The 144,179-nt window shown below is 39.8% G+C and overlaps 3 long non-coding RNA genes across 5 annotated transcripts; all 3 read right to left on the bottom strand.

Annotated features, from left to right (window-relative positions):
* Window positions 1-24,284: 24,284 nt before the first annotated feature.
* On the bottom strand, window positions 24,285-29,729 carry Gm40176. Its single transcript, XR_867737.2, has 4 exons — window positions 29,651-29,729; window positions 28,894-29,055; window positions 28,642-28,749; window positions 24,285-24,361 (listed from the first exon to the last, which is right to left on the bottom strand). It is a non-coding gene; the product is annotated as a predicted gene, 40176 (long non-coding RNA).
* Window positions 29,730-91,780: 62,051 nt separating this feature from the next.
* Gm40175 lies at window positions 91,781-142,729 on the bottom strand. 3 transcript variants are annotated; one of them, XR_001784030.1, is made up of 3 exons: window positions 142,348-142,729; window positions 125,757-126,044; window positions 91,781-92,023 (listed from the first exon to the last, which is right to left on the bottom strand). It is a non-coding gene; the product is annotated as a predicted gene, 40175 (long non-coding RNA). The 3 variants fall into 3 exon arrangements; XR_001784031.1 differs by having other exon boundaries at window positions 142,455-142,729; XR_867734.1 differs by lacking the exon at window positions 91,781-92,023 and adding an exon at window positions 121,530-122,536.
* Window positions 118,813-120,378, bottom strand: Gm40174. The gene is made up of 2 exons (XR_867731.2): window positions 119,728-120,378; window positions 118,813-119,197 (listed from the first exon to the last, which is right to left on the bottom strand). It is a non-coding gene; the product is annotated as a predicted gene, 40174 (long non-coding RNA).
* Window positions 142,730-144,179: the final 1,450 nt, after the last annotated feature.

The raw sequence follows: 144,179 nt of genomic DNA, 5'->3' as shown, positions 1-144,179 counted from the left end.
TGGAAAAGCCTCAGAAAAGTCAACCTGTTCGATAAGAGGAGGTTCTGAAAAATCACTCTAAATGTTTATTCCCACAACTCATATACTAACTCCATTGTAGTTTATAACCCAGGGGAGCAAGATGAGGGATTCTTGTTTCTAGGGAGTTTGGTTCAGAAGATACCCCTCTGGGATAAAACTACAGATAATGGCAGGCAGCTCATTAGGAGCCTCACCGAGCAAGTGTTATGATCAAATTTACACCCTCAGTGTTCCCAGAATAATGACTGCAGAATGCATGATGTGTTTTGTTACACTAAATGCCAAGGGTGATAAAGCCATCCATTTCTCAGACAACAGTAAGTTGAAAAAGAAAATCTGCTTCAAATCCCAATAGAGGACAGGTTAAGTTACCAGTAAATACATTTATTATTCCACATTGGACAAAGTCATTTCCAGAAATTTTGTTGAAAGGAAACAATTTCCTCCTGACTTCAGAGGAGATGGTCATTATTTTTCTCGTTTTGAAAATACTAAAGAAAAGAGGAAAATTCATAAATTGCCCAAATGGCAGTGTAGGATTTGATGTTTTCAGTAACTGAAGAGCTAAAGGAAAAGACATAAAATCATCACATGGCACAGTTTGTTACAGAAGTGCCAAAGCACATCTATGCTGCTGGAATGTAGGTCCCTTGTGTTATCTGAAAACACGTTTCTATTTCCGCAGGACTGACTAGGGAAGAAAACAAAGTAAAGGGACTTCCTGACTAAGGACAAATGACAATTGGGTTATGATACTAAGACTGGGGAGTAATTGCAGCTTTGACATTGAGGCAGATGGAAACATACTAGAGCTTCTTCAAGATGTTGGTAGATTTTACTGATTGATATGTTCATATAGCTCTGTTAATGCAGGTGACACGCACTTGTAGCATGTCTAAACTGTCAGTGGTATGCAATCCCAAATGCATTTAGCATGGCTCTGAAGAAGGCATATTCAATAAATGAATGAATAAAAAACAATTCAATGAATGTCTCATGTTTTACTAAGACTATTTCAGACTCTATTGTGTGGTACTGAGGAGTTCTTTTCTTCATGGAAATGGTTTGAATGCTTTGCTTTGTTTTAAATTTTTTTTATTGTTTCAGTCTGTTGTGTTTCTGAAGTGTGTTCATGTTGAACATCTGGATGCCATAGTATCAAAGCCAGTCAACAGAGTAAGTCAATAGGCACTTTCTGCTTGTAACCAAACAAGAGCCATGCTTGCTTTCTATCGTGCTGTGTCCAAACTGGGTGAGGAGAATAGGTCTCTGATCAATAAATAACAAATCAGCTGTTTCATAAATCAGACCTGTCAAAAACACACAGTGCCCTGAGTGGGGGTTCTTCTCTGTGTTTGTTTGGGACATGGTAGCATCTGGTTAATAAAAAAACTCCCTGTGCTTTTGACAGTTGTTTGGATAGTCCACTTGGCATTGCACAATATTTACTACTGTTTAAACTTATTGTCCCTCTTCTCTTCTCCACACGCCCTTCTTCCTGTCTCAAACCTTAGAACAGAGATTTTCAGCTCACATAAAGAAGATATTGGAGTTGAACAATGAATACTCATAAATGGTTGTCAACTAGTCATTTACTTTCCCCTTATATTAGGTCTTTACTGTAATTATTATATTCTTTTTAACTACATAGAGTCTCCGCTTACCTCTGAAATTATTGATATATATCAAAGATAACTATTTATTCTAATTTTTTCTTTATATTAATTTCTTACCCTTCTTTCAAGTCACTACAGTTTATTGTCAATATTAAGTTTACTGGATAGAGACCAGTTATTGAGCTTTCTCAAGGCCTCTGACATCACAAAATGATAAAAATAAAATGCTACATAGATACTAAATTGTACTGTTTTCATGTGTGTAAAGAAGAGGTTGTGATGCAGAAATACAGACTGGGATACTAGACAAAAGACCACAAGAGTGGGGTGAAAGATGTTGAGAGAAAGGGGAGATCAAAGGTAACACTAAAGTGTGAATCAGGCAATGGCTTGGTAGAGTCCAGAGAAGAAGAGGGAATGAGAATGAACTGGCAGGGGTAAGCACAATAACTAACTTGATTTGAAATATACCTATTTGAAACCTAATTCTCTGTAAGTTAGCAATAAATGAGTCGTGTTTAAAAACAATCCTGATTAACCTTGTCTATATATTTTTCAAATCTTTGTACTTATTATGCTTTGCAAGATGAGTGATAGATGGTGAGAACCTTGCTCAAGCTCATTTGCACAGTGCCAGAGTCTGGATGTCAGGTTTTAGAGTCTCCACTGTTAATGGCTATATATACCTTTTCTATCTATCTAGAAATGTCTTCTCTTCCATCTTTGCTATCCCAACACAGTGCTTCCTTCCTCCAATGCTCAGATAAGTTCATTTACTAAAAGGTGCTTCCATTTCTAGGTTTAAGCATTTCTCTCGACCTTCTTTTGTATGACATGCGTCCAACTACATCCTGTTTGCTTTTGAGGAGATCCGTAGTTTATGCGCGTGTGATTTCAAGCTTACCTTCCTGTAAGTTTTGTGGAAGTAGGAGCTTCATACCCTCAGGAACATGGCAGTGCCACAGAATTGTTCATTAGTTTTTGATGAGCATTGATGGGACTTTTTGTAGTTTATGTTACTATTATGAGAGAATCTGGATATAATGAATACGTTTGTTGGGCTGTGTGGTTTCTGAAACATTTAGTGCCTTCCTCACATATTAGACTTTTCAAGTATGTCTGAATCAGAGTAGTACTAATGAGTTATTCAAAAGCTGTATCTAACATTAATTTAGGGACAGGGAAAGAATTTGTTGTAGTGGACTTCGACATTGCTAAATTTCAATTGTGAGTGGGTGATATGATTTTCCGTGACTCAAGTTGAGATCAGCCTTTTTCCCTTTCGAAGTTACTGCAAACATTTAAGTTTCATATTCAAATATTATAAGGTCCACAGTTGAATGTGTGTTTCCTGGCTTGATTTAAATCTCTTGCAAACACGCCAAAAGTAAACAGGATCATGCCTTCCTCCAGCATGCCTGTCTTCTCTTTTGCTCTCTTTCTCTAACATCTCATTTCATTTTTTCCCCAAATCCTTGTTTATGCTTGTTACCCAAAATTCAATAGCAAGCAATGCTTGCTGTTTATATTTGATATATGCAGTATTTTAGCAGTTAAGTCACAAATTCAGCTCAGACTGCTATGTTGGCAAGTTATTGAAACTTTTGCACAGTATCTCCTTCGAATGCAATGGTACAGCTCATCTAACCAACTTTTGTTAAGAAATACTCAAGCTAATGCTTTTAAAGCATTCACACCTGAACCTGACAAACTGTGTTGTGACAGTGTTTGCTAACTGGGTAAATAACATCACATTTGGATTGGGAATTTATTAAAAAACTCTTCTATGTACTTATAAACTAAGCTTCATAGTACCACCACAGAGTTATTATATGGCCTTGCGTTTACACAGTAAGTGATAAAACATAATTCTATGAGATGACTGAAACTGGCTTGCTTAGCATCCCTTTCTCACTACAACATTCCTGTTGCACAATTAATGAGCTATTTCCTCAAGACATGGTGAATCATCTTTGCCTGACGGTTGTATCCAGCCTTTTACATCAGAACACAGACTTAAGTGTGATTAGTCTGCCTTTCTGTATTTCAGAGTTATTGTAGCCCATGAATCTCTATTCACCCAAAGTCCTTTTGGACTAGAGGCTTGGAAAGGCTTTGGGATTAAAGGCATGCCTTGTATGAAATCCGACAGGCCACTAATTGCACATGGCACAAGCTGCTTGTCTTGTTAGCTTCCTGGTTTGGGCATCATTGTGGTTGTCTTTTTTCTCTTAAATTTAATCCATCTGTGGAGACAATACAGCACAACTATTTCCTAGTACTTATCAAATTCCTTGAACTTAATTTCCCCCTTATTAAATTTGGCTTCTGCCTCATTCACTCCACTCATTGACTCTCCATGTAATAAGTCATTTTTAAGCCAAATCATATTCACTACATTTAGGTAATCAAAGCTGATAGTTTCCCTCGTGTAAGTCATAGACGGTTTCAGCTTTTTCTTTGTTTTTTTAAATTTTGAAAACTTGGAGTTAAAGCTGGTTCCAGTGGCATTCACAGAGCAATTTCACACAAATGACTCATGACGGGTGCATAAATACGCACTTTCTCCATCCCGTTCATTGTGCTGAGGCTCCTTTTTCCATCTCTCATGGTGACGCATTTTTACTGAGCCAATTTGTTGGGTATATCTTCATTCAGCAAAGGACTGAAATTTCCCTCTCAATTGTCTGGTTTAATGTTGTTCAAGAGCCCATGTTATTATTTACCCACATGAAATTATTACATATTGCATATATATGTAATTATTTTAAGGACTAGAAATATAGTTTGGGATTTAAGAGCAGTTAATAACCTCAGAGAAGATAAGAGTTCGGTTTCCAGAACCCATATGACAGCTCACAAACTTCTATAACTTCACTTCCAGAAAATTGGACACCTTCTGGCCTCTGTGGGCACACAGTAAACATACATATGCTAGGGCACACAGACATACACATAAAATAATACATACATCTTTTTTAAAATGTTTTTAAATTAAAACATGAAGGTATTTTGGAATCCACAAACAAATGCCTATCATCAGAGCTGAGCCATTATGTATTTGATGTTTGTAAAACCAAAACATTCTAAAAAGTGGAAGGTTAGGGACCAATAAAAGTACTAGATATGATGTCATGCTTTGAAAGTGCAAAGTAACTCTACATTAGTTTAGGATTAGGTCAAAACAGAAGAGTTAAAGATTTCTAAGTGTGTAACCCTTTAAGATATTTTTGGAGTGGGTATTTAGTTTTAAACATTGTAATTTTTTCCTGCTATATCAATATTTTTATACATCCCTGTTCCTGATTTTTCTCCAATTTCTCTAAATTCACTTTATTTCTATTCTCTTTATAGAAACCTTTAAAATATTTAATATTGAAACTGTCATACATGAAGGCAGTATATTTTGATTATAACCACCTCCTCCTCACTTCCCTTCAACTGCCTTTCAGATCCTGAAAGCTGTTGGCTTTATCTCCTTTTATTCTATAAAGGTTTATTTTACTTTTAATTGTGTGTATGTGTCTGTTGGGATAGGAGTAGGTGTGAATGAATGCCCGTGCCCACAGAATCCAGAAGAATGCATCAAAAGCCCTGGGGATGAAGTTGTAGATAAATATTAGCTGCTAGATGCTGGTGCTGTGAAAGAAAGTTTGGTCCTCCAAAAAGCAGTGAGTGCTCATAACTGCTGAACTATTTCTCCATCACAGATTATTTTATGAATGCCATGAGTCCAGTTGATGTTGCCTACATCAATTGAAATAAGAAGAAACTACCAGCAAACATATCCCCAAAGGAAAGGAACTTATCTCTCTTAACAATGGCAATATCTCACTAGCTAGACTATGGGGCCTCTAGAGCCCCTTCCCACAGACCCTATGAGTTGACATGAGAATCATCCATGTCATGTCCAGAAGACAGCATTTCATAATCGCTCATTTATTCTAAGACTCTCTTCTTTGTGTGCTTTAAACCTTGGCTGAAGGGAGGCAGTTGTCAATGACCCACCTTTCAGTGAGCACTCAACAACATCTAGTCTCTCAGCAATTTGACCAGTTATGGGCTTCTGTATTAGTTATTATTCACTGCAAGAAGAAGCTTCCTTGACAAACAAATGGAAAACAATATAAATATTTAGAGGGCCAAATATCACCAATGTATTCTCTTCCAAGGGCCTATGAGCTCTCCAGTCATGGGTCCTTAACCATGTTTATGGTAGCAAACATGAAATTCCTCCTGTGGAGCAGTCCTTGAATCCAATTATAAAATGGTTGATTACCTCCATAACTCAATTCAGAGAATATTGGCATCCTGACAATACTAAGTTCTTAGATCCAGGAAAATGGAATGAGTTTTCTGGGTAGACTTCTCAGCTTCTTTCAGCAATGGTTTTTACTTTTTTACTGAACTCATTATAAATGCTACTGTAAATGGTAGTTTAAAAAAAATTTTTTTTATTGAAATTGTTCAGCGGAAGCATATACTATTGATCGTATGTAATGATATCATGTCTTGCCTGTGCTGAACTTGCTTTTAGTTCTAAAGGTCTTCGGTTGATTACCTTTGACTTTCTCTACAGAATACATCTTTTGAAAAGCAAGGTGGTATTGCTTGTCATTGCCCCATTTTGAACTTGCTCTCTGATGTCAAGTGGAAGTAACAGAATCAGATGTCCCATGTAGTCCCCAAACCTTAAGGCAAAGCACCTAGTCATTACATCAGAGCATGTCACCACCTGCATGCTTCACAACGTTTTTATTAGTTGGAGAATTTGTCTTCTCTTCCTGGATGAATGACTGCTTTTTACAATATCTGTCTAATTCAAATCCTTTTTCAGTGCTTATTGAGATGATCAAATATAGATTTGGTTATTATTTCCTTAGCATTGCTGTAGCTGTACCAAGTTCCTATAAACCCAACTTTTGGGTTGAGACAATAGAAAAAATTTCAGGTTTTCAAGGCCAAAGTTAAAAAAAAATATATGCCAGGGAACTACCCATCATCCAAATGTTCTAAGGAGGAAGGCTTCCTTGGTGTTGTTGTTCTAGCAGGAGCTATGCCTTGTGGCTACATAATTTCAGTACCTGACTCCGTGGACTTGGTTTGTATTCAGACTCCCTATTTTCCTCCTCCATTCTATGCCTATATTTAGAGCCTACCTAGCTATTCCACTAAGATCTTAACTCAATATCCCTTATTTACTGCACAGAAAGTTTTCCAAATAAGGTCGCGTTCACAGGCTCCAGACGGACAAAGAATTGGAGGGCAAATATTGATCCAATTACATGTGGAATAATATGCTGATTAATATTTGAATGTCAAAGTATCTTTCAGTACTGAAATCCTGAGATGAATCTCTGGATTTGGTAGATAGTATTCATATTTATTATATAATTTGTTGAGAAATTTTGCACACTTATTCATGAAAAACATGATTTGTGAATAGTCAAGATTTTATTGTGATACATTTGTGTTGTCTGCATATAAAATACTGATACAATGGGGAATAAATTTTAACTGTATTCTGTTTTATTGTTCGATAGAATCCTTCAATCAAGGACTTTCGGTCTTAGATTCTTGTGTTTGTTGGCCTATTTATGTGGGCTGCTGTTGAAATTAAGTGCATGTTATGCAAGTGATCTACTCTCAGCTAGAGCTCTCAGCCCACCTGATTTGTGATTTGAGCCTCTTTCCCTTTGCATGCTTTCAGTGTCAGCAAAGACACTTTCCGTGTTCATTTGTTTTTATCTTATCTAGGTTAACTCTTGCTGAATATTAGCTATTTTCTTCATCCTGAGCTGTCTTTATTAGGCAGATTTTAAGGTGGATGTTTACCTAATCGTAAGATAGATCTGTTTTAGTTTCAGAGCTCTGCTTTCATCCATAAACACTTACTAATAACCCCACACACTTCATCAATTTTATGTTTACTTATTTTGGTCAATTTTTATGTCAATATATTCTTAAATTTTAGTGATTTGTTCTGTGAGTTGCTGATTATTTAGAAGGCCATCTCACTGCAGTCTCCTCTGCTGTCCTACTATTGATTTCTTATTTAATTTCACTGTTGTTTGTTTGTTTGATTGTTTGTTTGTTTGTTTGTTTTAGAAAAAAAGGCATCCTGAATGATCTCAACTGGTTTTGGTTTATAAAACGGACTTTTAAGGCAGACCACATATTATGCTAAAACACTTTCCCACATGCACTTATGATGGAATGTCTCCTTTAGTTCAGAGTCAGTAGATACCTGTCAGTTCTGGGTGATATCTCTATATCTGCTGAACTTGTGCCTAATTATAAAGATGTTTGAAATTGGAATGTCTAGGCCTTTAGTAATTGTCATTAATTTATCTGTCCCTCTTTTCTGTGTAGTCATTTCTTTCTTGAAGCAATATTGAGTCTGATTTTAAACTATATTTTTCATGACCTAAATATTGATTAATATATGTATATTTTAGCATTTAATCATATATGTAGATTATGAGATCTTGTGACATATATATGTGTGTGTAAGACAGTATCTATCCCTTTCTTTTTTTCAATTTGACACATAACTCTTACTAAACCATAAACCTTGACCTTTCTTTATTTGCTCATCTTGAAAAATTCTCATGTTAATATTTGTAATTTATTCTTCTCTAATATATTACACATTGACCTGAGTTTCCCCTCTCTCTTCCCCTCCCAGCCCCTCCCATCCACCTCCTCTCACTCATAGATCCTCTCCTCCTCCATTTTTCTTTAGAAAAAGAGCAGGCCACACAGGGATATCAACGAAATACGCCAAATCAAAATGCATAAGACCAGGCACATCTCCTCATATTAAGGCTGGACAAGGCAATCCAGAGGAGGAAACAGTTCCCAAAAGCAGGCAAAATAGAGACAGCCACCATTCTAACTGCTAGGAGTATCAAAAAAAAAAATACCAACCTACTTAACCATAACATATATGCAGAGGATCTGCAATTGTAGAGTCAGTTTTTATGAGCCTCTCTGAGCCCAGATTAGTTTGATTCTGTGGGTTTTCTTGTGATCTCCTTGGACCCTGTTGCTCCTATAATCCCCTGCCTCTGCAGGATTCCCCAAGCTGAATCTAATGTTTGGTTCTTGGTCTCTGGAGGGGCTCCCATCTGTTGCATGATGAAGCCTCTATGAGGATGACTATGCTAGGCTCCAGTATAAAGTTAGTAGATACCTTGTCTCTTTTGTTACTATTTTCAGTATTCTACTCAGTGGTTAATATCTGTGTGGTATGGCTTTTTCTAATCTTTGTTTTTAATCCTCTCCTTTCCTTAATGTGAAAAGTGATATATATGTGTTTTGATTATTTTTAAAATCTGTTTTAATGGTGTAATTAATATATTTATGCTTAATATAACTTCTCATGCTGGGCTTTACACCTGCAGTTTTCCTTTTGCTTTCCATATTTAACATCTCTCCACTCTGTTCCTTATTTGTGTTAACTAAACATTGTCCAGTGTGTTATTTTAGCAATACTTTAATATCTTTAGACTTTATTAATTTTGTCAACGGTTGACTAAGGACTACATTGGGGTGTCTTAAACTTAGGACAATCTACTTTCAATTAGTACTAACTGGTAGTAGCACATGGAAGCTTTGTTTACACATTTGTGATAAATTGCAAATGTAAATATTATAATCCTGTCAACACATATTTACAATTGTTTCCTTGCTGAAATTGATTTTAGAACATAAGAGAACTACAAAAAACATCAAATGGATTTGTACTGCTACTCAGATCTTCCAGTGCAGTTAAGTTTACTAGGTCCTGTATTTGTGTGTGTGTGTGTGTGTGTGAAAATTTGCAATCTGGTGATTTTTCTATTCAGTTTACAGGACTTCTCTGGTATTTCTCATTATGTGGGTCTGCTAGTTATGACCCTATGTCTCTGATACCAGGGAGTTTTGCTACGGGCAGAATTGCTGGCTGACGTCTCTTCATTTGCTTCATCGTGAATGTGTCGTCCTCTTTCGTTTGTCTTCTGGTGAGAACTACACTGCTGCTCTTAGTGAGTAGCATTTTCCTTGCTTTTCTCCCTTTATGATTCCCCAGCTTTGACAACGGCAGTTTCACCAAGATCTGACAAACTACGAGCATCTTTCATTTATATTATGCTAGATAGATTGAGGCGTGAAAGGTGTAATTTTAATCCAAATTTTAAAGTCAGATCTGTGAAGCCGAATGCATAACAATTTCTTAACAGACTGTACACTCACTCTGGCATCCCTTTGGTCCTTCGTGGTCTTTGCTTCCTCATGGCTGTGCTATTTAAGGCTGATATTAAAATTCCTTCACATTCAATTTTCCCTTTGATCATATTTAATGCATCTCCCCTAACAAGTACAGCACCTGGAACCCTGGGCAGTTTGGATATACTTCCTTTAGTAAATGCACTATATGTTCTTGTTTACTTGTCCTTTTCAGGGTTTTGGTGGAAAGCTAAATATTTTATTTTCCTTCCCTGGGACTGAGAATCAGACCCAGGGCATGATAAGAAAGCTCTGTACAATTAACAGGCATCCCCAGTCTTGATGCCTGAGTGTGTCCTATATGAGCTCTATCACATGATAGATATGGACGTCATCCTCCCCTCTCCCCTGTGCTTTGGCTTGGTCACTGGTTGATGTACTTTACTCTCTTGGATTAGGTTAGTGTTCCCTGCAGCATTGAGCCAACATAGCTCTCTGTGGTAATCGTCAGGATCTGGGAGTTTATTGGTCATATTTCCCCAGCTGCCTTTCACGCTAGATTGAAGAATCTATCTGAGGTCTAGGATAGCACAGAGGGATGATACCTCATGCTTGCCTACACAAGGTATACTGGAAAAGTCTCCATCAGCCAATGGCTTGAGAAGGAGGCTGTCTGTCCTCACCTGGGAATGTGTTCATCTGTGCCTATGTACATATCTTTATACCACCCTGGGACTGTCAGACCTTTTCAAAGCCCTACAGTCTTCTTGTATACCCCAGATCTCCCTTTAAATTTTTTATCCAGGCTGCTGTTTACTTGAGCTGGTATTGCAGCCTTAGGCAGCTGTAATGTTCAAGGCTTTTTGCTGAATGTTTTCTACAAACACTCTGGGGATAGGTCTTTTCCTGCAGAGGGAGTTCCCAGACAGATCGAATAATGACATGATCCTATGAGCAGGCTTTTCCAGGGAGCTAACAGGTCAACAGTGCCCATGCTCTACAGAAGGGCTTTGCCCAGACCTGGACCTGCTTTGCCCTTCCTGTGTTTGTGTAGCTTCTGGTTTCCACAGATACTATCATTTGAAGGCTGCTGCGTGCATGGATTCTGCAAGCTGAGGAGAGAGAGGATAAAGGAAAAGGTTATAATTGTAAAGTTCAAACGATATGAACCAAATTGCTATTATGAAAGTAAAATGTTACTCTTGAAGAAACAAGCGTACTTGTCAGGGGTTTTGCTAATATCTAGAATTTCCATACCATGAGCAGACTGCATTCAGAGTTCAGAGATGGAAAGCACAGACAGGCATTAAGAGCATAGTCAGGATGAACTGTATACATTCACCGAACTCATAAAAATGCAGTGAGCTGTGCCTGAAGTAGCAACATACCCTGAAATTCCAGTTACTCAAGATGTAGTGAGAAAAGGACCAATAAAGCAGGGCAAGCTTATGCAAAAACAGCAAGACGTCCTCTCACAAAACATATGTGTATATGTAGATTGTATAGTTTCATATCCTTGACACAAGTGCTAATGGCACAAGGTAACAGATCCTAACTTGGACATTCATGTGTACAGATGCACATAGACCCATTGCAAATGTCTAGGCTGACCAAGGTAGATACTGAAGTAGTTTCCTCTGGGCCAACTTCTTGAGGCTGAAAGCCAATCACATGCCAAGATTTAGAGGATGACAACTGTCACAAAACAGCGAGGGGGGGGATTATCACCTTGTGGCTTTGACTTGGATATTATAGCCCTACAAAGTTTTAAGAATAGATGTGGCTTCACACAGAACTTTGTAACTGCAGGCTGTCTGGGCACATGTCGTTTCATTTCTACAGTCAGTCATTCTATTTCCCCTCAGAGAGCTGCAGCTTCTGCTCTGTAACAGAACAGTCGCTGGGCAGCCCAGAGGACGTCGGGTGGTAAAGAAGCAATTTTCAATGGAAATCAGAAAGGCATTTTGTTTCAGAATAAGGGAATTAGGTTTTGCCAAGTAGGCTGGAGTTTCAGTCTGACGCTATTGTTCTTAGATATAACATTGGAATATTTTGCCAGATGAAATATTTAAGGCACAGGTATTAGTTATATCAAAATGATTTAAAACTACATTTCAACTAATATTGATCTTGCTACAGCCTAATGTGCTGTATTCCTGGAATCATCCAGGCTTTTAGGCCTCTTACAAGCTTCCTTTCCACCAAAAGCTATTTTTAAAGCAATTATTTCCTAAATAAAATGCCATCTTGAAGAGTATTTTTCAATATTCAGGTATGATCTGTTTCCATATATACCTGAAGGAGATAAAATCCCAATATAAAACACAAAATTCATAAAAATTAAGAGTCAAATAAAAGCTGGTTTTCATTTTCTACGGATGATTTCTGTGCTGTCTTTGCTCAAATTAAGCATTTCTTCTTTGATTATAATTTTTTTAAATCATAGCATAACTTATCATTAATAATATTTGCTATACTAGCATTTAGTATTTTAGCTTTTAAGAATTCAAGTTTATTCATGTTCTAAAATTGATTAATTTCTTGTATAAGGTATAATTATCCGTGGCTTCATATCATATCCAATTATATCATTTCTGGGGCTCAAATGTAGTTCTCTCTCTCTCTCTCTCTCTCTCTCTCTCTCTCTCTCTCTCTCTCTGTGTGTGGTGTGTGTGTGTGTGTGTGTGTGTGCATGTGTGTATGTATGTATATATATATATATGTATGTATGTATATGTATATTCAAATATATATATATATATATATATATATTCAAAGTTATTGTTTTATCTGGTATTAAAACTGAAACAATCTCTTAGGGCTAGAGATGTGGCTCAAGAGTTAACAGCACTGACTGCACTTCCAGAAGTCCCGTGTTCAATTTCTAGCAACCACGTGGTTCACAACCATCTGTAATGGGATCTGATACATTCTTCTGGTGTGTCTGAAGGCAGCCACAGTGTGCTCATATGCATAAAATAAATGATTAATTTTTTAAAAAATCTGAAACAATCTCAAGGCAGAAATGAGTGAGAGTGGCCCTTGAGTAGCTTGACAACGTTAGGAAGCTCCTCATATGGTTTCACGTGAAGGGTTAAACATAGGCGAGGTGAGGAGAAAACTCATAGGACAGGCACAGCCGTGGGGTTCCTTGGAATTGAGAGACCTATGGAGGCTCTAAGGGCTAACACAACACCAAAAAGAAGTCTACAGGGTTACAATAACTCCAGAACAAACAAGTCTTATGGGAAGATGTTTTTAAAATGTGGTCTCACCTAGCAATGGGAACTACAAAACCTGAACTAGTCATCTCCTGTAACCAGTCAAGACTTCCAATGGAGGGACTGGGCCGCCAAACCGTCACAAAACCATTGACTTACAATTTGTCTAGTGACAAGATGTGCTGACATAAAGGTGGCATGGCCAATCAATGACTGGTCCAGCTTGAGACCCATGTCACAAGAGGGAAACCACTCCTGACACTGCCTGGAAGGCCCAGACCGAGAAGCTGGATAGCCTAGAGACAGATAAAAGCAAACCCAAACGAAAAAAAAAAGTCAATGAAACTATTGAAAATTTAATTCTGCTATAGTCATAGAACTGGTGCATAGCCCAGTTGTTTTCAGAGAGGCTTCACCCAGCAAATGATGAAAACAGATGCAGAGACCTACAACCAAACATGAGACAGAGCTTGGGGAATCTTGTGGAAGAGGGGAAAGAAAGGACTGAAGAAGACAAAGAGGCCAAGGACACTACAACAAAACCAACTGAATTAACTCACCCAGGCCTGTAGGGGCCCACAGAGAACCACCAGCCAGGGAGACTGTACAGGAATGACCTAGGCCCTCCGCCCATAGGTTACAGTTGTGTATCTTGTTGTTTGTTGAAGACTCCTAACAATGGGAGTAGGGGCTGTCCCTAATGCTGTTAACTGCTTTTGGGACCCTTTCTTCCCACTGGCGTGCCTCGCCTAGCATTAATAAGGGAGGAGGTAAGGTGTAGCTTAGCCTTACTGCAGCTTGGTATGCTGTTTGGTATGCTGGTTGATATCCATGGAAGAGCTGCTTTTTTCTGAAGTGTAATGGAGGAGGAGTAGATGGAAGATGTGGGGGCTGAGGGGTGGGGCTGGGGAGGACACTGGGAGGAGAGGAGGGAAAGAAAACCACAGTTAGGATGTACAAATCAATCAATCAATTAAAAACTGTAGACTCACAAAATTGTAAGGGAAGATGGTGGAACAGAGCCCCATGCCAAGAATGACGAATCCATACACTTCACCGTCATGTCTCAGCCATCAGGTTGCAAGCACAGAACTCATTCTTGATGAGTAGTGAGACTGCTGGATTCAATGATGGATACATGCAGATCCCTGGAGCAGAAATACATCGTTGCTGAGCAGTAGTGATGCCTGAAGCCTACAGGCACAACAGTCATGCCCAGCAGCAAGCAAGTTTTCGTGCAGTGGCCTGAAGCTCCAGCAGAGACATGTTGTTGCTGATTGAGGCCAGCCAGCCAGCCAGTCAGCTACCAACATAAACCCCTGTAGCTGTAGTCTGTGCTGTTTGCATTGCTAGGGGATGAAAAGAGTACAAAGGTCAAGCCGGGTGAATCCCAGGATGGCAGACCTTGAAGGTGGGAGCTGGGGTGGGGGTGGGGTTTACAGATGGGAACTGACATAGTAGCTTCCCCCAGACGCCAACTTTTGGTGTACGAATTGTAGCATTACTATCCTGCACTTTGTGGCTAATGCCTACTTATAAATGAATATATACCTTATGTATTTTTGTGGCTCTGTGTTACCTCACTCGGGATAGTCTCAAGCCATCTCATGTGAGAGAGCCAACTCCCGACACTACTAATGATACTCTGCTATGCTTGCAGAAAGGAATCCAGCATAGCTCTCTCCACAGAGGCTTCATCCAGCAGCAGATGGAAACAGATGCCGATATCCACAGCCAAACATTTTGTAGAAGAGTGGGGGATAGAAGTAGGCAAGCCAGAGGCATCAAGGACAGCACAAGGAAACCTACAAAGTCAACTAATCTGGGACCATGTGGGCTCACAGAGACTAGAACACCAAGCAGGGAGCAGGATCTGGACCTGGACGCTACACATTTGTAGCTACTCTGCAGTTTGGTCTCCATGTGGGTCCCCTAAGAAGTAGAGTTGAGGCTGTCTTGGTCTCTGTTCCCTGCAATTGATCCCCTTCCCCTACCTGGACTGCCTGGTTGAGCCTCAGTAGGAGAGGATATGCCTAGTTCAGTTGTGACTTGATGTCCCAGGGTGGGGTTATACCCAAGGGAGTCTCCCATTCTCTGAGCAAAATGATAGAGGGCAATGAGGGAAGAGACTTGTAAAAGTGGGACCATGAGGAAGGGGGCTGTGGTAGGGATGTAAAAGGAATGAAAATATAATAAAACAACAGCAACAATAATAGCTGATCAGCCTACGCACTAGTAGAGAACTCAGAACATATGATCCCCATGAGAGGATTCCAAATGGTGAGAGGAAGGAAGAGAAGAGGTGGCCATGGGGCAGAGGGTTCAGGAAGAGTCTTGATAAGAAGGTTGCCAAGGGATTCACCATGAGGGCACACACACAGAACAGAGCAAGCAGAACTCAGACTGCGAGTCACACGGGGCCTGTGACTTGAAAGTAGAGAGCTTAGCAGGTTAGAATAGATGAATATCTGCCCAGCCAGAGGACTGAAAGCTTGTTAATAAACTTACTAGGTCTTTGAGCAAGTTATTTGGGAGTTAGAATGGAAACATATGAGGCTATCAACCTTAAGTTACTGCTTCCATATATTGTATATAAAACATACATACAATAAATTTTTAGAAGGGGAAAAAAGGGGATTCAGATGTTGAACAGACAACTTCGACTAAGTTGTGACCTTGTGACCCCAACTCATATTCAGACATCAGCTTCAAAGTCTTTCACCATGTTACTTACATAGAAAAATGGGTGCTGCAGACTTGCTTACAGTGGAGACCCTTGACATGATTCTTGAGTATCAGGGAAGATTCAGGGTTCCACTAATACCTGCATCTTAGCTCATTAGGTTGCTATATAAATGTCTGCTGTAAACTGTGGGATTGGGGTAATTCCTTATAGTCCCAGTAGGATGCTAATAACACAGACTTTGGTCTTATCCATATGGGAGGAGTGTTTAGTCTCTTTCTCCAAATTCCATTCTCTGAGCAATATCCAGTTGAAGCCTAACTTCTGAATAACACAGAATAAGCTTAGTTCTTCTGCTATGACTGCCAGTTACAAATTTGTTTTCAGAAAGGTTACACACACACACACACACATATACATACACTCAGAGAGAGAGAGAGAGAGAGAGGGAGAGAGAAATGGATGGAGATTTGATTGGGTCGAGTCAACAGTAAGACAGTCGCGTCAGACAGCTTGGTTTCTGTGAAGGACTGTATTCACTTGCATTTTCTAATCCAGTCCTTTGTAGACAGTTTTAATAAGCCAATAGCAAATGACAGTTGCTGAGGGAGTCTTTGGCTTGTGGTATAGCTTGTGGCAGGTCTGTCACCTGACTCTCTGTAGGCCACTGAAGTCCAGGGAGCTGCACATGTCTTGCTTTGAACTCCGGATTCAGAGTGTGTTCCACAGGTGCACAAGGTCAGAGTGCTGTTCTTAGCATTTAAGAGGTGACATTTCCAAACGCTTGAGAATAAGGGTCATTTCCTATAAAGGGCTAATTTGTGCATTTGAAATTAAAATGTTCACATTTTAATGAGACCCCATTTCTTTTCATGAAGATGTACAAAGAGAGCAATAAGAAAGTTAAAAGCCCCCAGATCTCCTAACCTGGGGGTTCCCCTTTTCTCTGGCTTAACAAGGGCATCGACCAGGACTGTACTGGTGGTGTCTTAAGTAGATAGCTGTGTGGCACTTCATGCCAAGCTATCAGCCCACTTCAGGCTCTTTTGATCTGTTTCTCCACCTTTCTTGTAACCTTTGTGAACAGTTGAATGATGCGTGGAAATTGAGTTCATCTCAGAATCAATGCACACAGTGCCACGTGACCGCTTGATGCTGGAGAAAAGGAAGCCTCAAAATAACACCCAGCAGCTGTACACACTTAGGAATTTTTAGGCTGTGTTCTATTTTTATTGAAAGTAGGAATAACTAAACATTGTATTTAGCCTCCACTTCCCAAATGTTGCAGAAACAAGGCAGCTTGCGCTGCTTTTTAGTCCCCTCCAACATTTCACACACCCCAGGTTAGTTTTCACCTAGCAGCTCAAGTCTTTATAAAGATATATCTCCACATCTCACTCCTTGTCCCTTCGTTAGGAAGGTGATGAAAGTAGAGAATTGTTTAATATCAAGCTTGCAGAGTGATTTGGAGGACTCTATCTAAACTAAGCCAATATATTAACTCCTCTTCACAGTTAAGGAACTCTTTTACTGCAGAGAGTTATATTTTTAATATGAGTGTTTGGTTGCTCATGTTTGAGCTTGATTGACCTTTTATTATCTGTGCTCAGTCAAGTCATTGAAAAACAAAACAGCAATCATAAACCAACTGAGGTTGGAGGAGGAGAAGCCAGCGTGGCCTCCCAACACAAGATGCGTAGGCATGGGTCATTGTTAAAGAACCAATAAGTTAAAATTAAAGTATTTACTGTCCTTCCTCCTTCTCCCACGTTCTTCCCATGCTCTGGGCTTCAAGATCTGTATATTGAGCACAGGCTAATTGCATCATGGCAAGCATACCTAGAACTTGTGTTTATGATTCCCATAGTTAATGTTTTTCTACAGACACTGAAAGTTTGTCTTCACTCAAGGAGAAAACGAATGTTCAGATACATCTCAAACAGTTGTTGAATTGTATTCCTAGAACAAAACTTTAATGAGTGTTCATAGAACATTTGACCCAGCAGTGAGATGTTTAACCACATTTCTCTGGGAGCACACTGACCTTTCTTATGGTTTGAATGTGCATGCCAAAACTGTAAACTAAAAACTTGGATCCCAAAGTATTTAGTTGTAGGGAAACTGCTAAGAAGTGCCCTTTAGGAATGAATTAAAGAAATCCCCTCAAGGAAGGAGAAGTTCTTTGTAGAAGTGAATTTCATATCCGATTGATTAAGCTATTTTCCCGTGCACCATGCTATCTATAATACACGAGGGTCCTTGCCAGCCCCAACTGCTCTGTTTCTGAACTTTCTTGCTGACATAATTGTGACCAAAAAATTTTTTTTCACCTGTTTTTATAGTTTCCACTCTGTAACAACCTGATAGCAATAAGAAAAGGGACTAAAGTACACACCTTTAATTTCATGTGTTTTGGTACATTTTTGTTTTGTTCTTGTCATTTCCTGTGAATTACTCAGAGGAGTTGACATAGAAATATCTGGAGCAGAAGATATTGAAGATAAGTTGTAAAGGTCACCATGGTTTTGCCTACTCATACTAATGTTTCACTGTATTTTGGTTATACATAGACACCGCCCTTCCATCTGTCCAAGTACAGTTTGTAATCTGTTGTTGAGTCACAGACTAGACTGCATGTTGAAATTGAAATCCTCCAGTTTTGTATTCATACTTTTCATCTTGTAGGATGATATTTTTATCAATTGCCCTCATCTGAATCCGGCTTTTTCAAAAGGTTGTCCTGGGAAATTTGGTTTTGTGTTCATTTATTCCTTGGGCATGTGTGTCTAAGGACAAAATTTCATTCTCTAGACAGTGGAGATAGATTTAAGACAGTTTTTAGATTTCTTCTGGTAAACATTCTTTGTGTTAGCAACACAAAGGATCTAGAGCGGGCAGGGCAAGGAATACTCTCTGTTCTTACTCTTTATTAATCCAAGTTTCTAGTGTATTTTTGTGAAAAAAGGTGAGCCTTAATATTTAAAAAGGAGCACAATAAGAACAAAATAGTTTCATACTAAGTAGCCAAAGTCAAATCTAATGTTCTAGCGCGACATAGAATGTTCTGGAAGAAATGAGAGGACGTGTTTTAATGGTTTAGTCACTCAACATATGGTGTTTTATTGGTCTTTTACTGCACACAACATAAGTTAATATTTTGTGTTATTCTAGTTAGCTAACAGGCAAGATCTCAATGAATGGTGTAAGTGTAGGTACCCAAACGTAGTCATTAACGAAATTGGAAATGTTATTGAATATGAAGGATTTTACAAGCAATGGGGTCCACATCCCTGGTGAATGTTGACTGAAAAGATTTTCAGTTAGTAAAAGGAATAAACAAATTTATTTGGCAGGTCCTTATTTTGTCTTAAATTGTGGAAACTCATCTTGTTGAAACAGAGTTGCCACTACCTCTGGCTTTTCTTTGGCCAGCTATTATGATGTAGCCATAATTGTATTCTCATCGATTTGAGGTTAAATGCCCCTGAACAAAGGTGTGTAGCAAAAGTGTTAGCTCTTAATGCCATGTCACAATCTGCCTCAGCATCATAGCAGGAAATCTGTGGGTTATTCTTCATACATACTTTAAAAATCAAGCGCAGAAATTGACTACAAGAACCACAGAGGACTGCAGAAGGTTCTTGGTAGTAAATAAAGATGATGACCACATGTTTGGGAGATGATGTATCCAAACCATGACATCAATGAAAACTGATCCCAATCAAGCAAAAGGAGATATATTTAGTCTGAATTTTTGTGAGCTATTATATCAGTTCTCAGTTTCAATTGAGGGCGTCATTCTGACTATTGTGAGATTGTATTCTAGTGTTAAGGTAAGAAGTTGAAACCTAATGCAATGTTATGATTTTATGGTGCAATTTAGTTCAGGCTTCTAGGGACAGAAACTCAAGTTTAATATATTTCTTATAAAAGACTTCAGTCTAAAAGTAAAACAAAACAAGACAAACAAAAAAATCCCACCAGTCCTTTGGATTCTTACTAAATACTCAAACCTGATTCAGAAATGCAATACATAGAGGATATCTATCTATCTATCTATCTATCTATCTATCTATCTATCTATCATCTATCTATCTATCTATCTATCTATCTATCTATCTATCTATCTATCTATATATCATCTATCTATCTAACATCTATCTATCTATCTATCTATCTATCTATGCAGCTTTCTATCACTCTAACAAGAATGGAATTGAGAGCTCTTTCACTCCTTATTCTGACTGCCACTGATTTGAAATATATTTCTCCATATTTAGAGTAACCTATTGCTAACCTCAATAACTCTTGGTGTGGCCTACAGCAAGCACGGCAGTCATTTTGTCTCTGTAACTTCTGTGGGCAGACTATTACTCAGCTGAATGAAAGACAGTTTCAGTTTAGAGCCTGATTTGTTATGAAAGCTGTAAGTTTATATTGCAGAAGAAAGGTAAGGACAGCAGAGTCTTCCTAGTGTCCTGTCATCTTCTTGCTGTTTTGGGTCCATTATGGCTTTACACTCTCAGAGATGGTTTAACATTGAAGAGAAGTTAGAACATTCCCATCACCATCTCTTACCCTGAAAATGGGGCCATTACAACTTTATCACCCATAACTAAGATTATAAGAACCTGGGACACACAGTGGTCTGCATCATCTCTACAACTTCTCTATCTTTTGGTCCAGATCCATTTAGTTCATTATCTTGACAATGCAGACACTCTTATTTCTGTATTAGTTCCAAAGCTTTGACTTCCCAGGCTTTTGTGAAACCCCTTTCCTCTTTAACCCTTGATAGATGATGTGTTGACATATTTGTAGATGTATTTTTGGTAATACCTAATGCACAGTTTCAAAACTGTGACATCACTATTGTAAAACTGTGACATCACTATTGTTGTAATTCGGAATCAGTAGCCTTGGACTACCCGACAAACTGTTCCCATAGAAATATCCATATCTTTTGAATGATGTCATTTTATTCAATAAATTTTACTATTTTTGAAAGAAAAATTATTCCAAGAGCTTGTATAATCTAAAGAACATTGACTATATATCATATACAATGTAGCAATGATCTACTTGCTTTCAATTTAATTTTATTTCAATTCAGGCAATATTTTAAATCTTTGGTCCTTTTAGATCTCCACCTATGATAAGGAACAGTCTTTAATCTTTCCTCTGTGTTTGATGAGAAAGATTCATGAATCTCGATTTCCTACCTGGTTGGAACTTTGGATATACTGAAGGTAATGCCTATGGAGAAGGTGATTTAGCAAGGACATAGATGTTGACGTATTTCCTGATTGGAGAATGCCTTATCACCTAAAATGTACACAGCAAGTACTAGGTAGACAAAGATACAGACTGAGCCAACAGCTAAAGCTTTCTCTTCTTTTCCACATTCATTCCTTGACTGGTCACAACTTCTGATTTAAGTAGTGGCTAAATCCTGTACATGGAAGAAGCCGTAGATAAGGACGGACAGTGAAGGCCACTTTCCATCCCTCACAGCTCAACCAAGGACCTAGCCTATTCTTTAAAGTACTCTAGGGGACCTATAAAACGCTTCTAGGAATATACTGGGGCAGAGAACCTTCACAGAACCACGACAAGAACTGATAATTAGAAATTTCTCCATATTGGTATGTTTCAGATATTATACTAGCACCAAATTAATATTTTAAATTATATTTATAATATAATTAATATTATAAATTGGCTAATAAAAGCAGCTGTTGGAATCTCTTTTCTCTTAGTTAGCCTGTGACGGTATCAAAAAGCAAGAAAAGAAAAAGCTTTAAGGTCAGGCACATTGATTGGAAGAGCAAGTTCTATCCCAAAGAGCTGACCAATCAGAAAATATCCAGAATGTATGTAATCTCATCATGATACTTATGGAGAGAGAAATCTTCAGTAATGTTACACACCTTGGCGAGTAATAACACAGAATAGGTGATGTGACCACCTCCCTTTGTATAGGAAGATAAGGGTCTTTTCTTTCTTTGAACTTCAAAAGCCAAACAGATTTCTTTTATTTTTTTTTTTAGATATTTTCTTTATTTACATTTCAAATGTTATCCCCTTTCCTAGTTTCCCCTCCAAAAATTCCCTACCCCTTACTCCCCTACCCCTGCCCCCCAATCCACCCACTCCCATTCCTGGTCCTGGCATTCCCCTATATTGGGGCATAGAACCTTTACAGGACCTAGGGCCTCTCCTCCCATTCATGACCAAGTATGCCATCCTCTGCTACATATATAGCTAGAGACACATGTTCCACCATGTGTTTTCTTTGATTGGTGGTTTAGTTCCAAGGAGCTCTGGGGTTACTGGTTAGATCATATTGATGTTCCTCCTATGGGGCTTCAGACCCCTTCAGCTCCCTGGGTACCTTCTCTGGCTCTTTCATCGGGGACCTTGTGCTCCGTCCAATGGATGGTTAAGGCTCTTTAGATTAAGTGGAGCCCAGTTAGAAAACCTGACAGTGCTTGTGAGAAATGTCAGGCATTAAAATGAGATTCTGAAATAAATACATAGCTTTGGAGAAATGGTAATTATGGAGAATGCCGAAAAACATAAGAAAAAGGAAGAGTCTGCAGTTACGGCAGCTGTGTACCAGCCCGTATGGGTGCTGGGAATCACTTCGTACAGTGTGCAAGAATAGCAAGTGCTCTTGAGGCCTGAGCCATTTCTCCAGCCCCTGACAGCAACACTGTTAAATGCTCATCATAAAACAAGCATTAGCAAAACACATGATAAGGTACATTTTCTAGAGATTTCAAAATAAGCACATGGAAATGGCTCCTGTAAAATAAGTTTCTCATTGTCAAACACGCTGGCCTACAGTGTTTCTTAAAAACAAAACTATTTAAGTATTGTTAGAAACAAGGTAGGAAAACTTGATCACTCATTCAATTCTCCAGACATTTAAAATGCCAATGTTAACTTCAAAACCTCACAATAGAATCTATAATGTTAAAGATAAAACTATAATATAATCAAACAATTGCATTTCTGGAAATCTACTCTGGAGAAATTAAAACTTACACACATACAAAATCCTCTTCACCAATGTTTACAGACTCCTCACAGTAGCCAAACACTGGTAATAACCCAGATATGACTTTGGACAATGTGCATGAATAAGCAAGCTGGACTGTCTAGGTCATAGAATAGAGCTCAGCAATAATCATGAGTGGACGTGATACAAACAACCGTCTTGATTAATTTCTAGACGATGACAATAAGAAAAAAGGCAGCCCTAAAAGTTCACAAAGTTGCATTCCTTGAGATTGTTTCCACTAGAGATTGAGGAGAGGGTAGAAATAACTGTAGCAATAAGGGGGTGACATTAAGAAAACTTTTTGATAATGGAAATATTCTGTGTCCTGATTGTATCAGTATTAATATCCTGGACAAGATGCTGTATTATAGTGGCATGAGGTATTTCCATTGAAGGAAAATGCACAAATGAAGTAGGGTATTTCTCTGCTTGTACCTTAGAGTTATGGCACAGTGAAAAGTTTAAGTTTAAAAGAGGGCAAGGAATGGATATATTTTCTTCAGATTTAGTATTCACAATGCACATCTGTGAGTCAGGCCATGTGTTAAGCACACTGTATCAATTAACTCCCTTACTCCTCAAAATAGTTCTATGAGGCAGGTGTCTGTTATCCTTGCTCTGGATATGTGCAGACTCGATACAGAGGATATCTGAATCCAATGTATTATGTGAAGGGTATAGATTTATTTCATTTCCAAGATGAAAAAGTAGGGAAAACGAACAACTTACCATCTGGTTTCAGTAACTGTCAGTTCATGACAAGTCCTGTTTTATTCAAACCCTTTCTTTCTCTCTGCCTTTTGTTTATTTTCCACAAATATTTCATATCCTATCTTTTAACTGTATTTCAAAATGGATGCCCCGAGATAAGGACTATTTTTACAAACATAACCTTTTAGCCTGGCTGTACCTATAAATATATAAATGATGATCTTTCAATATTATCGAATAAACTGAGAAGATGTTTTAACTAAGGCTTCATCATTCTACAGTTATATGTTTAACCAATAAGCAAAATAAAAATCTGCTACCTTCTAACCACCCTCAGCTAGAAAACAAATACCAAGTATAAGCACAGAACATTACTGCAAAGCATAACCTTACGCTGAAGCAAGATTAATCTGTGGCATCTTACTGATAGCCAGGGTAGAGTGCTAAATTAGAACTAAGTTCTACTAGGATCCTTGATTTCTTATATGGAGCCATTGATGACTGTATCTTACTAAGCTTCATGGTTTCAAAGCTATCATGTTTTTCAAATGTTGCTTTTCAGAAAACTTTTGGTCACCATTCTTATTCCATAATCATTGGTCTTAAAGTGTATCACCACAGTATTTCAGTTTCTTCTGATTTCATTCCTTGGTGGGGTTCCATTTCCTTATTTGTTTAATTAATATACCATGGGACATGTCTGGTGCGCTCATGCAAGGTAAGAGAATGGCATTTGGGGAATTTGAATCACTCACATTTTGTTTCATGTTCAGACTTATACATCGAAAAAGAGTACTGCATTCTGAAGATTCCAGTCCATTCGAAGCATTTTCTATTAAGAAACACAAGAAAAGAAACATGCTTCTGTCCACATTTCACAGTTACAAAAACTGATGCGCAGAAGGGTCACTTTCCTCACAAACTTTGCAAATGACAGAATCTAAGAGGTTTCAGACGTGTTGTAGTGTATGAGTGCTGCCAAATTCAGGTTTCCTGCATGCCCACAAGTGTTCTAACCCTGAACAAAGCCTATACTTAAAAAATAATTGGGGTGGGGGGGGTGGCAAAGAATCAGACTAGTAACCATTAAAATACAATTCAGATGGGGGGTTGTTAGCTGAGATTTAAATCTGCATTAATTGTGCTGCCTTATGTCTAGGTATTCCCTAGAGTCCAATAATAAATACCAAGTTTTGGTAAAGTCAAGCTATACCTTGACCTATCTAGTTAGACTTTCTATAAAACGGAATTTCCAAGTAGCTGAAAATCAGTCCACAGGTGTGATTGGTGTAACATGCATGGACTTATATTGATTTCCTAGTGTTTACAACCCATGTGTTTAGACAAAGGACAATGTTGTGAATTCATGTAGTAAAACAGGTAGCAGCCTTTTGGTAATCTGCCAGCTGGGCAAATCAATGCCACTCTGTGCTTAGCACCATAACTGAGCTTTCCTTTTCTAAGGAACTCAGGGCATGTAATCCACTGCTAATTGCCTTGATTATGACTTATCTCACCTCTAATCTCCATGACCCTTGCCCAGTCTATTTCTGACTTAATGAGCCATACCCGTAAAGTTTACACTGTCCTTTTGGTAAGACTTACTACGATGTTCTTATGAAGTAAGATATTTTTTTGTTCTTCCTTTCGACTACATGAGGTTGAAGGCTTGGCACCTTGATCTTAAACTTTGCCATCTATTTGCATAATTATTCCTTAAACCGTGTTTATGTCTCTGGGCATTTAAAACTTTCAAATATTAAGGTTTCTTTTTTTCTTTGCTAATTTCCTTTGCATTTGACTACTCATATTATAAAGCTGTAGAGTTCAGTGACTTCTTCTTTAAATGGTGACCAAAGCTAAAAATTGAAATTTTAGTCTCATGCCAGAAACAACTAAATTCAAGAAAAATACATGAAGCAGGACTTAAGTAATTGCTATCAAACATGTCTTTTGCATTCCTGTGACATGGAGAAACTGATTAAATGAGTCCATTGGTCTTGTAGCTCATTTCCTGAAGAACACTTCCAGGCTGATGTGGAAAAGTCCTTTAGACTTCCTGAGTGCAGAGACAGAGAAGAAAGAGGAGAACCACCAGACCTCAGAGCCAAGATCTGAGATGCAACACTGGCAAAGCGAAGGGCTCTGTGTAGTTACAGAGGGATGTTCTAGAGAATTCCATTTAAAAACAAAACAAAACAAACAAACAAAAAACACTAAGAAAAACTTTATAAACCAAAACAGAAAACAAACAAACAAACAAAAGCCAAAAATAATCTATCCCTTCATGGTAAACAAGCCCCATCAAATGTATTTTAAAAATTATCTCCAGAGCATCCACCAACTAGGAGCACTTTCAGTCTCCAGCAACTCTATAGAAAGCCCCTTAACTTATGAGGCAGTCATAACAATAAGGAAATTTTACCATATTAGACTAGAGGCTTCGTGTTAATGGCGAATGTGGCTTTGCTCTCACCTAACAAAACTTAAAGGCTGGAAGGAAGTTAAGTATCACTGATTCTAAATAGCCTAACTATATCTCTGAAGAAAGCCCTGGGTTATGAATGAAGTATCAAGACACAGGGCATACTATCTCATGATAGTTATTAAAATATAGAATAGCTGTAAGTGTTGTGTGCTTATAAATTTGTATATATATGTATTCATGACTCTCTACGTAAAAAAAAAAATTATATGAGCAACAATGGAATTCAGATTATTTTTCTAGATTAGCAAAAATATCAAGCTCACAGCTCAAAAAAGTTCCCAAACCGTAAAGCACAATGACAGGGGATTTATATTAAAGCATATTAAAACTAAATGTATAATAACATGTCAAAAATTATATTATAGCATAAGAAATATTAATTCTAAAAATAGACATACAAAAAGTTTTAGTTTTAGAGAAATAAGAATTACAGAAAGTGTGTTGTCTGAATTAATTCAAGTGTGGATTTGATGAAAAACATCCTCTAGTAACTGAATTGAAACTAAAGAAAAACAAAAAAACAAAAAACTCACCAAACTTCCGTCTTAAAACTCTCCAAAATATTTTTTTTTCAAAACTTAAAGCATAAAGGTCTTCAGACAAAAAATTTGAAAGAATTCAGTGCTTGCTTCTCTGTAACCCTTAGTTAATATTCTTGCTGTCAGCTCCATGTCTCTTGCCCAAATAGGAGTTTTTCTATTAAGCTTGCTAATCTTATAGATCATTTCCAAAATGTGACATGACCTACTTTAAAACATCATTCTCTTATAGGTTAATGGTTTTTAGGGCATCAAACAGAAACCCTACAGACACTGAAACTTGGTGGAATATTTCTCAGCTCAACTCTTTGCTGTTCCTTAATGCCCTAACCAGTCACCATCCCAGACACCATATGCTATTTTCTACTCTTTATCAGATGCACGGTGCTCCGTTATTTTCCTGAATGATGACAGTTCAGTGGCTAATGCAGAAATTCAAAATAACTGCTTTGGAGGCCTGAGCCATAAGTGGGACATCTACACCTGCTCCCAAGGCCCAGGGCCCATTTTGGAAAAGAGCATTGAAAGATTCTAAGAGCAGAGGCCAGAGATAAGTGGATCAAGACATTGTCTTCTTGTTGTGACAGAATCTCTGCACTCACTGAGATTGTAGCTAACTGTACAAACATGCACAATACCAAACCACTCAACACCACAGCTTGAGGATCAGAGGGGGCTGAGAGCCCCACCACTACCTGATGAGCTATTGCCAGTTGGTGGCTCCGGGGGAAAGGAGAGTCAGTTTTCCTCAAGGGTGTGGCCCAATGCAGTTCTGCCACATGAAAGTAAGTAGCCTTAAAGCCATACTCATGAGCAACATGAATTGAAATCCGTGAATAAAAAAACAAGAGGCATGAAGTTGGGAGAGGGAGGAAGGAGGTAGGGGAAGCGATGGAGGTGTGAATATAATCAGAATACACCACATACATTTTTCAAGAATTAATACAAGTGTTTATATAGAAGAGCGTTGGATTAATCCCTGCACACACGCTTCCTCTGACCTGCATTAGGAATGGGAGGTGATGTCTTCAGATGTTGCTGCCACTGTGATTTCTCCACTACATAGAGCGACAACAGGGAACAAAACTTTCTCCTCTCAGTTGCTTTTGCCAGGGTGTTTTGTTGCAGCAACAAGAAAGAAAAGCATGATATTTGTTCTCACCCACTGAAGTCTTCAAACCCTAGCTATTATTTTGAAGCAACATTAGGAGATTATAGTTTTCTTTCTCATCTTAATTTGCTCTTATGGGATACAATAATGGATAACAACTAATGTCTTTAAATTAAAGTGTATAGCTTCAGTGTGTGTGAGTGTTTGTGTGTGTGTATGTGTATGTGTGTGTGTGCATGTGTATATGTGCGTGTGCGCGCACGTGTGTGTGTGTGTGTATAAAAATATTAGTATTCTATACTGATTGAAATAGTATGCTGAGTTAATATATGTTATATCTGGTAAACATCTTAGGAGCTCTGTTTTCTTATGTCGAAAGTTAAAACACACAAATAAGAATCTTCCTTGAATTGGTATTCCAAACTTTCATGAAATACACATATCTTTATTGTATACCTGATTCAAAAGATAAGCACCATGCTTTTATTTTAATTTTAATAATTCTACTATATCACCCTTTGAATCTTTATGTAACTTTTAAATATCTGCTCTACCGTAAGATTGACATAGTAGGCAATGCATAATCACTGTCGTCACCACGTGGTCACTGCTAAGGCCACAGCAGCTCGATAGCTGAAAATGTTCAAGAAAAATATTTCATCCAGTAAATGGCTCAAACAACAGAAAAACACATTTTTAGCAAAAGGTACAATAACAAATATTTTTGGATTTTTTTGATATTTTGACAGTTAGAAGACATTTTTGACATCTAGAAGACTTATTATAATTCAAAAAGATGAAGTAAAAGCTCCTGAATCCTGATCCGTGCGTAATTCATCCAAAGTTTAAGACGCACACACAGGAGAAACCAAACGCAATGGTGTTAAGGGTAAATGCACTGAACTCACAGCTTTAATTTGGATTAGAAAGACAGATCTCAGAGAACAAAGGCTGAGACTGGAAAGGAAACACACCTGGGTTATGCTTTGCAGCCAGGAAGGTTTAAGGCAGCAAGGGGTACCTCCGAACATTAGACTTCACTTGGTAAACTCTGAGGGGCCATATGTAAATCAACAGGAGAGCTGTATTAACAAGGGAAGACAGTTTTAAGTAACACAAACATCAATAAATATTTATGCAATCCACAGTTTCTGTATACATTTTCCTATTGACAGACACATAACTTATTTTCTACATTGTAAATAACATCACAAACACTGACGTACGGATATGTCGAAGATCGATTGACATGAAGTCCTCCAGGTGAACAACCAGGAACAGTACAGTTGTGTCGCGGGGTTGATAACTCTCCAGGTATTTTAGGAGTCTTCACATTGATTTCCCTGGTAGATGGCCTAGAAACAAACTGATTGTGGAAACAGAGAGGACTAACGGGAGAGAGGAAAGTGGAAATGAGGCTGGAGAGCAGGGATTAGAATAATATGCTCTAAGTACATTATTTGCTCACATGAGAATTGTCCTATTATGTAACCTCGTGCTACATACCACGAAAATTAAAGTCATTGACAGGGCATTTTCAGAATAGAGTGGCATGTTTCCACACTTGAGCAGTCTTCTGATTCGGGATCATCCACACAGGTGCTGCCAGGACCCGGTGGAGATACTGCGGCCATCAGGGCATGGTCTTCCCACTCTTGAAAAGGAGTGCTGTGAGGGCTGAAGCTGCCATATCCACAACCTTGAGGTTTATTGCAAGGATCAGGTGAAGGCCAGTGCGGTTCCCCACTACTTTTCTAAGCTAAGGATTAAACAGTTGAACTGCTGGAACCTGGCATTTCCTTGCATCAGTGGTCACCATAGCTGGAAGGACTCCCTTCAGCCTTGGGAAAGCTTCCTCGGAGCTGTGTTCAGTCTAGAAGGCTTTTTCCGCACACATTCTCCCTCCCTAGGTTACTAGGTCTCTTGTACTGTGAACATAGCTTTCCTTTCTGCTTCTTTCAGGACCCAACCAGAAATACAAACCTTTACAAATCTGAAACATTAGTGCGAAGAAGGCAACTTTGTAGGAGGATGTACTTGACGGCGAACATCTGTCCAGTGAGAATCTTCTAAAGGGAAAGAAACAGAAACAGAGCTGGTGTGTGATGAGCTACACAGAACAGATGGATCCACTGTGACGGAGGAAACGGAGCTGAGCTAGCCACTGAACAACGGCATGGAGGGAACCACGGGAAGGAAGGAGCTGACAGTAGCCTCAGGCTGATCACACAAAGGAGGGGGAAGGCATCGTGCTGAGAACACGCCAGCCCTCACTCTCACCCCATATGAAAACATTAGTGAGCCAGGCATGATCCCGGTAACTCAATAGAAGCCAAACCCCACTGCTGTCCACCTTCCGACATTACAGGAAAATTAAAGGTGAGCCGAGTAAAGCTGTAACTCTCACACTTTGAAAAAAGATTGGTCACGTTGGACCCAGCAGTCCTGTGGACATCATGCAACTGATAACATTGTGTCAGTGTTTAGTACGGAATTATCATTGAGAAAAATACCTAATCATGTGACTAATAACTACAATGATTAAATAGCAGAATAAATTTAATCCTGATCTTAATTTCTGAGTTGACACTGAGAGAGTATTGGGCAAGGTCTGAATACTCCATTTTTCTTCATGTAGCCTAAGAGGAAACCAAGTAGTATTTACTTGCAGATGTAGAGAAAATCAGCTGTGGGACAAGGCAAGGATGATGTTACAATATTGCTATAGAAGGAGGACGATTATGGCAAGTTCACAACTACATAGAAGGAAACCAAATTATATACAAAGGATAATTTAGGAGGAGGTATGAGAATATTAGTTTAGTCATTTCTCAGTAGGGTGATAATACCAGAAAGGAGATGGGTCACTTGTTCAGGCTCTGGGGCTGCCTCATTTGTACAGGCAACCTTCAGCATTCACAGTGGTCAAGACTCGAGAATATCACCAAGTATGCTGAAATTGTGCAAATTTTAATATTCATTCAATGGGAAAATTAAAATAATTGCATGATGGTAAAAACATTTAAAGCATTAAAATACTAGATAATAAATATACAGAAAACTGAAAATATTAGACAAAAACTAGTAAATAATTTAGCAAAACTGTCATTTAAAACTGACATTTAAAACTGTGAGACTATGCCGGGGCCTAGCAAACACAGAAGTGGATGCCCACAGTCAGCTAATGGATGGATCACAGGGCTCCCAATGGAGGAGCTAGAGAAAGTACCCAAGGAGCTAAAGGGATCTGCAACCCTATAGGTGGAACAACATTATGAACTAACCAGTACCCTGGAGCTCTTGACTCTAGCTGCATATGTATCAAAAGATGGCCTAGCCGGCCATCACTGGAAAGAGAGGCCCATTGGACACGCAAACTTTATATGCCCCAGTACAGGGGAACGCCAGGGCCAAAAAGGGGGAGTGGGTGGGTAGGGGAGTGGGGGGTGGGTGGGTATGGGGGACTTTTGGTATAGCATTGGAAATGTAAATGAGCTAAATACCTAATAAAAATGGAAGAAAAAAAAAGAAAAGACAAAAAAAAACATTAAAAAATTGAAACTAATGTTTTGTTTTTCTGGATGAGAGTTTCAGTAGGTGTGGGCATCAATATGGGAGGACTGGGAGGTGAGTGAGCTGGGTGCACCATGTGGAATTCCCAAATGCCAATAAAAATGTGTTGAAAAATAAGAATTGCTTAAGGGTCTGGGAGATGGCACAAAGCACTTGTCGTCTAAGAAGATGGACTCAGTGTAAATCCTCAGCATCCTTCTAGAAGGAAGCCATGTCTTTGTATCCTTAATAACATCACTGTTGGTAGGCAGAGGTGGTGGATCTCAGAGATGGGAGGCTAGTGGTCGATCATAAATAGACAGCCTCAGGCTCAGTGTGATGCCTGTCTCAAAGACAGTAAGAGGGAGAACCATGGAGGGATATTCTTAACATCCTTCTGTGGACTTGCATACACTGATATATACTCCTGCACACATATGTATATACAGCACGCACCCATACATAAACACACCTACATACACATGGGGTGACATGCATATGCACATATAGAGACATAGACTCACTATACACATGCACGTATACACAGTCACATATACATATAAACCAGAGAGAGAGGAGAGAGAGGAGAAAGGAGAAAGAGAGAGAGATGCCTAAGGCTTGACATAGAAGTCTGAGTTCTCTGACTTTGAGACCCATCCCATGGGGCAGGCACAAATGTGTCACACTATTAATAATACTGTGTTGTGCTTGCAGACAGGAGCCTAGCAAAGCAGTCCTCTGAGAGGCTCTACCCAACAGCTGACTGAGACAGATGCAGACATCCACAAACATTAGACAGAGGTTGAAATCACCTATAGAAGAGTTAGGGGAAGGATTAGATGCCCTCAAAGACATAGCAATCGCAGAGAAAGACCAACAGGGTCAACTAACCTAGACTCATGGGTGTTCTGAGACTGAGCCACCAGCCAAAAAGAATACAAGGGCTGGTTCAAAGCCCTGACACCTATGTAGCAAAGGGCCTCAGTGGGTAAAGATGAGCCTAATCCTGTAGAGATTACATCAGGTGGGGGCATACCAGTGGGGGACTGCCCCCAGTGAGAGGATAGAGGGGGGAACTCTGCAAGGAGGGGTTGGGGAAAGAGGGGGACAACATTTGGTATGTAAATGAATGAATGAAAGAACGAACCAACAAATGAATAAATGAATAGTTGTCTGATATGTCCAGGGTTTTGAGTTACATCCTTAAAACCACTAAAAGAAGGAACTGATGAAACTAAGGTGTGTGACAAGCACTTGCCCCTCCCCCTTGGATGATAGATAATACATAGCAAAATGGTTTTTGTGCCTTGGCAGACTGTTATACTCCTTTCCGAGTCTGAGTCAGTTCTATCTATTCTAGCATAAGCTCTGTGTGCTGTTGGCACCGTGGGATAGTCTTGTGAGTTTGCCATTTTTTTTTTTTGCTTGAGACTTTCACTTGAAATGTACATCCTTTCTGTCAAAATCATTTTTCTCATTTATGTCGTAAATTTGCCTTCACTGAATTCCCCTGGATATCAAGGCCAACTCTCATATGGACACACTGTCAACATAGCCAGTTCTTCTGTAACTCATTTATTTTCAATTTGAATTTCACTATCCATATTACCACTTTTGCTTTCTTTTGGCACATTCATCTCCCTGCCCTCAGTTCTTTCTTTGAAATGATGTTTCTATGTTAAAGGTCACATGGGTTTATCACTATACAAGATTTTAACCTATGGATGGGACCCAAATAACACATGGACAAAAATCAATCACTAGTAGATTTTGAAAGAGCTGGTGTCTTGTTATTTGCCAGTGACACCCTCAATATGCAAATATATATTATAATTTATATATACTATATCACATATAGTATATATATATGTGTGTATATATATATATATATATATATATATATATATATGTATACTTTCATATATATACATATATACATTGTGGCCTGAAGAGCAGCAGATGGCTTGGTAACTTGCACAGCTACTCATCATTAAGTACAAAAGTAACTGAAATAAGAACTATCGTGTTGAAAGATTAGCTGTATAGAAGGGTACATTAGTAGCTGAAGTTCACCTATCCTGAACCTGCAAAATGAAAATTGCCTTGCAGAGAGAATGTTTGTAAATTGTCATGTTCAATTCCGTGTTTGTCTATTTATTTTTTTATTTTTACTCATATCTTGTCTTTGTGCTATATTGGAATAAGGAACACATTGTCACATTGATATATGCCTGGCAAATATCATGTGATACACAATCTATAAACCTCAGATGATTTAATTGAACAAATGGGAAAAATACAACCTGTTGTTTCAAAGAAAAGCTACCCAGTGGATAACTCTTCTTGAACACAATAAAAATGTGTTACTTGAGAAACATAGTGACTACCAGAAATAAATTACCAGGTTGGAAAATTCTATGTTGGTTAGAGATCCCAGCTTCTACATTTTTTAACTGTGCAAATTTAACTCTTTTTTTCACCTCTACTCCTCACAACACCCCCCCCAAGTACCTAGTTGTAACTACAGAGGATCATGGTATGACTATCAAAAAAGTTGATAGATAAAAGGATTTTAACAGTATAAATTGTCAAGTATAAGTAACTGTGAGTGCACAGCCATAAAAGAATCATGTGTAACCTCTTCCAATGCAAGGCTCAGAAGATGGGGAGGAAAGAGTGTGGGAGGCAGAGAGTTGAAGGTAGATTTGTAAAAGGAAATTTTACACTTTGTGTACATGCCATGCCTCTTGCACTCAGCAATGCATAGTGTCTATGGGTATGGAACAAGACCTTCACACAGTCCAGACTCTACTATGTATGGGGAAAAGAGCTTCCGAAACTAAAGTGGGAGGGAAACAAGAGAGCATCAGAGAGAACTGAAGGGAGACAGTGTAATTAGGAGACTAAAGTGTATTGCATAAATGTAAAAAATGAACAAACAAAAATATATTTTAAAGAATGTTTAAAATTTGGGGTTATATTCCCAAGAGTGGTAAAGCTAGGTCTTCAGGTAGATCTATTTCCAATTATCTGAGGTACCCCCAGATTGATTTCCAGAGTGGTTGTGTCAATTAGCAATCCCACCAGCAATGGAGGAGTGTTCTTCTTTCTCCACATCCTCGCCAGCATCTGCTGTCACCTGTGGTTTTGATCTTAGCCATTCTGACTGGTGTGAGGTGGAATCTCAGGGTCATTTTGATTTGCATTTCTCTGATCACTAAGGACTTTGAACATTTCTTTAAGTGCTTCTCAGCCCTTTGCATTTTATTTATTTTCAAGAGCCAGAGGCTTTTGACTGCACATATGTATGTGTACCACATGTGTGTCATGTGTCCAGTGAGGCCAAGAGAAGATTTTATATGCCTTTAACTGGAATTAAAGAATGTTATGAGCCACTGTGTTCATGAGTAGGACTGAATCTCATCTTCAGCTACAGCAGAAAGGGCTCTGAACAGCCGAGTCATCTCTCTAACCTCTTTGAACAACAATATTTGAACAATACTTTTAAAAAACCGATGTTGAGGGACCAAAAAGTAAATAGTGTATAACTGTTAGTTATTATATTGGTGGAGACTGGATCACTCGCATAAAGGCCAGGGCAACATCCAATACGGCAACCAAGAATCACTAAAGATGTTAAGGGAAAGAAAGATGATAGCCTGGATTATTGATTTACTTTCAGTGCACTGAAAACTGGAGGCATTTGCTGCACATGGTTACATCGTCTTAGAAACTGGCATCTGGCTCTGAGTCAACAATCTTGTATGTGTTTAGAAGCCCTTCATGGGAAGCAGCTAATCCATTTCTTTCCTGGTAGTGGCAATTATTCCTACAACATTTGGGAAAGTGGCAAGGAACTTGCTCCTCTCTCTCCTTTTCCTTTTTTTTCCTTAAAGAGAAAGGAACAAATGTCAGGCTTCAGTTTTAATTAAGCAATTAACTAAAATGTTATATAGAAAAGACAAGAAAAACGTCAATTGTGCAATTTAATTTTAATTGAATGAAATAAGTTAGTGGAGGCAAGCTTCTGCTCCACAAGTCTTTTCACAGGACACAGAATAGATTCTGACAGCGGAGACAGAGGTAACATCAAGACTAATTCCATTTAATTAGAATTGCCCAAACCTTATAACAGAGTAGCGATATTCTTATTAAATAATACCAAAAGTGCAATGTATTCTGGCCTAAAGTAATGAAGATGTGACCTCTACAAACAAACATTTTCCAAGAGTGTTCTGCATATATCTACAAGGGTATGTTTAAAACCAACTGTTTCTTCAGCCAGTCAAGGAGGGAAGCATCAGGCGAGCTCTCTGATCCGCAGGAAGAATAGTCACACATTTAGACCGACATGCCTATTTCAACCTTGAGCTGTGTTGTCAACACACCACTTATCTATTATTTTCACTTTTAGATAAGGTTTTTTATTGACATATTCTGCAGGCTAGGTGAAGAGATCACTGGGCTGGTAGGAATTCAATACATATTAGAAATTAGTGTCAAAGCAAGAATTAAAGCAACATGGTGACCCAGAAAGCATCACCACATTTGAAAGTGTAACTATGATTCTCACGTCAATAAATGTGGATTATGTCAATTTCCATGGTGATAATATTAGATAAAATTATAAGTATATGATTTAGAGTCTCTTCTTTTGTGAGCAAAATCTGGTTATTAGGGTTCTCTACATTCAAGATGATACATTGTTCCATTCTATTACCGTTACAAGCCACTGTGTATGTATTGATTTTAATGCAGGTGGATATTAGCTTACCTCACATTTTCTGTGGTGTTAGGAATATAGTGCCAGGGACATTTTCAGGCAACTTTTTTAATGAAGAAGAGAGTGCATATCTGATGTGTAAACCCTGAGAGTGGAACTGTGGGCAGCTCATTTTCATTCATAGTGAGTGGGTTTTTTTTTTTTGTTTTGTTTTGTTTTGCTTTGTTTTTGATTTTTAGATATTTTCTTTATTTACATTACAAATGTTAACCCCCTTCTTTGTTTCCCATATAAGAACCCCCTATCCCATCTCCTCTCTCCCTGCTCACCAACCCAAACACTCCTGCTTCCCTGTCCTGGCATTCCCCTACACTGGGGCATGGAGCCTTCATAGGACCAAGGGCCTCTCCTCCCATTGATGACCAATAAGGCCATCCTCTGCTACATATGCGACTGGAACCATGAGTCCCTCCATGTGAACTCTTTGGTTGGTGGTTTAGTCCCTGGGAGCTCTGGGGGGTACTGGTTGGTTCATATTGTTATTCCTCTTATGGGGCTGCAGACCCCTTCAGCTCCTTCGGTCCTTTCTCTAGCTCCTCCATTGGGGTGAGACCTTGTATTCCGTCCAATGGTTGGCTGAGAACATCCATCTCTGTATTTGTCAGGCACTGGCAGAGTCTCTCAGGAGACAGCTATATTAGGATCTTGTCATCAAGCACCTGTTGGCATCCACAATACTGTCTGGGTTTGGTAACTGTATATGGGATGGATCCCCAGGTGGGGCAGTCTCTGGATGGCCTTTCCTTCAGTCTCTGCTCCCCACTTTGTCTCTGTAACTTCTCCCATGGGTATTTTGTTCCTCCTTCTAAGAAGGACTGAAGTATCCACACACTTTGGTCTTCCTTCTTCTTGAGCTTCATGTGGTCTGTGAATTGTATCTTGGGTATTCTGAACTTCTGGGCAAATATCCACTTATCAGTGAGTGCATATCATGTGAGTGTTAAGTTTAGTTGGGTCAGATTTTGGTCGACATTTAGATTGAGTGTCTCATTCTGGGTGGGTGTACACACTCGTTATGATTTTAACTTCCATTTTTCTACTTTATTTATTTATTTATTTATTTATTTATTTATTTTTAATTTACTTACATTTGAAGTGTTATCCCCTTACCCGTTTTAACCCCCTCCTGGAAATCCCCCATCCCATCCCCCTCCCCCTGCTTCTATGAGGGTTTTCCTTCATCCACCCACTCACTCTTGCCTCCTTGCCTACACTGGGGCATCTATTAAGCCTTCGTAGGACCGAGGATCTCTCCTCCCATTGATGCTGACAAGGCCATCCTCTGCTACCTATGCTGCTGGAGCCATGTGTACTCCTTGGTTGGCGGCTTAGTCTCTGGGAGCACTTTGGGGGAAGGGGGTCTGGTTGGTTGATATTGTTGTTCTTCCCATGGGGTTACAAACCCCTTCAGCTCCTTCAGTCCTTTCTCTAACTCCTCCATTGGGAACCCCACACTCAGTGCAGTGTTGTAATTACTGGCCTTAAGGATTTTATCTTGGGAAATGCCTATTTAAATTATTTCAGCCATTCTGTATAGGCATATTCTTATTTCATGAGCTTGTAGATGCTTGCATATGTTGGGACTTCATCTTTTGTCACATCAACATTATCTATTTTTCCTTCTTCAGGGTATGTTTTCTAAACAGCATATCTATTTGTGACCTTGCTATTAAAAAGGCAAAGTCATTTCCTAAGCAGTTCTTAGTTTTACAATAATACATGGTATCGGATTGTAATGTCAGTGGGTTTATCTTAAATTTTTAATTATATTTGCATATCTTCTATGATGATGGAAGTGACTGGATTGAGAAGGGCCAGGGAAATCATTAAGATACCTCTGGATGTGACCTCAGGGGCTTTGTAGAGAGGATTAAGGAAGTGGGACAGATCATCCAGAAACATGGAAGATGTCCTTCCACATGCTGGTGACCCAAAAGTATGGGATGGGTTTGGGGGGGTGGTGAGCGACTGATGATACCATCCCCGGCTCCTGAATTCTGGTGACCATGACGGAAACTACCCTCTATCATCCCTCCTTGTCACAATTAACTAAAGCTCTGAGCTAAAAATAAACCTTTCCTCCTTTAAGCTGTTTTGTGTCAGATCAACAAACACAAAGAAATCTACCTAGGATGCCTACAGTCATGTTTCTTCCTGAAAATGTTTCGCTGAGTCTGTACCTAAAATTGGTTGTTTGTATAATATGCGGTATTATAATTTTTGTGTGTTTGAAACTTCTTGCTTAAATATAGAATGTGGGAGAGGAAATAGGATGTGTGTATATGTGTGTGTGTGCACACTACAGTCAAGTTTTTAAAGAAAAATCTGTCTTTAAGGGAAGAGAGTATTTGTTTTGTGTATGAAAATGGACAAGAAGAACACAACAACAAGCCAGTAGGAAGGGATAAGTACTGCAGGATAAGCTGGAAGAAACACTAGAGTTTATTGAATCTTTAAAAGTACAGCAGTCAAACAAAGTACGCATGTTTTTATAAACTTTCTCTTCTTCAATTCTTCAATGGAAAATATTTACGTTAGTTAGAACTCTAAAGTGCTGTAAAATAAGATCAAGTTTGTTTTTCTTTCCCTATTTTAACTTTGTCAATTCCATCACAATAGAGAAGTTTTAATTTCTTCTATATGTGTTTAAAAAATGCACTTTATCTTCCTCCTAATAAATACTCATTTTGTTTTATTTGAGAAAGCGTCTTGGTGTTTGTAAAGATCCACCAGTAGACTCTACAATCTGCAGACAGAGTCCACATCAGCTAATTGCAGTGAGCAACCTCAAGGTTCACCCTGACATTTGGCAAAACTAATGGCTTCAAGACACCAAACTTCCCTGAACATTTCTGTTTGCCATTCTTCTTCATTTTCTCTGTCTAATTTCTTCTGTTCTCCCTGCCCTTTCAATAATATTGTAATACCTTAGGACTTAACTCAGGTCTGAAAGAGCAATAGGAACTCTTAGCTGCTGTGCCATCCTTGAGTCCCTCTGTTAATCTTCTGCTTACACAGGAGCAATGGCTTTCGACGACATTTGTTTCCTAGGTTCTCAAACAGCCAACTAAACCTGCTTTTGTTCCCATGTATGGTTCGGTGATTTGCTAATATGCAAGCTGCTGAGAATGGCTCACCTATCGTCATGCTCATTAGAAAAATTCTTTTAGATTTTGAGCACATTTGCTTCCTTCAAGTACAGGATCCTTTTCAGGACACAAACAGAAATAGACAGATATAAAATTATTATTTTAATATATTTGGCAAGTACATGAATAAAATTGCTTAGAGCTATCCTTTCTTATATAACATCATTATATATTTGAAACTAGTTTTCCTATGGTTTTTACTATAGGCAGGTAAAATATGACATTATATTCAACATTTAAAGGAAAAAATGCTATTGGAAGGCTTTCTGTAACATAGTAGTTGATATCATCTTATTTTATAAGACACAATCCAATTATAAATGATATGTAGGTTGAGAGTTCATAATCTATTGCTTCAATTTGCTATAGAGTTATCACTCAGAGTGGCTTTTTGCAGACTTTGTTAAAGTTTTGTGTTGAATTTTAGTACTCGAACTTGAGAACTTACACATTTGTCATCACTACAAATTTCATTAAATTAAATATCTACATTAAAATAATTTATATCATGACTAAATATTCCAAGGACAAGAGAATAAGATAGAAGATGTCTTCTCTTTTATCTTTGTGAATCACAGTAGTGATTATTCAGAAATAATTTAAGATAAATTGTAGGACTATTCATTAAATCTTTTAAAACAAAGAAAGTTAGAAGAAATGTTGTCATCCTTATGAGATGCTTAGTTGGCTATTGTGAATCCAAGATGACAATGACACCCAAGTGAAATACATATTGATGTAGGACAAAGAAGATTAAAGGTGATGAGACAGAATTTAATTGACTGGCTTTTGTCGCATGATATTGAGTGAATAATTGTGTTATATTTTAAATAGTACTTTGTATAAGAAGAATTGAGAAGAATGATGTATGTATCAGGAGATAATCATAGACTCAATAATTAGATTCTATTTCTAATTCTGATATGAGGAAGACTCATTAAGTAAAATGCAATACTTTTCTTTCAAATCTGTGCCTCCATTTACAAGACTATACGAACCGGGAAGAAAGCCTGGCTTTACAGTGAAAAGCTCTTTAGTCTTAAATACTAATCAAAGATAATATGACAATATGATTAATTGGTTAGGAAAACAGCCACAATAATAGGTCTCCTGGTTGTACTCGTTAAGAAGTACATACTCATCAAGTGGAGTTTAGACTCTGAACAAGATCCCTAACAGGGTACCCAGATGCCTGGAGACATAAGTCACTCCATGTTAGGAAAAGAATTTTATGAATCTAAAATATTCTACGGGGAAACATGAGAATTTTCCATAATATCTAGAGTGTTTTTCAGATGACTAAGAAGGTAGCTTCAAAATGTTTGGCTATCAAAGACAGCAGGTAGCAAGGTAACCAGGTCGAAAGTAACAGGGACTAGAATAGATTTAAATTCAGCAAGTAAGGCAGTAGTCTTGAGATTATTATAATAGAGGAAGCAAAAAGAATTTCTTTTGTTTACATTTCTTTATGTCTTCAGGAATCAAATAACACTAACAACTGAACTATTTCTCTTATTTGATTTTGAATTTTAATGTAAGTGGACTGATAAGGAAAACTGTCCTTTAGCAACGGATTTTGTATGAAAGAAACGGAACCAGGAGAGCTTCTAAGACATCACCAGTGGCTCACAGTGTGGTCATGAATGAGGAGTGCTGAGAGCACCTCAATGTACATAAGCCTTTCAAAGCTGTAAGACAACATAACACAGCAGGGCATAGAACACCTTTATAATTTCAGTTGGGACAGAAGCAGGTAAATGGGCACCTTGGATTCTTCTTAACAAATGTCATCTATGTCGAGAATGAAGCTTGATTGGCACCGAATGAGTGTCTTCTTGAATGGAGAGAGCAAGCATTGTTGGAACTATAACACAATATCTTGTTCTGGTTGTAGCTGATGACAACATAGTCAGAAAAGTTAATAACAAATAGTAAAGAAAAAAATTAGAAAAAAAAGTAGAGACTCTAAATGAAAGTTGCGTATCCAATGAAGGCTTTCCTACTTGTGTTTGATCGTTAGACCCAGTCTTAACATCTCAATTAAAGGGATACACTTTACAATAGTGTTCTAACATCATTGCCATTAAACTTATTACAGAGTGTTACAGAGATGTGTTATTTACATCTTCCATCTCCTCATCAGGGACTCTCCTCCTGATGCCCTTGGAGAAGCATGATGGCCCCCAAAGCATTCCTTTTTTCAGTGTTTTGTTGAATTTGAATTAAGATTCCCTAAAGTAAATTGGAAAGTTGCTCAAAATTGACTCCAGGCATCGTAAGAACCCTAAAGCTTCCAAGGGACTTAGTAAAACCTAAAAACTCAATATCTCCTGAAGGAAAACCACATGTCAGACATATTATTCTCTGCTATTGTGGGTTCTTTCCCTTCTAATTTAATTTGAAATAAAAAAAGAATCACATCCCGAATACTTGAGGTTGGTTTTCTCTGATAATAATTCTAGAAACAAGTAAAGCAACCTTAAGATGACTAGCATAATTAAAATACCATAATTTCTGAAGATACAATGTTTACATTTCATTTATGGTACATATTATTGTATGATATGTACCATATTTGCCCATGGCAACAATCTTTGATGCTGTTGCTAGAATAATAACATGGCCTAGAGTATTTTAGAATTAAGTGATTAAATTTCATAGTGTTACACTGCAGACCTAGTTCCCAAATTCATGAACCATGCTTAATCTACACACTGTTTTGATGATGAGATGTTTATGAGTGTGACACTATAGACAACACTTCTATTGTTTGAATACAAAGGTAGCCTTCCATCCTTTGTTGCTTTTACCTAAAGAAATAATAACAGTAATAATTATGATGAAATTATTATGGTTAAGTGAAAATGTTCAAAAAGTATATTTAGTCAGTCAGTTCTCATTCAGTACTAGTCTTACAGGCCACCACATTGTACATTGCATTATAAGCAGGAGAATATGAAAGAATAATAAAATATTTCCCTTGACTGTGAATTGTTATTGTGCCTCATCAGGAAATCCAGGTGTCAAGGCTGCCTGTGTGTCATCTCACACATCACGTATACTCTATGGTACCATGTTATCAAATTAGATGTGAGGGAAATAAAGAAAACTGCAACTGTATCTAGGAAGCTGTGCCCTCTAGAAGGGCAAGGAGTTACACTCCAGTGAGCACAGGACTCGGTCATTGTACCTCAGGAGTGGTGTCTACTGGGTGTAAAAATGTTTCCTTAGGTTGAACATTGTGAAAATAATGGATGAATTAATCTTTTTGTATAGTATGGAATAGAGTTTATTCAGAGTATAGGGAGGGGAGTTAAGAGGGTAGTAGAGGCAGAGAGAGGGAGAGGAATAGAGAGACCAAAGAAATAAAGAGTAGAGGAGTAGAGGCCGGCCACGAGTGCATGGGAGGGAGGGGCGGGCAAGGGAATGGAGAGAAGGGGAAGGGAAGCAGGGAAAGAGTAAGAGAAGAGGCAGAGAAGAGCAAGAGAACAAGAGAGCATGGATGGATTAATCTTGTTCTACCTGAAACCAATGTACTGGGACACTTTCTCAATTGCAACGAACACATGACTCAATGGTCTTCATCCTTAAAGGACTTATGCCATGGGTTTCTGAAGAGGGTCATGGAAACAGTGTAAAGGGGATTTTCAGTTTACCATAATTTGAGAAGGCAAAAGGGTCCTTCATAAATTACAGACATATTATCCATCTCATGAATATTCATAAAAACACAGACCTACCACAAACCTGTCCTGCCTTTCTTGACAGTTAGCTGGCTCCAGTTTCTATTCAGTATGCTTGTTTTGCTTTATTGGACAAACTTCTACCTAAACTCTCTGTTTCTAGGTTGAATTTTTAGTTGTAAGTGGACAAGGCCACAGGAAAACTTTCACCAGGTAACAGAGGGACAGAAGACAGCCTGTAATGATCCCTAATTCCTCATTTGCACCCAACACTGTCTTGCTGTGTGCATGCAGGTTTGACCGTCAAGGGTTTTTGTCATTCATTGCTCTGCCCCCTTGGCCTTGTTGGTTATCTCACTTTAATGACACTTTACCTGGCCAAGCAAAGAGATTATGATTTCACAGGCTTAGTACTATCTGCACCATGTCTATTCTCTTGATAGCATTTTCCATTCTTGGATGTCCATTGCCTCTCCCCTACCCTGAAAACACCACAAAGGAGCAGCCATTTCATACAAACTGTGAAGCGAAAATCATGTGGCAGTTCAAACTGGTTTTAGCTGCATATATAGCAAAGGATGGCCTACTCGGTCATCAATGGGAGGAGAGGCCCTTGGTCCTGTGAAGGCTCTATGCCTCAGTTCATGCCAGGGCCAAGAAGAGGGAGTGGGTGGGTTGGTGAGCAGGGGAAGGAGATATGGGATTTTTGGAGAGGAAACTAGGGATGGGAATAAATTTTGAAATGTAAATAAAGGAAATATCAAAGAAAAAAGAAAGGATAAAAGAAAAAGAACTGGAGAAGCCTCATATTTCTGCTATGTATTGTATATTTTATATCCCAAATCCATGGAAATTACATAAATGTTTCCTTTTGAATATCAAATATTAGAAAGACTGTAACTTGCATTCTTCTTGTTTTAATTAAAAGACAATATCCATGCCTATCATTTAAATCCTCACAAATGCTTAGTGAAAGTTTTAATATTTTATCATAATGATGAATACCCAGAGGGAAAGAGTATGGATGAGGAGAAAACCCATAAACTTAGGAATTCAGGAATCATCTCAAATTGGATCTGTGGCATTTGGTTGCTATTGCTTGTGATGGTGTGCACTGTATTTACCAGTTGTCCCAATCCTTCTAAGTCCACAATAAAATAAAGCATATGGGCTGCATATGGACTCTCATTATGGACTAACAGCAGTTCCTTTTTCCGGCACCAGTCAGACAAATGCATCTCAATGTGATTCTGGGTAGGTTCACTTGGAAAGTTCACAGTTCAGAGGAAGGGGAATGCAGAACGGAGCCTGCTACTCGCTTTCGGCCTGTTGCCTGCTTCCCATTAGGCCGGCTGCCTCTGTCTCATTAGGCCTACTGCCTGCTTTCCCTGAGTGTCCCTTCCTAAGCTTCATTAGGACCATTGCCTTGCCTTTATTAGGAACATTGCCTCATGAGTTCCAGGCCAGATGCCTGATTTCCTTTGGAACCTCAGCACATGCAGCCATACTTATAGACATGGACAGTCCATTGGTTGTTCACCGTCTTCCCTAAATACATGATAAACAGAGCTAATACGTTCCCTTAGGACTGATGGGAGAAATGGAGCAAAAATGTTCCCAACAAAAGCATTTTTCTAACCTCGGATTCACCCAGCCACCCTCATCTATTAGAATTCATCAGCCCCTTACTGTTTGAAGTTGTGGTAATATTACCTTTTCAAATCAGTCATATTATATGAAACACCCTTGCAGCAGAATGAATAAACAGAAATTGGTGTCATTAATTTGAATTCATTTGAATTGGAACAAAAATAATTTGATGGATGCTATTAGGTTAATTAAATATTTTATTTTCTTTATGTTTATTTATTATACATCAGAAAAGCAGTGATCTCAGACACAATGTATCTTTGGTAATTACAGGGGAGACTATAGGTTAGTGTCCTTAATTTGTTCACATGAAAAGTAGATTATACATTCAAGCCATTTCAAAACAATTGCCATGGTTGTACAAATAAAAACATTTTGTATACAAACTTTGGTTTTTATTGCATAACTTTCATAAATAGCAGCCAGAAAGAAATGTTTTGCTTCCATGTAAAGAAAATCTTTGTTTATTCTTAGATTGATCTGAGTGCAATTTAGCAGATTTAAACCCAAAGAACTGGATCTTTGAAAATATGAAAGACAGAATCTAGTTTCCACAAATAATATCAACTGACAATTTGAGTGCCCTCTGATCATATGAGTATATGTATATTTTATAAGCATGTTTACATTAATGTATGCATATTAATATTATTACAAAATTGTGCAAAATATGTTGTAATACTTATAAAGTGACTTGAATTAAAAGAAATACATTTTCAAATGGTTTAAAATTATTGACTTTGTAATAAAATGAAATAATATTTAAAACTTGTTTACTTGAATATACTGGGAATATTATTCATTATTATCAAGAAGACATCATTTCTTTGGTAATCTGAGATTCTATTTTGCAGGAAATTTCATATATCTCAAGAATAAATGTTTTTCACTTATTTAGAATCATACGAAATGAGTTGAAATTACTATAGGCTATAATTTACAAACCCAGACAAATACATTATTATAACATTTAGCTCAGAATCAATAAATAGCCCCTGATTCCTGGTGAACAGACTTTTAGATAATTCTCTATTTTAACTCAATATATATGGTAAGATACCATTTTCTTTTGTTTGTTTGTTTTGTTTTGTTTTTTGTTTGAGACAGGGTTTCTCTGTATAGCCCTGGCTGTCCTGGAACTTACTCTGTAGACCAGGCTGGCCTCGAACTCAGAAATCTGCCTGCCTCTGCCTCCCAAGTGCTAGGACGAAAGGCATGCGCCACCACTGCCCGGCAAGATACCATTTTCTAATTTCCATTAATGCCACAGATGTATTAGTCAGTCTGCTGCCTAGGCAGTTAGTGTGGGATAGTACATTCACCTGATCAGATCTAAAGGCTCAGTCTCTATTCAAGGACCCCTCCCTCACCCAGGGTAATGTCCTAGACTTTGAGAGCTTTGATCTTCAACGTGTGACTTTATTAGTCATTTGCATCTGGAAAGATGATAATCAAAATCATTTTTTTCTTGACAGTCATGTTGAGAAGAGCTGTTCGTGCAACGCTTGGCCTAGGAATTATGACAGACATTGGTTCAAAAGACACATTCTGATGAAACGTTTTGTTGGCTGGATTCATGCATCACCAGTGACCACATGCCTTGATGTATTACTTGTCAAAACATTTTCTTGCCAACACATAGTCACAGATTTCTCTAGACCAAGTCTTATTTAAGCATTTTTCTAGAAAATAAGCTCTCCACCTAAAAATCTTAGGGTGAGAAAAGGTGCTAAAATGGGGGTAATTGTCTCGTGACAATGATGTTTGACAATCATTTTGAAGGTCACGTTGCATGATTCATCCATGCATTGATTTAAAACAAAGAGTCTGGGTCAACAAGGCCATCTTACTCTCCTAAAGAAAGCTTGAAGTTGACAAACTGCATTCTTTAAATATTCTTATCCTACACGGCGAGGCACAAGACTCACGTGCTTTTAGGAAAATCTGTTGTCTTGAGACTAGATTTGGGTTTCTTTATTTTTCTTATTCTGTAATATTATACCAGATAAATGTTGTTTTGTGAAATTTAACCTTTGATTTTGAAGTAATTTAATAGGAATTCTGACAGTAAAGATTAAGAGGTTAGGCACTTCTAACACTGTTTAATTCAAACAGTGAGGTTATTTTGAAGATAAATCTACACGGTCTATGAAGACTTTTGATGATGTAGCCATCCGTCTTTAAATATTGGTTAAGCCTCTTAATCAGTAAAAGTGTTTGTGACAGGTCACTATCAAAGCTGAGGTGAAGGAAGTGGCAGAATGAAGGTCGTATAGATGCAGTTGGCCTAGAGGGTCCAACATGCCTATGCTAAGTGTAATTATAAAAGAGAATGCTTCTTTGCTTTACTTCTAATTAGCTGAATTTATGATCATTTTTCAAAGGCTTTACAAGTATTGATAAGTCTCCTAGAGCATTTTAGGTTGCAGATCTAAAGACATATATTTTAAAAAGTAAGACAAAAACAAGGAAAAGAAGAAGTGGAAGGAAAAAAGGAGAAGGAAGAAGAGGAGTAGGCACAGGAAGAAGAAGAGGAAGAAGGAGAAGCATGAGGAGATGGAAAAAAGGAGGAGAAGGGGAGAAGGAAAGAAAAAGAAGAAGAAGAAGAAGAAGAAGAAGAAGAAGAAGAAGAAGAAGAAGAAGAAGAAGAAGAAGAAGAAGAAGAAGAAGAAGAAGAAGGGGAGAGGGAGGGGGAGGGGGAGGGGGAGGAGGAGGGAGAGGAGGAGGAGGAAGAGGAAGAGGAGGAGGAGGAAGAGGAGGAGGAGGAAGAGAAGAAGAAGGAGGAAGAGAAGAAGAAGGAGAAGGAAGGAGAAGAAGAAGGAAGGAGAAGAAGAAGGAAGAAGAAGAAGGAGGAGGAGGAGGAGGAGGAGGAGGAGGAGGAAGGAGGAGGAGGAGGAAAGAAAGAGAGAGAGAGGGAGGGAGAGAGAGAAAGAGAAGGAGGGAGGAGGGAGAGAGAGAGAGAAAGAAAGGAAGGAAGAAAGACAGAGAGAGAAGAAGAAATAAAACAAAACTTAATATACACATCCCTGTTAAGGCATCCAGAGGTAGTAATTGGGATGTTGTTGTAACAAAAACATTTCTCTTCAATCTTTTCAGCATGTAGAAATATAATGCCAATCTTCCATTAAGATATGTGCCTCTGGGGTACTGGTTAGTTCATAATGTTCTTCCACCTATAGGGTTGCAGATCCCTTTAGCTCCTTGGGTACTTTCTTTCTTTCTTTTTTTTTTATTACATATTTTCTTCAATTACATTTCCAATGCTATCCCAAAAGTCCCCCCCCCGACTCCCCTATCCACCCATTCCCATTTTTTGGCCCTGGCATTCCCCTGTACTGGGGCATATAACGTTTGCCTGACCAATGGGCCTCTCTTTTCAGTGATGGCCGACTAGGTCATCTTTTGATACATATGCAGCTAGAGTCAAGAGCTCTGGGGTACTAGTTAGTTCATAATGTTGTTCCTCCTCATAATGTTGCAGATCTCTTTAGCTCCTTGGATACTTTCTCTAGCTCCTCCATTGGGGGCCCTGTGATCCATCCAATAGTTGACTGTGAGCATCCACTTCTCTAGCTCCTCCATTGGGAGCCCTGTGATCCATCCAATAGCTGACTGTGAGCATCCACTTCTGTGTTTGCTAGACCCCAGCATAGTCGCACAAGAGACAGCTATATCTGGGTCCTCCAGGGCCAAAAAAATGGGAATGGATGGGTAGAGAAGTGGTGGGGGAGGGTATGGGGTACTTTTGGGATAGCATTGGAAATGTAATTGAGGAAAATATGTAATAAAAAAAAAGATATGTGCCTCTGGCTTTGAAAGTGGGGTTTTATGGTTGCTGTTGGAGAGCTTTGAAACATCAGTGGAAGCAAATAATTCCATTCTGATTTTCCTAAATATCATTTATCACGTATTGAATTAAAATGACAGTAGCATACGTTGCCCATACCCCCCTAGTCTCTTACCTAAGATGACTGCACACCACGTCTGCCCCTATGCACTTTTGCTCCAGAGTGTACCTGGTGATTCCACTTCCCATCACATCCTAAATGGCAGGCCTTGTCTGATTCTTCACATTCACTGTCGTCCCCACTTTTATTGCCACTCAATACTCCCTCTCTATATCCCCGCGTTGCCTTTACATCTTTCAGTATGCAACTGACAGCTTTGTTAACTTCTAGTTAGTAAACTCGATTCAACTTGCTGCTGTAAAAAGTGAGGAGAAACAAACAAATGGAAACAAGGGAAGCTAATAAAAGCACAGCTCCTTGGTTCTGTTAACTCCATACAAGCCTGCTGCCCCCTCCAACAAGACGTTACTCATCAGCCTATCACAGGCACCGGAACTCCTCACTCCCTCTCAGTGCTGATTCTGTGTTCTACAACATCTTATCTTACATAGGATTTTGTCTTGGTGTAACCTGATAATTGCTTCCAAATCTCCAATTCCACGTTTGTTCCATGCTCCAGAGGGCACCTTTGTTCATTTTTTTTTTTAATTGTACATCTTTTCTACAGTCTGCGGATGACTTTGCAGCACCTCATGGGCTTCCCAGCTGATTTGCACTTGCTCTTCCTCACTTTATGAATAATTCTCAAGTTCCCTTTTCAATTTCAACCAGAGCTATTTGGAAATGTTGACAGAGATTTTGGCACAGACACAATAGTCATTCAACAATAACCTCGAATTCAACAACTATTTGTTGGCCACTCTGCCAGGCTCTGGTGCTGATGTCAAACAAACGACTAATAACTTGGAAGATGGCTGCAGCTGTTAAGGAGTCACCGTCTCTACGTAAAGGTAAGACAAATCAGCAGACACTAAACACATAAGCATACTAACTATATGTATTTATATGTGTTTGAGAAATCTATTTCTTTCATTTTAGTGGAGGGAGCTAAACCCAGGATTTCTTACACATAAAACCTGTACTCTTCACTAATATATACCCCCAGCAAACAGAAGTAATATTTTTTGGTAATGACCAGTTCCTTAACCAGGTGAAATTATACCTAGAGGGAAATGATAGCTTTCTGACATATACTTTCTAAAATGTTGAGCCATTAGTTTCATGGTTCAACCCTATATCATCATCAAAGGACCTCGTCCAGGCCATTCAATCCTGCGAGATATTAGTTTGAGATTAAAAGTCTTGATTACCTAAGCTCCAGAACACTAGATTAATAATAAGAATGCTGAGTTAGACAGTTTGATCAGCTAAAGCTGAATTTACTTAATGATAAGAAGAGGGGGGTGTATGTACAAACTAGAACATGGAATATTTTACAGTTTCACGGACTGGTGTGCTCTTTGTGTTCTTGCCACCACATTTCCCAAATTCATATGTCATTCAAGTTATTATTGTGGCATTTCATAGACTTAAGTGCATTCATATTAAAAATGAGGCACTCTTGTATCAATACCTTCAGCCATGTACAGCCTAAACATGGCACTGTAATGACTTGATGTATGACCTTCCATGCATTCGGTAAAAGCTCTTCACTGTAGTAGGCTTAAGTTACAACTTTAATATTGTCTTTTGGCGGTGTGCTTTTTTTGTTATTTTATTAAAAGAAAAATGCAAGAAAAAATATGTCATGGAGATTGATTGTAATGGCCAGCTGTTACAATCTCAATGGAAGTATTAGAGCCCCTGCCTAAGGCACACCGAAGAGTGCCAAGCCTCAGAGAAGCTCAGCTCACCCTACAAAGCACTGTGGCCTGGAGTGAAAGCTGTAGTTTAAAAGTCTCCCAGAGACCCATTATTTGCAAATCATTGACACAACAAACTGTAACAGCTCCAGTCCCCCTTGTCAATGCATGCTTGGGGAGCTTTTCATCCACTGAACCTTGCATGCTCAATACCTTTTCATACTAAAAATCCTTATGAAATTTCTGAAGAAAATGAACAACTGTGCATGGGCCAGAATATACTCTTAACATTAAAAGAAAGAAAATTAAAATTGATTAGGTGCACCGATAGTATCATACATGAGAATGAACCCTCAGAAGTCCAAAGTTAGTTTTCATGTTTTCATATTGTTTAAAATAAAGCCAACTGCTTATTCCATTTTCTAGCAATAAAAAGCATTGAAAACATCCCTGCTGGCATGCCTTCTCCTTTCTTCCTGCTAAGATCTTAAAAACAAACTAATGGCTTTCCCTCTAAACTCACAGAGAGGAAAGCTCCGCTCTGGAGTGTCAGACTGTCTGCCAAGTTTGAACACAGAGAGACTTTTCACTGCTGAGAAACTGACTTTTAAAACAGAGGATTGATAGTGCGAACAAAGAAACAGGTTGAGCTGTCAGGGCTCTGTTCCTGAAAAAGCACATGTACATGTCTGAGCCACTAATATTTTAATACTTGGTACAGTATCCTTATGTAAAGGTAATTTGGTTGACTCTTATTTGTTCTCTAGACTTGATATTGTCTCTAAATATGATAACACTTGGAAGTCTGTCCAATTTTTAGAAGAAAAAAAGAAACATAATCTGTAAAATGACAAGAAACTAGAGGCATCTGAGACAAGGAACCAAAATTTAGGGACATAGATAGAACAGTGAGAAATATGTCTGATTACTGAGAACAGATATGCTGCTAGTTGAAAAGTGACAAGATATGTAACCAAATGATTGTAAGAAAGGCCAAGATACAAGAGCAAACTGCTCAGCATACACATGTGTGTGTGTGTGTATGTGTGTGTGTGTGTGTGTGTGTGTGTGTGTGTGTGTGCGCGCGCGCGCCTCTATGTGTGTCTCTGTGTGTATACTGAGCATATATACTATAGACAGAGATTCTTTGCACACTTCTTGGATCTACTATGGGTCAATGCTGTTATCCACCTGTGGAAATGGCCTCATTTTTCCAATAGCTGACTTAGATATTAATCATCTTCTCATGCTAACATTAGACCTGTAAATCATGGGAAATATGAGAACAGTGAACACCAAGAAGCCAAACTCTATTTCTGTGTTCTTTATTTCTGTGGGGTTTTTGGTTTGGGTTTGTTTTGTTTTGTTTTTTCAAGACAGGGTTTCTCTGTGTAGCCCTAGCTGTGCTGGAACTCATTCTGTAGACCAGGCTGGCCTCGAACCCAGAAATCCACTGCCCCTGCCTCCCAAGTGCTGGGATTAAAGGCGTGCACCACCACTGCCCGGCTATTTCTGTGTTCTTTTAGTTCATTTTAAAATAAAAGATTTCAGCATACAGGTATCATTGTTCATGTTAGTATGGTGGCTATGGTATAAACTTATTCTATTCCAGCTGTTTTTCCTCATTAATGCAATTTGCTTTTTTATGTTAGATGGCTGAAGAGTTCATGTGTGTGCATTATGTAGTCTGGTCCCAAGTTCTACTACCCTCTTACTCTCATGGTACCCCATCTCAATCCCTTCCCCTCCTACCTTTCCCTGAGCACCCACTGGTGCCTGATGAGGCCAGTGTGCACAGGACTGAAAGTGGTGATTTCCCTTTCCCCGGAACATATCAGTAGAAAGCAGTTCAGCCATAAGAGGGTGCATCTCATAATTCACATTTTAAAACTGGAAGCAGTGGATTCTTTTAAGCTGTTATTTCATGTGTTTGATTGGCTGGTGCATGTTTGGCTGTGTACCACATGCACACAGTGTCCGTAGAAGCCAAAGAAGACACTGTATCCTTTATAAATGTAGTACACCTATCTGGGGGTGCAATGACAGTACCTGTGTCACCTGCAAGAGCAACAAGCATTCATACTAATCAAGCTCCTTTTCCCGACCGTCCGAAGTTTACTTTTTAAAAGTACATCTATTTCTGTGTCACTTTTCAACATAAGAAAAAAAATTAAACAAAAAGAAGAGGTAGTCCTACTATGTGCATTTTAGAGAAAGATACCTCAGGTCTCCCTAAATACTTCAGGAATACTTAGATTTCTTTCATGCCTTGGATTTTTCACTGGGTTGGGAAGAAATAAATATATAGACTTCATACTTCCAAATATGTATGATGTAGGTAATATAAAGTCTCCATTTCAGGACTGTCCTTTTTTTTTTCTTCCAGGGCACATTTGTTGGCACCTGAAGAACGTTTTTAGTCTCCATTTCCTACAGGGAAGGAGGATATGGAGAGCAGTTAGAAGGAAAAACCTGGGTATTCTGTGAAACAACCATAAGGCGAGGCATAGCCTCGCCCTACAACAACCTGTATGTCCAGGTCTTAGCATACTGCGGTTGGGGAACCTTCCAGAAGTGGTGAGGATTGGGGCCATCGGAATAGAAAGTAATTGCTAAACTTATGAACGGAAATTCGTGAAACAGGACAAACTGAAAGGTGTCTCTTTGGAAAGAGCAGTCAAATAATTTTATAATGAAGTTGGCTCTGTTTTTTTTTTTAGATTCACAGAAACTAACACTTTGACGTAGACTTTGTGTATTCATAAATCTACACAAATAGAATAGTGTCTTGGTTTATTTTTTTAAACTAATCAGACAATCTGGTGCTTAATATATGAATTTAATTCACAAATGCTATCTCAGTTAAATAAGGCTGAATGGCTGGTGAGCAGGTTTCTTTGTTACTTTTTGTTTCTTTCAACATGAACTTAGTACCTTTAATACACTGTATCTCCTAGTGGCATGTACTAGGAGTAGGAAGTAGCATCTTTAGTGTTTTGTGTATCCTCGTATTTTCATTGCAAGTTCATAACTATAATTTTGCTACTATTATGAATCATAAAGTAAATATCTGATATGCAGAATATCTAATGCTCAATATCCCCAAAGAAGTCCTGCCCCACAGGTCAACAACTTCTGTGCTAGTAGATAATTTAAATTTTTATACGGTACATATTTTCACAGAATGTAAAACCATGTCCACCACACATGCAGCAGTAAGGTAGCAAGGGGCTTGACCCAACTGCCTGTCCTAATGTTCTTCTTTGGTTTCAATCCCCAAATTTCCTTATGTTCTTTCCCAGCTGTAGTTTGAAGCCATCAGAGGGCATAGCTTCAGGTGTCAGCTTGTGTTTCTTACTTAGGCATGCTGCTTTATTGAGTCCCAGTATTTAACCCATGTCACATCCCAAATTTTCTATATGATTACAAGCTTAAAAATATGAAGACATATAGCTTTAGCCTCCAACTCTGAGTTTTGTTTCTAATATATTTGTAATTGTGGAAGAGTATATAAAATGGAGTAAATTCTTTTTACCATTTTTGCATAATTTATCATTTTTGTCATTATTGTTATACCTAAGTCAACTTGATATTCTTCCCACAAAACTAATTGTGTTTAGCTTTACCCAGAGCATGAGGAAACACAAAGGTTGAGGCCAGACACTTAGTAAAAATAACTGTTCAGGAATCGTGTGGGTTCTGATAGCAGCTGTGGAGGAGCTGGGAGCACTTGGGTAGCTATTACAGCTGTGGACTGATGAGCAGCTGCCTCTGGGGGTGTGAAACAAGGGGAAGAAATAATGGGGCGTGCAACAGCCTTCTACTGAAGGGAGAAATAAATCAATAGATTATTAGAACCAAGGTGAGAGGGTGGGTGTAGAGAGCCAAAAATAATTTTCCTTCCCTTTAAAGTAATTTTACACGTCACACTGATACAAGTATCTGTCCACTTGGAGAGACGGCCATTGTTCCTCAAGTCCTGGGGTCTGGGAATCACTTAGGCATGCTTCATTTCATTTGTTAGGCTGTTTGTGCATGTAATCTTGTTTAAAATAAATATGAACTATCTTTGATTGATTTTTTAAAAATCACATATTCAAGTACACATCTCCAAAATTTAAATGAATATATTCTTTTAAGATTTTAGAAAGTGGGGTAAGAATTGGGAGGAAGGAAGTTTGAGAAAATTCTCCAGATAAAGGGCACGGATCTTGTCAATTTTACAACCTTAGAAGGTTCTTCTCATTTGGGACTTTTATTTTAATATTGAGTTGAAATAAACAGTGAGAGGGCAAATCATATTACAGAGTATAAGATACTTGAAAACTTTTTCCATGATTAAAACCACGTTTTCCTCCCTAAAATATGCTCACAAAAGATAGCAAACTGATCACCCCATAAAAATCTGCTTTCTATTAATGATACAGCTTAGTTCTGACTCTCTCTCTCTCTCTCTCTCTCTCTCTCTCTCTCTCTCTCTCTCTCCATCTGCTCCTCCACAGGTAGGAGGGTTTTCCCTTGAGGGACGATAACACATTCAGAGGGTGTGTTGAGTGACAACACAAGAAGATGGAAAACCCCTGCCCACCATGGCGAGCCTCCCCTTCCCCCACCCTACCCCCCATCATGGCGAGCTGCCACCCATCATGTCAACACCAGCTAAGTGTGACAGCCGCACAGTTACTGAGGCAGGCATAGTTAAGATACTTTTCCTGTGAATGCCAAATAAGGATTTCTAGCTTCTCTGATATCATGGTCTCTATTACAACTACTTTATGCTGTCATTGTAGCAAGAGAACAACCATACACAAATATAAACAACAGGTAATGCTGAATTCTTACAAAACAAAGAGAGGTAGCAAGGAGGCTGGATCTGTTGTGTGCGGTACTCTTTGTGGTCCCTTCTCTTACATGGACAATAGGTTACACATGAAGTATTTTGATTCTTCAAAATATCTGACAGATTTAGAATAATATGATGGAATACTTGGGGCCTCTAACTTTATAAAGAGGTAGATTTAGTTCATTATTTAAGAAATTCAAGAACATTTTGCTGACGTGGGTCTGGTCCTGACCTGCATCCTGTCACCATGGAGACAGTAGGAAGGAAGCCTTTGGAAACAGGCAGGTGATGACCCTTGGAGCCAGGAGAAAAAAGAACCCTTGAAGGAGACCCTGTAACCCTCTTGAAGTCCACACTCTCACCATAGTCAGCACATCACTTTAGTATGACACCACTTTGCTGGTTATCCAAGGACACCTTCAGCAGGGTATGAAGTCCATCAGGTGGTGAGATACAAACATGCAGAGATGAAAACTAAGATTTCCCCTTTTCTAAGGGATTAATACACGATTGTTTCCAATTTGAGAAAAGAACCAGAGCCTAATCATCTCTATTCAGTCATATGAAGGCCTTGTAATCTTTAAAATATTACATTCACCACTACTTATTCAAAAATTTCCTGTTCTCCAAATTTGTAGCACCCAAAGTCAAGTGGAGACATGGGAAATTTCCAGTATATTGAAGTAAGGATGGAAGAAATGCAGATGTGGTAGATCCAAAGTGACCACATTTTCTGTAAATCTCATTTCTGGCTTATCTAGATGTCTGAAACACTCAGAAAATTTCCACCTATATTTTGATCTTCTACCTCATGCGTTTTTTAGTTATCTAAATAGGGAATCACCATAATTGTTTTAATTTAAGAGTGGGAAAACACAGTAGGGTGGGTTGCACTGGCACAGATTAATCTTAGTAATAACCCCTTTACTGAAAGTTGCTGAATCCAAAAATTTTGACAAAAATAAATAAACAAATATCAAGCATGTGAGCTTTGTTGTCTGAGCAGAAAAGCCCGAAGTTCAGTACATCCAGCAGAAAACTGTAACTCACGACTGTGACATGACACACCAGTATGCTTATAGCATGTTCATATGTCTCCAAACCAAATGGTACCCTGCATTTTGTAAGAGAATGGTAGAATATTGGGAACACAATTTCACCTTTTCAAGCATCTGCTATTGTGCGATTTAAAAAGAGATACATAAACCAACATTCACATATTATTATAAAAATAGGCACAAGTGAAGAAAATTCCCTGTATGTAATATGGAGATTACACCCTTTCAAGGAAAAAATGAAGTGACAAAGCAGGGATTAAAAAATATTGGAGAAACTTTCAAAAAAATTGCTTTAAAGCTAAAAAAAATTTAGGAAGAAAATTCATAACCCTATTTAGAAAATGTGAAATTTGTTCCTTTTTATTTCTCTCTGTCAAATGTAAATGCCACCCATATAATTATTACCTTACTTGATATCAAATGAATTCTTATATTGTAAAATTCCTGTTTCAAAAAGAAGTAGGGCTTAAGTTTGGTTGATTAGATCATTTAGCTCTGACTAGTAATAAAATCAAAACCAAAACTATTTTTAAAATTACTTGGTTTCCTTTAATAATTGCCACAAGCCCCTTTGGGAGATGGCATGTCACAGAAATAAAACATATGCTATTTGCTTCCAGACCTTACACATATCATGTAAAGACCAGAAAATGACTCTACAACACAAACTCAATGAAACCACTCAAATATTTTACTGGTATTTGGTAAAGTTCCAGGTAACATATTTTCAAATCGTTGGTGAGTCTATTTCTCTCTTCACAAACAACCCATAGACAATGTAGCTAGCTAGCTGTGTCATACAATTTTATTTGGTTGATTTTCTTGGGTCAACAATTGGGTCAACATCTGGGAACCCATACCATAACCAACCACCAAAGGCAGACACTATTGCATATGCCAACAAGATTTTGCTGACATGACCCTGATATAGGTGTCTCTTGTGAGGCTATGCCAGAGCCTGGTAAATACAGAAGTGGATGCTCACAGTAATCTATTGGATGGAACAAAGGGACCCCAATGGAGGAACTAGAGAAAGTACCCAAGGAGCTGAAGGGGTCTGTAACCCTATAGGAGGAACAGCAATATGAACTAACCAGTACCCCCAGAGCTCGTGTCTCTAGCTGCATATGTACCAGAAGATGGCCTAATTGGCCATCATTGGGAGGAGAGGCCCTTGGTCTTGCAAAGATTATATGTTCCAATACAGGGGGATGCCAGGGCCAGGAAGCAGGAATGGGCGGGTTGGAGAGCAGGTCGGGGGAGGATATAAGGGACTTTCGGATAGCATTTGAATTGTTAATGAAGGAAATATTTAATAAAAAATTGTTAAAAAAAAAAAAACCAATTTGGTCAACATACCATGCACAAAAATATTTGCAATAAAGGAGTTTGTGCTTAAAAACTACAAGTGTTTGTTAAATTCACGTTTGTACTTCACCTACTTAAACATTTATACTCACTACTTCACAGATATATAGACGAGTATACATGTGCATCAGAGTTCGGTGATCCTCGAGCACCTGTTCTCTTTCACTTAAATATTAATAACTATTGGATTTTTGGCGATTATTGATATTAAAGTCTATTAATCTACTTTCTCAGCCTTAAAGGAAAGCTGGGTGTTTCCACAGAGATATGCCTTAGCCAATTACTGCATGGAGTTCCAGAAGGTGAGCTGCTTGAATTTTTGTCAAGTATACCTTCACATGTCTTCTTGGCTGCCCCTGCTCTCCTCCAGCTCTTTGATAGTCATCATCTTAAGAGAGTCAGCAGCAGCTGGCCCACCCTGACTGTGCAGCAGAGAGCAAGGGTCCCTGAAGTGTGAGAAGTACAAAAGTTTTAAATGGTTGTTTGAAGGACTACACATAATCAGAAAACAATAGTCTGTCCTCCTGTAGTTAGGCCCCAGTTTTGTTTGCTTATTTACATATATAATTATATAATATATTTATGCACATGTGTAACAAAAACACTCTGTCTGATGCTGTGCAGTCAGATTAGATTAAAGGGAGTGTTCTCTGAGCAATGCAATCACCAGCAGTTAGTCTACTAAGGTTCCCAGTAGACGACCTGTTAGGGCTCCTAAGGTTAGATAAACGTTGATGAGATGCCACCGTGAAAGAAGACGCCATATTATTTAGGTCTTTGGAAGACTGTGTCTTCTTAATTCGAAATCTTTGCCATTTCAGTGACGTCCTCCTCTTGGCATATCTGCATTTTTATCTGCCTCCTGCCCTTTGCTTTCAAATTGCTTTTCCTTCAATCCCACCCTGAATATAAATTACAGCTGCCTTCTGTGTGGTCCCATAGCAGTGCGTATTTCCTAAAAGGTGGCAATGATTAAAAACAGTGAGACTGCCTGTTGGTGTTCCTGCAAGGAAGCCTTCTTACAGCCATGGCCTGTGCTGGGTAAGTGAAGGCTTGATGGATGTTATTGGAAAAATTAATGAATGCCTGCCATCATACCAGAATATAAAAGCAACATTTCCTTACTAAATGCCCCGATTTTCCCTTTTGAAGCTTCCTTATCTACTCTTTGGAATAGAATTCCAAAACTTTTGTAATTTTTCCGTTTCATTTTAACTGGAGTGCTTCCTTTTCTTATAGTTACACAAATAATAAACTATCATTTTAAGATTAATTTGATTAATCAATATATTCATATATTTCACTAAAATTGAGATAACATTTAAAAATGTAAACCGTATTTATTTTGTGTATATATGTTTGTCTGTGTGTGTCTGTCTACCTGCTGTATAACTCTGGCATTTTTCCTAGGGGAAGAAGTGTTCTAAACTGTGGAGCTTTCTCTCTAGCCCTACAGTGAAGCTTTTATAGCTAAATGTAGCTATCTAGCCAGTAGCTAATGTGTGAGTGCTACAAATGAGTTTTCTTCTGACTCTCAGCTGAGTTGACACAATGTGACAGTGCACATGGGAGCAGAGAGGATGCTCCGTCCTTATTACTGGAAAGACAGAAGTACTTTCCTTAAACTTCTCTGGTCCCTAGCTGTCAGGAAGCTCGCAGAGGAGATGATGTACAAAGTCCAGTGCCAGACAATGGGCAATACCATCCATGGCCTTATGCAGAAAGCTCAGGAACTAAGTTCTTACAGTCAGGACTTGAAGTTACATTTGGCAAAGTGGAAGTGCAACAGTGAAACTCAGTGAAAGCACCTGGGTAATGGTGTCAACCTGATGCAAGAAGCAGGTCTGCTTATCCTGAAGAAGAGCAGAGTGGTGGGAGACTTGTGAAACTCTCCCTGTAAGCTTGCATTGAGGAAAGTGTAGCTCAGAGTCAGAGAGACTAGTGTAAGGGTTTGCAGGAAGCACAGAGGGACTAGTTCTTTTGTTAATAAATTTTTTAAAGATAAAATCTTGTACTTTAAAAATTGTATCCATGAAAAAATAGCATCAAAGCTATTCTTTTTATGGGATTTAAGCTTTTTCCACATTACTTTAATCATGATGGAGAAAAATTCAGCTCACCAAATGCCTATCAGAAACACAAACAATTAAAACTACATTTATTTCTCTTACAATGGAAGCTTTGGGTGGCAGTGCTGGAATATATCCTGTTTAAAACCTTTGAATTATACAAACATTTTATCTCTGAGGACTGGCGAAGCATCTCACAGGACGGCAACCCTCCGCCAAGTTCAGAGAAATCTCCAGCATTGATCCTAAATAATACTTTTTTAAATTTATTTTTTAATTAGGTATTTTCCTCATTTGCATTTCCAATGCTATCCTAAAGTCCCCCATACCCCCCCACTCCCCTACCCACCCACTCCCACATCTTGGCCCTGGCATTCCCCTGTACTGAGGCATATAAAGTTTGCACGACCAATGGGCCTCTCTTTCCAATGATGGCCGACTAGGCCATCTTCTGATACATATGCAGCTAGAGATATAAGCTCTGGGGGGTACTGGTTAGTTCATATTGTTGTTCCACCTATAGGGTTGCAGTTCCCTTTAGCTCCTTGGGTACTTTCTCTAGCTCCTCCATTGGGGGCCCTTTGCTCCATCCAATAGCTGACTGTGAGCATCCACTTCTGTGTTTGCTAGGCCCCAGCATAGTCTCACAAGAGACAGCTATATCAGGGTCCTTTCAGCAAAATCTTGCTTGTGTATGCAATGGTATCAGCATTTGTAGGCTGATTATGGGATGGATCCCTGGAAGGGGCAGTCTCTAGATGGTCCATCCTTTTGTCTCAGCTCCAAACTTTGTCTCTGTAACTCCTTGGATGGGTGTTTTGTTGCCAATTTAAGAAGGGGCAAAGTGTCCACACTTTGGTCTTTGTTCTTCTTGAGTTTCATGTGTTTCTCAAATTGTATCTTATATCTTGGGTATTCTAAGTTTCTGGGCTAATATCCACTTATCAGTGAGTACATATCATCTGAGTTCTTTTGTGATTGGGTTACCTCACTCAGGATGATGCCCTCCAGGTCCAACCATTTGCCTAGGAATTTCATAAATTCATTTTTTTAATATCTGAGTAGTACTCCATGTGTAAATGTACCATAGTTTCTGTATCCATTCCCATGTTGAGGGGCATCTGGGTTCTTTCCAGCTTCTGGCTATTATAAATAAGACTGCTATGAACATAGCGGAGCATGAGTCTTTCTTACCGGTTGGAACATCTTCTGGATATATGCCCAGGAGAGGTATTGCGGGATCCTCTGGTAGTACTATGTCCAATTTTCTGAGGAATCACCAGACTGATTTCCAGAGTGGTTGTACAAGCCTGAAATCCCACCAACAATGGAGAAGTGTTCCTCTTTCTCCACATCCTCGCCAGCATCTGCTGTCACCTGAATTTTTGATTTTAGCCCTTCTGACTGGTATGAGATGGAATCTCAGGTTTTGATTTGCATTTCCCTGATGCTTAAGGATGATGAACATTTTTTTCAGGTGCTTCTCAGCCATTCGGTATTCCTCAGGTGAGAATTCTTTGTTTAGCTCTGAGACCCATTTTTTTAATGGGGTTATTTGATTTTCTGGAGTCCACCTTCTTGAGTTCTTTAAGTCTCTGAAGAAAGAAATTAAAGATCTCAGAAGATGGAAAGATCTCCCATGCTCATGGATTGGCAGGATCAATATAGTAAAAATGGATATCTTGCCAAAAGCAATCTACAGATTCAATGCAATCCCCATCAAAATTCCAACTCAATTCTTCAACGAATTAGAAAGAGCAATCTGCAAATTCATCTGGAATAACAAAAAACTAGGATAGCAAAAACTCTTCTCAGGGATAAAAGAACCTCTGGTGGAATCACCATGCCTGACCTAAAGCTGTACTACAGAGCAATTGTGATAAAAACTGCATGGTACTGGTATAGCGACAGACAAGTAGACCAATAGAATAGAATTGAAGACCCAGAAATGAACCCACATACCTATGGTCACTTGATCTTTGACAAGGGAGCTAAAACCATCCAGTGGAAAAAAGCATTTTCAACAAATGGTGCTGGCACAACTGGCGGTTATCATGTAGAAGAATGCGAATTGATCCATTCCTATCTCCTTGTACTAAGGTCAAATCTAAGTGGATTAAGGAACTTCACATAAAACCAGAAACACTGAAACTTATAGAGGAGAAAGTGGGGGAAAGCCTTAAAGAGATGGGCACAGGGGAAAAACTCCTGAAGAGAACAGCAATGCCTTGTGCTGTAAGATCGAGAATTGACAAATGGGACTTCATAAAATTGCAAAGCTTCTGTAAGGCAAAAGACACTGTCAATAAGACAAAAAGGCCCCCAACAGATTGGGAAAGGATCTTTACCTATCCTAAATCAGATAGGTGACTAATATCCTAAATAATACTTAAGGAGATGGCTTATAAGTGTCATGTGGAATCACACACAGGTGCTCTGTGCTGTCCTTCTGTGGATTATACTTTGGGCACAACACTGATGAGGAAGACTAGCAGAAATGTCTTGGCTGGCATTGCTACTGTGGCTAAAAACTTTGGGGTTACCATATGTTACATAAGAAATTGGGGATCATTCTTTGAGTGCTTACTCTTCTTAATAAAAATAAAAGTTTTTAAAATTAGCATAAAAGGAATCCCAAGGATAATTTTGTAGAGTCCAAGAGAAAAACAACCAGGCAAGCAACTGTGAATCCTGGCAACTGCCCATGGGAGGAAAATGAAGAAAATAAAATCATGACTTTTGTAGAAACCACACGGCTGAGGGAGCTTTGGAGAAAGATGAGGGAGTCCAGGAAAAGGACGGCCAAGCTTTCAAATGAAGATTGAAAAATAAAGTTAGTTTTTTGTTGTTTTGTTTTGTCTGTTTTCTTCTCTTTTCTTTCCTTTTATTTTCTTTTCTCTTTTTTTTCTTTTTCTTTCTTTTTTTTTTTTTTTTGAGTCACCCAGAAATTTGTTTGACTTATCAATTACAGAGGTCATGCAAGCAATTGTGGTATTTCTGAGAAGATAAGTTCTTTACTTCATCAGGGGGTAATTATTCCTCTCATCTCCTTAAAAATGTCTTTAAATGAATCAGCCTTCCTGAGGAGTGCTCTCCTGGCCAGATAGTCCCCTGGCCAGTCTAGCTGAGTTAACTCTAGAGATAAAAGACAATATTATGCAATGCTTTAATCTTTGGACCTGTTCAGTTCACTGGGGCTATAGGTAGACACGATCATCTGACCAGGAAAAAAATATTTTTCCTTCAGTGGGTTTCTACAGAGCTCTGACAGCCTCAGTTGAGACCCTAAAATCATTTCAAAGGTAAGTTGAAATTGAGGAATGTGGTGCCAAAGCTGTTCAACGGAGGATCAGAGTCAGGACTGGACAGTTGCTCACACCTTCGTGTATATACAGGGTTTCATTTAGAAGAAGAAAGTCTGGAACCTAGAGCTCACTCCGCCAATGACATTTGTAGCTTCTTGCAAAGAAAAAGAGTGAGAACTTTGCTATCCACTCTCCTCATGTTTGCTTCTCCTAGATAACAGGCAATTCCTGGACTCCAGAGTTCTTAAGGCTATACTTGCCTAATTCCCAACAAGGAATCATTGAAGTCAACATCAAATCCATTTGCCTCTTTGTTTCAGTATGGAAAAAAAATATTGTGATGGACGGCCTTCTCTGTGTGAGGCCTGCACAGTGTATAAGGTACCAGTAAGTTCTGTCCATTACCACAAGTGGAACATCTTTGGTTTTGGCTGTCCCACTAAAAGGATAGATGATGCCTAACTAAAATACCACTAATTATATTCCTGATGCTCAAATAAAATCACTTTCCCTGTAAAAGAGGCAAAGATTTTCTGCCATTTTGTGAGCATTTGAGCTGTATAATAGGAGTAAATCCAGGATAGCAGTTTGCAAGGTATGTCTTAGTACCTAATGGATTCCATATATCATAGTTACCGTTTCAATGGCTATAGGGCTATAGAGTAAATATCCTTTTCTCTGTTCAGTTAGCATAAACTGAATTGTTTCCAGAAAGCAAACTAGTTTTTATATAGCTGCCTCACCCTGTGTCAAAGGCAATGGCATAAGCAAAATCTATAATAATGGACATACACTGTCTCATATGTGACCCTTTTAAACCTTTTAATTTGGGGGGATTGACAGGGGGCTAGATCAATGGTATATGTATTTAAATCAAGTACTAAATGTAATCCAAGCACAGATCAACCTAAGGAAAGGTCTTCTCCAACTAACTGGATGGTGATCATAGCAAAACTCATTAGGAACAAGAGATGGCTCAGCAGTTGACACTTGGTGTTTTTCCAGATCCAGAGGGCCCGAGTTCAATTCCTAGTACCTTCATTACACAGCACACAAGATCCAATGCACTCTTCTGGCCTCCAGGAACACATGCAGACATGTGACAGACAAACATACAAACACATAAGTGATAATAAAACTTAATCCTAAAATCATCTGGACATTGTGCTACATTATTTTAATCCCAGCAGTCTGAAGACAAAGCTTGGGAGATCGCTGAGTTTCAGGCCAGCCTGGGCTACAAAATGTGACCCATTCTCAGTGAATAAAATAAAAGTAAAGAAGGATCAGAAAACACTTTTTAAAAACCGATATTAGTTCATGGAGAGGCTGGAATACATTTGGACATTTAAGTTTCTGCCCCAAATGTAGCTGGAAACAGAACACTGATTACGTAGCTAAATAATCTGGAAGTCGTAGGCAGCAGTGGGCACAGGAAGAAGCATTGTTGAGGGGGAGGGCAGGCAGGCAGCTGAATATGTATATTAATTATTAATAATATCTCTAAAATGAAATACAAAGCTTCCATGCTGTACTATGAGTTTAAGAAACAGTTTTCTTATTGTTCCTATAATAACGCCACATACACACAGGGACTTAAAGGAAGACAATTGCCTTACAGTATAGCTGTGGGGATCAGAAGTCTACCCAGCCTAGATACAAATAAGATGTGATCAAGGCTACATGTTTCCAGGGGTTCTGGGGAAGAATGATTTTCCATCTCTACTTATCCCAGAAAACCTGAACCTCCAGCATCAAGAGCACAGAATCAGGTGATGACCAAACTGTTATGTGCAGCCTCATTCTCTTAAATTAATTACAAAGTCCAGGCTGGCAAATACAGAAATATTTGTCCTTCTTTTTGGCTAATATCCACTTATCAGTGGGTACATATTATGTGTGTTCTTTTGTGACTGGGTTACCTCACTCAGAATGATATTTTCAAGTTCTACCCACTTGCCTGTGAACTTCATGTAGTCATTGTTTTAATAGCTGAGTAGTACTCCATTCTGTAAATCTACCATATTGTCTATATTCATTCTTCTGTTGAGGGACATCTGGGTTGTTTCCAGCTTCTGGCTATTATAAATAAGGCTGCTATAAACATAGTAGAGCATGTGTCCTTGTAATATGTTGGAGCATCTTCTGGGTATGTGCCCAGGAGTGGTATAGCTGGGTCCTCAGGTAGAACTATGTCCAATTTTTCTGAAGAACCACCACAATGATTTCCAGAGTACCAGCTTGCAATTCTATCAGCAGTAGAGGAGTGTTCTTCTTTCTCCACATCCTCACCAGCATCTGCTGTCACCTGTGTTTTTGATCTTAGCCATTCCAACTGGTGTGAGGTGGAATATCAGGGTTGTTTTGATTTGCATTTCCCTGATGAATAGGGATATTGAACACTTCTTTAAGTGCTTCTTGGCCCTTTGAGATTCCTCAGTTGAGAATTCTTTGTTTAGCTCTCTACCCCATTTTTAATAGAGTTATTTGTTTCTCGGGTATAACTTCTTGAGTTCTTTGTATATATTGGATATTAGCCCCCCTATCTTATTTAGGATTGGTAAAGATCTTTTCCCAATCTGTTGGTTACCTTTTTGTCTTATTGACAGTGTCCTTTGCCTTACAGAAGCTTTTTTGTTTTATGAGGTCCCATTCGTCAATTCTTGATGTTAGAGCATAAGCCATTGATGTTCTATTCAGGAAAATTTCCACTTTACCAGTGTGTTTGAGGTTCTTTTCCAATTTCTCTTCTATTAGATTCATGGTATCTGGTTTTATGTGGAGGAGCTTGATCCACTTGGACTTGAGCTTTGTACTAGGAGATATGAATGGGTCAATTTTCTTTCTTCTACATGCTGACCACCAGTTGATCAAGCACCATTTGTTGAAAATGCTGTCTTTTTTCCACTGGATGGTTTTAGCTCCTTTGTCAAAGATCAAATGACCATGGCTGTGTGGGCCCATTTCTGGGTCTTCAATTCTATTCCATTGATCTATCTGTCTGTCTCTCTACCAATACCATGCCGTTTTTATCACAATTGCTCTGTAGCATAGATTGAGGTCAGGGATGTTTTTTTTTTCCCCCAGAGGTTCTTTTATTGTTGAGGATGGTTTTTGATATTCTGGGTTTTTTGTTATTCCAAATAATTTTGCAAATTGCTCTTTCTAACTCTATGAAGAGTTGAATTGGAATTTTGATGGGGATTGCATTGAATATGTAGATTGCTTTAGATAAGATGAACATTTTTACTATGTCATTCCTGCCTAACCATGAGTGTGGGAGATCTTTCCATCTTCTGAGGTCCTCTTCAATTTCTTTCTTCAGAGACTTGAAGTACAGATCTTACACTTGCTTGGTTAGTGTCACACTAAGATATTTCATATTATTGATGACTATTGTAAAGGGTGTCATTTCCCTAATTTCTTTCTCAGCTCATTTATTATCCTTTGAATATAGGAAGGCTACTTCTTTGCTTGAATTATTTCTATATCAGGCCACTTTGCTGACTTGTTTATCAACTTTAGGAGTACTCTCATGGATTTTTTTGGGTCACTTATATGTATACCCCTTGATACAATTCACAGACCATATAAAGCCCAAGAAGAAAGACGATCACACCAAAGTGTGGATGCTATAGTCCTACTCAGTAGGGGAGAGAGAGAATAATGTCTGGGAAGTAAAAGGAGAGAGGGATCTGGGAAGGAGAGAGGAGACCCAAGTGGCAAGGACTGAAGGAGCTGAAGGGGCTTGCAACCTCATAGGAAGAACAACATCAACCAACCAGACCACCCATAACCCCTAAGGACTAAACCACCAACCAAAGAGTACACAGGGGGTACCCATGGCTCCAGCTGGCATGTAGCAGAGAATTGCCTTATCTGTCATCACTGGGAGGGGAGCCCCTTTGTCCTGTGGAGGCTTGATGACCCAGCATAGGGGAATGCTAGGGCACTGAGGCAGGAGTGGGTGGGAGGGTGGGGTAGGGAATAGGGAGCTTGTGGAGGGGAAACTGGGAAGGGGGAATAACATTTGAAATGTAAATAAAGTAACCAATGAAAATGAAAAAAAGAGAGAGAGAAATATTTGTGCCAGAAGAATACCATTTTCCTTCATGTCACATGTATTACCTGTAATTCTTGTTTCAAAAAATCTTGGGTTGCTCCACTCCTTTCAATAGAATGCCGTGTGGCCTTTTGCGTGGTATACTTCTCGTATGTGTTCTCTTGACCCAGCATAGTGTAGGCCCATATCCAGCAGCCACTCATTCATACGATAGTGATTTCATCCTGTTCACTTTAGAATTTGCAGCAGAGATGACCAGTCCTTCTGCAACCTCAAAAGAAGCCCAAGTACGATTTGTCCCACTACCATTTTAATTTGTCCCATTGCATTTTTCCAAGATATCATTTATTTACATGAATATGACCAGCGTCACTTAAATTACCCATGATCTAATCAGAGCTCTGCTAGAGGACAGAGGCCATCCAGAGTTTATGTTCACCTCTCCAGCACAGCCTATGAGTCTTCATTAAACTATGCACCTGGTAGGAAGATTTGCTCAGTGATAAGGAGAGAAATCGATTTCTAGTATCTGGACCAAACCAATGCAGCCTAGCAGGCATCTCAAGACTGTCCTTTTTCTTTACAACCCCACATAAAGCTTAACAACCTAACTTCAGTCTCATCTGCTTTCCAATGTCCACCACATTTCTCAGTTGTGAGCAATGATAGCACAGTTCATTGCCAAGTAGAATAATAAATCTAGATGAGTTACCACAGATCTCCCAGAAGATGCAGAGGAAGAAGATGTAGCTGGAGAGGGCACAGCACAACATAGGTCCATGAGTAAAAAATCCATTGTGAAAAATTTCAAGCAATGTTAGACAGAATGCATGTGTATTTCACGGGAATCCACCTGGGCGTAGTTCTTCAACAGGCTGTGCACAAATATTTCATACTTCCCAGATGGACATTCTAATGCTAACACCTTATTCAGGACCTTGTTTTGAAAGAGAAAGTTCTTTAGCTCTTTTAGAATCTAGATTTTCAAATGCAATCTATGTTTTTGAAATGTATTTGAAGGAAAGGGCTGTGAGTATAGAATGTTTACATTCATGTACTGACAAAATACCTTCATATAGCCCCAAAACATTAAATTGAGTCTACCTATGTGGTTTAAGATAAAAATAGGTGATAAAGTAAAAATCTGGAGCCAGAATCAAATTCATTATAAATTTCAGGAGACATGAAACCAAACTTTGGGCTCCTGTGTGGACCGGACCTGGATGACTGGATAGGCTTTATGCCTGGGAAGCTGAAATTTCTTTGCTCTTTTAAAAACTATCTTTAGGCATACATATAATGAAAATTAAGAATGTACACTAAAGCTCAGGAATGCTTGCCTTACAGCATTCATCCTACCCCCTGACTAGGTAGAATTCACATTTGGAGTTCAAATGAATAGGTTCACATTCTATCTCTTATCATCTAATAGTGATTTGAACTTGGGAACTGCCCCAGCCTCTGTTTTGTGGAAAGGTAATAATAACTGGATTTGCCTGGTAGGATTTGGGGGAGGATTAAAGACAAGATAAGCAAAGATAAGGAAAGCGTTCAAAGAGTTCCTGACACACACTCAGGATATTTTAAATATTAACTGTTATTTATTGTTCCTAATTATGAATAGAATAACTCGACTTTTATGTGACCTGCATGCCGTTTCACAGCTAGGGTGTTATCAGAGAATGAGTGTCTCTGACTACAATTCTTTCCATAGCTCTAACATCATAAAGTGGCTCACAGTAAAACTCATCTTTCTAAAATAGGAGACTGAGGAGAAGGAAGCCCTCGCTAGAACATTTGAACTGAGGCTCCAGGGTTTACAGTTTAACTCCATCCAAATATTCATCCACTCACTCTACTTGTCCACATGTGTCTAGGCCTGTCAGACTCCTGCAAACCTCTTCACCAGTCTTCAAGACTAAAAGACAGTGATATGTGTAATCCACATGTGACTAGATATCACAGTTACCTGTGATAAAAACCTTGGGAGCTGCCCTATTAAAAGGTCTAGATAACCAAGAGCAGGAAAACACCATCTAACCGGACTAATAAAGGCATTGATCATGCAGGAAGGGAACCTGGACTTAGCCTCTCCAATAGGACAAACATAGCCTATGTAGAAAATATCTTTATGGGAGAAGATTCTAATGGGGACATGGGCAGAGGTGATACTTTAGAACTAGAGAACAAATATTTTTAAATCCCTACCCAAATCTAATGAACTATATTCTAAATTAAAATGAAAGTAAAAACAATTATTTAAGAAAAACTCTGTAGATGTACCACATTTTCTGTATCCATTCCTCTATTGAGGGACATATGGTTCTTCCCAGCTTCTGGCTATTATAAATAAGGCTGCTATGAACATAGTGGAACATGTGCCCTTATTATATGTTGGGGAATATTCTGGGTATACACCCAGGAGTGGTATTGCTGGTATTGCTGGTAATAGTATGTCCAGTTTTCTGAGGAACTGCCAGATTGATTTCCAGAGTGGTTGTACCAGCTTGCAATCACACCAGCAATGAAGGAGTGTTCCTCTTTCTCCACATCCACGCCAGCATCTGCTGTCACCTGAGTTTTTGATCTTAGCCATTCTGACTGGTGTGAGGTGGAATCTCAGGGTTGTTTTGATTTGCATTTCCCTGATGACTACGGATATTGACCATTTAGAGAAAGGACCAAAGGAGCTGAAGGGGTTTGCACCCCCATAAGAGGAACAACAATATGAACCAACCAGCACCCCCAGAGCTCCCAGGAACTAAACCAACAACCAAATAATACACATGGAGCGACCCATGGCTCCAGTCACATAGGTAGCAGAGGATGGCCTTGTCCTGCAAATTGAGTGAGGAGTGCCACTGTGTCTCAACAGAACTGTCCAGGAGAAATCCTCTACCCAAGGCTGTTCATTTGGGCATTCTGGAATGATAACATTTAGTATAAATAACATTTTAACTAAATATATTCAATTAGTTATCCTAATCAACCTTCTAGATTGTATAAAATCAAACGAATCAGAATAGCAGGAGAATCACCTTAGGTTAATACATGATTTTGAAAGGTCTATGATTACCAGTGAATAGTTTAAAGATGAACCCAACCTAAAGGTTCCACTCCTCACTTTCCCAATTGCATATTCTTAGGACATGAGGAGGAATAGATTTCACATATATAAAAAATTGGAGACATGTTGATTAACTTGCCAAAAGGTTAGCTGTAATAATTAAGTTATATACTCATATATACTTCATTGTTTTCTTTGTATAAAAGTGACCCACATCTGAAACACATAATTTACATGTTTGAAATATATTTTATGGATCTGTGTGTTGATTATCAATGGCCACATGATCATTAATTTCCTTTTGAGCCATCTTCTCAGTATCTTTAAAGAATAGCTTTAAAGTCTTCTGAATTAATCTTAGGGCACATGGAATGTGATAGTAAGTTATACTCTAGTTAAGGGCACTCATTCGTATGCCCTTATAACATGTTTATCATTATCTGGGAGGTACATAAAAAGCATATGCTTCATTTTGTATAAGGATATTAGATGACTCTTCTTTTCAACAAGATCAAATACAACTGTGAGAGAGTTCACCCAAGAATAACTATGTATCTGTACCTTTGTGGGGAATTGATTCTATCTCCATTATCTGTTTTTCTTTTTTCCAAATTAACAATGATCAAGGTTAGCTCACACTGTTGTTCAAAAACAAATAATTGGAGGTCGATACATTCTATGACTCGGTTATCGTGAATCCTCATTGAGTTTTTCAATAGTGTAAAGGGCTTGTATTTTTGTGATAAATTGTAATTAAACAGTATTGTGTAAATTTTGAAAACTTGCTTTTCAGGCTCAATAATGAAATGGAAGCATGGCCACTGTTTACTGCCTCCAGCTGCTGGGTGCCTCTTGGACTATTGTGGCTGACATAAAGAATCATAGCCTTTAATCCCAGCACTCGGGAGGCAGATTTCTGAGTTCTAGGCCAGCCTGGTCTACAAAGTGAGTTCCAGGACAGCCAGGGCTACACAGAGAAACCCTGTCTCAAAAAAAAAAAAAAAAAAAGAAAAGAAAAGAAAAAAAAAAAGAATTATCCCACTCATGAAGTGTGTGCACAAGCGCAAACTGAAGATGTGATGACTCTTACTACAACGTCATTAAGAATTTCAAGATGAAAACAGTGGAGTGTGGAACAGTGTGTGAGGCACCACAGAGCAAGAGACATTTTCAAAAGTACCAGCTACAATCTCATGAGGCCAGCCCAACCACCAATCAGGCTCTTCTGACTGAGGCTGGTTGAAGCCAAGGATCTTCAAATTCTTAACCAACTGTTCTGTGTTGCAGACATGCAGAGCAGCTTTCCAGGTCTAAAGATGAAGGATAACACTCATCAGAAATACATACTGTATTTCTATTTTGTTTCTATTGATTGTCTATATTTTAGCACATTATTTGCTTCATTGGTGTTAGTGAAATGTTGTTGGACAAGGGGCAAAAGGGGAATGACACTTGGGAAGTGAGTTGAAAATAGAAGAAAAGACTGTCAATCATCTAGGATTTCAAAGTTGACAGGTAACTAGAAATCTTCCCTCCCTTCCTTCCTTCCTTCCTTCCTTCCTTCCTTCCTTCCTTCCTTCCTTCCTTCCTCCCTCCCACCCTTCCTCCCTCCCTCTCTCCCTTCCTTTCTGTCTTAGTCAGGGTTTCTATTCCTGCACAAACATCATGACCAAGAAGCAAGTTGGGGAGGAAAGGGTTTATTCAGCTTACACTTCCATATTGCTGTTCATCACCAAAGGAAGTCAGGACTGGAACTCAAGCAGGTCAGGAAGCAGGAGCTGATGCAGAGGCCATGGGGGGATGTTCATTACTGGCTTGCTTCTCCTGGCTTGCTCAGCCTGCTCTCTTATAGAACCAAGACTACCAGCCCAGAGATGGTTCCACCCACAAGGGGCCTTTCCCCCTTGATCACTAATTGAGAAAATGCCTTACAGTTGGATCTCATAGAGGCATTTCCTCAACTGAAGCTCCTTTCTCTGTGAATACTCCAGCTCTGTCAAATTGACACAAAACAAGCCAGTATACTTTCCTTTCTTTTCCTTCCTTCTTTCCCTCTTTCCTTCCTTTCCATTTTCCTTTCCTTTCCTTTCCTTTCCTTTCCTTTCCTTTCCTTTCCTTTCCTTTCCTTTCCTTTCCTTTCCTTTCCTTTCCTTTCCTTCCCTTCCCTTCCCTTCCCTTCCCTTCCTTCTTTCCCTCCTTTCCTTCTTTTTCTTCCTTCCTTCCTTCCTTCCTTCCTTCCTTCCTTCCTTATTTACACCCCAAACACTTGTTCACCCCACTCAGAGAGTCTCTCTCCCCCATCCCCTCTCCCCTGCTCCCTAGGCATCCCCCTAACCCTGGTGTATCATGTCTATTTGGAGAAAATAACGAAGAGATAGTATTTTGTTTTTGTTTTTGTTTTTATATAGAATATATACCAAGAATAGGCAAGTTGCATTTTCTGTGATCACTCTTTTTTTGGCCAACAACCATGTATCTTCACAAGAAACTTTTAATTTGCTATGATCAAAACTCTCATTACAAAATCTAGCCTTTAAATTATAGAGGGCTTTCATAAATGAAAAAAAAAGTCAACGTTATAGATTCTGAAAAACAGCCCTGTCCAACTGAGGAAGGGCTGCGGGAAGAGCACCTGACTAATCAGAACGAACAAGCTTTGACTTCAGAGATGAAAGATCAAAACCGAGCTGTGAGGGAATGTGGGGACCGGTTCCTCTAATGAATTATTTTTGTGAGGCTTTAAATTTACACTACTTAAAAATGAGAGAGTTTTTAAAGGCAGTAGAACATGTAAATTATTCATTTTTACAATTATTTGGGTAAGTGTCTTTTAACATGTGCGATTGGGAGGCTTACACATGTGCAGGAGAGGACAATGCAGGAATCTGTTCTCTCTTCCATCCTGTAAGTCCTGGAGCTGGACTTCATGATGCTGGCCTTGGCCTTAAGTGCCTTTTCCTGCCAAACAATTTCTTGACCCTAGACTAAATGTTTTTCCCAAAACCTTAACACATTCTACTGCTAAAGCAAACTGCATTTGAGGAGCACACTGGGAGAAGCACACTGGGAGGAGCACACTGGGAGGAGCACACTGGGAGGAGCACACTGGGAGGAGCACACTGGGAGGAACACTCTGGGAGGAACACACTGGGAGGAACACACTGGGAGGAGCACAGTGGGAGGAACACTCTGGGAGAAACACTCTGGGAGGAGCACACTGGGAGGAGCATACTGGGAGGAGTACACTGGAAGGAGCATTTTTCTCATTGTCAGCATGGGTAAGTGGCTCACTCTGAAATCCAGAAAAAAAGTAGATTTAACCACTTGACTCAAAGACTGTTCACATTAGACAATGTGGGATCTTGTAGAGTTATAAGCCGATTTTTGAAGGCATATACACAATATTATTTTCAAAGTAGTTCAAAATGCAGAAATATAAACACAAAAGTTTGGGTCAGATATGTGGTAATCCTCTCTAACAGTGAGTGTTCTCTACAGTGCTCTTGTTTCATGAATAGGTCCCAAAACTTGAAGCAGTTTGATGATCCAGAATAGTGAGTAGAAAGCCCTCTGAGGATGGAAGACCCAGAGCCACCTAAATCCAGATTATGGGTCCAGGACTCCATCTCTTCCCCTGCTGTCCCTGTTTTTCTTGTCTGCAGAACAGAATTTCTGGTCAGACAGGAGCTTCTCCAGAACCAGAAATAATATATCATGCTCATTGACTCCAAAGCTGAAGATGTGGGTTTCTCTGGCTGTGAAGAAACATCAGGACCATAGCATCAATTACAGATATAGATAGATAGATAGATAGATAGATAGATAGATAGATAGATAGATAATAAAAAAGAAATTTTAAAAGACTGCAAATGAAATGCAAAACAAAATAAATAATTAAATAAAATAATTAAAACATTTAGTGGACCTGGCTTACGATTTCAGAGGTTTAGTCCACTATCCTCATGGTGGAAAGGGTGGCGCCATGCAGGCAGACATGGTGCTGGATCCAGAAGGAGCTTAGAGTTCTACATCTTGATCCTCTGGCAGGAGAAGGAGACTGTGCCATACTGGATGTAGTTTGAGCCTACGAGACCCCAAGCTCTGGCCCCGCAGTGACAAGCTTACTCCAACAAGGCTATACCTCCCAATAGTGCCACTCCCTATGTACCAAGCATTCAAGCACCTTGGTCTATGGAGCAATTCCTGTGTAAACTGCCACAGTGAGAATCAATAAAATATCATGGCTGTGATTCCTGACACACAGAAGTACTCACACAATGTGTCTGACTTTGTTATTTTTGCGCCATCTCTTTGCATTGTCATCTGGTAACACCATGTACATCAACCATGTCCCATTCAATGGATACTTTCAAATCTGCAAATGTCCCATGTTCCATTCCTCACCTGAATTCTAGCACTCAGAATAATCGTATCTTGTGAAGTATCACAAGGATGTGAGAGTCCCCCTGCCCACTGGCTCTCTATTTGGTGGCAGCATTTCTCGGTAGAGTTGTATGATCATTGCATAAAGGCTACAAGGTGAGCGTAGCTAGCAGAGTTAAAAAAAAAACTGATGGAAAATATGTTCTCTTTGCATACAACAGACTCAGGTTTACAAGTATCCAGTAGTTTATTTGTATATTTCCCTGTATTTTTTTTTCTGAACCCCTGTTTTCAGTTTCTCGATTGTAGAAAAAAGTACTAAGAAATACTAAAAAATTCAGAATAAAAATAAGCCAATTCAGAGGTGTCCCTGCCTCTTACTGGCTGCAGTACTCTAGAGAGCAGACACTGTACCTGGGAAACTCAGGTGTAGATCCTGAGGGCATGGCAACAGGAGAGCTGGCCCCGCCCCTCATTTGCAGTGGGATGGCATGAGCAAGGAGAGCCTTTCCCAAGGTCATGAAGGCAGGAGAGCTGGCCCTGTCCCTCACTGCCTGCAGCACTTGAGATAGAAGACCCTGCACCTAGCCTGGGCAGCATTGTAGGCTGCTCCTGAGGGCAAAAGACCCAGCCTTGAGGGCATGTGAGCTGACTCTGACCCTTGCCTGCTGTGGCTTTGAGTGACGGTGCTAGCGAGAGAGCTGGCAGGATGACTAATTCTGTCTTCCAGATCCAGGACTTTTTGTTTGCTTTGGTTTGGTTTGGTTTGGTTTGGTTTGCTTTGCTTTGCTTTGGTTCTGTCCTGTTCTGCCTTTAAAATCTATCTTATTTTATTTTATCTTTGAGGGGAGGGTGCTAGAGCAGAGGGTGGCTACGAACTGGGGAATCATATGCATGATATGAAACTCACAAAGAATCCGAAATAAAGCTTTAAAAAATATATACTTTATTGCATTTTTTTTAAAAATCCTAGTTTGGGAATATATAGTCAGAAAATAAAATGTATAGACTGTATAATTACTAACTAGAAAGGAAAAGCTAACATCCACGCTCAAGTGGAGATACTTGTGGTTCCAGAAGCTCCTGTGAGTCTCTCCCTCATTAGCTTATCCTTCACAGAATTCCACAGGCCTGACTTATCTTTGTATTGCCAGTGTTTCTACCTGTAAGCTATGTAAGCTATCTTTATGTAAATACTGAAATCTGTGTCCTTGTGTATAGAATCCCAATGCTACAGAAATGTAGCCAGGCAGTACTCTTTAACTCCCGATTTTAGTATTTTACTATATTTCCTTTGTGTCTTAATCTTCATTCATATATGTATGACAGGTATACACATGTACATATGTGTGTATATATTTGCTGAACTATTGAACTAAATGTGAAACCCTAGGCAAAAAATCTAATTTGTCAGAAGTATATATACTTTTAAGTGTGCAACATGTACATGAAAAATATCTGTATTGTATTATATTATCAATTATACACATTTGTGTGAGTACACATGTGTTTCATTGAGCACTGTGCACAAACTAAGCACTCTTCCTTGTCCTAGGTTCAAGTTCTTGGCTTTGTGTCTGTCATTTGTTTGCTCTGTCGCTGTTTTCTTATCTGTGAACTCGAGAAATGATTTGTCTCAGGACTTTTCTGTGTGCTATGTGAGCTAATATTAGTCAAGTGCTTGTCAGAGTGACCGGCAAATAGTGAAGGCTGGTTTTATGGTTACTTGTTCTCATATGTCACTGCTTGTATGACACAAGGCCTAGATTGGTTAATGAGCTGAAATTCCAGGTCTCCAAACTATGAGGCAAGGCACCACTTATACGATACAGAATTAATACAGACTTCATACTAGCTGTGAGGATCAAGTGTTACTCTGTTAGGTAACCTCCAGTGTCATGTATGCTGTACAATCTACATAAGCAGTTGCCAAGCCAAATTACTTAAGTTGTGCTTCAACTGATACAGAGTCCTAACCAGGGCTGCCCTGCAGGTGGCAAGCCAACATGACACACCTCTCTACAGATGAGTTGGGCCTCATTCACAGTCATCCTGAGAAACATAGGCTACCCACTCCTGTGCCTAAACAAGAAAATCTCTGGTGCTGGAAATGACCAGGAGACATTGTTCGAAGAGGCAGGAGGATAATTTGGGGGATAAGTGAGGACAGATGCCTGTTTCATGATGGAAATGGCGTTTCCAAAACCTCATACACAGAGAAGTGGGTACAAGTGGCAAGTGTGCTGTTTCTCCCAAGGGTGACTGAAAGTTACTGATGAAAGCACTTGTTCAGGCAGGACTTAGGCTAAATGTTTGACGTTTCAGGAACACCCAAGAGAATTTTGCACAGGATCTATCAGATGGCCATTCTTTAGACCCAGTTTCCAGGGTGTCCCTAAGAGCCATGACTAAATCTCACACATCTGAGTGTTTTCTGTGGTGAGTCTTAGGTGTATGATAAAGGAACAAACACTTGACACCGAGCAGATGAAGCAAGTGAAAAATGTGCTCTCAACTTTATTAAGCAATATTCCCGGATGCAGCATTCCTCTTTTGTGAACTATGGAATCTCCTGTGGCCACAGACCTCTAAAATTCTCTGGATCTGTGACTTAAAAATACCAGGATAATTAGCTGGAGACAGAGACCAAGGGCTTTCTTTCCCTTCCTTTTCTTATCCCAAAAATTAATTTAAAAGAAAGGAAAAAAATGAGTAAAATTTTTGACACATCACCTAGAAAAACTATAGTATTAAAAGCTTTATTGGTAAATTGGTACTTTTTAAGTTCATTCTTAAAACTGCTATTGTCTGTGAATATGAAGTCTGATTCACTGAGGTTTAATTTGCTTTGGGGGTCTTACAAAAATAAACCGCACAGCAGTACCATTAGATTCCTCAAATTCCATTTGATGTAACACTCATTATCAAAAGGTTAATGTCAGAAATAAAGCAAGCCTCACACGCCATTACTGTGTGTTTGAGTGATGGGAGGCGAGCTCACATTCCTGCTAAAGACAACTTTGGTTTGGAAACTGTTAGAAGCACACTGCTATCCGTGAACCTTCTTTGTGATCTCTTTACTTTGCTATCACATAGTGTATATTTATGCACATACAAAACAACATTAAATTTCCTAAAATCTGTTCGTGGTATGGAGAGACAGGTTTTATTGTTTTGTTTTGTTTGGTTTAATATCTAGAGCCGTCTTCCTCCACTTGAACTTGAAAGCTTTTGTTCACCTCTGCTTACAATAAAACCTCTTTTGAAATCATGGAGCACACATTTTTTGCACGTGTATTTGAGACAATTATGAAAAACAAGTCCCTTGGTATGCCATTATGATGCATCTTACTGTTGTGTAAGAGATGTCAGAAGGGTGCAGAGTTGTGTCTGTGATGCTAAGTACATAGTGAGCCCTCGTTTCCCTGTAATCTCTCCTATTACCTCATTAATATTTGTTTAGATACAGTGGGCAGAGCCTGCCCTGTGCAACATCTGTTTGTTGAACAAGGTTTTCACTGAATCACAATCATCTGCAACAAAGAAAATTATGAGAAGATTGCTTTGAAATCCCTCCTGTTTTGTTGTGGTGGTGGTGGTATGCTCGCAGTGAATATGCTTTTAGAAAATAACAATGGTAGAAACAAAAAAAAATTAAAAACAAGCCGTACTGTCATCTCCCGAGTGTGCATGTCACAGACTCTGAACATGAGAGCTCGGCTTTGATGCTGCATAGTGAAACAACCGCTTCCATGATCAATAAAAGGACATTACCTTAAATCATAGCTTGAATTCCCAATATCATACATAAAATCAATAAAACACACAAAGAACGGAGCTGGAAATTTCCGCTAAAATGTTGCCTGCTGCTTTGGAAAATAATATTTAGTAGGCTGGGTTTTCGTTGTTGTTGTTTTACTAATTATGATCTCAGTGGCAGTTTATTCTGCAGTAAATCTGCTGGTGTGAGATTAAACCTGTTATTGAACAGAGTTTTGAATCTACTGCGAGGCACCCTTCACGGCTGGAGAGTGAACATTGCTGTTATCTCATTTAAAAGTTGGCCAGCAAAGCAGCCCATTTGTTTAAAATGCAATTAAGCTGGTGTCTTGAAGAGAAATTAGCAAGGAGCAGTTCATTTTGGAAGCATAAGAGGTCTGTTCGTAGACACATTAATCCTGTGATTTGGGACGTCGGTGCAATTTGGGACTCTCTTTTGAAGGCTGTTCTGGAACACACACACAGGAGAGGGAAAGCAGGGTAGGAAGAGGGGTCAGGTCTGTTTTGGATCAAGAGGAACCTGTCCACCTGCCCGCACACAAGACCCTCAGCGCAGCCTCCAGTTAGGTCTCCGTGCACCAATGGAAGAAATTAAAACGCGAATTTGAGGAAAGCAGCTGTGGAGCTGAATCGAAAGGTTAGCCATTTTTCACGTAACTGTACCTACCGTACAACCTGCTTCTTCTAGGAAATATATAGTAATTTCATTGCTGGGTAATTGTTTTAGAACCACTTAGTATTGAAATAGTTTTAATTTCACGATGCAGTGATTGCTATGAAAACAATGGGTGAAAATTTGTCGTGGAATTTTCCCAGAGCATCAGTTCCATGATGCATGAAAGGGTTTTTTTTTTTTTTCTTTTCTAATGATGGAGTGTACGGCTAGATTTCATTTATGAATGCTACTTCTGATTCCACACATGCGTGCGGGCGTGCGCGCGCGCGCGCACACACACACATACCTTATTATGAATATATCCCAAACACAGCATTTTCCTAAGACAAAGACTGTATTTTACTAAAAGCAAAAGGAGGCTTCCCAATGTGAAACGTATCCTCAGGTAGGAATGGCAATAAACGACACTGTAAGATTGCAAAGGGAAGCAGAGGTTGTGAGAAAACGACCTCCCCGCTGCCAGCAAGAAACAATTGAAATTATGGTAATTGTTCACGGGAACAACAGATCTCTTTTTGATGCCTCTAATACCAGGTGTGCATCTTCATTTCTGATTTTTCCTTATGAAAATTGGTTTGCTGTAAAAATTAAACATGCCCCATCCCTCCCTTCTCATTATTTTGGTTTGTCTTCCCATAGGCAGTAGAAGGACCCACTCATTGAAGGGCATCTGTCCTACACACAAAGAAACCTGACCCTGACATGGCAGCAGTGCAAAGCCCTGGCTTGACTCGGAGGTGCATGGTTTGGAGATTAACTCTGCAAGAGCCTGAATTACTATTTTATATCATTTTTTTTTTTTTTTGCTCCAAGTCTTTGGAAAATATTCCCTTTTAGTAGCTTGTCATATTACTGCAATGTAACTAGTTCGATTTTGCTCTTTCTATTGAATCAGGTTTATCAACTTCAGTTTCTCATTTGAATTGAAACACACACACACACACACACACACACACACACACACACACACACACATACACACTGATACACATGCACACGCATGGAAAGAAAGGAGAAACCTCTTCCATTTGCAAGGGGCTAGGTAGAAATGCTCCAGGCAAATTTAATAAAATCCTATTTGAGAGACCAACTTTATAACCACTTCAACAATCTTTTATTCAAATTATCAACTCACCAATCTAAGCTCCTTGAAGGCAGGAATGCACTGTATCCATCTTTGTTGGCTTCACTCTTGCCAGGATCATTCGATCATGTTCAACATAATGAATGATGTTTTTAAACTGCGAGACAGTAGGCTCCCCTCCATTCTCCACCAACATCCACATCTAACTAAGGACAGACAATCTCTAATCTCTACTAGACTCTTTTCACGTCTGTTTCCCAAATTGTCTTTGTGTTCTGTCTACATAGTTTATAAAGCCACAGTCTCTGGGCTGTCACCAGATAACCCCATACTCATTCCTTTAGTAGCATGGGAAGAGAAATGACATGCATCCTACTTCCTGCCTTGGTTCATGTGTCACTGTGATGGAGACTGTAAGCTTGCTTCTGAAAGGAAGTTTTTTTTCTCTCTCTCTCTCCTTAATTTAAAGTCACTTTGATAGTTACTCTTCTGCAGTATTGGAAGTAAATGATTCAAAAACACACATTATTTCTTTGATTATGAGTTTGAAGTTTTCCCCTTATTTTTACTTAAAACAGCAATAAAACCCAGAGCTGGAGAGATGGCTCAGTGGTTAAGAGTGCTACTTGCTATTCCAGAAGATCACCTGACCCTCGCATGGTGGCTCATAACTGTCTATAACTATAGTTCTAGGAAATTCAAGGCTTGCCTCCAGACTTCCTCATCACCCACATGTGATGCACAGACACATATGCTAGTAAAAGGTCCATACATGTAAAATGAAAATGAACAAATATCTCTTTCAAAATTAACAGCCATACCTACCCATCTCAAAAATTCTAACCCAGAATCGTTCCTGTCTAAAGGAAATGCAGTGACAACGTGTGGCGTAGAGACTGAAGGAAAGGCTACCCAGAGAGACTGCCCCGCCTAGGGATCCATCCCATATGCATCCACCAAACCCAGACACTATGCTGATGCCAAGAAGTGCTTCCTGACAGGAGCCTGGTATAGATGTTCCCTGAAAGGCTCTATCAGTGCCTGACCAAAACAGATGTGGATGCTCACAGTCAACCATTGGATTGAGCAGAGGGATTCCAATGGAAGAGTTAGGGGAAGGACTGAAGGAGCTCAAGGGGTTTGCAGCCCCATAAGAGGAATAACAATATGAACCAACCAGTAACCCCATTGCTCCCAGGGACCAAAACACTAACCAAAGAGTATACATGGAGGTTCCCATGGCTCCAGATACATATGTAGCAGAGGATGGCCTTATCTGGCATCAGTGGGAGGGGAGGCCCTTGGTTCTGTGAAGGTTCTATGCCCCAGAGAAGAGGACTGCTAGAGCAGTGAGGCAGGAGTGGGTGTGTGAGTGCGGGAGCACCCTCATGGGGGGGTGGGGGGGTGGGATGAGGGGTTCTCGGAGGGGAAACCAGGAAGAGGGATAATATTTGACATGTAAATAAATAAAATATCCAAGAAAATAAATTACCAGCCACTTGTAAATCTCTCAGTTCTCTACTTTCCTCCTGTTCTCCCTCCCCACTCCTTCTTCCCCCTCCTTGTCCCTTTCACCTCCCCGCATCCCCTTCTCCAACACATCTCCCTTCCTGATTCTCCTTTTCTATCTCTTTTTTGGTACATTTCTTATTGAGCCTATCATCATGTACTTCTTTACATACTCAAAATATTAATTTGGGAATATAGCTTAAATATTTAAATATTTAGTTTATTTTCATTTTCTTACTGTTTAACTCAGTTTGCTTTTAGAAGTTCAAAGTTTTCAATAATTGCATGGCTGTATTCTGCATATCTTTCCCTTTCTACTTCCTTTCCCATAAATATATCAATACTATTCACAAGCATTTCCTTTTGGCTAGAATTTTTATATTTAACTTTTGTTTTGCTCCAGGCTTAGTTTTATGAATGGCTTAAGATAGTACAATCTGAATGGATTTCATCCAATTAGCCAAGCAATTATCATCCCTCCTTTCAGCTGTGTTATGCCTCCTTTACTGTCTATAGCTTGGTACTGAAGTCACCCATGAGTCAGTTACTGTAATGCCATAGAGATTGTGACACATAGAAGACATTGGGACATGCACTTGAAACATGGCCTTATATGGAGTTTGCTATAGAATACTGACCTGCCCCAAGTACATGCTTGTATGGTTTTACTAACAGAAAGTTAATAAATGGGCTACCCCATACAATTAAGTATCAAGAATCATGAGTGGACAGCCAGAACATAGAAAAGGTGTCCAAAAATATGCTACAACTACCAGATATTCCATATGATATGGAGAGCTATTTGTAATATATTTAACAGACAAAGATCTGAATCTGAGAGTCAAGGTGAAACACTCTAGAATACAGATTATAATCATTTGGAAGCTGAGTAGGGAGATCAACTGAATTGCCCTGCACAAAACTACTCCTAGGACCCAGGATTTAGACTCTTTGGCAAATGCTCAGAAGACATGCATTCATATCCTGAAATAGCCTCAGGTTTTATATTACCTTTATATTAAAAGGTGCTCAGATGTCTATCAGCACCCCAATCATAAACTCATCCCAGTACATTAAAGTGATAGAGTCGCAATCTGAACACTTATGAAAGGTAGTGACTATTAAAATCACTTGGATGGATGTGAAGCTACAGGTTCTTTCATGGCTGACATCCTTGAATGAAAGAGCAGACACAAAGAAAGATGGCAAATCCATCCACATAGCATGGAAGCCTGCAGATGTTAAGTCCCAAAGGCCTAGCGGAGGCTTTCTATGTTTGTGATTAGATTCAATGACACATGGAAACTAGGTAGATGTGTTGATACAATGGGTCTGATTGGGATGAGGGAGGAAGGAAAGGCCACAACAGAACCTAAAGAAACTCTCACATTCTCCATAGCATCCTTCCTCTAGGTAAGGAATAAACCCTCTTTGAAAGGAGGATATCATGAACTTCTATCAGACAAATAGGTCAAGAAATTTTGTCACGGTCAGTTCATACATAGAAAGAGAAAATGTGCTACGCTCTCTGGTCGAGTCAACTGGACAAGCCGAAAGGCTTAAAAGTCACTCATGAGGCAAAAGAGTTTCAAGGAAGCTCTCCTCCTGGAGGCTAGTGTTCTCTACCCATTCATTAATTTTTCATTCCCGAGTTCCAGTACCACGCTAGTCTAGAGTATGGATCCACGTGCTCTCTTTCAGTATTTTCCTATAAGTGCTCTGACATGGCTAAAGCCTTCCGCCAGTGTTCCAACAGTCCAAGGGCATCCTTGACCAAGATCAAGGGTTTAGAATTCAGCAAGATTGTAAAAGCTAAGTCACTCCCTTACACAGGAATTTACCATCGCTTAGGAAGAAGGAAGTTTCAGACCAAAGGAGAAACCAGAATAGATACTATAGCAGAGTTACACCCATACACATATTTACAATGGCCTAAGGGGAAGGTGGACTATACAAGAGACTAAAATAGGAACTATGGCAAGGACGCGAAGCCCTTGACCCTGGCTTCTAAGATTAGTGAATTTTAGGTGGAGCCTTCGTTGATCCCAGCTGATATCAATGTATTCTATCCTGGGTGGTTCCCGTTAGACCTTTTGTGTTTGCATTCCTCTGTTTTATGTAAGATTCCGGTTACCTCAATTATACCTTGCGAATATGTCACCCAACTTCCTTATTGTCCTCTGCATAAAAAGTCTGATGCTCGAGTTGTAAAATTACATTCAGATTCCACACAAACTCTCCTGCGTGTGTGTCTGTCTGTCATCATCCACGCTTTGCCCACCCGCGTCGAGAGACCCCGTTCCACGCAGACATAGGGACCCAGAAGGTCTGCGGCAAAAATGGAATAATATTCCTACATTGTATAGGCCACCATGGACAAGAAGAAATGGTTGTTTCTTTGAAATTCAAAGGAAGAATGTAAAAGGCCAAAGGTAGACCTCGAGGACCATCTTTAAGAAGCTCTTCAGCTTAAAACGTCTCATCCTGTGGGGATGCCAAGGTGGGACATGTTTAAATGCAGGCCACTGTTTGATTCTACAAAGCAAATGTTTGGCAAATCCATATATATTGGAAACAGTGAAAGTCATAAAGCCAGTATAATGGCTTGACAAGGGTCCTACCAAGCTGAACCACATGACACAGTTACTGTCATGCTGTCTTTCACTTTTGGTCTTGATCTCCATGTGTTGTCTGCTTGGGGGTGTTTTAATATTTATACAACTTGGAGATATTGCATTGATGGGAAATTTCTTATGAATCATTTATTCTTTCTCACAAGAGTACTGCTTCTAAGCTTCTGTAGGAAATTCCTGAGCACGCTAGCCCTCCTGCTCTTAGAGAGATACCTGTATCTGGCCTATTTGAAGGCCTTCCTTGAGCCCTTGAGGTTGTGACTCATAGGAAAATGGTATAAATCTCATGAAACTCTGACTCCAAGTTATTCTTGGATCTTCTGCCCTTTTACTTACTCAGGAAAAAAAAAATAATCAGAACAAAGTAAAATTTAAAGGGTAAACAAGATTTGGTGGGCTAGAGGAGTTAGCAGCAGATCAGAATAAAAACCTTTCCCTCCCATACACATAGGAAATTCTAAAATTTGGGTCCCATATGGTCTGACCCTCAAGAAAAAGATGCAGCAACAAAGTTAGATTGACTGGAGTTATCTCTGCCTTATACAAATGGACAAAGAATGGTGTGGAGAATTAATAAAAGAATGAGGTATCAGTGGTGTTGTAGGTCCAGGAAACAAAAGAGTACCAAGATTAGACACATAAATAAATGCATAAAAATATATAAAAATAAACATTGCATTATACCAGAAATTGAATAATAACTATAGCAGCTTTGGCCTGAAGATTTTCTCTGGACTTAATGACAATTCACACTCTGGCCACAAAAAGTCGATAATTCACTGCTTGGGACATGACAATGTGCCCAGGCTGGATTGGAGATTTTTCTTTCTGTCTAGAGCCCTTGAAACAACAAGAACTACCAGCCTGAGAAAGGTCTGAAATGCTTTGGCAACATATGCCTCTTGATTCATACACGTTGGGTAATGGGGTTGGTAAGGTAAGATGATTGCCAAAGATAACTATGTTCTGTCATGGCTTATCAATGATGAGTAAATTTATGTCCAAGATGAAGTTGAAACATGTGTCCAGGGACAAAAATGATAAGATCTATATTTTTTAAAAACATGAATCTACTGCTGTTTACAAGTCTTGTATAAATGAAGCAATCTGACAGCCAGTCACTCAAGCTGCAAGACTTCTCCGTACCCCATGAGTGACACTCACTACTCCCTCACAGATACCTTATCTCCTCTGTGGGATGTGGCCATCACTGGGGCTGGCCTGCAGCAAATATTTGCTTAGTAATTTACATTTCAAGCAACTTCCTACTATGCTGATGGCCTGGAGATGTTGTGAGAATATTTGGATACCCACGATGAGAACAGATATCAAAGCTGCCACACCTATACACATGACTATCTTAGTTCGATTTCTGTTTTTATGCCATGACCAAAAGCAACTTGGAGAGGGAAGAAATTATTTGGCTTACATATTTCCATCACATTCCATCATAACGGGAAATCAGGGCAGGAAGCCAGAGATAGGGACATAAATAGAGACCATGGAGGACTGCTTCTTGCTAGCTTGTTTTCTTTGGCTTGTTGAATTTGCTTTCTTGTATACCTCTGGACTGCTTGCTCAGGAGTAGCACCAACCACAGTAAGCTGGGTTTCCCCCCATGAATTGTGAATAAAAATCTTTCTACAGGCTAAATTGATGGGAGCATTGTCCGAATTGAGATTACCCTTTCTCAGATGACCATAGTTTGTGTCAAGTTGACAAGAAATTAATCAACAGAATGAGACTCCATGCTAAAGGGAAGCCAGACACTGACATAAAGGGGAAAAGCAGGCAAAACCAAATTCTTGGCGTTCCAAGTTATAGTACTGGCTTTCCGTGGAGAGAGGGATTAGTCTATCACATGTGATAAGCTCCACGTGTCTCTTATGCATACATAATACATGTAACATATTCATATACATATTATGTTTACATAATGCACAATAGCTGAGCAAGTCAAGCCAGAAAACTTTTAACAAGGAGGGAGGTAGCTATGAAGTCTCACCCCTAGATAAAGAGATATTAGCAACTGATAGCTGCAGGAAGAGCGTATCAGTTTTCTTTATGACTACAGCCTCTGTATGTTGACCAAGAAATACCACCGAGTACATGGGTAGCAAACATTGGAACTTATGGTTTTAAAAACAAAGAAGACACAGTTGTTTGGATTGGGAAGGAAAGAAGAATCTAGCAGGCATGGGGGAGGGATAAGTATGGTCACAATATCTTTAAACGGAGATAAAATTATTAAAAATTAAATTGGAATTAAAACAGGAGAAGTCTAGATATGAAACACAGGACTAGTGAGATGGTACCGCAGATGGATTGACTATGCCCTAGTCCTATACCCTTAGTCAAGTAACTGACACAAGTTATCCTCTGACCTCCACATATGCACTGTCAACACTTATAAACCATCCCTGTCTAAGAGAGAGAGAGACAGACAGACAGACAGGCAGGCAGACAGACACAGACAGAGAGACAGAAAGACACAGAGACACAGGGATGTAAAACAAACAAACAAACAAACAAACAAAACAACACCATTACCCCCCAGATGAAATCAAATGACCATAGCATTGAGGAATTCTAGAGCAGTGTACTTGTTCATGTAATTAAAAGTCAGAATTTCATCTTCATCCTAGGATTTCAACTCCTGGGCATGACTGAGGAAAGCACAAAAAGCTGAGTCTTTGTGCTGCAGCTCTGATCATGTGAAAACCTTTCTACCTGCATCCACAGAGCCAAGGACAAGGTGGTCTAGCGTCTGAACCCTCAAGATATGTATTCTTTCAGCTTTCCAAGCTGCTGACCCACCAGGACATGCCAGGTGGGAGCCTGCTGCAGCCGGTTTAGAAGGTAAGGAACAATTGAAGAAAGTCCAGAAGGAAGTGAGAGAGGGGGATGAATATTCAGAGGGTAAAGGAAAAAGAAAACAGCAGGAGACAGTAAGGTCATTCTCCATCAAGAATAGTGACCAACAGCCCTAGATGCCTTTTTCCATGAGTGAAAACACCTTCATATTGCTCAAAGCTAGACTCTCAATCCGGGTTTAAAAAAGGAGTTTCTGTCACTTTACACTCAGCTGCTGCTATTGTTTGCCTGGCAAGGTCATTCTTCTCCAAAGCAGGTTAACAAGATCAGAGTAGAACCTTAACAAGGTTAATGTGGCTTTTATGGGAGGAGAAGACCCCCTTCCCTAAAGACCGAGCTTCTTTCTGTCCCTCTCCCTCAGAGCTCAGAGCTTTCCCCTAGCCTGAAGGTTAACTGCCTCAGGCTCGGGGGACTCAGTACACCTCAGCCACAGCCTCCTCTGTGTCCCTTTCATTTATTTCTTCAAAGATGGCCTCATCAGATCCAGTAGTTATCACCTCTGAAAGGAAAAACTTACCTGTATGTGTGAAACTTTAAAAACACTGGGGTTGACCCTGAGTGTAGTGGCCCATGCCCTTGGGAAGTAGAGAAGGGGCTTTCACGATCCAAAGCCAGCTTCTACTTCAGAGAAAAGTGCAAGGCCAGATAGTCCTCCATGAGATACTGTCTCAAAACCAACCAACCTATCATTAAAACCAAAACCAAATATGAGAAAGCAGAGCACTGTAGAGAACATCAGGGCAAAACTCTACAAGTACCAAAGAGAAGGGGAAATCCCTGAATGTGGCTGCCTCCTCGATCCCTGACTTTCGTGCTCACTGTGTTCAAATCAAAGATGATAGTCACGGCATTTACATGTGAAAATATTCTTTCAGAGCCCAAAATGTTCTTTTCAGGCGTTGAAAGAAAAGTGAATATGGGGAAATCATAAAATACGTAATAACTGTAGCCATCAATCTTATATGATGAGCCTCAGAAATCTACTAGCAAGACCCATCCAAACAAGGTATACATTGTCTTCATGTGCGTCAATAGGAGCTGTCACTTCTCTAATGCACAGCTGTAGGGTTGGTCAGCTCTCTAATGCACAGCTATAGGCTTGGTCACTTCTCTGATACACAGCTATAGGCCTGGTCACTTCTCTCTAACTAAGATAAACAATTTAAGGAAGAGAGGGTTGGTTTCAGCTTGCAGAGATATGGGTCCATTCTTATGGACCTGTGGTAAAGCAGAGAACCCTGGTACTAGATGGACACGGTGAAGGAAGCTCCTTGCCTCACAATGACCAGGAAGCAAACACATCAGGAGTCTAGGGGAAAAGACATAATCTCATAACAGGACTCTAGGCCAAGGGATAGAAATGAGAAACAGGGGAGGCATGGTTTAATTTAACTTGAAAAAGATCATCAGTGGGTAAAGATGTTGGTACTAAAGATCAGATCAGCAACAGAGGTTTGTTTAAAGAAAAAGATTATTTTATCTGCAAATTAATCTGAAGATGATTTTCATTTTGTCTAGTTTTTGAAGGTTTTATATTTTCAACAAAAGCACATATTCTTTTCCATTTATGAAAGAGTACTGCACCTCATTTCCCCTTCTCCAATGGACATGGTTCTAATAATGTCACACTGGACAAACAAGCTGAAAATGTTCCAGGGGCTGGTCTCCTCGCTGCTTATTCCTGTACTTCAATATTAGTTCTTAACTCCCATTTTGGACACTCTAATGACATAACGGTGTTCGTCATTACCAAAAGTGCAATTTTGTTTTAGGTTTTTACAGGATTTCTATCCTATGTTTCCATATTCCATAAGATCCAAGATCATGTTGGTGATCAGCATTGTATGACTGGTCACAAAGATTAACACACAATAGGAATTCTCTTAAAATTGTTGAAAGAATGAGCAAGGAAGGGCTTACACGGATGTCCAGAGGATAAAGGTGCTTTGCTGGGCTTGACTACTAGAGTTAGTCTTCAAGAACAGACTCGTGCATGTAGGTCTCTTGATTTCAGTAAGTTTTCTATAACACACACGTACACACAACATAAACATAATCAAGTAGTGAGTGTGATGTGCAAATTATTGTTTCCACAAAAGCATTGTAGTTAAATGCAGTGTAGGTGTTTACATTTGAACATTCTTCATTGCCAATCTTGGCAGCTTCTCTTCCTCCTCCTCCTCCTCCTCCTCCTCCTCCTCCTCCTCCTCCTCCTCCTCTTTTCTTCTTCTTCTTCTTCTTCTTCTTCTTCTTCTTCTTCTTCTTCTTCTTCTTCTTCTTCTTCTTCTTCTTCTTCTTCTTCTTGGTCTCCTTCTTCTTCAATTGAAAATAGTTTTTTCCTCACATAATATATTCTGGTTACAAATTTCCCTTCCTCTACTTCCCCCAGTTTTCCCCAGCATCCCCTCCCATCCAGATCCACTCTCAATCTTCATGTCATTAGAAAAAAAAGCAGGCTTCTAAGAGATAATTATAAAATAGAACAAAATAAATATAAGGTAAAACAAAAACTATTACATTGAAGTTGGACAGGACAAACCAACACAAGAAAAAAAAAGCCCAAGAGAAAGCCTAAGAATCAGAGACCCACTAATTTGCAGACTTAGCAATCCCATTAAAAACACAACTGGAAGCCATGATATGTATGTATACACACACACACACACACACACACACACACACACACATACACACACACACAACACATACACACACACATACACACACACACATACACACCCACATACACACACATACACACACACACATACACACACACACACACACACACACACACACACACACACACACAGAGGACCTGATGTAAATCTTTGCAGACACAATGTGTGCTGCTTCAGTGTCCCTGAGCTCATGCGTTTTGTTCATGTTTATTTAGAGCGCTGTGTGTTCTTGGTGTTCTCTATCCCCTCAAGTTCTTACACTTTCTGCCTTCTCCTCCTCAGAGCTTCCTTGGACTCTAATGGGAGGCATTTGATGGAGATACCACATTCCAGGCTGAGAATTCCAAGGTCTCTCACTCTCTTCATAACAACTGGCTGTGGGTCTCTGTATTTGTCCCCATTTTTTGCAGGAGGAAGTTTCTCTGATGATGACTGAACAAGGTGTTGAATATGGATGGATACAGCAGACTATCATTAGGAGTCATTTTATCACTATGCTGTTTTCTTGTTGTGGTTTCAGTTTTGTTGTTATTATTGTTGCGGGTGTGTAGTTGTGTTGCTATGGTTGTCGTTTTGTCCAGTAGTATTTGGTTTTACATCTTCACCAGCATGAGCAGTCATTTGTTCTCTTGATCTCAGCCATTCTAACAAGTTTAAGAAAAAAATCTCTTTGGTGGATGGTTTACTCCCTGGGAGGGCTAAGTAGATTGGAGTTTTGATTTGCATTTCCCTGATGGCTTAGAATATTAAGTTTCCTCTACTGAGAATTCTCTATTTAGATCTATACCCTATTTTTCATTGGCCTTTGTTTTCTTGTGGTTTTATGATATCTACTTTTTGTGCATTCATTATATATATTTGGGTATTAGCTCTTTATTAAATGTGGAGTTGGTAACAAATTTTCCCCTTCTGTAGGCTGCCACTTTGTCTGAACGATGACATCCTTAGCCTTATAGAAGCTTCTTATTTTCCTGAGTTCACAGTTAGCAACTGTTGTCCTTAGTGCCTGTGCTAATGGCCGTCTGCTCAGAAAGTCTATTTTGTGCCAATGAGTGCAAGATTTTCCCCACTTTCTCTTCCATCCAGTTTAGTATATGTGGTTTTCTGTAGAGTTCTTTGATTCACTCGGACTTGAGTTTTATGCAAGGTGATAAGAATGGATAGATTTGCACTCTTCTGCATGAAGCCTTTGGTTTGACCAAGACCTCCTCATTCATTGCAAAGAATAGCTAGAAGGGAGGAAAAAAAAAAAACAGAATATATTAGCCATGCAGGCAGGGATACAGATGACAGCTGAGAGCAAATGTTGAACCCCTGCATACACCTATATATTCTTTAACACATTTATCAATTTTTAAAATTGTATCCTCCTTCTGTTTCATCTCCAAACTTTGTCTGTGTAACTCCTTACATGGGTATTTTGTTCCCCATTCTAAGGAGGGATGAAGTATCCACACTTTGGTCTTCCTTCTTCTTGAGTTTCATGTGTTTTGCAAATTGTATCTTGGGTATTCTAAGTTTCTGGGCTAATATCTACTTATCAGTGATTACATATCATGTGAGTTCTTTTGTGATTGGGTTACCTCACTCAGGATGGTACCCTCCAGATCCATCCATTTGCCAAAGAATTTCACAAATTCATTGTTTTTAGTAGCTGAGTAGTACTCCATTATAAATGTATCACATATTCTGTATCCATCCCTCTGTTGAGGGACATCTGGGTTCTTTCCAGCTTCTAGATATTATAAATAAGGCTGCTATGAACATAGTAGAGCATGTATCCTTATTACAAGTTGGAACATATTCTGGATATATGCTCAGGAAAGGTATTGCTGGATTCTCCAGTAGTACTATGTCCAATTTTCTGAGGAACCGCCAGACTGATTTCCAGAGTGGTTGTACAAGCTTACAATCCCACCAGCAATAGAGTCAGAAGGAAGGACCATGCAGAGACTGCCCCATTCGGGGATCCATACCATAATCAACCACCAAACGCAGACACAATTTCATACACCAGCAAGATTTTGCCAACAGTATCTGATATAGCTAACTCTAGTCAGGCTTCTGGGGTTCATAAAAGGAAGAAATACAAGGTGTTCTAGCAGGGTCCCTTTTTTCCCCTGGGAATGGGGGCATGAGGTGAAGAAAGTCTACAACAAAGCAGTATTACAGAGCTGGGGATACAAGCTAGGCACTGGCCTTGAGGGAATGAGGGGAGATAGGAAGAGCTGCAGTTAGCCTACTTGCCTTTCTGGTCGAAGTGGCCTGTGGGTTCTCAGAGGCCAGATCAGAGCAATGGTTCAGGTGAGTGAGTCTCTATGATCCACTGGAAATGGTGGCGGCAGGAAGAAGGAAGACTTCAGCAGGTGTGTTCCATTGCACAGGTGAGGCTATGGAATTGGATCTTGAGGAGCAGATGGAGAGGTAGATGGTCTACTCGCTTCTCCAGCAGGAGTAGCCTATGTGTATCCAGGGAGTTCCTGGTGAACTTGGGGGCTGGAATAAATCAATTAGAGAGGTTAGTGGGAGAAGATCTGTGGAATCTACTGGAGATGAGGACAGGGTGGGGGTGGGTAGATGCTGTGGCCAATACACTACTGCAGAGGTAAGGATGAAAGTGGAGGTTGGATTTGGAGACTATGAATCTCTTTATTCTTGAATTGTCACATTAGGAAATTGTTGGTATATTAATTAATAAAACTACGTTTTCCCCTGTCTGAACATATTACAAAATGTTGATAGACTGAGTAAGTGGTGCTGTGCATGGGTGTAAATTAGCAGAGAAAGAAGATCAAGACTGACCTATAAGCTTTCAGTTATAGCAAGGAAAAACAGAATATGTCCTCAGCAGGAATTTCCTGGTGATGGTTTAGCAAGGTGGCCTCTCCACCACCAGCGAACAGAATTCCTCTAACCATGAGTCTAAAATAAACCTTTCTTTTCCTAGATTATTTTTAGGACAGGTCTTTGATCAGGGCCATGAGAAAAGTAAGAAATAAAAAAGGGTATTTCATATAAATCTAGAATACAAGGCTGTGACACACATTGTAGTCTGGCTAGTTCAGGATCATGTAAATCCAAGAGTTCTAATGTGAACTCCAAGCATTGGTCCTCTGGCAAGGAAGACAGCAGTTTGCTGGCATCTGAGAATTTCAAAGACAGAATAAATAAGTAAGTAAGTAAATAAATAAATAAATTCTTGACTGTAGTACCAGTGAGCTAGCTACACCACAAGTAAAAAAAAAAAAAAAAAAAAAAAAAAAAGTCACACACAGCTAAGCATCAAGGTTCAGTTGCTATGGTGAAATGTCTTCGTGGTACAGAGCAGCAGCAATCATCCTGCCCGCGGAAGCTATGGGAGAGATCTATATCACAGGGAGATGAAATGGGAATGTTTCCATCAACCAAAAATATCACAATCACTGGAAGTTTGTGTAATCTAGAGAAGGGGACAGACAATCTCAAATGAGTATTCCTGGGATTCTTGCCAACCCTGAAGAGCAGGTGCTGAGATCCTAAGTCTACATGCACTTCCATGTTGTCCACTGATGCTACACAAGCGTGCCCCGGGGATTCAAGGCATTTTTTTGTGACTAGGAAGCCTAGTCCAAGTGTTTTCTTAATAGAGTAATTACAGCTAAAATTAGTCCCATTTATTCTAACATTAAAATAGAATTGGGAACTAATATCCAGGCCAAATGGCTACAAGTTGAAAAAAACAAAACAAAACAAAACAAAACAAAAAAAACAAAGAAGAAAAAGAAATCAAAGTGAAGTTTAGCAGTGATTAATTGCTACACTAATATAGGATAGGAGAGTGTTTAATTTCACTAAGGCAATGGGATTCTAAATTAATAGATAAACTGAGGCTTATGGTAGGATATGTTACAATATTTTAATAAAGACTATCTCCTTGGCTTAAAAATATCACCCTTACTTTCAGGATAAAGATAGCAGTCTCTGGAGTAGTCTCCTTAGCATCCCCCCTGCCTGAGCCTCTTCTTCCTCTACATAGACATTAGAATGGGCTTTTCACAGGTGAATGGAGCCATGGCCCTCCTATGCTCAGAACCTATCAAAGTCCTAGTTCATTCAAGGTCAGAGTGTGGAGCAGTGAGCTGTACATAGACAGCCTGGTCCCCAGTTGAGCACAGGCCTTGAACCTTCACCCCCACCCCTGGGGACCCAGTAGGGGTGTCTGGTCACACCCCCAGGGCCCCTGGCTCCTGTCACAGCTACAGTCTCCCACGGCTCTCCACCTACCCTTTTCCCTTCGACCCCAAGCCAGGGTCGCCGCCACCCGGCAGTTCTGTGGGGACCTTAGACTGCATTTGGCTTCTCACAGCCTGACGCCCACCCAGCAGTGTGGGCCTAGCCCTGTGGCGGGCTGGAAGTGGGACTCATTTTTTCCCCACATCAGAGTGTGCGCTCTCCAGTGAGGTTCTTTATGACTGTGTCACATACCCTGTGATCTCATCAACTCTTCTTGGCTTTCTTCATTACCTAAGCCATATGTAGGGCATTTCTATGTCTCTAAGCACCCTCCCTCACCTCAGGGCAGTTGCTCTACCCTTTCCCTCTGCCTGATATTCCTCTATATACAGTCTCAAATTCACTTTGTCTCGCTGTTCAGATATCCCTCTATAAAACCACTACTTAGAAGTCAATTTAAGTATTTCATGAAGCTCCAACTGTCATGCTTCCTGGCTTCCTTGTCTGTTTTGCTATCACTCCCTCTGATAACATATACTACCAGATGTGTTCCTTTAGACCTGCTCAAGAAGCTCTGAGTCTATGGGTCCTTTGCCTTAGGGTGACTATAAATCAGATACTATGAATTGAACAATCACTAAAAGCAGATATTTATTCTTACTGTTAATGTGGACAGTCCATGCAGTCCACGGTCAAGGTGTTTGACACTTAAGGCCCAGTTTCTTTGCTCCCTAGGTGGGGCTTCATTACTTCCTCCTCTAGAAAGAAAAGATATTGTGTCCTGTAAAGCCAGAAAGGACTGAATGTTGTCATTTGATAATGAGAGCATAGCCATGAACCAGGAATACAGAACCTCAGATGGCTAAATCATAGGAGTGCTCTGAAATGTCCTCTAGGTAAGTCATGAACTCATGGTAGCTGTGCTTATGTGCACGAAAGCAAGACAGTTTGACATTCTGACACGGCAGAGGGAGGACTTCCAAGACCCTACCCCTAGCTGACACTGGTACACAAGTATGAACATTTCAAAGAATAAATGCCATTGTAAAACTGAAGAAAGAAAAGCTTCTGTCTCTTAATTCTGTGACAGGATATTTCCATCCCCTGTGACTCGGGAGATAGAAGCATGAAAGGCCCCAAGCATTTGCTAAGAGGTAGATGCAGGCTGCTATTTCTGGCCTCTTTTCTTCAGTTCTTCAAAATTACTACTCTGCTTTTCACCTTAAGATTTCTGGCTATTCCTTGTTCTCCCGTGCTTCCTCGGGTTCTACCTTGGTTTTCTTTTATTGTTTAGGCTAAAGGAAAACCTGTTAGTCAGTCTTCTTGACCAGCTCATTCAGTACAATGCCTTCAGTTTTGTTTTGTTTTGTTTCTCCACAGAACTTAGCACACCTGCAAATCCCCAGTAATGAACTATCTTGAGAATTATTGTCTGATGGTTTGTATTTCCCAATAAACCACCAATTCTCTGGGGGGTTGACCTGCTGGCCACTGCCTCCCCAACCACCCCTAAGTTATTGCTACATCTTGGCCTTGTGAAGCCAATATTGACCAGGCAACTGACAGACTTGCATTTTGACAGAGCTGCCACTCACTGAAATTCTTTTCTGTCATCATCCTGAATTCCTTCTCTAAATGTGCTTGGTTCTCCTCATCATTTTTAACTGGAAGAAAGTTCAGATGTTAGTACTGTGAGCATAACAGGGAAATGGATTCTAAGGAAAGTGTCCCTGTACTATAGAGAAGGCTATTACAACAGTGTTGATGGGTCCATTCTCCTGAAGATCAAGTTGCAAATGGATACAGGAAGGTCTAACTGTCACACCCCTATGCACCAGGACCCTAACTGTCACTGGTGGTTTACTTTCTGGGGGCAGAGTCATTGTCTTCAGTTGGCTACGCACTCAAGAGCCTACCAAGCTCCCATGGATAATCCAAATCCAGTGGTCACACAGGTCTCCATGGTCAAACTAAATGGGTCACAAAACCAAACCAAATGTCATGAATCTAGGAAAGGGAATGTTAGGGGTGAGCAGGGGTTGATAGGCATGAGACAGAGACAGGCGAGGGTATGTGTGAGATGAGAGTATTCGGATTACATTGACACACAACGATCCCCACATGCGGCTGCCACACTTCCAGGATTCCTCGCTGTATGACAGCACCTCAAATCTCCCAGAAGCCTTCATCTTACAGGTAAGAAAATTCCACGAGTAAACCTAGAAAGAGTTACTCCTAGGAAAACAGCACCTTACAGAAGCTTGGTCCTTGTGAATTGGTGAGTGGTGAGTGGATTCGAAAGATAAGCCGTTGCTTTATAAGCAAGGTACTTCAGTTCTTCTAACTCAGGCACTGATGGCCCGAGGGCCACTGCTCTTCAGCAGGTATCTAACGAGAGATGTAACTGGATCAAAGATGACATGGTAACCGCAAGATCAGAGCAGGGAGTTGTTCAGTCTTAACGATGCTCTCTAAGCCTCTTGGTTTCTCTTCTTTTCTCTGAGGTGGCATGATGCGGGCAGCTGGACCACAGGAAGCCAACTTTTTTCCATAGCTATTCCTGTACATGATACAGGCTGAGTGTGGATTGTCAACTTCACTAATTAAGCTGTATTCTGGTGTGTTCCTATGGAACTGGAAAACATTCTGCTAAGTGTTGTTTCCAAGACTTTCAACCCTCACAGGATAACCCGATTTCCCCTTTCTCGAAGCAATCAGAAGTTATTGTCTGATCCTGTGGGCTTAAAGCGACATGGAAATAAATTACCACTACCCCTCCTAAGGTGACGATAGCAATCTGTATAACTCACTAAGTACTAGAAGTATACTTTAAAACTTACTAGTTGGTATTAACATTTTCTTTCTTTAATGGGAAAAGCTGCTAAGCAGGCTCCTCATTTGTTGCAAAGCATAGCTTGCAGAAAAACCGCGAACCAGCCAAGCAGGCAGGGATACAGATGGCAGCAGAGAGCAAATGCCGAACCTGTGCCACACCTTACACTCTTCCATAAGTGAGGAACTCACCGTTTTCTTAAGATTGAAAGTAGGAGCTTATGAAGGTTGGGTGTGTGTGTCTGTGTGTCTGTGTGTCTGTGTGTCTGTGTGTTAATTGATGGTTTCTCCTTTAGCCCCATACTCACAAAGCATTGTCTCCTCTCACACTGTCCAGCAGCAGGCCGGATGAACATAATTCCCCAACTCAACTTTATATCCCTAATAGTACTGAGGCCTCTTCCAGTGTGCTAACGGAGAGATTAACTGCTCTGATAGATCGGGCCTAGGCAAAGGCATTCCCCTTCCTCCTGGTTCATCTCTAAGCTGCTCCTCTTTACATCCATGCTATCACAAATGGGCTGAAAAAGCCACAAAGAGTCGGTGTCTCTGCCCTTGCAGAGGGGCTGCGGCAGAGCAGGCCATTTCAAAGCCTTTATGTGGTGCCTTCTGAGCCGGACTGAATAGCTCTCAGTTGAAATTGCCAATGGATAAAAGCTCTCTTTAGAAATGGCTCTTCGATGAAAAGTTTTGGAATTCTTAGGATTATAGCCCTTCAGCCATACCCCATTATATCTCCTCTGTGACTTTGAACTACGGGGAGGGATGGAAATGTGACCATCCTGAAAGACGGCAAGGGACGGAATTTTGTTCTGGAGGGGAATGATAAGAGTATCTTTGCAAAGAAAAGGTCTACTTTTCTGTTTTGTTTTTGTTTTGTTTTCCCCAACAGAAGTCTCTGTAAAAACGGGGAGAAGGTAGAGACAGAAATGCTGTTGGTGGCTTCCTAGAATGGCAGCTTCACCAAGCTGCAAGTAGAGAAATCTCCAGTATCACACATGAGAAAGCCTCAGGTGAGGCTCATGGTTAGAAGATCATTAGCACCAGCAGTTAAAGCGTGCCACGTGCCTCACAATGTAATTGTAACATCTTTTTGTCTAGTTGTGGCTCTTTCCTCTACATTTTCTTGCCATTCATCATTTTAGGAAGCCCATCTTTTCATTCAGTCTTTAGAGATTTTAATAGTCCTTAATTTAGTTATTGTCACATCATCACTGCAAGGAGATTCACTAATAGTGTCATCAGAGGGGCAGGGGGAGGCATAGGGGCTGGGTAAGAGGTTAAGTAATCTATCCAGATTCACGGTCACCAGTAACGTGGGCCAGAGAGGGGATTTTTCCACCTCTGATTTGACCTTTGATGAACCCAAGGTCTGGGCAGCTGCCTCAGTTTCACAATTTCGCCTGGAGTGGTTTCTGTTGTTCTCATTTGTCTGTCTTGTTTTCTTCATATTCTAGTTGGGAAAGACTCTTTGTGAAGCCTGGAGAACTACCTCTGGAGCTGACGCTTATCAGACAGGACATTCGTGGCAACTAGAAACGACAGCTGAAGGTACAGACATTGCAGGAAAAAAAAAAAAGCAAAGGTTTCTCTTCAGTGTGAATCTCTCACACCTGCTTGTTTTGTGCAAGATACATCCCTGTCTTAAACTCGCATTATAGGAAAAGTATGCACATCTGAATTCCTGGAGTTAAAGGTGCCTTATAAGAACGGCTCCACAGTGTTATAAATATTATTAGTAGATCAATCTTTTTTTAAAGAAATAGTAGTTAAGCTTTCCCAGAAGTATTTCTTCTTTCTGCACTGAAGCCCTATTTTAAATTCAAATTGGAAATTTCCCTCCTTAAAAAAAAAAATCGTTGCTCTACTCAGAAAGGTATCACCTAAGTTCTTGCTAACTTCCCAACTCTCCTACCCTACTGGCTTTCAAAATAACTCCTGTGGAGGGTTAAGAAAAATTGGAATTCAACCTACTCCAGAACAACACAAAATTGTTTGGATAAAACGTAAATAAATTTACCTTTCATCTAAAGGTTAAGTGTGAGGAAAGTACTTGAGCCTGGGATAGGAAAGTGGATAAAACTAATTTAATTTCATCTCCACTGTGCATATGGGCTTTAGGTGGGAAAACTAGCCATGAGCGTCAAAGGAAGAGAGTATTGCAAAATGTTTATTGCAGAAAACACAGTGCTCCTTAAGTAAAGAGGATGTGCTCTGAGAATTTCCAGGCAGCAAAATCAGGAAGTGGGTCCTTGGATTTGATACACTAAGTCCATTCCTGAATGACAGATGTCCATAGGGAAGTGAGCTATATCCCGAGGGAATGTGTATTGCTTGACATAAGTATGGCCATGCTAAGGACCCCAGTACCTTAGACGCATGGGAAACGGAAAGGCCTGCTGCAGTCCAAGCTCAGGTAAATGGCATAGCCTTCTCCTGGTCCATGTGTTTGCTGAAAATGACGGGTGAGGCTTTCTCCCCTCAGATGGTTACAGCCAGAAGACCGCTCGCCTGCAGAGACTGCTCCTCCTGAGATTAGCTGGACTTGCCTCCGTGTTCAAGTGTAAACCATAAACTCCACCTCCTTGTTCAGCTGTATGCACTAACATACTTCCCCTGTATATCATGAGAAACCGAACTTTCATGTCGCTGCAGCTTCTGTACCCAAGAGCTCAGACCACTCAAACCCAAATGTTCTGTGGCCATGTGTGTCGTAGTTATGTTTCTATTGTCATGAGAAAAAAAAAATACTATGACCAAGGCAGCTTATAAAAGAAAGCATTTCATTGTGGGGGGAGGGGCTCACACTTTCAATGGGTTAAAGTCTACAACCATCATGTTCAGGAGCATAGCAGGCAGGCAGGCAGGCAGGCCTGATGCTACAGCAGTAGTCATGCGCTAACATCTGGTCAAGACAAGGCAAAAGAAGAGCTAACTGGGAATGCAGTGAGTTTTGGAAACCTCAAAGTCCATACCTCGTGACATCCCTCCTTCCACAAGGCTACACTTCCGAACCCATCCCAAAGAGTTCCAACAACTAAAGACCCAGTATTCAAATACATGAGCCAATGGGGCCATTCTCCTTCAGACCACCACACTATGTCTGTCTTTTCTTCATTACCTTGTGGTCCTAGTCAGACTTCTAGGACCCAAGCCATGCAATGATGCAGCAGTTCTCCCAGAAACTTTTAAAATTCTTTCCAAGACACTTTGCCAAGACAACTGAGGCATATCCACCTTTTATTGTAAGCCATCATTTTTATCCAAACTTCAAGAAGCTATCCAAGCAGTACATTAGCAGTGGCTCCAGTGGTCCTTGCCAGGACATTAAATCCAGAGTAACAGAAACTTGCCTTCATATCAATATATCTTCCTTGTCTAGCTTTACAATCCACCCATTAGCCCAGAACCCCTAAGATCATTGTCACACGTATTATTCAGTGCTACTGAACATATTAGCCCTTTTAATGTAAAAGTCCTGTTTCCATAGCATGGGCTGACTTTCCCAGTAGAGCAGGTCCAGGCTTTGTCTTTGGCTGTTGATCTAAAGGTCAGGCTTATGGTAGATCTGGACTGACCTTGAGCATCATTTTGCAGTGCATGTCAAAAGGAGCAGAAGCAGGGTCACTAGGAGAGAGGAAGTGATGACCCTACAGCTGATGAGGAAGCTATGATCCTACAGCTGATAAGGCATGCACACCAATGCAAAGACACAAGGGCTCAAGATTTCCAATTGAACTGAACAAATGGCTCAGGATCTTTAGGAGGATTGTAGCTACTGCTTCTATTCTCCATTTGTAACCAAATTCTGGCTGCATCATTCAGAATACCTCACTAACCCTGGAGATACTGCCGTGCTCTTTTGCTTTTAATGGTATGCTTCAGTGATGATACAACATTAGCTCCAGTTTGCCGTTGTCTTCCTGCACACACACACACACACACACACACACACACACACACACACTCACAAAGAAACTGAGGTCTCTGTAAATTTGATAAGCTCACTTCAACTGTAGCTCTGAGCCCCATGAGTCTTACTAATCTCTGATGGCCACAAGCCTGAGATTCTCACCACTCATTCATCAAGGACAACTGGAATTGTTTTTCCATATAGCAAGGGAAAAAAATCTAATTCTAGGATCCAAGTTAAGAATTTGCCTCCCTGGGTGACTACATTTGTAGTTTTCACTGTGCCTTCGAAAGCAGGTACAAGTCCCAAGCGTTTATTTGGGACAGTGAATCAGAAAGCACTGTGTTGGATCAGTGGAGAAATGCCCACAGAGAAGGTAGAAGGCCCAGTTAAAACAGAGATGTCAAGGGGCCCATGCTCAACCTCACTGAGCAGCACTGCAACTCTATGGTTCATGAGACTAAATTTTCTCACCTTAAGCTTGGGCAAGCAGGAGTGTTTAGCCATGTCCTCAGTGTCCATAAGGCACTGGGTTTGAATGTCCTTGCCACAGTGGTGATGAGTTCCCTTGCACTTTGCCTTATTACCCAACAGTGGTTACTCTTTTGGTATGCACAGAGACAAAGAAAGTAATATTGTCTAGGAAAGCCCTTAAGTAAAGAGTAGTAGGTTCCCACAACCTGAAATGGCAGCCAGTAAACATAGGAATAATTTCCAGGAGCATGTAACAGGGAACTGAGATTACCTATTTGTGTTTCTTTTTATCATAACATCTCAGGGCTTCATTCAAATCTACATTGTGCTTAACCTTAACTGCTCATCAAGCCTTCTGCCCGCAGGGTTTTCTCCCAGTTGCGATCTCCTCCACTTCTCATCCTTTACCCACATGGCCCCTGCACACACAGGAAACCCACTGCCTTTTCTTGACACAAGGATGTCCTCTCCAGTCCTCAACTGCAGGTCATTTCCCTACATCTTCCCTAAGTTTAGGACTCAGTTCAAGCAGATATGGAGAGCTTCGGGTATGACTGGGGCCTTGCTTTGGGCAGATGAGTGGGATACTGATGGAAAAGAAAGGGTTAAGAGAGTAACATTTGGGCTGACTCAACAGAATGGAAGTGGATTAAGGAAGAAACTGTGGAAAAGAGTCCCATGGCGAGAGAGATGGTAATAACCAAGCTAGGCATCATCTAAGTAAGGTTGAGCATGGTTAGATTCTCCACGCAGAGATTGGAGGATGTTAGGAAGCTTGGGTAGACAGGTTGGGAGAACTAGATTTTGCAGGACCTTGAAGGTTGCAAACTGGAATCTTGACTGTATGGCACAAGAAAGAATATTTTAATAAGTGAAGAATTTAACCATATCAATATTTTAGAACTGTCTAATAATGAATCCAAAGAGTTGAACAGAGATGTTTATCAAGATACTATTGTTATGGTTCCTAGAACTACAGTACTTTCACAATACTTCAAATGTATGACATTACTGTTGCCTGTTTCTTTGTTCTTACACTATATAAAGTACTATTTTCCTGAACAGAAGTGTAGGATAGGGTTGCACTTAGTGATCTTCATGGTTCCCTCCGCAGGGAATGATATATAATGGGGGGGAAATTAGAATAGAACTCAACATAGTTATTATTTCTTACTATTATTCAACTTTAGTTTAACAACTTACTGTTTTCTTAACCTAGGGTTTCTCTCTTGAGAATATGAAGACCACCATCATACTATATAATTAGTTTTTTTTAAAAAAAGCAAATGTATGAATTCTTAGTAGACTGAAAATTTTATATCATGAGACTCAACTTCTGTGGTGAAGTGAGTATATGGCAGGTGCTGCTGACTTTTGAGAGTAATTGGAGTCAATAGAAAAAAATGTAAGCTGGTCCGAGGGGATCATTTATTCAGAACATGCCATGCTTTGCTGTAATTCCTTAACTGAATTGCTCACATTTAATTTTTGATACATAAAATTTTTAACTAGTCCAGTCCATATGCAGAACTGCATAGGAATCACTAGGTGCTTTCGGTTATTCAATGAACATTTGCTATGTGCTGTGTTTGGCATTGGTCCAGTATCAAGAGCAAAGCTCAATGAGACAGCAGAGGTGTGTCCCACAAGAGTGTGCATGCATGTATCTACCTCCCTGTGTGACAGCCATTGTAGAATCTGAAACTTTACATTGCATCCTATTTTAGAAGTCAACATTCAAATCAAACAGGGATTGAAGGTTCTTTACTATATCTCTTTCCAAAAATTATGTAACCTAAAATGAGGGAAATAAAATTATACTTTATCAGTGAATGAGTTTGGGGATGGGGTGGGGATAAACAAAGGACCCATGGGAACAGAATGATGAATGGGGTGATATTAAGAGTTCTGGCAGAAAACACAGGTCACATTAAACACAGAAAGGGAGATTCATTCAGGTGCATAAAAATGTGGCATCTCTATTCACAGGAACTACCCCCTGTATTTGTTCTATTACAGAGCTATTAACTTCCAAGAAAACAAAAATTAAATTCTCAGGCTGCAAGGAGCTTATGAAATTAATTATGAAGATGTGTGTGGAAAAGGGTTCTGTTGCATAGGTCTGTGAGCATAATAAAGGAAATAAACAGAATAGAAAATGCACCTCCATTGGAGAGCTGCAAAAGACTTACAATAGGAAATATTCTGATATTACAGAGAAGTATATATATATATATATATATATGACTATTTTTTAAAATTGTGTTTCAATCCTTTCCCATAATTCCATGGCCATTTCCCACAGGACAATTTCCATATGGGATTTGTGAGTGGGGTGGAGAAATTTTGGGTACAATGATCCCACAGGATTCTTCATTACAGTTAAATGAAAATGGACCCTTGAATAAAGCTTTTTCTTGAACACATAAAATCCCAAATGTGCAATACAAAGTGGTTTAAGCGGTTCTTGGTGATTTCTGCCGTGAGCTCTAATCTCAGATCATTCACGGTGACATCTAAATGTTGATTTTGAGAATTTGTCTCCCTTCTCCATCCTCCCCTCTTCCCCTACTGCACTTCCACTCCCCCCTCTTTATTCTCTTGCCAGAAAGATAGATCAACTCATCATGAACAATGCAGGAAGCAGCAGTTGAAAGTAATAACATAAAAAAGAAAAGCATAAAAAAAAACAGAAATTGAAATACAAAGATGAATGTTTATAATATAGTTCAGGGCAGGGGGTAATCCAGGCAGACTCAACCAGGCACAGGGCAATGAGAATAACTTTATTGAAGTCTTCAAAAAGTCTTTGGGGTCTTTAACACAAAGACATCACCAGAGGCTCCAATATGTGACACGTCATGATGCTAAAATTGAGTCTTACGCTAGTACACCAGAAGTTATTAAAAAACAAGATACTGAGCCTAGGGAGATAACTTACTCCATACCAGAGCTGAGGTTGTCCTCTGGCTTCTTTAGGCACATGTGCACATGTACACACACATACACATGCACCCACACACGCACAAACACAAACACATTCACAGACAAAATAAAAGTACAAACAACAACAAAACCTAAGACACCCGATCAACGATGCCATGTTACAATGCTGACAAGCACATAAGGTCCTTATTTTTTATTACAAAAGAAGAAAATGGGGCAAAAGACACTGGACAAACATATAGGATAATCTGTAGCTATAGACAATGTCAATTCTGCAAGTGCTTCCTAAGGATTTACGGTTCATAATTCTGTGTGGATGATCAAAACCTTACTAGCCTGACTTACTAGCGTCCAAACATTCCCTCATGCAGACGTCAAGATAAGCAGAAATGCCTCAAGGTTTAAGGACAGTCTCCAGCCCTTAGATCAAATACCACATGAGACCTTTAATGTCATTACAAAGCAAAGGAGTCTAAGTTTGTAAGTTCCCATCTGAAACACCCCAACACAGTGAAGTACGTGCCAATTGATTTATCCCTCTGGAAGAATGAAAGGTTGGGTTGGACCTGGGGAGACTTTAACTTCTCATCCTTGAGAATCTTCCAGAGCTTCAAACCTGAAGTTTGATGTGCAACCTACTGGTTTAAAGGGACCTACATATTCGTACTAGAGAGTCTGACATGGTGGGTGGGTACATCAGACATCAGAGAGAGCAATTTAGTCAGCAAGACACTGGACCCTCTGTTCTAATCATAAAAAAGATGAACGTTCCAAGAGCTACCATGAGGATTGTCACAGGCACGGAGGAAATGTACGTCATCCGGCTGGGACTTTACCCTGTGAGCCTCAGCCTTAGAAAACTCTCAGTCATTGCTGAGAATGTAGCACACCAGTTTCCTACATATTCAAGACGTATATTCTGCTGTAATGAAATTACTGTAATACTGTCGAATACAGGTCTGAGTTCCAGGGTGGTGATGTTATTCATCTTGATTTAGTTAATCCTCCCCAGAAAGCCAGTCCAACAAGGCAGGGATGTGTATGTTTCCTGAAGCAGTTTGTCCAGCTAGGGATCTACCACATATAACATGTTGCTCTTCGGAGGAGTGAGAGACAGCTCCGCAGGGCGACCTGCAGCAGCTGGAGGAGGAGCCTTTTCAAAGCGCAATGCTCCAGCTGTCACTGACTCTGCTGAAGCAAAGAATTTCATGATGAGACAGCATGCAGCAGAGTTGGAGTATATTGAGAGGAGAATTTTTTTTTTAATGTGGATTCAAGCCTCAGCCCTGGCATTATCAGAGAGGTGCTCAGAAAGTGTATACAGATTGTGAGTGTGGGCTCTCCAGAAAGTCTTCTTTCGGGTCTCCACAAAAGCCATTTATGCCACCTTGGGAGCTTTTCAAGTTACTTTGTTTAAAGGGATGACAGCTTTTTTTTTATTAATTTTTTTTTAAAATTGTATTATTTTATATTATGTTTGCTAAATAGAATCATAGAATAAATTTTCAGGTTCCCTGAACAGGAACATCAGTTGATAAAACCATATATCTTAAATATCCAAGGAATTTTCATTCCATGTTTTGACTGTAGACAAATTAGTTTAGCGTCTAATTTGTATGGTTGTTTAAAACATTCGGACTTACAGCTGGGAAAGCAGAGAGTTTAAACTCACAGGTCTAACTAAGCAAGGTTTATTATTGTTTTAACATTCTCATGACATGTCTCTATGTAAAAGGACTGTTGTCTCCAGGGAGGCAATATTCCTAGAAACTTTTGTGGATTTTTCTGTTTTTCTCTCCTCTCATCTGGTTAAAGATTTTAAGCAGATTCCAGGGTTGGGGGTTCCTCTCCCTACCTGTCTGCCTTTAATTTTCTTGTGTCTCTCTGTCCTGCCTCATCTCCAGACTTTGGTAGGTTGATGGAGCTCATTGCATGATACTTGGGAATGAAGGCATGGAGTGTGTGGGTAAGGACAAAAACAAGAAGCCAGCCTTGCTTCCACCTAGGAATCTTCCACCTCGTACTTCAAGGGCTGATCACTATTTTAAGCACTCCCCTGCAGTGTTTCACTTTAATGAGAAACAGAAGTCTCAAGTAACTGGCTCGTTTTATAAATTTAAGAAAAAATATTTTTCACATGTATAGTGTATAGTTAATAAGGAAAAGAGTAAGTGTCCAGGACTATGTTTTTATAAGTGAGAGTCAGGTTAGAGAGGCACTGTGTGAGGAGATTTTTTTTTTCTTTTGGCAATTCAGGCATTTGTCATAGGCACATTGGTAGAAAACTAGCCCCCTGATGGTTTCACCTAATACTATTTTAGAAGAAAGATTAACCATGGACTTGTTAATTTGCTGAAAAGTTGAACATAGTATTATGCCAACTTTCCTGGAGTCTTGGTACTTTCAGATCAAGCATCCGCAGCAGACTCACAGTTAAAGGCCCTACAGAGTTGGCCGTTCCCAGCACAGGACCCATGCCACTCATTCAAAGCTCTCAGTGATAACAGCCAGTGACAGCTACCTCAGTCAAAAACGGGAGCTGAGCCAACATGGGTAAGGTGAAAGGGGACAATGTGAAGCAATTTTTATATCTGGGGAGGGAAAGCCAGTCTATTTAATAGTAACTACGTGTGGAGCAATATCTGAAGCCCTTCCTGAATGTTAACCCCCTTGGTCTCTAAAACCACCTTTCTGAGGAGCTGGTGATCCTTGTCTGTTTATATTCTATTTGTCTGTCTGTTTTTGCCTTCCCTGCCTGAGGAAGCCGAGGCTCAGAGAGGTCTGGGGCTTTTCTAAAATCAATCAGGCTATGATGGGCAGACAGGTTTAACTGCCACCATGACGATTCTGGTCCTTGCCTCTTTCTTTCTACACCTGTATGCCTTTTGTTATTTTTAATTATTCAAGTTTGTTGGGTTTTGTTGTTGGTTTGGTTTGGTTTCTGATTGTGTGCACAGAGATGCACATGCAAACACCTAATGAGGCCAGTAGAGGGCATCAGATCCCCCTGCACTGGAGTTACAAGGCGTTATGATCTGCCTAATGGTAGTACTGGGCATAGAGCTTAGATCCTCTGTAAGAGCTATCAGCACTTTCAACCACTGAGCCATTTCTCCAGTCCCTACATGCAATTTCTAAGACATCCATAGACGAACCAATCCCTGAGCATATCATTCTATAAAACAGGTACTAAATGTACACATTTATCAGATCTTCAGGCTAAGCATTGGGCTTACAAGCAGGGTCTCACTAGGCAACTTTGGCTGCCTCGGAACCAGCTCTGTAGTCCAGGTTAGACTCAAAGGCAGAAAGATCCTCCTGCCTCTGCCTCCCAAGGGCTGGCATTAAAGCTGTGGCACCGTGCCCAGCTCTGAAGCCCCATGCAGGATAATCATGCACGTTCATGATTTTTTCTTTCTTTAGAAATGAATTATGTCAAAATGAATCTTTTGGCCAAAACAATTCTACAAACCCAGAATCGTTTGGAACAAAAGTATATACAATTAATTCTTAAGAAATTACAAGAGGAAAAAGTATCTTAAATTTTCAAAGTCTTCACCATCATTTTCTTAGACTAAAAGTCAGTGCACTGCTAGCAGGCTAATCGCATGTCAGTCAGTATGGGGCTTCTTTAAGAACTAGTGCTGTTTGTTCTAAGAAAAGTATTGGGTATACAACTGGGAAATCCTTTTAATCACAAAACACTGTATTAACTAAAAGTATTCCAAGAAATAATCACGTTAATAATGATAGAAAAATATCTGGTTATTAAAAATAACATAAAAATTGTTCTTTATTTTGGCAAGAGTTTCAAAATCATCAATTATGTTTCAAATTTGCTGTAAATTGTGAAACTCCCTTGGAAGAGGTTTATCTGCGCTATTACATAATTCCTGCAAATGGGAAGCCACCTTTCTCTATCCACTGCGCTTTCATAAAACAGGCAAATATACATCTCAATGGCAGATTAAGGCTTTTTTTTGTAGCTAAGCCTAATTAAAATGGCAACATTCCAATGGTTTCTTTACCAGGGAGCAAGGACATTGGTAAGGGATAAAAAGATACCCAGCATTTTGATGTGTTTGCTTCCAGTGTTTAAATGTGGCAACAGAAAACAGTTACTGGCCCGGCCATGAGCAACATTTGAACTAGTTGCTTAGAGAGAGGCCAGGAAGTCAAGATGGTTAAACACATTCTGACAGTAGATTGTTGGGTATGCCGTTTTGCCATTTTTCTGCAACACAGACATTTTGCAAATTGGATCCTAGCATTTTATAGTCCCCTCCTGAAATTATTTTGCACACAAGAAGTTCTACAGTCAAGGAGCTGGTTGACCTTTAATAAACCCAGCCTTTCCCTACAGAGGGGACCGTGGACTTCTTGCTTTTCTTTTTCCTTTCTAGTCCCACCTGTACTCACCTGTTACTGAAAGAGGACCACATTCCTGGTGAATGCTGTCCCTTGTCATGTCACAAGTTGGCTTTATCCTTCTGGGCACGTGGTGCCAAAGACTACTGACTAGGTGGCTGATTAAAAAGCACGCAAACTTCATTTGGAGCCTGGGAAGTCTCAAATGAAGGTATGAAAGGGCTGGTGCCTGGTGAAGACCAGCCCCTGATTCCGGGGATGACGTCTTATTGCTAATATAATAAGAGCAGACCAGGAATGCTGTCTTGAGTGTCAAGGGAAGCCAAAGCCACAGAGAGCATTCAAGAAGGCAACTGTTAATTCATTTCTTCTCTTATTTGGTTAAGACTTCGCCTCAGCCCCTTCATAGGAGTTCAGTCCCAGTGCAGTAATTTGGGGGTGGGGAGGTGTCCTTAGATCACAGAGATTATCCATCACTCACAAATGTCTCAAGGCCCATTTTATATCCTAGCCTTACTTTACACACATTGACATGCTTACTCTGTGCCTGAAGCTGCTAATCCAAATCTCAAAACAGGGTTATAGCAGGCAAGCAAGTAGGACCTTGCTGGCCACTGAGAGAAAACACACCTGGCCTGTTTATGCTGATTTCTGAGAACGCCTGCCTCCCATGGATCCAATAATTTATTGAAGACATTTTGTGATTGGAAACCATGCGATCTCCCAGTTGAATTTGTATCTGTCTTAACACCTAGAAGAGAGGAAGCAAACGAGGAAGGGTTTCTGCATCTGATCAAAGCGCTCCAGTTTCCTTGACCTCATTTTCACCCTGCCTCACTAAACTTTTAGAATTATACCAGTTGAAAATTTCACATTTATCTTGAACTTTTCTCTTTCTATTTTAGTCTGGGTCCAGGTGGGATTGATTGGGCAGCAGTTTCGCCAACAGTGAGTTCCAAGTATACAAATAAATGCCATGCATGGAGCAGACATTTTAACATCATCACCTTGATCTGGGCACATGCTACAACATTTAACATTAACATACCACAACTGGGAACCTATTTTCATTACGTTTATTTCATTGTCATATTTTCCTTTTAGGAGATTGAGTTGGGATGGAGGGAGGCAGGTGACTTAGTCAACTTGGTGCACAGTTTCTTTCAGCTTCATAGTTTTAAAGTGCTAAGGCTTTTACAACCAGCAGGGGAATCCACAGGTACTACAGGGGTGAGGGTCAGTTTCCCTGGGAACAAACTTTTCAAGTAGATACACTGCCTTTAGCAAAAATACTTCAAGCAGCAGATTTCATCTTTCTCAGGTTGCAGCGTTCTCCTGGGTGTGACACGTGGTGGACACACGTTACAGTGGGGGGTTGGGAATGGGTCTTTCACACTAACTTGTGTCTTTTGTCCTAAACTAATAAAACCCCGTTTTCACATAGAGATAATGAATATGTTCTCACTGTAGTCCCTTCTCCATGCTTGCAGAAAAATTCTATTCTGTTTAGCAACCTTTCAAATGGATGTACTACATATTTATTATATATTTTGTTAACATCTTTTTAAATAATGTTGAGTAAATAATTAAACACTCTGGGTATGGTAGCCTATGCCTTTAGTCCCAGCACTCGGTAGACAAAGGCAGGCAGATCCACATGAGTTCAAGGTCATCCTGGTTTACAAAAGGAGTTCCAGGGCAGCCAGAGCTACACAGGAAAAACCATGCATCAAAAAAAAATCAAAAAAGAAAAAATAATAATTAAGCAGTTGCTACTTGAAATTTATCAATAAATGATATTTTGATGCGTTTTTTAAAAGATTTATTTATTCATGTATGTGAGTGTTCTGTCTTCCAGTCTGTATGACAGAAGAGGGCATAAAATCTCATTACAGATGTTTGTGAGCAATCATGCAGTTGATAGGAATTGAACTCAGGACCTCTGGGAGAATAATTAGTGCTCTTAACCACTAAGTCATGTTTCTAGCCCCACTGATGTATCTCTAATAGTTAAAATAATCTGAATTATTTTTATATAACTACAAATTTATATTCATTTGGTAAGAAAAAAATCTGTAGAAGAAATGTATTTACTAATATTACTCATTGCAGGAAAATAATCTTGGTAGCAAGTTATCATTAAATTTATTCAAATATTTAAAATTTTAAAATTTCAAATCATAATTTTTAAATTTTAATTTAAGCTAATGTTTTCTTTGCTTTACATTCATGTATAGTTTATCAGTTTTGTATGAAATTAGAATACATTAGAGTTTGTGGTTTTGCTATTCATATGCCAAAGTGTGGTTATTTGTTGGTTTAGATTCATCAGTCAGGGGTTTGACGTAAAGAACTGGCATTATACCAATGCACTGAAACCTTTCTTATGTCCTCTTTTAAACAACATTTCTAAGGCAGCGATGGTTTAAGTTATCCTTGGATACTTATGCATCTAGGGCTAGCATGGGCTACATGAGAGGTGGGAGCTGTAGGCAGTCTCATAAGCTGTCCAGTCACAAGCAAAGAAGAGAAACACAAAAGTCGGAACTAGGCGTGTGGTGGCTGTGGTGTGATCCTGCTTCTAGGAGACCAGTAGCCTGCCATCACCAGAAGAGCTTGCGGGGCCTCTGGGTTTTGCTTTTTGCTTGAGTGTCTTGGGTGTCATGGCTCTCCTCTGAGGTAAATAATGAGAAAGTTGTATTGGTTAATTGTCATGTGCTATTTAAGTTTGTTGAAAGCAGACCCTGGGAATAAGGAGACCCTCCCTTGTCTCTGACACGCATGTTTATGCCAAGAATTCCCTGTCTCATGTCAGGCTGGCCCCTGACCCTGTGTCAGGGAGAAAGAAAAATGGCAAATCAGCCCAAGATTCAAAACACGATGCTCTTGAAAACATTAGGAGACGTCCTTCCCTGCAGAAATACTATTGGTTATCCCGTGGTATCAGCATTGCCGTGGGAATGGAAGCACACACCCCATCCAGGACAGACTGCTCTGCCCGGCCCACAGCTTTGGACAGGTCAGGAGGCGGTACCATTTGCTTCATCCACTGGACGTGCAGGATGCTGTGAGTGATTGACTCATCACTTAGCTCTCCTTCTGCTGCCGCATCCAGCTGTGCTTGTCGTTCTTTCCTTTTTTGCTTGCTACATGCCTAATAAACCCACTCATCCCAAGGCTTTTAAAAGGCCGGTTCTCTTAGTTACTCTTCAGACATTCCCCAACAGCCACGATCCCGGAATTCTGGGAAATAAAGTCCTAAGATGTCAGTCCTCAGCTGAGGAGCGGACAGAGAACAGCCGTAAACAATCAAACACAGGCATGACAGGAGACGCTGGCTTGCAAAAAGCTAACTGTTTTTGTTTTATCTACCAATAAAAATAAGCTTGCATTCTGAAGGTAAACCCTTTCACCTTTAAACTGAATTTTCATACTAATTGATTGCTAGGCAAGTATTTATTTTGTGCCCCTAGTAAATGGCAGCCACAGTTACAGACACCTGGAGGGAATGCGATGGCAAACATGCAGGAGAGGTGTTGGCCTTTCCGGCATGGAAGGCGTCACGGTGTCTAGAGACCTCCAGTTTACTGAGACAGGTACCTGAGTCAGCCGTGAAGGCTCCTGTGACAGAGAACACCTGGGACTCCAAGAGACAGTCTGTGTAGAAAATTAAGCCTCAGCCTGTCAGAGGAAACTGCAAACACAAGAGTCCCAGAAGGAAAGGCAGAGGCAGACAGAAAGGAGGGGAAAAGCCCAGGAGTTTGAGATATCTTTAGGGGCAATGAGAAGGGAGTCAAGAGATTCATTTTAAACATATTCAAATTATTTTTTTTAAATAGAAGATAGTTCAGTTTGTATTTCAGTAATAGAAGACTGTAGTTAAATTCTTCCTTATTTTCTTGTAATACTATCTTCATTTGTGAAATGACCTAGGTTATTCTTAAAGATTTATTATTTTTTAATTTATCTGTAATATGTACGTGTCTGTGTGAATATATGCCATTTGTTTTCCTGTATGTGGAGGAGCCAGCAGAGGGGGTGTATCCCCTAGAACTACTACAGATGGGTGTGAGTTACTGACCTGGGTTCTAGGACCCAAGTTCAGGTCTTCTGGAAACCACGTCATCCTAACCACTTCTCTTAATCACTAAGCCATCTCTGCAGCCCTTTGCAGTTTAACTGACTACTACTGGCCATGTTGGGGACAGAGCATCTGGAGTCGTCTTTGAAGAAATACTTTTAGATTCTAATATGGAGGGAAATACAGAGAACGGGGTGTGGCTGGAGGTGAAACTGGCTGAGCCTCTGCCTGTCTAGTGTTGGAGCTTGGAAAACATTCTTTTATGTTCCATCATAGTTAAAGCCCCAAACTGGGCGGTTCAGCTGTGTGCTTAAGGAAACGGTATCCGATCACTTTGGTTGACATCACACCCTACGTTCCGCTTTTAGTAATGGAATCCAGTTTTGATCTACATTTGTGTCAGTTTGATGTACTTGTCATTTGTGCGCTTGTGGGCACAACTGGTGTAGCTATCAGGACTATTATTTTTTCTGCAATCGCCTCCCATGGCACCTGGGGAGGAAGGGCATCGTATCCAGCAAAATAGAGTCCAAAGTCCTGGCACCACCCCTGCCAAGGAGGCAGAACACACTCTCCTTAAGGACTTCTTAGTAAGTTCCTCCTAACTGAGCTGTGCTAGCTCCCGACATTCTCAGGACATCGTGTCACAACATCATGGAGCATGGGTGGATAGCATAGCATCAGCACATGTGTGATGGATGGTGCCGTCTCCCTCTGACAGAGGCTTCCTGTTTCTTCAGTCAGCCTGTGTCTGTTCTGTAAACCAGAGACCCAGCTGTTACAGCATCATTCTAGGTTTGCCTAGATTAAGCTTTGAGTCGTTGTCTTACCTTTCCAGCAACTGCACACTTAAAGAGGCTGCACCTAGCAAAGGGAGACTTCTCAAAACTCAAAACAGAAACTTCGTCAAAATTCCTGTGACAAAAGCAAACTCTCAGTGGGCTAAAAAAAAAAAAAAAAAAAAAACAAAAAAACAAAAAAACAGGAGCACACGACACGTGGGTACTGTCATGGGTGTGCATAGAGCATGCTAAGACTTAAACAGAAATAAGCTCTGCCTTCTCCCTGCTTCTGACAAACATAATCTCGCAAATACATTTTGTTTTAGCTTGATTTTAAAATAAAGATCTCCTAGTTGTTGGCTGATTTTAAATGACTCTTTAATGACAACTTGCTTAATTAAAAACATTACCAAGTACATTCCTATTAGGACATAAAAACGTAGGTTATTTGTGGCTGCAGCTTAGTTTCATAATGCCCTAAATCTATAACTTTGTCATTTTTCTTGATGAGATCAATATGAGAGAATATCTGATTCCAATAATAAGGATTTTATTAAATCTCAGATCTCCTTTCAGTTCTTTTGGTACTTGTAATTTTTATGTAACTTTTACGTGTTAAGGTTAATAGATTTGACTTGTAATGCAAAAACTTCAGTTTTTGTATTTCACTCATCAATTAAATATAATAGTTGGAAATCAGAGTAGAATGGAACCATTCATTCACATCTGCATTCACAGTTTTTCTGGGTACAGTTGTCTGGACTGGCATCTGTATGCTTTTAGAGTCTGTGGTGCATCTCTTCAGGCCCGTCTGGCTTGGAGAGTCTCCACTGAGAAGTCAGACGAAATTCTAATAGGTCTGCCTGTATATGGTACTGGACATTTTTTTTCCTTGCAGATTTTAATATTACTTCATCGATCAGCTTTTTGTTTGGTGTTTTGATTATTATGTGTTGAGAAGACTTTCTTTTCTGGTCCAATCTATTTGGTGTTCTTTGTGCTTCTTTTACCTTCTTTTTTTTTTTTTTTTTACCTTCTTTTGTGCTTCTTTTTTATAGACATCTGCTTCTTTAGGTTAGAAACTTTTTCTTCTAAGATTTTGTTGACAATATTTTCTTATTCTCTGTTCTTTGACCTATGTTTCTTCTTTCTTCTTCTTTCCCCTTCCCCTTCATCCCCTTCTTCTCCTTCTCCTTCTCCTCCTCCTCCTCCTCCTCCTCCTCCTCCTTCTTCTTCTTCTTCTTCTTCTTCTTCTTCTCCCACTTTTATTAAATTTTGTCTTTCCAGATTTTCTAGATGTTTTGTACCAGGAGTATTTTAGATTTAACATATTCTTTGTTCGAGATGTCTATTTCTTCTACTATATCTTCAATGTCTGAGATTCTCTTTTCCATCTTTTATATTGTTGTGAAGCCTCTGTGCTTCCTGTTTGAGTTCCTAATTTTTTTTTTAATTTTTATTTTCGGAATTCTCTTAATTTAAATTTTCTTCATTTCTACTTTCAGGTCTTGAATGGTCTTATTAGTTTCTTTCCACTGTTTGTGTGTTTGTAGATTTCTTTAAGGCATTTATGCATTGCCTGTTTAAAGACCTGTCTCGTATTCAAAAAAAAAAAAAAAAAAAAAAGGTGTTTTAAGGTCTATTCTTGTGTTTCAGCCAAGTTGGAATATTCAGAACCTGCTGTAGCAGGCTTGCTTAGTTCTAGCAGAGACATATTTTCCTGTCTGTTACTGATTGTGTTTTCACACTAGTGTCTAGGCATATGAAATTAGGAAGACTGTCATTCTAGGTGCTGATATCTGGCCTTGTCACTGTCAGTTGATGTTTTGTTGCTTGGTTTCTTTCTACTCTGACTCAGGATTCTGAGGGCTGTGGTCACAGGATTAGGTAATTTATCCATGGTCCTAATAGATCTGACCATTTTGGGGATTCCAGGTAAAATGTGTTTCAGATTATGGGGCATTGACACTTAGGAATGGGAATGGGCTGGGGGTAGGGGTAAGGAAGTTCACAGGAGGGAATAAAGCAGGATGCCCATCTGGATCTACAAAGCTAGTCCCAAGGGAATCCTCATTCCTTGGATTGAGAGTGAGGATAAGCCAAAGTTCCTCTCCAGAGCTGGGAAGAGACTGGAGGACTAGACATGGAGAAGAGAAGGGAGACGTGACTCTCTGAGGTTAGACGACAGGTTCTAGTGGCCTGTGTGCTAGCACCAAGTGCCTGCTCTAGTTGAGGTGTGGGATGCAACCCATTGGAGGAGGGACATTTGGAGGGGAAGATCTGTATAGTCCTCTGAAGATGGGGTGAGAGGGGATGGAGAGAGGTCTCAGCTGGCACCTGGCTGCAGAGCTAAGGATGAGCCTGGGGATTGGATTTGGAGATGCTGAGGAGGAGTAAAGGTTTGCAGCTCGCTTATTCCCAGTGACCTGTAGGTTTCCAGGGACTGACCGCTGGAGTTGGGGGTAGCATAAAGTAGGGAATACAGGGAAGCAGGATAAGTGTGATGTACTGGAGATGGGAGTAGGAGCAGCAGCAGTGGCTGCTCTGCTGCAGAGGGAGGGATGAGACCTTCTGTGGGGATTCTAAACAGCATTTTCCTGTGTTCCAGATTGTTCTGTGCTGACTGCAGTGGAAAACACTCTTCATCCTAGAGAGTCAAGCTGGATTTTCTCATCCAGTCCTTAAATTGCTATCCAGATCCAAAACCTTCATTTCCTTATTCTCTGTCTTGTCTACTGTACTTTGATTTTGAATGCCCATCCAAATTCAGGCACTAAAGTGTCAGATCTCCAACCTGCCAAGTGGCATTTATAAAAAGATGCTAGAAACTTTCAAGGGATCTGGTCTCCTCGGTGGTTCGTAGATGACATGGGGAACGTACCCACGTGAACTGTGGTAACCTGATTCTTTCTTCATTTGTTGGTTAATAATGTCAGCAGTCGCTGCCACCCAAGGCCATATGGATATCTTCATACTGAAAGTCTTTTCATTCTTGCCATGGTCAACTGCTGGGTGTCCCCTGTATCATATCAACCTCCGTAGTTGTGCTCAGTTAGACCTTTGTTGCTTACTAACTCCCTAAGAATACTACAGCAATCTCTAAGAGCAGTCATAACGGTGTCTACAATCTTTGGTCTAGGATATAGAATTTTAGTTTGGTTCAATATAAAGTTTTCCGATCTAAGCTTATTTTATTTTTAAATTGAAAGGCATTTCTCTATAAAATTTTAGCACCTCATACCAAAAAAAACATTGTCAAATGTCAGTAACTCAAATTACTCAAATTACATTGTCAAATGCCTTTTGTTTTAAATAAGGAATTTCCTTTATCTTCCTTCCCTTCCTCTCAACATTGCTTTCTCTTCCTACCTTTCGTTTGGAGATTATTGAGGTTTCTGTATTTTTAGTGTTCTAAAATTTCATAATGATATATAAAATATTTAATTTGTACTTTAATAATTATTTATTACTATGTTCCCACACCCCTTTGGCCAATTGTCTCCAAAACCATGTGTTATTTCTATTCTGGGATCGTTTCATTAAATATTTACATAGAGTAAACACTCTGTTTTTCATCCAATTCTGGAAGATTGGAAATAGGACTTACCAGATAAAATAATCATCCTTATGCATTCTCACTTCTTTTACAAACATTTGTGACATCAGTTCCTCTAATTTGTTTTTAACCAACTTTAACAATTCTATTGATTTTTTTTTTAAATTAGCAGTCATAATTTTGATTTCTTGGTTCTTTTTATCCTGAGTCTCCTTCGTATTATCTCACGTGCGTATTTGATAGCTTCATTTTCTCTGGTTATTCCAGACATTTTTAAAATTTTCTTTTGGAGAGGACTTTCACAGGATGAGATTCCATCCCTGTTGGGCCACATTTTCCTCACTGTAATTTGTTTTGTTTTGTTTTTTTTATTTACCTCTTTCTCTTTATAACTTTTCTTCAAGTCACACACGAGTTGTTCTGTTCAATAAACACATACTTGACCCTGTGGGCCTGAGTTCAATCCTAAAACCCATGTGATGGAAAGAGAGGCTAGCCTTTGCAACTTGTTTTCTGACACCCACATGTCTGTACAGGCATGCGCGTGTACGTGCCCACTCGCGTGCGCGTGCACACACACACACACACACACACACACACACACACACACAGAGTAATAATTTTTAAGTCCATATTTGAGTCGAATCAATTCTGAGGCAGATGTAAAACGATCTGCACATGGGTGAGATTTCTCTATGGGCGCAGCGGGTGCAATGGGAACACCTGAAATGCCGTAGGATTCCAGCGCTTCGGTTCCTAGTTGAGTAGCTATGGCTCCTGGCTCATTTTCTTTAGTAAGGCTATGTCATGGTGGGGGCGAGGTCAGAGAGAGGGAGAAGGAGAGAAGAGAGAGAGACAGTTGTGGAAGAGATGTAAAGACCCATTTGTTTTTGTGTTACACCTCAGTCCCAACTAACCCTCCTGTTGATTCTCTGATTGGCAACCCTCTCTGCAGGGAACCGGCACTAGGGAGCTGGGTTCCCCTGGCAGCAGGTTTCTACCCACAGGCAACAAGGACAGCAGCAGGCTTCCACAGCTCTCTGCTTGATCAGCCTCTACTTCCCATCAGCTCCCACGTTCCTTCAGTATTCTGCAAATTCAAGTCATTTCCTGGCTGCCGGCGTTCCTGTTTTTCATGATGCATTATTATCTTTTAAACATCCTCTACTAACATTACGCTAACACATACTAAACCCAAGAGAAAAGGAGAAGAATCTAACCTTGGACTGCACTCACTTTCTTGGACTATGCCTATTGCTAGTACATTTTATTTATTAGGACATTTATTAACCTTGTAACAACTGATGATTCAATGTCTTTTATACTTTCCATGCATGAGTTTTAAAGTATTTTTATTTTTAACTGACACATAGTAATTGCCCATTCAAGTCATAGTATGACTGTTTAATATATGCGTATAAATGTGCCACAGTCACCTGTGACCCTGTACACTTAACGTTCCTGTAGGAACATTCTATATGTTAATTTGAAGTTCCTTAGTGATTTCTTATACAAAAATGCATGAGGTAAGCACGGAACTAACTATTAAAATACTTAAATAATAATATATTGAAGACTAACTTGCCAGCTGACTGGAGAGGTTTGCCAATAAAAAGTAATCCAGATTGGGTTGCTACGAACAACCGAGTTACTCATTCCTTGGAATACTTTAAGAAATCCCCCCAAATCGCTCCTCATAATTTATTGGCCCAATAAACTTATCCATACACAAATTCATTCCTAAACTGAGATAGAGGCACATAAGCATGTATAAGCATGCAGTGCTTGGCTTATACAATCTGAAAGTTCGCCTTTGCAGTTCCAGATTCCCACTGCCTTACAAGACTGCCTGAGGAAGAGAGGTAGGATCCAGACAGACAGACAGACAGACAGACAGACAGACACACACACACACACACACACACACACACATACACACATACACACACACACATACACACACATACACACACATACACACACATACACACACACATACACACACATACACACACACATACACACATACACACACACACACACACACACACACACACACACACACCCCACTATCAAAAGAGGTTCTAGGGAAACAGAAATGCTGAAGAAGCAACAGAAATATCCATTTATCTTCAATCTATTTATAGCAACTAATTAATTAATGGTGATATATTCAGGCTACTTTATCATATACGATGCTTAGCAAATTCCACAGGCACAACTATAATGAAAATATTTATGTTAAGACAGTGACCTTAAATATAGGGTGATCAAGAGGAGTTTGGAAATCTGTGCATCAACACTTGTTAAGGAAGTTCTGTAGTGAAGGTGATTTTGCAGATTGTCCCCATCAACAGCGGCTCAGTGGCAAACTGTGCTCAGTCCAGGCAAGACCAAGAAGTACCCAGCTGCCCTGGCAAACCTTGCTTCCAGCTCCCGTGCTTGGTCTCTCTAAGTCTGTTGTTCTGACGACTGTGGCTCAAGGCGATGTGGCAAACCTCAGAGCCTAGATGTACAAGTGAAATTTAATACACTGTAAAGAAAGCGGGCGCGGCGTCCCTTTTAGAACTGTTTTCTCTTCATGGACTTTGTGGACACGGTCTGCTTAATCTATGCCTGCATCTACAGGATGATTAATTTCACACATAGTACATGATCTATTTCTCTTCTATCACATTTTTTGTTAAAATTATTCACAAACTTACACTTCTAACTTTAGGCATTTTTTTTTTGCAAAAGCAAAATACACGTATAAACTAACATGAACAGGTACATCTAAAATCCTGAGATTTTAAAAACTTCTACTGTGCATTTTATGCATATTATATAATCCTAATTATTTTCAAAGTTTGTCTGCTCATACTTTTGCATTATTATCACAAGCTGGTATTTTGCTTTTTTCCAAGACTGTTTGAAACTTAGATTTTACTTCGGTCCGAAACAGATAAAAATAAGAAAAATTCTAAACACCCTCCTCTTCTTGGCTATTTCAGTGTTGCTGCTAGTAGCTAGCTCCTGAAATTCAGCTAATCATACCCAATGACTGGGAGAGGGGGCATCCAGACAGGAAGTTCCTGTCAAAATTGTGCAGAACAAAAGCAGAAACGCTGCATAGGAATTCCTTCTCGGCAGGGTAGATTTTATTGTGATTAGCCCATGCAAAATTTATAGAGCCAGATGATCTGTAAAGAGAGACAAAATAATATTTTTTGTAAGCCGCTGTCAGAAACTTTTCCCATGCCTCTGAGAGGTAGAATCCTCAGTCGTGGCTCTGTCTGGTGGTCTAAGATGCAGAGGGCTGTCAGCCCGGGCGCCGGGGAGGACGATCGTTGGGGGATTTTGCTGCTCTTTCTATTTGCCTAATAGGGAGCCTTATGCTCAGCATTTCCTAAAGCAAAAGAGAGATGAAATCTCTGGGCACCTCACTGCCGCTGCCTCTCAAAGATTTCCTGTCAAAACGAGCCTATAAGGGGAGAAAGGTTTTCAATAACTTTTTTTTTAACCTGGCAGGATTTCCAAGCCTGGCAATGAAAAGAGTTTGAAGCCTCGGTCTTTGTTAAAGTTGGGTTGGGGAAAGACGAAGAAGAAGGGGGAAATGCAGCCAAAGTACCGAATCTAGTGTGTTTAAAAATAAAAAGTAACAGAGCAATATAGCTCATATTACCATACACAGGGAAAAACGGGAGCTTTGATTGACACTTTATCCGTATTTCATAGAGCAGCTTATATAGGTTTTTTTTCTCTCTCTCTTCAAATGCAGAAAGCAACCTTGATGTACTTTCTCCTTAACTGAAATGCAGAATAGTGTCTGTTGTAACCATTTCCAGGATACTCAGTCAGCCGCTTGCACAGGCCAGGGGCAGAGAGTCTCCTCCTCACTTTAGCAAAGTTTGTCAGTCTGCTTTTGACCTTACATACCTGCCACCCAATCAGCCCCCAAGTACCCAATAGTGGGAAACCCAGAGCTTTGGCGTCTGGGACAGCATTCTGTCAGTTGACTGGTGTGATTGGTGACATCGCCCAGAGCTTCCAGAGCACCAATATCTTTTCCACTAGTACGAAACAAGCTGTAGTTACAGATGCTACCCTTGTCCCATCCCTGAGAGCCACCTCAGGCAGTCCTTCAGTATGGTACATGAGCAGTCCCTAACACCTCCCCCGCCCCAATATGCTATAAAATTGAAAAGCACAAAAGAAGAGAAATATCACTAAAATGTTTCAAAAGCTGATGATAAAACAAAAAATTCAAGATCCCCAGGAACAGGACTAGCAGGGATGGGAGGATTTGGGGTTTTATGTCTTGGGTCTTCCTAAAACTGTGAAGTTAACAATGTGAAAACTGTATGCTAACAAAGGAAAACAAGACTAAGACAGAAATCAGAATGCAGCATTACCTCTCCATGGTATGTTCTAGAAGAGCACAGAGGTCACAACTCCTAAGGGCAACAGAAAGTTAAATAATTGATTCTTAGGAAAAAGACCCTAAAGTCATTAAGAAAATATTAAATCATGCTGCCCGTATTTTGTTACAATGTGAAAACAGGCCATCTACTTAAGAGCCATTTTTTAATGAAAATGTTGGTATCAAAAATAGGAACATAAATATGTCTTTGTTATCTGGAAATTACATATGGAATGCTCTTCATTCCACCCAATACACTGGGCAAGTGAACTCTTATATGTTGAAGTGAGACATATTTTTTTCAGTAGATTTATTTCATGTTATGTATATTTTCTGCAGTTGAATTTTAAAATGTACAGATTAAATCTCTGTAATATGAAGATGCAAATTAATATACTAGATAACACTCCACAAAAGTTTCATTTCAAAAGCAGGCACAGATACAAAACTAACTGACAGGCTACAGGGAAAGTGTGGCTTTGTAATGGAAGTTCCCAGATGGAGGGTGCTAACTCGGAGAACACCAGGAGCTTTTCATAAAGGATATGTTTCCCCAAGGAAAGCAGGATGTGAGGCAAAGGAGGCCATGAAGTATGTGAGATAGGATGACAGATTTTACGGAATCTTCTGGGTAGGGAGTGTGGGGACATGGGTGTAAACAGAAGAGTCAGTTACATGTGACTGCAGATAAACACACACTCTGTTCCTTAGGAAAGACTAGGGTCCTGGGAAAAGAATTTGCCAACTCTCAAGTGTTGTGAGAATCGCGGCTCATCCAAACAGACCACAGCAGGCCAGTACAGTTCCACAGGAGAGAGGTTTATTGTGGGGGGAAGGGACAAAGGGGAGCAACGAGGATGAGGAAGGAAAGAGCAAGAAGGTCAGGAAGGGTCTGCCTTTTATTTGGGCAGTGATGTAACTGCTCGCATCGCTGGTACAGGTAAAGGTAGAGGCTGGGAATGTGTTCGATTGCCACGGCAGCAGATGTGCCTATCCCTGTTGCTTACAGGTGACATTAGCATCATTGTTGGATTCAGAGGTGACCTGCCACCATAAAGCCAGTTCCTGACTGTAAAGCCATTTCCTGATGCCAACATCAAGGCCAACACTCTTTATGAAAAACCACCACCTACTAAAACATATAGGCATAACAATATTTTGCTGTGCACACACTTTGAAATATCTATTATTACTATCTATGAAAATATAATAGGATTCAAAACAAAACAGTACAAAATAAGGTGGTACAGCTACTGGGTGCAGTATTTGGAGCTGTAGACTTAAGCAAGGACAGCTGTGAAGGAGGGGACAGCCTGTATGACTCACTCACCTAAGGATGGAGAGGACGCTCGTTGGTTAAGAGCACTTGCTGCTCCTGCAGAGGGCCCAGGTTCAGTTTCAGGCACCCACATGGTTCCTTATAACCTACTGTAACTCCAGTTCCTGGTGATACAAAGCCTCCTTTGGCATCTATGGGCTCTTGCACATGGTACACAAATATATATTCCAGCACACATACATACCCATAAAATTAATGTTTTTCAAAACAATATTTAGTCAACTAATTTCGTAGATAATAGCAGTCCCAAACACTGTCCTATGAAACATTAGTAACCTCTCTACATAGGAGATGGGTGTGAAAATTCAAAGCAAGCTTAGTTCACTGGAGGTCTAGGAAATGACAGGGGCAGAGGTATTGATGACATCACAGGGGATAGTTAAAAGAATTGGGATCCTAATTAATGTGCCTTCCAGTGTTTTTTCTTTCTCTTTTTATAGCTAAGGTGGAATGTTAGGTAAGTTTTCTTGATTCTGATTGCTACTAGACCTATGTATGAGCTTTTTCATGAAGCATTATCAAAGATGAAAGAGGCTAGTATACCTACTGGACAGCAGGATTAAGTATGGTCTACTTGCCAAGTCAAATCAGTAGGTGGGCAGACGCTTGCATCCTCTGGAATAATTACTTCTTGCTTTTAAATTTTTCTTTAATTACTTATAATTATGTATCTGGAGGACAGAGGCTGTCCCTTTAGAGGTATCCTTGGAGGCCAGAGGCATCAAGTGTCCTGGAGCAGGGGAGGTGTGAGCTGCCTGAACCCGGGTCTGGGGAATAGAACTACTGCCCGTGTTCCTAGCCTCTGAGCCTTCTCCTTTATTCTTCCATTCCTCAATTCTGGGTATAACAGCTTGTTGGAAATTTTGTGGAATGTGTGAAATGTGTGTGTGTGTGTGTGTGTGTGTGTGTGTGTCTGTGTCTGTGTATGTGCTTTGCCCATTTGTCTCTTGAAATTACAAGTATAGGAACAGAAACTGACAGCAAACCAATAAAGATTAGTATATGGGACTGACTTAATAGAGAGCTAAGAAAAAGTCTTCAGCTTCAGTCACTGTAGACACCACCCTAGTACATACATGAATAATGTTAAAGTGGACAGAGAGGGCAAGCGATGAGGGCTTGCCAGGCAGTTGGCATGCCTTTTTTCTCATTGCTCATCCCAGAATGAATGAAATTCACAAACAGGCTAGCGGATGGCTCCCTAATTTGCCTTGTAATGAAACAAAAGAATGTAAAAGCCACGTACTTTTTCACATAAAGAGAAGAGAAGACAATAAAAAAGAAAAGAATTACACTTAGCATCATGGGACACGAATCAACTGAAGGAGGAGGGAGAGGGAGGAGGGAAAGCTCACTGGACCCTTTAATGAATTGTAGCAAAATATCCTCCCAGACGAAAGGCATTCTTCATACGCTAAAGACAGGAAATAGACTGCTTCTAATCAAACTTTTGTAAAGGGATCTGTGTGGATTTTCCCCCCACTGGCTTAATATCAACTTTTGGAATTAATCGGGCTTCGTCAGGGGATGTGTGCACACATCACAATAGCGTTTGTGCCTCTCCAATCACTTCATCTGGGATTGAGCGCATCCCGGGGAGATTCCACATTCACCTGACATCAATTTCCCAGCTCCTGCTGATACCCATTTCATGTCACAATAATTAACTTGTAGCTATTACAACCAAGTTTCATAATTAACATTGTATTTGTCAAAATTTGTCCATGCATATGTTCATTGTAAAAATCTTACCACCCATCAGAAATCCTTTTATTCTACTCTTCATAAGCTTGTATAAGAATTAATTGCTGTGGAAAATGTAAATACCCATGGATTTCAATTTTTGTACATACTATTTATTGTTAATGATGAACAAAGTAATGATGTGAAATACATTTCCTCAGTTTTAAAGAATTCAACACATTTAATTCCACTATATTTCCTATCTCGAATGGAAAATTGTAGATCTCACATTGTAACCTCTTATCATCTTCAATTTCCAAGAATTCTATGGACAGGCATTGGGTCGATGTGAAATGCACAACAAACCAAACATTTAATACGTTCAAAATCTGGAAGAAATGTTTGGTTAGAAACTCTGACTAGTTTGGAATCTGACACACGTATAACACACTGAGACTAATCTCACTCACATAATTCACCAATTTTATCAATGTACAATACAAAATATAGTCTAAAGAAAGATACTTAAGAGGATAAGCTGCCCACTCCTCTGAGCTGGATGCCTGACTGACAGCCAATTTGAAAATAGCCCATAAACTGACAAGTGGAAAGAGTTTTCTATTACAGATGATAACTTTATTTGATCAAAGGATAGCTGAAAAATACAATTTCACTTTTTTAAAAAGTTCAAGTTGTCATCTGAGGAATAAATGACCTATGGGCTCTGTGTGTGTGTGTGTGTGTGTGTGTGTGTGTGTGTGTGTGTGTGTATGTATGTATGTGTGTGTGTGTGTGTGTGTGTGTTTGTGTGTGTGTGTGTGTGTGTGTGTGTGTGTGGTGTGTGTGTGTGTGTGTGTGTGTGTGTGGTGTGTGTGTGTGTGTGTGTGTGGTGTGTGTGTGTGTGTGTGTGGTGTGTGTGTGTGTGTGTTTGTGTGTGTGTGTGTTTGTGTGTGTGTGTGTGTTTATGTGTGTGTGTGTGTGTGTGTGTGTGTGTGTGTGTGTGTGTGTGTTTATTTGTGTCACAGACCTGTTAAAATAACTGTTCTGGGAAAGACAAGGGATGCTCTCTTCCCTTTCTTGTTTTAGGTTGACATGTAGTTATAGATAACAAAATTAATAAACATACCAAGATGTAGCTTAATCAAAGACTATCCTACACTTGGGTAGATTATGCTCACTGCAAGAAGATCATATGATGACATAAAAAGTAATAGGTAGGAATGGTGGTATGCACCTGATTTATAGCTACTTGAGATATATAAGTAGCAAAGGACACACCCAGACATATGGCCACCTTATATATTAAAGATGGAGTATAGCCTATTTCTACTCAAATTTTGTAAATTAAAACTGCATTTATTTTCCCCCTACTGACTTAATATCAACTTTTGGAAATAACTGGGCTCTGTAGGTAATGAGGATGTACTTCAGTGTGTGTGTGTGTGTGTGTGTGTGTGTGTGTGTGTGTGTGTGTGTGCGCGCGAACGTGTGTATAATGAAAGCAATGATTAAATTAGAGGAAGAGACAGTCTCTGATGAGGAAAAGGGAGTGGGTTGCTAATTTTAATCATTTCTATGTATGTATCATCTTACTTGCAAACACAATCAGAAATAAGAAAAACAGGAGTTCAAAGAAATCACCTGTGAAAGAATTCTTGTCTTCAAAGCTCAAAGCATAGACTCGGATCTTTCCCCTCATCCTGGGTTCTCTGCTTCTCTTCACTGTGTAGAATCTGCATTGTCCAGCTGCAGGGAGCTTGGGAAGAGAAACGCTGCAGGTCTGCTCACTGTGCTCAGTGTCTGAAAGGAGATCCCTGGTTATTTGCCACTGGAATCTCAATATTTACTCTGTTCTTCCATCGTCGGCCTGCCTTCTGAGCTCCTGTTTCTCTGGCCCTTCATTTCTTTCTGCAAGGGATTCTCAGAAGTCTAGATGTCGGGGTAAGAACACATCAAACCTTTAGCATGATTCCCGTCTCCAACTTTATACATTAGGCATGCCCCCGAAAAAAAGCGTCTTACTTAAACAGTGTCCGACTAAGAGGACCACAGTGCTGATCTAACTCCAGGTAACTGAATCGACTCCACCTTTAAGTCCGGACTACAAAGTGTAGTGTGAGGCCCCAGGCACCTGGTGACTCCAATTGGGATCCTCACAGGAATATAGCCGACTACATATGCTCATTGCAATATTTGCCTCAGGGAAAAGTGGAGGACTCCTTCTGTGCTCTGAACTGCCAACTCTCAGGAATGCAACACTAAAATCTTAGGGAAACTCTCTAGGGAGCTCTCCCCTCAATGGGAGGATATGAACATCCAAAATTAAAAAATATCTGTTTCTTCAAATCTGGCAAGTATGGCCTGGATGATTTGGCATTGGACTTATCCAAGTCACTCTACTCGCTGTAATCTGTTTTTAAAAGTCCTGGATCTCTCCTACATAAGCAAACATTTTTGTCTTAATTAACAAAAGGCTTTCTTTAAGGACACGTATTAGATTCCTCCTAAATGGATCTGAGGCCTGGGGAGACAACTCAGTGCCTGCTCTTGCAGAAGATCTGAGTTTTGTTCCCAGGACACACACGGTGGCTCACAAGCATTGAGAGCTCCAGTTCCAAGGGATCCAACATCTTCTGATTTTCATGTGCACCAAGCATGCATGTGCTGCACACACACTCATTCACGCAAAACGTTCCTATGCATAAAATGAGAAAAAATAAATCTTTAGAAATATGGATCTGATGGTCTCAGTGGTTAAAGTGTTATAGGAAAGCAAGAAGGTCAAGGTTGGGTCAACCGCATCCACATTAATGCCAAGTGAGCATGGCAGCCTTCCTGAAATTCCTAACTCAGACCCAGAGATGGAGCCCAGGATCAAGCTGGTTAGGAAGACAACTGCATCAGTGAGCTCTGGGTTTGATTAGAGGACTCTGCCTCAAAGGACTAAGGTGGAAGAACAATCTCAGGAGATTCCCAACATCATTCTCAGGGCTGTACATACATCACACACACACACACACACACACACACACACACACACACACACACACACACACCCGTGAACACACACTGTGTACCCATCTATTCAAATACACAAACAAACATACACACACCAGATGGACAAATATATGAAAAGAAAACCATATTGGAATTGGCATGATTAAATGTATGTAATAGAGGGGCTGGAGAAAAAGCTTATCAGGAAAGACACTTGCTATCAAATCTAATGGCTCGAGGTCATTGCTTGTGACCTCCAAGGAGAATAAAACAGACTTCTGCAAGTTTCCTCTTACTTCTATGTATGTATGAGCCTTGGCAGGCGCACACACACACACACACACACACACACATGAAAGCACACACGTAAGTACATAACAAATAAAGTAAATACTATGTGTTGCCATATTAGGCCGACTACTGTTTCTGTGCTCTGCCCCCTATAGCCATTGTACAGACAGGTAAACTGTGCAGCCACAGTTAAGGGAGAATGTTGCTACCACGAGCAACCCCCAACTTTAACTATAAACGGGCATAAAAAATAATACTAACAGCCTTCAGTGGAACTGTGAATCAAAACAAAGCAAATGAATAACAACAATAATGAAATTTAATTCTCTCCCTTGGTAACCTATTTGTGAAACCTATTTTCAAAATATTTTCTTGAAAAGAAATGACTATTTTAAGTTTTGCAAAGTTTGCTTGTATCTCCTTCAGAAACGAATGGGGGAAATGAAACGCATCCACCAGGTGGGCTTCTTCCAAGACTTGATTATTAAACAGTAATTTTAATCAGATTTCAAATGTTCCTATCAATAGCAAGGTTGTGGCAAGCCGATCCAGCTAAATCACGGCTGGTAGACAATTAGTGGAGTCTGATGTCTCAAGCCAAGATTGGCCGACTCCTCTGCTCTGGTAATCAAATTCCTCAGGCTTCAATGCAGCAGGCCTGAGATTGTGAGTTAATGCTATAAAGCAGCAATGAATAAATACAAATGGCTTAATCTTCTTTAGCAGTCACATCCTCCCACACGGGTCTATGTAATTAGGAAAATACTAAATCTCCTGTCCAGAATTGTGAATACAACAGATTGTTAATCATTATATTTCCATGGTTTATATGAAAAGTATTTAAATTCATGAACACTCCAAGATTTTCTTCAAAGAATATTAATAGGAGGACAACACGGAGATGTATAGCATCAGGTCTGTGGCTTATTGGTGTGTATATTGTATTTGCTTGGGGAATTGTTACATGACAAATTTTGGTACAACACACACACATTGTTTACATCTATATCTGTTCTGTATTCTGTACATCCATTTATAAAAAGTAAAGTTGGAATTCACAAATTTTAAGGAAAAGGCCTATTCATGTACACACAAATATACATCCCCCAATTCAAATTAAAATGTGATCTATTAAAGTGTTTCATAAAGCATGCCTAGTAAGGCAACTTTATAAAACTCACTCCGTGCTGTATTTTATCTATACTTTATGCCAATGTAATAGTGATTCTTGAAAAAAAATGAATAAAGGATTTTTGAGAAGTGTAATAGATCTCATTTGGCCAACAAACCATAACTCTTCTGTGTCTGTCTTGCGCCCAGAAATAAAACCTGGCGATGTTTCAGTATTTCCACAATATTTTAGTGACTCACCATGTTCATCATTTAACAATAACTAAGAGAATAGGAATAATAGCAAGTGATTAATAAGAGTGATTCGTTTTACTCCCTGTCGCTCTCACAAACAACAAAATTATGTACGCATGTATAGTACCTTTGTACATAACCAATGGGATGTTTGTTTGTACTTTCAAGAATAAGCTTTACAGATAATAGAGGAGAAAATGGTGACCGGCCAAGAACGTGACTTTTGAAATAAAGTAGCTTTTATTTCATGAATAAAGGTATGTCAAGCAACAGCAAGACATACAAATTATAAAGCAGAGAAGCTCGGCTCTGCAGGAAGAGCTTGCCGGGTCAGCAAGCAAAGGGATGTGAAAGCACTCTGGGCAGAGTGCAGGCTGAGCAGAACTGGGAAGCAGGAACCTGCCTCCTCTTATCATATAATATCCACAAGTTGTCACCCTGGGCTTGGGACAACAATCAGGGGACTGACTCTAGCCACAGCTGTCCTTTCTCCTGCCCCATTCTCTCACCTAATTAGCTGCCTGACTCATTTGTCCTCTGATTTTATCTGAGAAACTGGCAGGCTTCCGTAATTTCTACAGTTACCACATATCAATGTTAAGGAAATATTTCATCTCCCAAATGAAAAGCAAACACTCAGAACACACACAAGAAATGCTGAGACACTGAGAAGTTAATAAGACTCGCCTCTCTTGGAGTCAATGAATTCCAAGCCCTTATAAGACGAAGGCTTTTCTCCCTCATTGTGCTGAGACTGAAATGAAGAAAGGTTAAGTGATTTGCTTATTTATTTATTTGTGATGCATTTATTCTGCCCTCGAAAGTCAGTAATGGGACTGGGAATAGGGGACAACATTTCTGATTCCTTATTCTCCCTCCAGCCACTCACCTTGCTTAAAAGCTCCTGGTAGAAGTTAGTGACATTTACTGTTGTGAGCCCGACGTCATCTTGGTTGCGATGACATGCCTCTATTACACTTAGAAATAGTGTGAAAGGTGCAGGGACTGTCACTTCAGAGCTTCTGGTCCATAGCAAAGATGGCTCCACGCGTATTCCGTGAGTCCCCCTGGGTTTTATCACTGTGCAACAAGCACTGGGCTGACTGTGCAACAAGCACTGGGCTAAGGGCATTGAGTTCTCTAAGTCAATTAAGACATCTAACAGCTTTCCAATCTGCTACAGTGATGGGAGTCTCCAGAAAACACTAGGAAACTGAAAAGCGATTTGGCCCAAGCATCCATCAAGTAAGGGCTGGGGCAAAGGGGCTTAGTTAGAATAGACCCATCAGACTTCTGTGCCTCGGATCTGTCCATCTGTGAAGGATGCTGCTTCTTTTTCCATCCCTCTGCCACATCAAGATTCTAAGAGCTGGAAAGGTCTTCAATACAAATGCATGTAATTTAGTTCAAAAATAATTTGTCTATCAAACTGTTTAACTTTCTTTTCAACTCTAAAGAGACACAGACACACACACACACACACACACACGTGTGTATGTATGTATATGTGTATGTATGTATGTGTATATGTATATTCAAAATCTAGGAAGATTTTATTGAGAGGGAAGAGGAATTTTTGAGAAAATAGTATTGCCTAATGTAATTGTACTTGGGCAATGGTCAGAGAAACCTCTGTGCATTTGAGGCCATCTTGGTCTATATAGTGAGCTCCAGGTTAGGCAGAGCTATACAGTACTCTCATGTCTTAAAAATAAAATCAAATATTATTGCAAATTCTAACTATTGCAACACAGTTCTATCTTTTCTGCTTTCTGTTGTTCTAACATAGGGACCATTTTGACTAGGCTATTTAATGAAAATGCACATTTTACCACCAACCTAAACTTCTAAGTGATTAAATAAAAGTTTATTTCACTATTAACTTCTAAACAATTTTATTAGATACTGTTTAAATGTAATATATGTGAGGAATGTATGAAATGTCAGCTCAGATTACTACATTGATACCGAGGTAAGAGAGTATAACCTTGATGTATTATGTGATTGGGGGGGGGGGTAAGATCATACCTGTGCATCCAGGCTTGAGCTGAAAGGCGTTCTAAGCAGAGGATGCTCTAAGCTCTGACTGATTATGTACTCTTACTGACTTCCCGTTAGGGCAGGAGGAGGCAAAGCTGACTTGTTAATTTCTTATGGACGCTAGGTCTATAGTTACTGATTGGCTGATAATCCTGCATACTTCCAAGTTGGATTCTTGGTGCATTTTCTAATACTGGCAATGGTTTGGCTGTTTGAGTGTCGCCTTGGAAGTGTGTATCCTATGATAAATGAGGTTCTCTGCCACACTTTTGAGAGTTTGAGTACGCATGAAGACCTGAAACTGCCAAAGTCCATGTTCTGTTCACAGCAACAGCCTTAGGAAGAGCCATTTATTACTGCCAACTGGAGGTGTCTGATGTCTGTCACTCAGGGTAACATTACAAGTGCCAAATGATACGCATACAACCAGTGGGTGATATTACAGCAAGCTGGCTAAACATACTTATCATTTTCTCCAGACATAGGCAGTGTCTCCACTTCCTAATGTGAAGTTACACCTATCCTGTAATAAGCAGAGATCATAGTATACTCAAGGAGACCCATCATGAAAAGCCCAAAATTATACCATATATAACCATGGAACCAAAATGTGCATTTAAAATATATAATGCCTGTCTGGAAAGTAACATGAGAACATCTCATCATTTTTCAGTGTTTAAGGGTACATTTAACTCATTAGAGGCCTTGGTATCTAGACTTTTAAATGATTTTAGAATTGGGTGAGCACACAAGCATCAGCTAAGGGAGGTAGAACTAGGCATTCTCTCAGCAGTATCTTTACCGAACAAGGGCATCAAGGCACATAAGAAAGAGCTTTTATCCATGAAAAACAGAAACCAAACTTAGGGCTATGATTGCAGGACTCTAAACGGTTGGCTATCCCCATATTGGAACTTGATTTTAGCAGTGGACCATTATAGGTGGCAATCCTTTTGGCATAAACTTGCAGGGTTCTCTGTCGGCAGCTTTCTCGGATTATATCCCTATTTTTCTACAGTTGCCACTGCCAACCTGTGAATGGGAAGGTTTACAATGATTACATTCACTTCTTTTAAAACTTATTTATTCATGCCTTAATCTCTTCATGTCACGCTTTGGTACTAATGGGTCCAATGAAACCCTTAAATATCAACAGGGAACTTTAAATAATCAAGTCCAATGGGTCTCTGTGTCTCCCTCCACTTGTACTTTCAGCTATACTAATCAAATGACTCTGCCTTTTAATTTATACATCCTGTTTCTCTTTTCACTGAAAATTAAAAACTTGCAGTCCCTCTTGCCTTGGTTCTGTTTCCCACCCCAGGTTTTATAAGACCTTTCTTTGAGGTCTTTTTTTTTTTTTGTCAGCCCCTCCCTCCCTCCATCAGTGATTAAGATGTTCAAGTCTTGAATCTGTATGGATAACATTGAAGGGTATATCTTGGGGGAAAGGAGAAGGCTGAGTCAGTAACGTACGTGTCAGTCAACCACAAGGATTCGGAATCTCCAGCATCCTCATTAATGCTAAGTGCAATGCTGTGGTCCAGCATTCCCAGTACTGGAGAGGCACACACATCCCCAGAGTTCACTGGCCATCCAGCCTTCCGAATTTTTGAGCTACCAGGTCAGGGAGAGAAATTATCACAAAACAAAAGAACTCTGGCCTCCATGTGCAAACACACACACCGCACACTGCACACACAATCTCACCATATATCACACATACAAGAAAAGCAAGCCTCTGTTTAGATCTTTGCACCTCATTTGTTTTCCACTTTTCGGAGCTCTCGATGCCTCTTCCTGGATGCCATATGGGTATCCCAAACCCAGCCACCAGTCACCCACCCTCTCCATCTACTTCCCCAAATGTTCAGTGCTTGCCTCGTTCCACTCAGTTTCTTCTAAGTGCAATCTTGCCAGCAAGCACAGCCCACAGCCACAGCCTCTCTCTGGGCATCTTGTCTAAACTATACTTCCATTTTTCTACAAAGTCAGGACTACCCTAGTTTATCACACACCAACCTGCTCTGTAACAAGTGCAGAAAATTCCTAACAATGGCTCCTCCCTTCTGCTTCTGTTCTTCAGGTTTAGAGGAGACATTCTGCGGCCACGGGCTGCCTAGGGGACAAGCTCATGCCCATTGGTTTTGTATCACGTCCTTCTACAGCCTGTCCCTTACGTGTTGTTTAACAGGTAATTAACAAACAATAATGTAACATGCACCATTGGGCGTGGTGCCTATGTGGAGTAGATACAGGGAGAAGAGAAGAAATGGCATCGGTTTGTTAACGGCATATTACTTCTATGCAGGAGAGGTGATGCTACATAAAGCTGCATTCTACGATCATCTCCTGATACTCCTCGCCACGTACTGCGGGCTCTGGACAAGTGAGATGGCTTGAGATCTAGTGTCTGCTTCCTTTTCCCTCTCCAAGTCATTGCACACCGTGTCTTTTCTAACTTCCCTTTAATCCTGACTAGCTTTGGAAATCTTTCTTGTTCATGAGGCCCAGATCAGATGGCAAATAACCGCTCCTCAAATTTGCCATCTCAAATACTCCTGAACCAGCTAGAGCTTTCTGTATACTGCATACATGAAACTCCCATGCAACACCCAGATCCGCAGTGGACTGCATGTGACACCTGCCTTTGGCCCATTGGGACAGAGCTTAGAAACTGGCACCATATATATATATATATATATATATATATATATATATATATATATTTTAACATTTGTTGTAAGTTCCAAAGCAGGGGTTCTCTGTCATCCTAATGTATGACCCTTTAATACAGTGTCTCATGTTGTGGTGACCGCTAACCACAAAATTATTTCATTGCTACTTCAGAACTGTAATTTTGCTACTGTTATGAATCGTAATATAACTATCTGAAATGCAACTCTAAGGTGTCACAACCCACAAGGTTGAGAACTACTGCTTTAAAGACAATTAAAATAGTAGCTAGCTCATAGAAAGTCTTTAATATTTGTTGTTTGAGTGAATAAACTAGTGGACTATATCTAATAGCTGGGGTCTTTTCTCTGACAATCTTACTTCCTATAAAAGGAATCCGTTGCTGGTGTGAAGGGAGATGGACCCTCTGCTGGTAAAGATGTTAACAAGGTATTCTTGGAGGCAATGCTCCCATCTGGAAAAATCTCCATCCAGCCCTTAATTCCCCCACAGATCTCTTTGGAAGGAGATCAATTTTCCAATGAATTTGGGGGGTGGCCATGGAGTTCACTAGTGCAGGGGTGCTTGTAACATTACATTATCACCTCCTCGGGAACCCAGTATTTCCAGAAAGGAGAGCATCAAAATCAATTGCTGAGCAATCCTGCTCTTACCACACAATTCTAGGAAATGCTATTTGCAGGAACAGTGCATCAGACAAAGCTTTGCTTGGTCTCCAGACACTCTTTTCCTAAACCAGAGGCCTCCAATTTTCTAAGCTCATTAAAGCGCTCTCTAATTTTATGCCTGTAACGTACTGCTGCATATGTAGTTTGAAACAATCATAAGATTTAGCATATTCTATCTTCAAAGCTCTTTGCACAGATCAAGTAATTATCCATATAACACCCTTGTGGGGCGGGTGTTATTATTCCCATTTTATAGATAAGGCTATTGAGACACTAGAGATCTAGTAATTTACCCATGGCAGTGTAGTCAACCAGCTGCAGAAACGGAATTAAAATAAAATTTCCAGAGTCTTTGTCCCCATTTCTGACTCAAGGCTACACAGGGTACCAGGCAGTCTTCTGTTTGCACATGTCGAATGACCATGCAGTAAATCTGTAAGCTTGAGAAAATGAACATCCTGCCTATGCCACCGACACATCCAATTTCATATGGTACACTTTCCACATGCAAAATAAATAATACTATTCCTGTATGCTGAGGAATTACACAGCAGCTGCACAGCTCTATTTAATAATAAGCTCTTCCTAAAGACAGAACATTCCACACTGTTAGGAATGTGAGGGCTTGTGCAGAGCGATGATTAGAAGCAAAATGGCTGATCTGAAAAATAAAAATAAAAACAATTTCCAACCACGTTCGTTTCAGGTGTAATATCTCCACACCGTGCAGAGGACACGATAATCCTACACCTCATGCAAAATCAATTACATTTTAGTTCAAGATGCTCAGTGGCTGAGCAGGATATTATTTTATGTCCTCAACAATATGTTGTTCCAGTTACTAAGGAAACCAGTAGCAAAAAGCAAGTTTGCCATGATGTGTTCTCAAGAAACGGACTATAGTGTCAGTCTCTGGGGTGTCACTACAATGTGCTATTTACATTCAAATTCCATATAACCCTGAAGCAACTGATGTGTTTGTTTATGAGCATGAGAATGCATTTTTTTAGCTTTGAAAAAAATTTTTAAACACCCAAACAACCCATCAATATTTAACCCTTTAGAGGGCTCTGCGGTGAGCATGGGCTGTCTCCGCGCTGGACCATTTTGCGTTGATTGTGTTTCCCTGGGTTTCTGCAGAGTCTTCCATTCCCAGAGTGTAATGTGCCGCCTGCTAATGGACGCTGCTCATTCTCTCCACACATGCTAACAAACTGGCAAAATCGTGTTGGCTTATCCTGTTGGATGTCACACATAACAAGAGTCTACAGGAATCAATAAGGCTATTTTGCACACGAGGTTTCTGGAGTCTGCAGCTATTCAAGGCGGCCTCCAGGTTCCTTCGGGAAGAAGAGAAGCCTGGATCTTTCTTGACAGACACTTGCCTCTTTTGTCAAAAAGAAACAACAAATATTCTGATGAGTTGCTGATGCTTTTATTATTGAAAACTCTCCTGACAAACCCCTCTCCTGACCAGAGATGACAAAGCCTTGACACACTCCCATCGCCTTCAGAATATACAGAACTGCCTCAGACTGGCAGAGCTGAAGGGAGAAAGATGGAGACAACAGCGTTGTCAAAGGCCCACAGTGAAATCAACAGCCATGCATTCTGGTGCCAGAATCGCTGTCAGCATCCTTTGTCTTCGGGTCTTTCACTTAGAACTTTGTAATTATTTTTATATAAATAGCATTCCTTGGACTTCAAATCTATTCTATATTTAGTGAGATAAAACCACAAACAATACAAAATGAACTTCAGCTAAACAAATCACTTTTATGACTGAGCAATTCTGTGCTGAGCGCTTACCCCCAAAGAATATAAAATCTAAATAGAAGAGGCAAGATGTCTATTTGAAATTGCAGATGAGCAAACTTTGAATCCAGCCCTTCCTTACCAAAGAAAAAGAACAATCTAATTAAGTAACATGTTAACTTTCCAAAGTCTGCCCATTGATTCACATCAGAGTTTTTCTTTTTAATTATTGGCAGAAAATTATTTTAACAAAGTAATTGTGGACCAGTCTTCCACATTCACCAGTCATGTGTACTTTCCCAGTCCGCCCAGCAGTAGCGTACCTGATCCATGTTTTGTTTCAGTATACTAAGAAGTCACAGGAGCAAGAAAAGGCTTTCTTGGGTGTCTGGGAACCACAGCTGGAGGCTAATTCAGTGTGAGTTCCCAGATCAAGGCCCCAGAAGTCTGACCGGAAGGATCCCGCAAGTGACCCAAGGATCTAATTAAGTCTCAAGGCTCATCACAACCTGCCTATGTCGTGTGCAGACTCCGCTCCATGAGTCAGTTTCCAGTTTTAAGACAAAGCCTTCTGTAATGCAGGGTTAATCATTCGGGCCCGGCCTTGTGTTTCTCTCAGTGGATTTGACCCCCAGAAAGCAGCTGGGTGTGAAGCCGATCTTTCTTTCTTTCTTTCTTTCTTTCTTTCTTTCTTTCTTTCTTTCTTTCTTTCTTTCTTTCTTTCTTTCTCTTAGGGTTTCATCCTTTTTGCTCACTTCAGCCTTTCTTGGCTTCTCCTGCTTAATCATCTGGCTTCCTTTGTGCCCCTTTCTTTCTTGTTGCGTGTCCCTCCTTCTAGTAAATGCTGGGGACCTTTCCTCCTTGGCTTAACCGTTTGTCAGAAAAATCAAATCCTCCGAGAATTCGGGTGGGCAGATTTCAGATTTCATTGAAAAGTCCTGAACCCGGAAAGCATCTTGCTCCGGTTTAAAAGCTCACTTTGCGTCTCAGAGACGAGGCCTCTCCCCAGGCCCCCTGTGAACTTGCACAGACCTTGGACTGCAGTTCTGTGCTTCCTCAGCCAGCACCTTGCTCCTGGGTTAGTCCCAGGAAAGATTCATTTTCAAAGCAAATTTGCTTTCCCATCCTAAGATGGATGTCTCTTTCGTCTCCATTTAAACCTCTGCTCACTTTCCCTGATGGTTCTCAGTTATGTATTATTTGGTGATGTCGGGGGCGTAGAATCAGACCTGTGGCAGCCATGGATGTGTAAAATACACGCCACCATTGAGCTACATGTACACACTCTTACTGCCTCTTTTAACATCGGATTAAGAAATAAATACCATTTTTCAGTTTAACAACGTATACATGTTGCTGTTATGAGTACTGATTTAATTATAAATTAATAGAACTTGTAATACATTTCCTGAAAAAAAGAGAACAATGCAAATAGGCAGACTCCCATGGGAACAAATCCTGTGTGAGTGGTGCTCCTGGTAAGCCACACCTCTATGAGGGGCTCAGGCCGAGAAGAACATGCACATAGACCAACAAGCCTATTTCCAAAGCCAAAATTTAATTTCTGTTCACATTCTTTTTTAAAGGACATCGTTTTGAGAGATCTGAACTAATACATGCATTTCAAGAATATAGACCATTAAAATATTCTATTGTGATTGCGAACAATGGCTACGTTTTAGTGTTATAGAAGAACAGAACTACATAAAATTCCACAGAAAGGAAAAAAAAATATTGACAATTAGGAATAGAAGTTTAAGTGTGCTACTCATAAATATCATGCCACTCTTGAAGACATCTTTTATGAACTGAAGTGTGACTTTGTGCGGTACGTGGGGCATAGCCAGCCTTACACAGCACACCAAATGGCATTTATAGGAAGTTAACAGGCACCCCTAACAGCTCCAGTAGTCTCTTCTACTTTTTTTGGTAGCATTTATTTGGGGTAAAGATGGAAGCCATGAGTACTCTGAGAAAGAATTGGCTTTACCTAGTACATCGGGGGCTCCACTGTGCCCTCTCCGGCTCCCTGCACCACAGCCTTTTGGTGATCTGAACTCATGGTGACAGAAGTTAAAGACACATGTAAAAGAGTCACAACCCAGACTCACTCAGGACACAAGTGAGAGCACCCTGGGAGTCTGTGCGTGGCCTCCTCAGAGGAGTTCTACCCCAAGGAGCTCAAGGGTCCAGGTTTCTTACCAGTGTGTATTAAATTCTCTTAGCTTAACTCTGTTTCAAAGTCATAAGAAAAATCTTCAATCTTAACCTTGGCATGAGGTCAGGAGAAAAGGCATCACAGGGCACGTTTATAGTTCTTATCCCTGAGCCTCAGGGGCCTGTGCATTCTCTGTTCCTTTTGAAGTCTCAAAGAAACTCCGTCCTCTTTCTAGTTACAATTTCCTTGTTTGTCGTTTCTTTCCTCTCTTTCCTTTTTAAAGAACCAAACTGATTAGTAACACAATGTAAAGATTCTTTAGTGCTCAAATATATCTTTCAAAAACAATAAATCTCATAAGTCTTGATCTTAAAAGAATAAAGTAGAGCCCTTCCCTGGACAGACCCTTTAACACTTCTGTGAGGAGTGCAGCCCACAGCTCCACACCTGAGCAACACATTTCAGGGTCCCAACCTCAGTGTTAATGCACTCAGAAGGCTCAGAGTGGAGACACAACACTAGTGAAACCTGGAATACAGTTCAAACATTTAAAACACTTCAATAAAGAATCAAGGTGCTGAGCTTCGACTTTCCTGTAGAGATACATATAGTCACATACAATTCTAGAAGATTCCATCTTGGTGTTTTAGGCACTAGAAAAAAAAAAAGTGTGTGTGTGTGTGTGTGTGTGTGTGTGTGTGTGTGTGTGGTGTATTTCATCTGAAGCAGTTGGCTCAAAGCTTAAACTGAGCTGTGTGTTATCAACTCTCTCCCTTTCACACTAACAACCTCTTTCCTGCAAACCTACCTCTGGTAGATAACACCCTGGAGCGGGTGCCTATACTGCCTATGCAGTGCAGTACAATGGTAGGCAGTCAGAAATATATATTATAGGGGGAAGTGAGTCCATTCATATTTAAAATAAATGAGTCAGAGAGGAGTCAAGATGTTTTCTGCTTTCAGAGTAAGGACAGCTCTAGCCAGATATTACTGTGTTTAGTTCAGGATGCTGTTTGAAGCAAGAAATATGCACTACCAAGAGACCTGGCCACATTTCAAACTTATTTTGCATAAGTCCTAATGTTTATATCACATATTTCTTTCAGAACATGCTTTGTTTCATCACACATGAAGATGAGACGATGACAATTCTGAGATCCATCCAAAGGATGGCATTTCAGTCTGTCCCCCCCCCCCCCCCCCCCCGCCAATTCAGCCCCTCAGACTGGGTCTCAGGCAACTGTAACTGTCAGGTGAAAGTGTGTTAAGTTAGGGTCTGAGCCCTCTGTACAACAGTCTTAGCTTCGAACACAGCCTTCTCTCCAACCCCACTCTGCAATAGTGTAAAAGACGACAACTCACCCTTTGCTGTAATGTTATTACTCAGGGTGAGTCTTTGTGTGACTTTATAAAATAAGCGAACAGAACAAAAACTAGAGAGTAATTTATAATGCCTAAGAAATAAGATCATCGCCCCCAATTTATTTATCTGTGGAACTAAAAGGAGGATGTAACCAATCGAAAATATATACAATTTAATGTTTATTTTCTTTGCTTAATTTCAATGTCCTAAAACAAGAGAATGTTAGAATCACAAAACAACTCAAAATAAAAAATGATAGTCCTTGTAAGCAGTTATCACTTTAAATTTGATTTTATGTAAATATATATATATATATATATATATATATATATATATATATATATCTGGAAAAGCTCTGTCTCTCTCTCTCCCTCTCTCTCTCTCTCTCTCTCTCTCTCTCTCACACACACACACACACACACACGCACGAACACTCACATGCACACACTTGCACACATGCATACAGGCACACTATATAAATGGCTTTCAGTTTATTAAAAAAAAAAAAAAAAAAAAAAAAAAAAGCCCTGAGCTTTCCCCCAACAGATCCACAGAAATGCAACAGCAAAAGAAAATTAAGGAAAAGAGAAAAGCTTTAATTTTCTCAGGTTGTGTCAGGATGGACTTTTTCTGATTTTCCTTTCTAACATAGCTTCAGAGCCAAATGAAGTCTAACTGATTCTGGGCTGGTAAACGCTGCCATACCAGAAGGCAGAAGCGGCAAGTTCGTGCTCACACAGTCAGGAACTGGGTGTGGGTCGGGTTTGAGTGGAGTTACCAATAGTTTTTAGTATTGTAGGCATAGTTAGAAAAGTAGCAAGTTGTATTGTGGGGAAAGTTCCAACTAACAGAGGGCTGCGTTTTCTCTGGAAAGGGTGTATTTGAGTATAATAATAATAATAATAATAATAATAATAATGATGATGATGATGATGATGATGATGATGATGATACATCTCTTTCCCACTACTAATATACACACAGTTCCCTCCTCTAACTCGCCAGGCTCACTAGGCGCCTGTCAAAAAACTTCATTCATTCACTCATTCATTCATTCTAGAAAGTTACAAATATGTTTTTCCATCGTAATAAATTTAAATGTGCCGTGACAAGAGATGAGCGCTGGCCGTGGTGGCATGAACTGCTCACACTGTTGATATAACCCTGGAAAGGTGAGGATCCCTTGATAATTGGGATAATTCTCTGGTAATGGAAAAAAGTGCCTCTCATGGCTACTTCACAAATTTAGTAAAATGCTGAATATATACAGTTTGGGATCGTAGATTATAGGGAATATTCATTTTCCTTTCAAATGGTCTGTAATACACGTTTTCCATTTTAAAGTATTGTTTGATCAAGAACAAGAGCTTTTTATTCTCTGATTTATTTCAATATTTTTTAATGTTTGAAGAACTATCTACACATAAAAACAAAAATGTCCAATACATAGCTAAGTAATTAGTATATTTTAACAAAAGGTCCTATTAGGAGGGTGTAAGGGCATCTCATACAAATTTGCTTTTACTTGTAATTAGTGTATACAACTTAAAGGCCAAAAAAGTTACTTTGTTAATGATTTAGCATATTGTAAAACAGATTATCATAACATCAAATTAATGGGAATGCTTAAAACCCACAGACTGATTTCTTATTCATTACTGACATTCACTCTAATTGGTACGAAGCTTTCAATTTTGGATGAATGTGAACTTATTTGTTAACAACATACATGTTTTTATTAGTTGGATAAATAAGAAGCTAACTAGTACGGAGAAATTCTCAGACTAGGATTCACAATGACAAAGATTCCTGAGGACTGCTTGTGGCCAAAGAAGACAATCAGAAAGGAACATGAAGGAAGAGAGAACAGAAAATGCTTAGTGCGTCCAACTCGGTCTCTTAATGCAGAAGAAGAGAAAACGTAGTCAGAAGAAGTTCTTTTCTCCTGTACATTGAATCTTGTTTCCTTTTCTAATTTACTTTATCTTCCCAGACTCCCATTATTACTTTTATAGCAATAATAAATATTTACTATAGTATCTGTCACTGAAAATCATTGAAGTTGGACTTTATTTATGGGTGGATGGAATATATAGAAAATATTATTTCTAAAATTATTTTCATAAAGTAGTTTCCAATTATAATTATCCCTCAATAATACTTCTTCCTGTGGTTATAGTTACATGACTTCTTAACGGGCTAAATAGTTTATGTGTTTATGTAATATTTTAGCATCAGCTACAACCTGGTTATTTGCATCATTAGACAAGACACAGCTTGAATGTATGTAAGTCCATGCTTTTCAATTTTGAGTTTTACATAAGCATATATATGCTCTACTTTCATTTCAATTTTATATTAAAACAAAATTCTAGATTTTTCAGGGGAATTACTCTTCACAAATTAACCATGTTCATTACAAATGTTTGCTGCTACAGAATAAAAGAAATAAAACCTGTAACATCCACACACTTATTAACATACAGAACTGTAAGAATCCTAGGACCACAAGAAACAGGATGCAAATTATATTTAAGAAATTAATAATAATTCAACCACACATTTCTCTAATGTGTCTGGAAGGCAAATTTCATTATTAAGTAGTTCTTTTTTCTAAAGCCCTCTGTAACATGCATGCCAAGGCAAGTGCTAAGCGATGCTCTCTACAGTGATCAAATGTTGACTGCTGTTGAACAACTGGTGGGGTTGGTGACAGAAAGAGGTAGAATTTATAGTGTTTAGTGTTTTTTAGTGTTTAAAGCCTTCATTTCTTGTGTACCTCAAAATATTAAACCCAAAGCCTAAAAATGTCCAAGTTTGATTAAAATTAAATCAGAATGTTATATATACCACAAAGAAACAAAACATCTGAGCAGATATTAAGAGTAAGACACAGACCCAGCTTCCTGTGTTGACGGAGGACCCGTGGACGCTGAACTCCTTCTACACCGTGGGACAGGAGCACGATATCACTAAAACAACAGTTTTGACAGCTTTCACTGTACCTGGACCAGTTTCCTACACACTAGCATCTCTCTTCCGTCTCACGCCAAAATCAAACAGGCAATAGATCGCATAAACCGTCTGAGAAGGAAGGGCCAGGACACTGTGGTATTGTTTGTCACAGGCACCTGGCCTTACCATGTCCCACTGCGTTCTGGGGAACACGGGAAGCAGGTTCGATTCAGCATGCAAAGGACCCAGGGCATACCTTACTTCCTATGTCTGCACATTTGACCGAACTTAAGAAACAACACCCGGGCACCCTTGTCATTTCAATTTTTCACACTTTGGTCTGCATGTGTTTTATGTCGCAACAAAGACTTATCTCCCCAGCCCACTGCCACAGAATAATTCTCTGTGACAAAGCCCAGTCTGAGACGCCAACCAAATGAAAAAGGCCAAATCCCCAAAGAGAAAAGTCACGGTCACAGCCATTAATACGGGTCCCCATCACACAGACCGAGGAGGAGCTGATGAGAGTTCACCACTACCATAACTGGGCAGAAGAGGCCCCAGGGGGATTGGCGGCTCTGTAAGGGGATTTCGCGCTGTGAGAAGGGTATCTTCCTGAGCCCTCCAACAGAGACAAGCGTTTCTTACAAGTGAGGAAGCTGTGTTACCACAACAGACAACATTTTCCAGCTGGGCAGAGATGCAAATAGCCACCCCTGTGAGAATATTAGTGTCTGTAGTCAACAAGGCCTCCTGGCCATTCTTTCTTTCTTTTGTGTGACAGCGGTTCCAAGGCAGAAAGAAGACAACATCTGGGAGACACATTTGCTCCGTCTTTTTACAGCACTCCAAACATCAAGAGTCCTCAGAAACATTCCATGCCCTTCTTTCCCGATAAGGCTTAGAAATCAATGAGGCAGTCAAGAGAGCCAAGGCAGACAGGAAAATGATGGCTGTTCAAAATCTGGAGCAGGCTTAAAATTGTGCATAGGGCACCATGGCCCATTTCTCCCACACAATTCTATTCATAAAACAAAATTTTATTTAATGTAGCACGTTTATGCCAAAATGCATCCCCAAATGCTTATGCATTTAAATAATGTATTTAATACCACTGTTGTGTGGCGATACAGTATCCCTGATCACTGGGAGTCCTGGATTAATACCCTGTAATGAGCTCTCCCCAGAGGAGCCTGGGAGTGCCTTGTTGCTGGGCAGATTACACTGAGGGATTTGATGTTCCTTAATTAAGGAGGGAGGTACTTGGCAGCTGGCATTCTTCAGTGATTCTAATTTTCTGGGTTGGGTTTTTTGTTTTTTTTGTTTTTTTTTCTATATGAAAAAGAAATCTAGAAAGGACAATGCTGTGGGCCAAGTACAAATCAGAGGGGTCTTGCGAATACAAACAAACCCTGAGAAATTTCGGTATAAGGAGTGGGAAGATACTGGGTCGTGATGATGGGTGTAAAGATATCGATCGGCCCAAGAAGATGGCATGTTGACTATGGGTTAACCTCTTGTACCGTGTTCCAGTCACCTAAACTTCTTCTTCCAAATGAATCCAATCTGGAGCCCTCCCTCCGACAGGAGTATTTCAGACAGTTTCTATTACACCTAGCTTGTGACCTCTGAAACCCTCAAGTCCCTTGGGTGTGACTGCTCCAACTGATCTTGGAGCTTGTGTCTCTTTCCATATACTTCACTGTCTCACGAACACAAAAGCCAGCATCTGAAGTACGAAATAAATGTGTTAAAGGGCTTTTAAACTAAATTCA

Source organism: Mus musculus, chromosome 3 (genome assembly GCF_000001635.26).
Source record: "Mus musculus strain C57BL/6J chromosome 3, GRCm38.p6 C57BL/6J".
In the NCBI taxonomy this organism is placed as follows: domain Eukaryota; kingdom Metazoa; phylum Chordata; class Mammalia; order Rodentia; family Muridae; genus Mus; species Mus musculus.
The sequence above is the reverse complement of the archived record's forward strand: the minus strand, read 5'-3'. Positions and strand labels throughout refer to the sequence as shown.